Genomic DNA, 102,199 nt, shown 5'->3' with positions numbered 1-102,199 from the left:
GCCATTCTCTTTGGCAAAAGGTAGGTTTATTTATGAGAAGAGGTTACAGACAAAATGAAGGGGTAGGTTCATGCACAGACCAAGCATACTGTGAAATGAGCCGACTGAAAATGTGCCTTATGTCTAAAAATAGGGATAGGGACATAAGTCACATAGGGAATTCTCAGGTGAGGAAATTCCATCTACCAGGGCAGGTTGGCAGTTTTCCTGCATCTTATAAAGATGCTTCGAGCACTGGGGGATGAATGTCTTGTCAAAGATCATATTGCCAGTATATATGTCAGAAGCTAGATTTAAATCAGTACTTTTATCTCCCAGACCAGAACTCCATCCACTATTCTGCCTAGCTAAGATTTCTGTTTCCCATCTCCACATTGTGTGACTACTGACAGTATTGTGTCTGCAGTCTATCATTTCCATTTCATATCTCCTCCTCTTCCTCTCTTTCTACCCTTCTCCCCTGTTCTCCCCTCTATATGACTGTCTTTCTCCATCTTTCTCTTTTTCTTTATCTCCCAGTGTGCGTCTTTCACTCTCTGTCTCTGTGATCTCTCTCTTCCTCTCTCCTTAAATATCTGAGAATAATCAGCTCTGCTCCCAGAAGATTCTCTGAGGACCCTGGGGACCTGGATTGAAGGAACCCCCAGCTGGCGATCTATTTTAGATCTCAAGGGAAGGAAATGGGCTCTACTCAGTGGCTTCTGCCCTTAACCTGGAGATCTCCTGATGCTTCTGTTAATATTTTGGAGCTTGGAATTGAAGCTGAAAATCAACATTTTATTATACCTACTCACTTTAGCTTTTTCTACAGAATAGCTTACCTTATTAGCTAGCTGATAAAATGGCTAAAGCATTGGGCTGGGTCTAGAATCAGGAAGGCAATTTCAAACCTATCCTGAGATACCCACTTCCTGGGTACCATAATGTAACCCGTAAAATGTGTCCCTCATTAGTGGATTTGCCCTTCATTGTGCTGCTGTCCCGTTTTCCCTCCATCCCTCCCCACACACACTCAGAGACACTCATACATTCCAATTCCCTCAGTAGTTTAGGCACATGAAAATGGGAGTACAAAACTGACCAGGCTATCTTGGGGGGCAGGAAAGGGAGAGAGGGATGCCACTGGCTGGACTAGTGAAATTACTGAGAAGCTGAGAGTTACAAAGAAACATGCGATTGGATCCTGCCTCCCCCAGGAGGTGAGAGCTCTCCCATGTAGTTATTTGATTTCTCTCTTTGTCACAGAAATCTCTATAGCACCTTTCCGCCCAAGTACTCCAACAGTCAAACAATGAACCCTTCTCAGGACACAAAAGCCAAAGGAGAGCCAGAGGGAGGGGTGGGGAGTGGGGGAGAGAATGCAAAGAAGTAACAAGAGAAGGACAGAGAGGAAGGATGGAGGGTGACACGAGCATGAAGGATTCACTACATAACTATTTTTAGCATTTGTGTGGTGGTCCCAGCCCGATACCTTTCAGCTTTGGGACGTCCTGAAGCATGGGATAACCCAGAGCTAAAACTGGGGGGTTGGGGAGGGGGCTGGAGAGGCAAGGGGAGGGAGCTGCCTAGCGTGAGATATATGGGGTAGGGGGAGGAGGTGCACAATGAGGGCCCCTCTCAAAAACAATCGCAATTAATGTCCATAGTTGCAATGCCAAAACATCCACTCTTCAGGGGTCCTGGATGATAAATCAATTTGCATGTCTTAACAGTCACAGCTCAAAGCCCTTAATGGACAGTTATACACAGGGGGCACAATTTTCCAGTCTTGCCCAAGGCAAGCATATGTCTTTTCTCAACTTTGAGGGAATCTCTTCTAAATTGATTGGAGGGCTGTGCTTTCAAGGCTCAGAAATGCACAAAAAGTACAGGTTTTCCCCCTAGGTTACTCAAGGATATATGCCCCATGGCCTTCTGGGAAAGACTTCTGTCTACAGGAATGAGACTAGAGTGCTGAGAGCAAACATCCTAAACTCATGTCAAAACATCTTTGTTCTTTGTGTCTATCTCATAGCCTGTATTTAGATGTGCTCATCCACGATTGACAAATCCCATGATAAAATAAGGAAACAGCTGATCCCCAAGCACTCAAAGTCTACAAGAAACTGAATGGAGATTCAATGAGAGAAGCACATTAAGGCTTTTAGGGACTCCCAGGTACTGAAACTCCTCTCATTTAGACCCTCCTTAGTCTGCTTTGGCAGATAATTCATGTACTAACATTCTGAGCTCTTTGTCTCATACATAGTTTATAATATTTAAAAACCAAAATAAACAAAATATGGTATGTACTAGGAAAGATTTTTATATTTATATTACATTATGTATTTATAGTATATACATATTCGTATGTAAATTACTTTAAAATTGAATGATTGTAATTCTATTTTATTTATAAGTTCTTTAGAATATTTTAAATTATATTTTAAGGTAGAAAATTATTAATATTGAAATGGTTAGGAGCTTTCCTTGGAGTCTTCATTGCAAGACTATCAGTTGTATTACATTAGTAATTCTTTTTGAATCTAGGTTGGGCCAGGTAACTGTGAGGGTTCCTCCATTTTCCAAATTCTGAGATTCTGTGATTCTATTTCAAATCAAGTCAAGTTAATAACTTTTAAAACTCAACTATATACTAGCAAGTGCTGGGGATATAAAAGCAATCAGAATGAAAGATAGCACCTGCTCACAAAGTATTCATTATCTAAATGGGGGAAACAATACGCAATAAATACATACAAGTGGAACAGGTTGAAGATAATCCCAGAGGGAAGAAACTGAAGAAGCTCCAGAAAAGGCTTCTTGCAGTAAGTGGGATTTCAGATGAGACTTAAAGGAAGCCAGGGCAACCAAGAGACAGAGAGAAAGAGGAAAAGAATTCCAGGAATAGGGGCAGACTGGCCTCCTGTGCCTCTTTGTCCCCCTTTTTTTGTTTTTAAGCCATAACACCAAAGCTCAGCCTGGTGGATGTTACCAAACTGGAAAAGTTTTGTTTATGGCCCCAGAAGATGTCATTGGAGTGATTGAGGGATGAGAGACCCAATAACAGAGGAGTTTCCATTGGAATGTAACCTCTGAAAGGAAAGCTTATTTTAATTCTTTATCTTTCAATCCTTGGTGTCTAGATAAAAATCCAGATCTGTTACTACGACAGGATAGCAAATTGGATTTCAGATGCTAACCGCTTAGAGAGCTCCTAACATACATGTATTTGGGTAATCAGGCCCTGAGTAAATCCTTGATTCTAATCTTGGCTTTTCCCTTTTTTTGTTGGATTTCCCGTGCCTGAAGGAATCAGCAAATACTTATTGTCCATTGGGCCCAACACTGGGCCAAGTGATATGGAATTGGAATCTTCAATCAGTAACTTTAATCCATCCATCTTGTTTCCATTGTTACATAAAGGTAGACTAACTGCTGAGACTATCTTGATTAACAATCAAAACAGATTGGTGCCTGGTCACAAGTCACATTTACTCCACTAGGTCTCTCTCTGGGACCTCTCCAACTTCTCCCCAATTCCTCGCCTCCTTCTCAGACCCTTCCTTATTTCCTTGCCCCTTCTCCCAAGTGACTTTAAAAATTCCTACACCCTAACTATGCTCAAAAAGTTATCAAACTGTGCATACCCTTTGATCCAGCAGTGTTTCTACTGGGCTTATATCCCAAAGAGATACTAAAGAAAGGAAAGGGACCTGTATGTGCCAAAATGTTTGTGGCAGCCCTGTTTGTAGTGGCTAGAAGCTGGAAAATGAATGGATGCCCATCAATTGGAGAATGGCTGGGTAAATTGTGGTATATGAATGTTATGGAATATTATGGAATATTATTGTTCTATAAGAAATGACCAGCAGGATGAATAGAGAGAGGCTTGGAGAGACTTACATGAACTGATGCTGAGTGAAATGAGCAGAACCAGGAGATCATCATACACTTCAACAATGATACTGTTTGAGGATGTATTCTGATGGAAGTGGATCTCTTTGACAAAGAGAAGATCTAACTCAGTTTCAATTGATCGAGGATGGACAGAAGCAGCTACACCCAAAGAAAGAACACTGGGAAATGAACATAAACTGCTTGCATTTTTGTTTTTCTTCCCGGGTTATTTATACTTTCTGAATCCAATTCTTCCTGTGCAACAAGAAAACTGTTCGGTTCTGCACACATATATTGTATCTAGGATATACTGTAACCTATTTAACATGTAAAGGACTGCTTGCCATCTGGGGGAGGGGGTGGAGGGAGGGAGGGGAAAAATCAGAACAGAAGTGAGTGCAAGGGATAATGCTGTAAAAAATTACCCTGGCATGGGTTCTGTCAATAAAAAGTTATTTAAAAAAAAAAAAGTTCCCATACCCTGAAGCACATTGCTTAATCATATATGATTCTGCCTCACTTAGTCATATTTGGTTGAGTCCATGAGCTATTTCATCTAATAAATGACAATCTTTGTCCCAAGATAAATGTTTCATGAATTCTTCACGTCTTGAAGCACTGTCCCACTTAATAACTTGGTATTCTCATAAAATTATACTACATCACTAGGTTTTATTGAAACAGAAAAAAGAAAAAAGGTTTTCAAGAAATTCACACTTCAGTGGGAGGAGATGTCATGGATGTAAAAGGGACAAGATCTGGCAAATAAATGAGTGGATATGTATGAGAGTGAAGAATTGAGGATAATACCAGTGACTGGAAGGATGATGGTACCCTCCTCACTAATAACTATAATAACCTTCAGAATAGTTCAAGCTCAAGGACTGGGCTTGGGGAAAAGATTCAGTTTGTTGAGTTTAAATTTAATAGTTAAGTTTAGTTAATTTAATTAAATTAAGTTTAATAGGTAGTGATTTCAGGACCAGAATTCAGAAGAGAGACACAGAAGTGAGAATCATCAATATAGAGGTGACAATAGAACCAGCTGATGACATCACTGAGGGAGATATAATACAAGGGAAAGAGAAGTTGTCTAAGAGAGATAGAGCCTTGAGGGACTCCCACAGCTAGTAAGTGATCCACCAAGGACACAGAGAAGATGCAGCCAGACCAGTAAGAGAAGAATCACATGAGAGGGGGCGACAATAGAAACAAATAAACTGTTTATTTGTTCTGCCTACTCCCCTTTGACCAGTTCCATTGTCTCATCTACTCTGAACAGTAGATTTCCTCATTTCCTTTCCCTAGCATAAAAAAGGACTCATAGTTGGGGAACTTTCTCAGGTCATATAGAAATTATTTGATTAGTCATTGCACAGTTCTTAGTTGGGATGTTGTAAACTTCTATCTACCATCAACCTCCCCACTGACCTTTGGATGACTTTCAACTTTTTGTCTCCAGAGGCTGGTCCTTCATGATTCATAGCCACACAGGACATCCTAAAGATGCTAGCTGGCCTCATGATCTTAATCATTATTATTGCTTAATCTACTCTGCAGTATAATATCATTGCTCACTCCATGGCCTTTCATGCCCAGCTCCACTGGTTTGGCCTTTCTATTCAAACAGTTCCATCCACAAGTCACAGTCTCCTGCTGCATCAACACTGCAGTCTCTCCACTAACTGCTGGCTCCCTTCCATCTCTCTCCCTGCCTCTGTCTCTCTCCCTCCTTTCTTCCTCTCTCTCCCCTCTCTCTCTCTTTCTGTCTCTTTCCTCTGTCTCTCTGTCTTTCTCTGTCTCTCTGCCTCTGTATCTGTCTTGTCTGTCTCTTTCTCTGTCTCTGTCTGTCTCTTTCTCTCTTTCTCTGTCTCTCTGTCTCTCCTCTCTGATTCTCTGTCTGTCTGTCTGTCTGTCTGTCTCTGTCTCTTTCTCTCTGTCTCTTTCCTCTATCTGTCTGTCTCTGTTCTCCTCTCTGTCTCTCTGTCTCTCTCTGTCTGTCTTTGTCTCTATATCTGTCTTGTCTGCCTCTGTCTCTGTCTGTCTGTCTGTCTCTCTCTCTGTCTCTGTCTCTGTCTGTCTCTCCTCTCTGATTCTCTGTGTCTGTTTCATCCCCTCCCCTCTCTCTGCCTTTTCCCTCCTTTTCCCAGCTCTCCTACTCTTTAGATCAACTCATTCCCTTTTCCCCAAAGAGCCACCCCCTATCCACTGCTCTTACTAAACTCCCACAATGGTGTTTTGCCATCTCCTATTTCATTTCTCTCCACTTGCTGTTGATACTCTGAATGGAGAGGAATGTCCCCAAGGGGGTTAGACAGACTCTTATCCCTGCTAGGATTCAAAGTGAGGCAACCAGCTAATTTCACTCACCCAGCAGGAACACAAATAATTGCCCTGGTTTTAAAATGATAAAATAAAGTCTTCAGTGAAAGATGATGCTAACAGATAAGTTGCTCTTTAATCTGAGAGGAGTCAATAAAGCCCCAATGGGAGATTTGGGGGGAAGATAGAATCCTTGTACTCTCATTGCCTCTAACTAAAAATGGACCCACTGGAATTTTTACAAATAACTGTTGGAGTTGCATTTCCAATGAGTTGTAAACAATCACATTCACTAACAATATCTTCCAACTCTTCAAAGATATAGAAGATATTCTTTTATCTCTAATCACTACTGTTATCCTTTGATATTTCTCAAGTAATAATAATGTTATTATTATTCCAAGTATTATTATTTGTGATTATTTAATTATTATATTAATTAAATCAATGTTAATATTGTACTATAGCTAACACTATAACATCACTATATTTTTACAATGCTTGTAATAATAGTTATATTATTAGAAGTATTGTTTGTAATTATTATAAACAATACTACTGATAATATAACTACTACCATTACAACTACTACTACTGCTGCTGCTGCTGCTGCTGCTGCTGCTATTGCTACTACTACTACTACTAAATGAGTAATACTTGGAGAATTATTCCAAATATTGTCCCCTGCCCTTTGGAGAGGTCTTCATTTCTTTTACTAAGGCTATATAAAGAGCATCAATGAAATATTTTTGAAAACATAAAGAAGTGGAGCAGCTACATGGCACAATAAGCAGAGCACCTGGAGTCAGAAGGACCTGAGTTTAAATATGGCCTCAGACATTTACTAGCTATGTGACCCTGAGCAAGTTAAAATAAAGAAAATCTAGGAAGTTTAGAAGGAGACATAAACAGGACTGCTACCTTATTAAAATTAATATATACTTTAATAAAAAGAATCACATATACTATAATGGAAATTTATAGCTTCATATGCAACCTCCTTTTTGTTCTCTGAATTCTAAAATGTACATATTTCTTAAGTAAATTATAAAAAGAAAAAAATTTAAATAAAAGTTTTCTAAATTATTTCCATTTTAGAATTCTGTTTAATTCAGACCTGTGATTTCAAATTGTAGGAACTCCTAAAATGGAAACCCCTCCATCAAATAGACAATATACCTGCCCTGTCATAGAAAATTGCTGGGGCCATGGAGATGTAAAATGTCTCGTCCGTATCATAACCAACAAAACCATGTTAGCCATCTTTAGGACATTCAAGTCTCTAAACAATCGTCTTGAATGATTTAAGTATTCAATGTCCATTCAAGCTCTTCCATCTGGAGATCCTAATGCTGGCTCTGGATAATTTTAGGGCCCCACTTCCTTTCTCAGGATCTTAGTAACCTCATCTATAGACTAAAAGATTGGTCTAGATAGTTTGTTAGGCCTCTTCTAGCTCTAAAACCTATGCCTTAGAAACAAAACCTCATCCTATTGGATTTGATGTAAGAGATCTCAGAGCTATGGTTTGTGGCTGGATGCCCTGGAATTTATATCTGCAGGAACTGAGATTCTCCTTAAAGCTAAGACAACCATGTCAAGAAATGGGAAACTGGATGATACCAATTCATTGATGACAGCTTTATTGTGTTCTATGCTTGAGTTTAGTTCAAATCCAGCTTCAGAAACTTACTAGCTGAGTAAATCTGAGCAAGTCACTTAATCTGTGTGCCTCAGTTTTTTCCTTTGTAAAATAGATGCCTGGGCAAGTCTCACCTCTCAATGGTCTAGACAGCTCTAAAAAATTGTATTAGGTATTGGTAAAGTGTTTCCCCACCCAGTAGTTCTCTAAACCAATGAAATCACTGGTCCAGTCCTTATCAAGGTCATTCTCTTTTGTCCAAGCTCCTCCTTTTACAGATGAGAAAATTGAGGTGCATGATGTTCATAGAAGGAAACAACCATCCCCAAATGGGCCAACCACACAGTCATTAATTCTAATCATCTAGGCTGCATACCAAGGACTTATGTTCCCTCTGGGGAACTCTGGGGTAGACTCTTCAAAGAGTGCTGGTATTAAACTACCACCTGCCAGAACCTCCCAGCATATGTCTCATTGTCCCATAGGGAAAGCCTCTCCTTTGCCTTCCCCCATGGAATGTGTATGCACACATCCTGAGAAACAGCATGGTGTGACTGGGGAGAAAGAGAAGGAAGAGATGGTGGAGGAGGAGAAAGAGGAGGATGAGGGACAGAGAGAGAGAGAGAGAGAGAGAGAGAGAGAGAGAGAGAGAGAGAGAGAGAGAGACTGAGACTCAAGATAAGACATTTGAGTTTTAGTCTGAGCTCTACTTAAAACTAGCTATATGATTCTGAATTAATAATTAGTTATGTGATTCCAATGCAATGGATTTGGAATATAGTAAGAGCACTTCAAAATCTAAATAGAACCTACAAGATTTGGGTTCAAATCCTGCTTTTTAATTTATATGATATGAATTATTATTTATCATTTGTGATGTTGTTTCAGGAAACTTATTACATTAACTCTAACTTTGTGTAACTAGAGATTATTTGAATCCAGAATTTCGACCTGATCACAGAAACCTTTTGATAATCCCAGTAATGAATCCAAAGGATTTTTGTTCTTTAGTCATTTTATAGTCATGTCTGACTCTTCATGACTCCTTTTAAGGTTTTCCTGGCAAAGAAGTAGTATATAAAATAGTAGTTTGCTATTTCCTTCTTCAGATCATTTTAAAGATGAGAAAATTGAGACAAATAGGGTTAAGTGACTTGTCCAGGGTCACATAGGTAGTAAGTGCCTAAATCAGGATTTGAACTTGTCTTCCTAACCCACTGTTCTACTCACTTAGTTGCCCATCTCCAACAGACCCCAATTGAAGGGAATTGGGGCCATCCCAATATTCTTGCTTTGGGTCCCCACATCTGGCTCCTCTCTCTATGTTCCTTGTTTACAGATTGCCCTGAAGCAAGATTATTCCAAAAAACATGTAATTTGTCATTGGATACTCTTGTCAAAGTTCTAGAAGCAAATCTTTCAGAGCTTGGAGGAGAGAGAGCTTCCTCTTTTTTCTGGCTCTATCAAATGATCTAATGTCTTTCTAAAACTATTTCAGATTTTGGGATTTGTTCTCATGAACAAGAGTGGCCATAGGCAAGTCATTTGATTTTGATATGCCTCAGTTTTCTCATCTATAAAATGCTAATATCACCCATCATACCTACCTTATAGAATTGTTGGTAGGTTCAAATGAAATAATATATGCAAATACCCTACAGACTTTAAAACATTCTCTTATCAATTATTAAATCCAAGATCTTTAGGAACTTATAATTGACCTCTTTGGACCTTAAGCTTTTTGTCATTTGAAGAAGTTGCACTATTCATTAATTTAATGAACATTTTATCTTCAAGGCATGGTATTAGGCAATAATGGTTGGATGATGGAAAGTCCCTTCCAGCTCTAAAATTCACTGGTTCATTAACCACAGTTACAAAAACTATCCAGGTATGCATGAGTCACTCATAAAAGCTTCATTATAACTTTTTGGCTTGTTCCATCTTTCCTGGTGCTTATTATAGGCATCCAACTCCCCCTGAAAAAGATTGATTTCCTTAAAGGAAACAGAAGATGGCATATTTATAACTGTCTTTATTTCTAGATTTCATCTTTCTTGCCTTAATTTAGGGAATCAAGAAAGAATCATGGTTATAAAAACTTAATGCGGCTCACCTGGTATAGGGAAAGATGAACTAAGGCTTAGAATCTGCCAATGCACTCCCATACTCACTTTCCTTGCCTAGTTTATTTTCTGGACATAGTTGAAGTGATTGGTGATTGACTGGCCAGGTGCCTATTTTGTCTTTTTTATTAGATTTTTTTTTTTTTTTAGAATACGGTGGATATTCTTTACTCTGAACATCCAGTAGGATGGTTCTTCCCCTGAGGGCAAAGAGGCATGGGGACAATTCCCTAAATGTAACCCTAAATGTATGCATTTTTTTCCAGGGGGAAAAAACAATGACCTCACACTCCAAGAGTATCTATCTCTTCAAGAGTATCTAAAACTTCTGGAGTAGGTTTTCCCATTTATTCCCATAAATCCTTCCACACATGATCAGCCCTCCCTCACTTAAATCAATTCATTTGCATGTCATGGCATGGGATGTCATATTCCTCTTCAAAAACAAAAGATACATGGTACACATGGTATTTTCTAAATATTTTAACAATTGTTTGACAAGCAACTAGATGCTTAGGGTTGAAAGGAACTTGAATTATTATGTAAGTCAATCCTCTCACTTGACAGATGGAGAAACTGAGGCCCACCCAGGTTAAATGACTCCCCTAAGACTGCACAACTAGAATTAGAACCTGGGTTTGGGGTTTCTTAAATCTAAGGCTCTTTTACATTACACCAACCTGGTTCTTCTAGAACAGAGGTTCTTAACCTAAACTTGATTTAAAAATTCATTTAATGTAATATTATTTTTCCCTAATTATATGTTAAAGCATGTTTTAAAGTTTTGATTTCCAAATTCTATCCCTCTCTCACTCTTTCTCTTTCCTGCTCCCTGAGAAAGTAAACAATCACTGAACTTGATTTTAGAAATATTCTAATAATTGCATTTCAAGAATTGGTTATACAATGAGATGATTGAGGCCAGTTTCAATGATCTTGTGATAAAGAGAGCCATCTACACCCAGAAAGAGAACTGTGGGAACTGACTATGGATCACAACATAACATTTTCACTCTTTTTTGTTGTCTGCTTGCATTTTTCCTCATTTTTTTCTTTTATGATCTGTTTTTTCTTGTGTACAACATTAATTGTATAAATATGTATACATATATTGGATTAACATATATTTTAATAGCTTTTTAGTGGAATCTCTGAGGTTCTCTAAGTATACCACCATATCATCAGCAAAGAGTGATAATTTGGTTTCCTCATTACCTACTCTAATTCCTTTAATTTCTTTCTCAGCTCTTGTTGCCAAAGCTAGCATTTCTAATACAATATTAAATAGTAATGGTAATAAAGGGCAACCTTGTTGCTCTCCTGATCTTATTGGGAATGGTTCCAGTTTATCCCCATTACGTATGATGCTTACTGATGATTTTAAATAGATACTACTGATTATTTTAAGGAAAAGACCATTTACTTTTATATTCTCAAGTGTTTTTTAATAGAAATAGACGTTGGATTTTATCAAATGCTTTTTCTGCATCTATTGAGATGATCATTTTTTGTTAATTTGGTTATTAATATGGTCAGTTATACTAATAGTTTTCTTAATATTGAACCAGCACTGCATTCCTGATATAAATCCTATTTGATCATGGTGTATTATCCTGGGGATGATTTTCTGTAGTCTTTCTGCTAATATCTTTTAACATATATTTTTAAACACGGTTAACATATAATGGATTACTTGCCATCTAGGGCAGGGAGTGGGAGAAGGGAAGGGTAGAAATTTGATACACAAGGTATGCAAGAATCAATGTTGAAAAATTACCCATGCATGTGTTTTGAAAATAAAAAACTTTAATAAAAAAAAATTGGTTACATTTGCCATCATGTATATTTTATTTAATTTATGTATATTTGTGTGTATGTGTGTGTGTGTGTGTATCCACTATAGGCAGCAGAGAGATTCGAACTCACGTATCCCTTAACAGTCCAGACCTCTCTGGGACCGCAGAGCCCTCACCCAGGAGAGGGTGATTCATGAAGGCAGCTTTATTGTGAGCCTAAATTGTGACCTATGTTCTATCATGTTTATCTGCCTAGATAGGCCTGAGTCAGTGTTTCTATTTTCCCCTAGAACACAGACGCTTTCTTGTTAAACTTACTTGACTATTGTATTCCCGAAGTGCCGAAGAGCCAAAAGAGGAACTTTTTTCCAGGCACCCCAGGCTGTCCCAAAGTCACCCCCACCCCCTCCTTTTTGCCGGGTCCGCTTGATTAAGCACCGCAGGCGCAAGGATTTGCAAGATGCCTGGTTTTCCTCAGGAGGGAGGGGGAGGCGACGGAGAGACTACCGGGAAAGTAGACAAAAGATTCCTCACTAAAGGCTGTCATTGTAATAGAATGCGGTAAAATTACATACAGATGCTGAGCTCCTTCTCCAGGCAGAAAGTCGCTGTAAATCAAGAAAGTCTTAAATTTCTACTCTTGATGGCCAACTGTCCTTAAAGAGCCCCGAAACTCGAAACCCGGAGTAAAAAGGCAACTCTGAGTTATCCAGGGTTGAGGCTCCAGCTGGTGGATTATCCAAATGCTTGGCTCCTTTTTTCCTCTCCCCCCCCACCCCAACTCTGCCCTCATTCTGTTCACTTCTCGGGACATTAGCACCCCTGTGAGAGGATGATAATCAGAAAATCACGGAGCTAGAACTGCAAGCGATGTTGGAGATCGAATCCCATATTTTCATTATGAGGGACTTGAAGCTTAGAAATAGCAATTTACCAAGTTTTGTTTGTGACAGGAAAGAACCCACGTCTCTTTCCCGGGCCAGTTCTTTATGCTTTATTCAATAATCAAATTCTAATTCTTTTAAAACAGGGAACCTGAAGTACCTACCACCACTCTACCACTCCCGGCAAGTGGTTTATGTAGAGATTTCAGGGCATGCACTAACTCAAATAGGGGAAAAGGATATTTTTGTACTTTTGGGAGGGGGAATATATTTTCACTAATCTCTGGCTAAAATTTCGTATTTTCTTTAATTATGAATGTTGACAGCAAATGTGATGCTGAGAAAGAGTCCAAAAGCCTGCCAAAAGTGCCAAAGGGGTCCCTAGCACAAAAAGAACCCCTGAAGTTTTAAAAGGAGCTATCCCGCACCAACTATGTGCGCAGCATTTTGAGAAAATTTACAAACGCTACTTTTTTTCCTTATAGAGCTTACAATCGGCAGGGGGCTATGACTATTACAAATTACTAAAATATAAATTAGTGAGAACATAAGAGAATATAAGAGTAAAATTGTCTGCAATCTAAGATGGGAAAGACTATTATTACTGCCTTGGGAGATCAAGAGGAGTTGACATTAGAACTGGGCTTTAAAGGATGAGTAGGAAAGCAATAAGCAGGGAGATGGGAAGAGAGTGGGTGGTCATTCCCAAGCACCGGGAATAGCTTGAGCAAAAATTTAATACAAAAAAAAAAAAAAGTATGTGGAAAGTTATAGGAAACACTGTAGCCAATTTAGCCACAATTTAAAGTACATAAAAGGGGTAGTATGAGATAAGGCTGGCAAGATGATAAGTGACAGAGTTATTACTAGAAATTCTTGAATCCAAAGAAAATTCAGGTGGGTTGGGAATTGTAGAGTAATAGCCAGATCTTACTACACAATGAGTCACTGTCCTGGGACAGAACTGTCCATGTTCGTGTGGATCCTTCAACCCCTAAAAGTTGGACAGAGTGGGAAGGGAGGAAAGAGGAGACAAGAATCAAGCAGACTTTCAGAGATGAGTTCTACAGTGATGGGACTCTAGGAAAAATGGCTTGGGGGGGCAAGCCAGTGGCAATCAAACTTTGTAATATAGTTTGAGTTGAGAGAAAAGAAACATAGCCCAGTCAAAAGTTGGTACTCTGAAGCAAAGTTTGAATCTTAGTAGGATTAGGGTTTTGATTAGAATTGTGTGACATGACCAGATTTTAACATAAAGAAGAATGGTAGTGGTATGTAGGAAGGACTGGAAGGAGGGAGATCTTGGAGTAAGGAAGGCATGTTAAAGGGTTATTTCAGTTGCCAAGTTCAGTGGCAGTGAATATTGTGTCTAGAGTAACAGGGAAAGAGAGGGACTTGGTAAGATCCATAGACCTTAGCAAAGTGCCTGGCACATCTAACTTTTAAAAATGCTTGTAGACTAGTTGATTTGCTAATTAAATTCAAGAGATGGCAAAAAAGGGAAAAAGTCAAAATAACAAGTTTTCATAGCTAGAAAATTGGATGAACATTGGTACCACAATTATAGAGTCAGAAGGAAAAGGGGAAATGGCAATAATAAACTTGGTGTGGAGCATGTTAAGGTTAAATGTTGGTGGAATGTCTCTTATTTTCCAATGGGAAAAAAGAGAAAAACACAAAATCCAGAATGCTTATTTTCTTTCTTGTGAAATAAAAAGGGGGGAGAAGGAAATAATGTTTCAGTTAAAATGAAATTTAACAATTATCTGTAATTAAAATTGAACTCCAGGTTTCCCTGATTTTCCTTATCTGGGAAACATGAACTGTCTATAATTTCTTTCTCCTAGAAGTAGTTTTGTAAACAATGACACAGATAATCTTTTCTTCTTCCCTTCCTTTTTGCTTCTCTTCCTTTTCCTTTCATTCCATTTTTCTTTTTTCCTTCCTTCTCCTTTCCTTCCTCACACACTGATTAAATATAATTACTGGGTGCAAGACATTGGTAGGCATTGGGGAGATGCAAAGTTTAGATAATACATGAGCCCCATGGAGTCTACAGTTTAATAGAATGATACAAACACAGATAATTTAAAATTTTAATATTACATGGTGATTACACTAAAGAGTTCTAAAGCACTATATGAGGTCCAAGGAGGAAGGGCATCATGAATTAAGGGAATCAGGGGAAGCTTCATTATGGAGAAGGCAACATTTAAATTTGGATTTAAAGGATAATAAAAATAGAACAGAGACAGAGAGTGAAAGTGAACATTTTAGCATAGGGAGCAAAATGTTGGTAAAGTTTTTTTTGGTGTATCCTAAGAGGTACTGTGTGATGAAGATTCTGTTGATTGGTGCCCGCTCTCTCTCTCTCTGTCCTCTCTGTCTCTGTCTCTCTCCTCTGTCTCTCTCACTCACTCTCTCTTTCCATTCCTCTCCCTTTTTCTCCCTCCATCTGTCCCTCCCACCCTTTTTCTCCCTACATTCCTTCCTTCCTTTCCTTTTCTTTTTTTCTCTCCTTCCCTTCCTCCATCCTTTTCTTTTCCTTCTTTCCTCCCTCCCTCTCTTTCTCTTTTTCTCCTCCCTCCCCTCCCTTTCTCTCACTTTTTCTCTCCCTCCCTTCCTTCCTTCCCCCTCTCTTTCCCCCCTAAGATTAACAAATGTAAGATTTGCTTTCATGAAAATTTAAGAAATTTAGAAAAGAAAACTGCCATGAATCCTAGATTTTGTAAGAGGAGATTCAGAAGGTTCAAAGAAAAGAAAGGTAGAACCAGTCCAATATTCTAAAGGGAAAGTCAACCCAAGAGGGATAGGAAACTCTCAAGAAATTCTGAAGCACAAGCAGAAATGATTTTAATGAGAATTATAAAGAGGAGTTGCCAAACAAAAGTGGGCACAAATTCACAAAAACTCAGAGTTAAAAGAAATATAGTAAGAAATTGGAAATAAGGATAACTGAAGATGAATGAATGAAAAGCATGTATTAAGTATTTGCTAAGTGTCAAGAACTGTACTAAGTGAATAACTGGAAATTAGTATGGCAGAAATTAGGCATGGACCCACACTTAACACCATATACCAAGATAAGATCAAAATGGGTCCATGACTTAGGCATAAAGAACAAGATTATAAATAAATTAGAGGAACATAGGATAGTTTCTCTCTCAGACTTGTGGAGGAGAAAGAAATTTGTGACCAAAGATGAACTAGAGACCATTACTGATCACAAAACAGAAAATTTTGATTATATCAAATTAAAAAGCCTTTGTACAAACAGAACGAATGCAAACAAGATTAGTAGGGAAGCAACAAACTGGGAAAACATCTTCACAGTTAAAGGTTCTGATAAAGGCCTCATTTCCAAAATATATAGAGAACTGACTTAAATTTATAAGAAATCAAGCCATTCTTCAATTGATAAATGGTCAAAGGATATGAACAGACAATTTTCAGATGATGAAATTGAAACTATTTCCACTCATATGAGTGTTCCAAATCACTATTGATCAGAGAAATGCAAATTAAGACAACTCTGAGATACCACTACACACCTGTCAGATTGGCTAAGATGACAGGAAAAAATAATAAATGTTGGAGGGGATGCGGGAAAACTGGGACACTGATGAATTTTTGGTGGAGTTGTGAACGAATCCAACCATCCTGGAGAGCAATCTGGAATTATGCCCCAAAAGTTATCAAACTGTGCATATCCTTTGATCCAGCAGTGTTACTTCTGGGCTTATACCCCAAAGAGAAACTAAAGAAGGGAAAGGGACCTGTATGTGCCAAAATGTTTGGGGCAGCCCTGTTTGTAGTGGCTAGAAACTGGAAATTGAATAGATGCCCATCAATTGGAGAATGGCTGGGTAAATTGTGGTATATGAATGTTATGGAATATTATTGTTCTGTAAGAAATGACCAACAGGATGAATACAGAGAGGCTTGGAGAGACTTACATGAACTGATGCTGAGTGAAATGAGCAGAACCAGGAGATCATTATACACTTCAACAACAATATTGTATGAGGATGTATTCTGATGGAAGTGGATTTCTTTGACAAAGAGACCTAACTCAGTTTCAACTGATAAATGATGGACAGAAGCAGCTACATCCAAAGAAAGAACACTGGGAAATCAATATGAACTATTTGCATTTTTGTTTTTCTTCCCAGGTTATTTTTACCTTCTGAATCCAATTCTCCCTGTGCAACAAGAGAACTGTTCGGTTCTGCAAACATATATTGTATCTAGGATATACTGCAACATATCTAACATATATAGGACTGCTTGCATCTAGGGGAGAGGGTGGAGGGAGGAAGGGGAAAAATCGGAACAGAAGCGAGTGCAAGGGATAATGTTGTTAAAAAAAATTACCCTGGCATAGATTCTGTCAATATAAAGTTATTATAAAATATATATATATATATATATATATATATATATATATATATATATATATATATATATAAAGAGAACTGTACTAAGTGCTAGGAATACAAATAAAAATAACCAAGTTATAATGGAAGAAACACCACTTGAGGAGGAGGTAGAAGGGAACTAGAAAGTGGGGTGGTAATCTGGTTCTGGACTAGATAGTGCTAAAGTTTGCCTATCTGAGGCAAGATCCCAGAAGTAGAGTCTGAATTCCGGTGAAAGAGGGATGGGGAGGATGGCCAGAGTGTAGGTGGAATGGTTTAGAAACGTCCAGGATGAATGAATACAAGAGAGTCCACTAAGAACTATGTCAGGATTGTTGATGCCCAGACCTTCCTAGAACTGATGATGGATTCTAAGCCCCCCCAAAATTAGAGTAAGGGATTTATGCTATGTTAAGGGCAGGAGGAGATACTACACAAGATAGAGATTGAGTCAGCCCCCAGTTGTCCTCAATAAGTTCAACAGAAAATGCTAAGGTATCTAAAACAGGCCAGTCAATGTTTATTAAGTACCTACTACAGTGAGACAGCTAGATCACATAGTGAATAGTGTGCTGAACCTAGAGTCAGGAAGACCCAAGTTCAAATTTGACCACAGATATCTACTAGCTGTCTGTTCTTTTGTTTCAGCTTCCTCATCTATAAAAAGGTAGAAAAGGAAATGGCAAACCACTCTAGTATCTTTGCCAAGAAAACCTTAAATAGGATCATGAAGTGTCAGACAAGATTGAACAACAATAAACATGTGTTGGGAATTATGCTAAGTGATAGGGACACAAAAAAAGGCAAAAGGTAGTCCCTACTCCAGAAAAGCTCACAATGTAATGTGGGAGACAATCTGCAAAAAAACTGTAAAAACAAAAACAATCCCCCCCAAAAAACCCACAAACTTTATGTAGCTAATTTAGAAATAATCTTTGCCAAGAAAATCCCAAATGGGGTTCAGACAGATAATTCTTTATGATTATTCAGTTGAAGAGCAGATGCTGACCTGCATTTGGAAAGGGAGTTTCCTCACCTGGGGATTCCCTATACCAATAGAAGGAAGAATATTCGCCCATGTTTGTTTGTATATATTTCATATTCCTCTTATTAGGTTACAAGATCTTTGAGGACAGGGATTGTTGATTTCCATCACTGTTTGATCAGCACAGAACCCAGGACTTTTTATATTGATTTAAATTTAATTTCAGAGAACAAGCAGTATGCCATAAACATCTCCAATTGAAGAAAACAACCCAATTTTATCTAAATGTGTGTAAATTGTCATGTCACTCATATTAATAACAATTCTACTTCATTTTCAACACTTGCAAAACGGGGACATACATATTTGCCCCTCTACCTCTTAAGTAGGGGTGTGATGTTGAGGGCAATGTGCTTTCTAAACTTTAAAGTACTTCATAGATGTGAGATGTTCTTATCGGAGTCTGAGACAGCAGGGTTGTAGTCTTGGTTCACGTGAATATTCTTTATTGAAAATAGCTTAATATAGGCGATTCTTCAGAATAAAGGGGTTTTTCTACCTTGTTTTCCAGCCTCAAATGGTTTTTGATGCTTTCCTTTCCACTACTTTTGCCAAACAGCCAAATCAGATGTCAGGTATACATGGCCTCAAAGATTTCTGATTAGTATAGACACTGTTATATGAATCATTTGTCAGGTCAAGTCAGCAAGTATTTATTAAGTACCTTTCATGTGCCAAGAACTGAGGATATTCAGAAAGGCCAAAACAATAAAGGAAGGTTCACTTAATTCTGGCATACACAGACACAACAAATGTTTGCTGAGTAAGTGATTGATCAATTGATAGAGCATTTGAGTTAAACAAAATCTCAAATACTTTTTTTAAATGACCTGATTGTGCTAAGGTGTTTCTTTCAGGTTCTTTTTAGTCCAAGGGTTTTCATTCAGAAAGAACCTAATTATAAGGGAATAAGAATTGTTTAGAGGTAGATTAAAAGGGGATCATACTGGGAAAGTACTCCAAAAGTGGACCTTTGCCAATTATCTTTCAATATTCACAGATGAATTTGATCACTTGTGATTAAGAGTCTGGATTTTCTTGTAAGAAGTTCTTAGGCCAAATTTCTGATCACAGATTTCACATCTTTAGCCATATGCTATAAAGACCCTCCACACAAAGAATTTCTTGATAATATACTGGTAGGGAGTGATTAGAAGAAAATGGAAGACAAAGGGGAATTGGGAGGGGAAGACAGAGAGAAACTACTAAGGGAGAAATAAATGTTTGAGCTGAGAAAACCTGTATCTATAAGAGCAAAGGAATATGGAAGTTTGAGAACTGGGGCCTTATCTAAATTTGTTATCTTCCCCAGTGGCTAAAGTAATGCTTGCACATGGAAGTGATTGAATTCCATTATTTCCCTCAATCCTAACTACAGCACTGTGTGGTAGGGAAGGGAAATATCAATTGCAGAAAAGTTAAATAATTTACCCAAGGTCATACAAATGACAAATGTCAGAACCAATTACTGGAACCCATTGCTTCTGACTGGTATCTGTTTTTCACACTACAGTGCCTCTCAGTCCTTATTTAACTTCAGTCAATGACTAGTAATGGTTTACCCATTTTAGAAATAGGAAAACTGAGACCCAGCAGCATAACAAGTCATTCAAAGTAGTTCTTGGTCTAGAATCTAGTTCTCCTTAAGTCCAATGCATTTTCTACTTAACTACCAAGTACTCTTATTAATTTCCAACTGGCAACCCTTAGGAAGGAATCTAGTAAACTTGAAGGTACATTGTCACTACTCTGGGCTTTGAAGACTTCAAACAGAATGGGGGGAGGGGTCTCACCATATGTAAAACAATCATCCAATAGTCCCCTTTTAAATGTATCTCTGACTAGGATCAATATTTATATGCCACTGGGAAATTATTAGTTCCATTTATTCATTCATTCATCACCTTAGGTGACTTCATATATCACCTGTGGTCACCTCTTGTAAAGCAGCAAATCATTTTCTGCAATGTGTCTTTGTACCCTTAAACAGTAATTAAACTGTAAAGTCCTTTAGAGTGGGGGGTCCAGATCTTGTCAAAACTTTGTATCTGCCTGCAAGAATTTGTATAAATCTAGCCAAGGTATGTGATTTGTATCCTCTACTAAAGCAGATTGCAATCTTTTAACTCAGAGAAGCTTCAAGAAGTCACCTGAATTCCAATTAGATGACTTGCCCATGGTCACACAGCTAATAGTGTGTGCCATATACAAGCTATTGACGCCCCGATATTACCGACTCCAGCTCCACCACTTAAGCCTATTCTGCCACACTTTTTCTTACGCAGTAAGCTCTTAATATTAGTTGAATTCATTCATTCAATTCCTATATGTTGAGAACGTACTATATATAAGATACGGCACTGGGCACATTTTCGAATATTCTTTTGACACCAACTTTGGAGGATTGTGCAGGCAATAGGAGGCATCCTATTTGACCCTGGTGAGAGCAGAAAACAGATTGCATTCTTTAAAAAAAAAAAAAAAAGACAAAAATTAAGATAAAAGGGTCTATTTTATAGTGAGCGTTCAGAACTTCACTTGAGAGGCTCCGAAGTCTCCCTCAAGAGCAAAGGCCGATAAACCTCAGTCAGAACTAGGGACCTACCAAGCTGGCAGATGATCCTTTTGGCTGATTTCCCGGGACTGAATGCGGGCCTCTAAACTCAGATTTATAGAGCTTTAGTCTGCAATGGTCTCTAGGATATCATTCTCCACGACTTCTTGACTGGTTTTAGGAATTTGAACGTAAGATATAAAAATTATAATAATGAACTTGTTTACATTTATCTTTTACAAGAGTCACTGCCTGAACCTTCATCCCCGAGGTCAGTCTACTCCGATGCATACAATACTACCAATCCCTCCGCCACCCTTTCCGAACCCAGGGAATCCCTTCTCGCGTGGAGCTTTTCTTCTCTCCTCTTGTCACTGCAGCCCGGGAGAAAACTCAGCCGCAAGTACATCAGCCCCACGATGCCGCCTTCCATCCACGCTAGCTGGGAGCTGGATGTGCAGCGTACGGAAAGCGATCCAATTTCGCGTGGAGGCCCGGCTCTCCTTCTGTTTCTCCCTCCCTCCCGGGGATCTCCCTGAGCCAATAAGAGTACCCCGAAGCGTCCGGTTGTAGAGCTGTGGACCCGGGGATCCGCCCCTCTTTGTTGCGCGGGCCAATGGGCACATTCGGAACATCGGCGGCGGCCGGGTGACATGGTTATATGTCACAAAATAACATTCGATAATGGAACATGGAATGAAACGACGGCCGCAGCAGCAGCAGCTGCAGCAACAGCCCCAGCCGCCGGGAGAGTCTTTGCTGCAATGAACCCCCACTGCCCGGAGGTAAGAGCTTAAAGAGGCCGGAGCGTCTGCCTTCTCCCTACATCAGTCCCTCCGAGCCTCCTGCATTGGAATTGGGAGGTAAGGGGGTGGGGCGGGGAGGGATTCGGTGCTACAACCGTAGACTGTCCGTTCACTTCACCTGCAAGAACTGGGGAGGGTCCCTGGGAGAAAAAGGGGGTTGCCGAGCCTCTGCTCTATGGTCCGGGGCGCTCACGTGCTGTTGCCTTGGCTTCGCGGTTGGCAGCATCTGGGCACTCAGTGGGGTTTGAAACCGTGCACTTGGACTCCCGGGATGTCCCTCATTCACTTTCCGTGACTGCCTTTATTTTTCCTTTCCTTTCCCATCTACCTCCGTCTCTGTCCCGATCTGTCTATCTGTCCACCTGTGTGTAGCGGGGAAAGGGGGCGCGGTGCATTGTCTCGATTGTGGAGCGGACCCTCTCGGTGATGCAGGGGAGGTTGTGTTCAAGTCTCTCCCTTTTCCCCGCCCCCTCCGGCTGTCAGCTTTTTGAAAATGCAAGGATGCTTGGACCCAGCGCGAGGACGCCCAGCATAGTACAGCCCCCGCCCCCCTGACAAAACAAATCTACCCTTCGCCTCCTTCTCCACTTGACGGTATGTCTCTTCTGTCTCTGCTGATTTTAGGCACAGTCCCTAAGAGAAGAGGTCCAGCTGCCATCTCTCTGTTAATAGTAGTCTCTCCTTTGCCTGCTTCTGCGGCAGCCAAGAGTGCAATGGAGAAAGCTTCCTTATTTATGGGGCGCTGATCCCGGTGACCAGACATTCCCTGAGGGTGCTCACTCTCTCACTTCTCCCCACATTTCCCCCCAACCTTCCTTCCACCCCACCATGACTGGCTCCACATCCAGCGCTCACCACTGCCCCCACCCCAAGAGTGGCAAAGGAATGCGGTCCAGGAGCACTCACGTACGATCTGTGTGCCTCGCCAACAATGGGGGGTCGGAGGAGGAAGACAAAGAAGGAGGGGTGCTCTTCCATGTCAACAAGAGCGGCTTCCCGATTGACAGCCACACCTGGGAACGGATGTGGATGCACGTGGCAAAGGTACACCCCAAGGGAGGAGAAATGGTGGGGTCCATCAGGAATGCAGTCTTCCTGGCAAAAGTAAGTAACCCTGCTCATTCCCTCTCTCCCCTCCCTCCCCAACTGACTGGATCAGTCTGAAACCTTTCGAGATGGTTTTCCTTCTCTTTATGACACCTCCCCTCCACCTTACCCCTCTCCCCGCCCCCACTTTACACTCACTGGCATGGGTGTCATGGAAGCTGTAGAATTGGGAAAGGACATGGAAGAAAAGAGGCTTTCTGATCAGGGATTCCAGTTCCGGAAAGACTATGTCTGAGCGTTCTTGTGCCTTGAGCAGAGGCTATCTTCTTTAGCATGGACATTCACTCCTCACTTACATTTTCCCCTCCCCCTTCCACTACGAGAGCTAATAAACTATGGACACCACTCAATACCTCCTAAGCCAATAACACAGAGCGCCCCCCTCTCCTCAAGGGAGACAGCCCTACTGCTATTCGTCCTTCTTTCCTCCCTCTTGCAAATGATTTAGCAGGAGATGAATGAATTTGTAGTCACTCAGTCAGGTTTCCCCAGCATGAATCATTTCTATGCTTAGTGCCAATTTTGCATGACAGTGGCATTCACCCTGGAAAGTAGAAAAGAGCAACCCTCATCTTCCTAGCTCTTCTGGCTAATCTGGAATGAAGCTGTTGCTTCACTGGGATTTGGATTGTAGATAAATGGATTTTTCAGTAAATACCAGGATATATTTTTATTGGATGGGGGGGACAGAGTGAGGTGGAGAAAATGCCTGCTAAAAAATCTGAAGATCAATGGACTAACAAACATTTATTAAATACTACATGTCAGGCTCTATGCTAAGCATTCAGAGAAAAGTAAAAATAGTCCTTGCTCTGGAGGAGCTCATCTATTGGCTGAGGCAGGGTAAGAAGAAGGCAACATGTGAATAAAGAGATAAATACAAATTGTATACAGATTAGATGAAAGGGTGACTGAATGGGCATGTCAGAGACCAGAGACCTGGAGTGGCCTGATGATGCCCTAGTAATATTAAACCACTTGTAAGAGAATAGTGTTGGTGCAACCTTGGGTGAAAGGAAGCAAATGATTGACGTGGGATTGCTTTATGGGTACATCAAATTATCCCCTCCTCTTCCCTCCTCCTTGAGTGTATACTGTTTATTCCTACAGAGCCTGAGTAAGGTTTAAGGCGTGACTGGTAGTGTTTGCTGTCTTTAACCTCCTAGAATGAAAGGACACCACCACTAGAACAAGCCTAGAATTTGGTTCTAGGATTCATTAAGTTCCAAACCTTTGGAAAGAATCTTAGAATCCAGGTTATTTCATTCTAATAGCATTATTGACAGATTGAATACCTTCTAGTGATGGGGAGTACACTATTTCAAAGACAGCCCTGTTTTTGTTCCATTGTTCAGTAGTTAATGATGATGTTTATAACTCTGGTGGCCAATTTGATTCAATTTGAGTGCCTGATGTGTGCTGGACACTGAAGAACGGGGTTCTGCCCAGCTCTGGCACTAAATGGCTATGTAACTTTGCACAAATCACCTAATTTCTTATTGTCCTCAGTTTCCTTATCTGTAAAATGAGGATAGCCTCTAAGGTTTCTGTTAGCTCTAAATCTATGATCCTATGATATTCCAATATTTTGATAGATTTATGATCTTATCAATATGAATATTCCTTCCAACAATTGAGATTGCAATCCATCTATGCTTTGTGATCCCAAGAAATTCTTATACATGTCCTCTCATAAATTCTCCACTGAGAGATCCATTATATATGCTGGGAATCTTCTAGATTTTTTAAATTGGATGGAAGTCATCAAATTTAACATTGACCATCATTCTCTCTATGTAACCTGTTCAATTCTACCTTTCTTATAATACATTTATCTATTGGTATTTTTTTTTTTTTTTGCTGTCTCTTGTGTACAACTTCTTCAGTAAGACATTTCTACAAATATATGTCTGTCCTATTCCTCTCCATTGTCTTATGTAGAGCTGACAACTTTAATTCTTCAGACTATGGCATTCCATTAGGTGCTGAGGAGACAAAGATAAAAATGGACAAGTTTTTTGCCCTCGAGTAGTTTACATTCTATCGGAAGGATCATGACATGTATATGGACAAAGTACATGTAGACATGTATGTAAACAAAGACATATACAACACAAAAATTATGGTAAGAGCAAGGAGATCTGTTATAGACAAGGTAATCTCAAGAACATTAGAGAAAGGGAAAACTTTTAACTTGGGAGATCTGAAGTGGCTACCTGAAAAAGGTGGCACCTGAACTGAGTCAGGTGGGGATGAGGAAGAAGTGGGTTCCAGTTAGGGAGAATGTCTATGGGAAGTCAGAGAACAATTTGGTAATTCAGATCAGCAGGAACATGCATACAGGGGAAGCCGACTAATATAATATGAGTCTGGAAATCTAAATTGGAGTTTCCTTAAATGCTAGGTTAAGGATTTTATAGTCTTTTATAGAGGCAATGAATAGAACTTCTTGTGCCTTAAGCAAAGTTGAGCTGTTAGAAAATTCATATCTTATATTACTTGGCATGTATTTTATGTATATAAACACATAGTTTATATATTTCACAAAATATGGTTCTAGGGAACTTCCATTCATTGGTTCCACTAATCTCCAGTCCATCTGTCACTTAGCTGTCAAATTGATCTTCCAAAATGCAGGCCCTAGTGACTTATTATCATTTCCAGAATCAAATATAAAATCCTCTGCTTGGCTTATAAAGGTCTTCATAACATGGGCTTCTTTAATCTTAACAGTCTTTATACTTTACAATTCAATGATTTCTTTGCTGTTCCTTACCCAAGATACTCCATCTGCCAATTCTCTGAATCTTCACTTCTCATCCCATGACTGTTAATCTCTTTATTCTTATCTCTACTGACTGATTTCCTTCAAATCCCAGCTAAAATTCCACTTTCTCCAGTTCTCTTTAATCTTCATGTCTGAACGATATTGTATGAAGACATATTTTGATGGAAGTGGATTTCTTTGACAAAGAGACCTAACTAAGTTTCAATTGATAAATGACGGACAAAAGCAGCTACACCCAAAGAACGAACACTGGGAAACGAATATGAACTATCTGCATTTTTGTTTTTCTTCCCGGATTATTTATACCTTCTGAAACCAATTCTCCCTATGCAACAAGAGAACTGTTCGGTTCTGCAAACATATATTGTATCTAGGATATACTGCAACATATCCAACATATAAAGGACTACTTGCCATCTAGGGGAGGGGGTGGAGGGAGGGAGGGAAAAAAAATCGGAAAAGAAACGAGTGCAAGGGATAATGTTGTCAATATAAAGTAATCATTAAATAAAAATTAAAAAAAATCTTCATGTCTGCCCTTTGAGACTGCCTCTTTTTTTTTTTAATCTTATGTTTTGTTTGTACATAGCTTTTACCTTTCCTTGTGTCCCCACAATGGGGACTTAGCACAGTGCCTGGAACCTAGCAGGTGCTTAATAAATGCTTATTGACTGTCCAACATACTACTCTCCTGATTCTCCTAACATGTTTGACTGCTCTGACTCAGTTTCCTTAGCTAGGTCATCATTCATCTCTTCTTTCCCAAAAGGTATTTGTACCCAAGTTTGTATTCCAGGTCCTCTTTTATTCTCTCTAGCAATACACTCTTTTGAAGACCTCAGGTATTCCCATCAGTTTAATGATCCATATCAAGGATGAGGAACCTTTTTTTCTGCCAAGAGCCATTTGGATATTTATAACACCATTCATGGACTATACAAAGTTATCAACTTATAGAACTTGAGCAATGGGAGGTTGTTGTACCTATCTTCTAGCTAGCTCATCATCATCTGCAATTGCCTTACTAAATGATTTTTATGGACCTATACAATCCACAGACCAGAAATTTCCCATCCCTGATTCTATATGGAGAGGATTCCTACATCTATAGAATTCACTCAAATCTTTCTCCTGAGCTCCATTTATCTAAAAGCAACTGTCTACTGACATTTCTACCTGAATATACTGGAATAATCCCAAATTCACCGTGTCCCAAACATAGTGGCTCACTTTTTCTCCTCCAAGCTTCCTTTCTTCTGCTGAGAGCACCATCAAGAATTCAGGATTGTCCTCAATTCTTTCCTTTCTTTACATCGTCAGGGAATTGTCAATTTTTATCCATTCTACCTTTATATCATCTGTCACTTCTTCTCCATTAACAGTCATTATCTAGTTCTAGATCTCCTCATCTCTTTTCTGGGCAATTGCAACAGCCTCTCAGCTGGTTTACTTGCTTCCCATCTCTTTCCTCCCAAATCAGGCTGCCAAAACAACCTTCCTAAGTCATGGATCTTGTTACTTATCTTGATTCTTCAGTGGTTCTCTTTTGCCTCTAGGATGAAACACAAACATTTCAGCCTAGAATTTAAAGTCCTTCACAGAATAGTGTCAGCATACCTCTACAATCTTATGTATTGAGCATTATTCTCCTTCATGGGCCAAATTAATCTGTTTATGCAACATTTCATTTCTTGTCACACTGGATTCTTGTCACCTCTCCCACCCCATGTCTGGAATGCTTCCCTCTTCCCCCATCTCTTGGTATCTTTAGTTTTCTTCAAAATTCAGTTCAAATGACACCTCTTAAATGAGACCCACTCCTGACTTCTTTCCTGCTAATAACTTCCTTCCCTTACCCACTCCTGGTCTCAGACTTTTACTGATTGTTTGATCACTTAATCTCTGCCACAGTTTCCTTAATTGTAAAATCACCAACCTTTCAGGGTTTATTGTGATAATCAAATAAGATATTTGTAAAGTCTTGAAAACGTCTGGTACATAGTAGGTGCTTAAGAAATGTTTATTTTCTCCCTTCCTTCTTCCCCCACATCTAACAAATTACCTTGTTTGCTTTTCATATATTTTGCAAATAGTTGCATGTGCTCATGTAATCTCTCCTAATAGAATGCAAGCTTCTTTGTTTCACTTGTGACTTTGTATCCTTAGCATTAGCACAGTGAATGGCAAAGTTGGCCCTTGATTCAATTGAATGGTTGAGCAGATGATCTCTATTGGATCCTTCCAGTTATGAAATTTGACAGTTATGATTATATTTCTAGAGCAAATGTGAAACAAATAGGAAAAGGCCATTAAACTATATTGAAGGTTACATACTGACTTAGAAATCCACAAATTAACATTATCTATGTTCTACTGTATCTTCAATTTGTTAAATATTTTTCAGTAACCCATTAGGTTCTAGCCACAATCAGGACCGCATGCAGGTTGTGTCTGACACTTTTTTTTTTTTTTTTTTTTTTTTTTTTAGCATAGGGAAACATTTGAAGACAACTTTTATTCAGTGTAGAAAGTGGGAAAAGTAGCAAGCTAAGAGTCAGGATCACAGATTTGAGCTCCAAGGACTTCAGCCTAGCCCATTCACTTGACAAGTGAGGAACCTGAAGCCCAAAGTAGTAGTGACTTTGGCAGAGATCATCCATGGAATTGTTAACCAAGTTGGGATTTGAATATAGGTTCTCTGACATGAAACCCACCAGTCCTTCTCCACCCAAGATGCCTGGGTACTTAGCTTCACTTAGGCAGTGCCCTATAGCAGAGATGGCAAACACAGATCCCAAAGTACTCTGGAACGCTGCCTGAACTAAATTAAAATGCAGTTCCATCAGATTTTGGTGAATTGATATATTTTTTTAAAAAAGAAATATATAAACATGCAAGGATCTCATGGAGGGTTTAGGTGCCCCAAATCGATTGAGTTTGGCCCCAATGATATACAATAAAAATCTCACAAGGCATTAAAGCCAGACCTATCTTTAACCAGCCTTGCCAGTTACTAGCTCTAGGACTCACTCTATGTCACTTAGCCTATCTAATTCTTAGTTTCCTCTAATATAAAAATGAGGATAATAATATTTGCAGTATTCTGCCTTAGAGAGTTATTTTGAGGATGGAAGGAGATAATGTATGTAAAGAGCTATGGAAATGTCAGCTATTTTTAACTCCATAACCTTAAGCTGGTAGCTTAAGATCTTTAGGCCTCTTCTGTAAAATGTAAAGCTTTGACTAGATGGTTTCTAACGTTCTTTACAGCTCTTATATATTATAATTTATACCCCAATTTCCTTCTAACCATCCCCAGTTCCTCCAATGCCTCTTGCATGATGGAGTTTCCAGATGCCCTTACTACCCTATTTTCTTTCCTCTGGATGTAATCAATTTTTCATTACTTCTGGTTGTTGTTCAGTCATTTTAGTCGTGTCTAACTCTTCGTGACCCCAGTGAAGTTTTCTTGGCAAAGATACTGGAGTGGTTTGCCATTTCCTTCTCCAGTTCCATTTTTATATATGAGAAAACTGAGGCAAACAGGCAAAAGGGTTCCATAGCTAATAAGTGTTTGAAGTTAAATTTGAACTCTGATTTTCCTGATTCTAGTCCACCATATCACTTAGCTATGATTAATTTGTTGTGTGTCTTTACTCCATCATTAAAAGTTGCTTCCTCCCTGTGGCTAACTTTAGATAGATAATTTCCTGACTTTCTATGGTTCAAACAATTCATAAGTTTACATGCAACCTTCTGGCCTCTCTAACCTTAGCAAGGCTAGTCCTTAAAGGACAGTCATAGAGACCTTTGCAGTCCCATCCTTGCAACCTTTCCAGCTTGGTAAGAACTGCAAGAGTTTGTCCTTTTTCTGCATAATCTTTAAGCTCTCATGGTCACATGTATGCCATGATGAAGCACTGAAGGCCTGGTTTTTTTCTTCTGAAAATGAAGTCCCCAAACTGAACACAATACTCAAGATGGGGTCTGACTGGTGGGAGCATTACATATATCATGACCTGAATACTATATTTCCGGTTAATGCAACTTAAGATCAAATTAATTTCCTCTTCTCCACTTCCAGCCCTAGCAGTTTAATCAATAATATTGTTGGCTTGGAAAAAAAAAATCTTTGTCTATTAAAGACCATTTGGGGGCACTGGAAAATACATCTGCCTGCTTTTTGGCAGGAGCCTGACAAGTATAGAACAGGGAGGACAAGATTTGGCTGCAGTGTAGGGTTTGGTTGTTCCTTATTGGGTATATCCCCATGAATCAGCGAGACACTGACCTGTTTCTCTCAGGCTACACACTAGTCTCTACCAAGCTGGGAAAATAGTTCTGAGCCTAAAATTTCCCCTTGATTTCTTACTTAAAATCCTAAATGACCAGAGTCATGGGATATCAGATTGAATGAGATCTGAGATCTACCCTCCCTTCATTCCTTCTTGACTTCTCTGTGCTGAACCATCTGCTCCTTCTAGATGTCTCTTCTTCCCATGGCTTCTGTGATATTGATTGCTGTGACATAGTTCTCCTCACTTTCTCATTAAACCTTTTCTATCTACCTTGCTAGTTGTTTTCCTTTCTCCCCTTTACATGTGGAGATCTATCTTTAGTCCTCTTTTCTTCTCTCCATTTTCTCCCTCAGGGATTATTTGCATTCCCATGGCTTCAGTGATTACAGGGATAGGGACTAGACTTGTGATTTCACTGGTATAGCAAAATCCCTGGTGAGGAAGCTCTCTGTATCAATTCAATTGGGCTCTTCCTAGTTTTACAAAGTTGCCTTGAGCAGTGAGAAGTTTAATGACTTCCCCAGCCTTCTTGTACTGCCAGGTCCACAGCCCATTCTGAGAACCTAGCAAGATCAGCCAGTGTGCAAAGCTTTTCCTGATTCTCTGGTCAATGATTCTTTTCCTTTCACCCCTTTCCCACATTAGCTGGATGTTGGCACTGATTTCCCATCATCTACCAGAGTCCTAACTATTCCAACCCTCTGTCTCACTCTTCTCTCTCCAAAGATGGTAAGCCAGGCCCCTCAACCTCAACCCCCTTGCTGCTTGGATTTGGCTACTCATACTGATTAGACGAACTGGGAATCACCAATTCTTAACTACTTGCCTTCCTGTAAGATGGAATACAATTTTCCCTTACCATCTGCTTTGTCACTATGCCATTTAGTCTCCCAGATACTATCATCTGACTTAACAGTACTCCAAGAACTCTTGGACCTTGCCATCTGCCCTATAGTTAGGACCACAAGTTCTTCCATTTGCTCTTTAGTGGAGCCCTCTTTTCTGTGAAGTCTTCCCCAATTAGATGGTAATCTTGAACTATTTGACTTTTCTATTTATATTTCAAGTACTTAACACAATGCTTGATGAACCTTAAGTACTTAATATATATTTTTCATTAATTTATTCACATATTCATTTTATTGCTTTTCCTGGAACAGATATCCTTTCCATCCAGATTTTAATGTCTTTTCCTTCCTTCAAAAATCATCTTAGGTGCTATGCTCTTCATGACCTCTCCTCTCCCATAAATGAAAATGATTTTTCTTTCCTCAGCTTTCTGATAGCATATTGCTTACATTTTGCATAGTTACTAGTGTGCATGGAGTTCCCTCTATTAAACTGTAAGCTCCTTGAGGGTAAGGTCTATGTCTTAGATGTCTTCATATCCTCAGAATTTAGCACAAAGTTTGTTGAATGGATAAGTGAATGAATCACAGAATCAAAATTCTCTCTGATATCATAGGTGGAGAAACTAGAGTTAATCTAATAGAAGTTTATTCTATAAAATGGTCATCCCATTTCCTCTTACAGTCTTCTGGCAAGAAGAAATTCACTACTTCCACCTCTAATTATCTGGAAATTTTTCCTTATCTTGAGCTAAAATTCTCATCAGCCACCACTCCTAGTTTTATGTTCTGGGGCTGAGCAGAACAAGCCTAATTCCTCTACTTCATGCCATCCTTCAAATACTTGAAAAGTTCTCTCCTTCTCCACTCCCAGTTCCCCAGCCTCCAACATCTTAAGTATCTCTATCCTCGACTATCCCTCGTTCTTTTGAACAATTCTCTGATTCTTAACCCTGCCATCACCTTAGTTATCTCTGGACAAGCTAGATGCTCTTCAGTTTACCAATAGTCTTATTAAAATGTGATCCTTAGAACTGAATGAACACAGTCCTCCAAAAGAGATCTGTCCAAGGCAAGATTATCTGGACCATAACTGCCCTCCTTTAGAACATTATGGAATTAATGGGACTGATGAGCACATTGAAAAATTATTCATATTTTTTGAAGGGATGAGGTCTGTCTGGGTAGGAGTGGAGAGAGAGCTTTGCAGTCAATTTGTGGTAGTCAGCCCATTCTTCCTTGCTTTCTGCAATGTCTTTACCACTATCCCCCATTCTTTTAACCTCTCCCTGTTACTCAGTTGCTTCTTTGGTTTGGCCCTGTTTCTGCCAGCACTTGTGGTGACACTAGTTCCAGTTGCTAGCAGATTATCTTTGTCAGACGCTCAGATTCCTGACTGCCCTGGGGCCAGAAACTTTGTCTAAACTGAGCATGTGGTCACAGTGGACATTCTTCAGCTGCCCTCCCAGGCTTCCAGAGATGCCTCTTCTTCCTTGTCTCTTGTTTTCTTTCTCAAGATGAGACTTTGTTTTCTTTACTCTTTTTAAAGAATTCCAACTTCTAAGGGTCTTATCCACATTATTTAGCCATTATGTTCACACACCATTTAACTTTGAAATAATTTTTCCTTATATTCTCCTAATAGGCCAGTTTGTGTTTGCCTAGACTGAAGGATTGGAACCTCTCCCTATATGCTTGTTTGTGCCTTGTTCTACAGGCCTTCCTGACCATACTCCCAGCTCCCAATCTCATTCCCAGGTCTTGAGCACAGATTTGCAGAGTAGAGATGTTGTGGTATGATAGGACACTTCCAGGAAGGACTGCACGCCCTAGGGCAGAAGTACCACATATAGTCAGAGGATCAAATGTGGGCCACAAAAATCGCAAATACAGCCTGAACCAGATTAAAATGTATTTGAGAAATGTTTAACAAAATAAATAAAAATACAGTGAAACATAGATAATATTACATTTTAAAACTAAGTCAATATGTGGCTCAAAGGGCTCCTTATGTACAGATTAAGGAACCCCATTTCTATTTAAATTTGTCTCTATTTAGTACTATAATAGCATGGGGTCATGTAAGGGGAAAGGAACCAGGCAATCTGGATACCAATTTCAATTTGCATTTGACTGCTGCAGCCTGGAAAGATCATCTGCAATGAAGAACTACTCAGTCACAGAGGAAGAGAATGTGATAGGGAAACAGCTATTATTAGGACCAATTAAGTTAAGCCCTCAAACATCTCTTTCTCAATGACTTTTAGGACAAGAGTGCACCGGGCTCCTCTCTGGTTGGAAGGAAATGGCTTTTTGCCCTCTAAACATCATCTCATTGGAGTTCAACCCTGCCTCTTCTCTCAGTTTCTGACAGAGAGCTTCCCTCTCTCCCCTAAGTCTGAGCTTAGGGAATTACAATGATAATAATAATAATAATAATAACTACTTGGATTAATATAACTTTTATCTTCATAAAGTACTCATATTTTATCTCCATACTATTCCTGAGAAGTAGGTAGTGTAATATCTCTCAAATATGCTGCTAGAAGTACAGGGCAGAATCATCTACAATTTTCATAAAAATGATGAGTACAAACTCATTTAATCCATTCACTGTATCTATACCAGTCACAAATCATGCTTCACATCCCATTCATTGGCTGCATCCATCCATCCATGCATTCACTCTATCCATCTATTCATTGGCTGCATCCAACTATCTATCCATCAGCTCCATCTGTCCATGCATCCATCTTACTCTTCTTTCCACGTGAAGTTTTGACTACTCCTATAGCATTCTATCCCCACCCTTTTCCATTTCTTGTTGTAAGAACAGTAACCAAATTGATGCTACCATCACAATTACCATTTAGGGTTCCAATAACCTTCCCTATGACTCCCCACATCCAAATTTCCTTAGCTAGCCTGATTAAATGTGTCATCTATCTTTGTTAAAATATAAGTCCCCTGGGGGCAAGGATTGCCTTACTTTTGTGTTTGTACATCTAGAACATCCAGAACAGTGTCTCACACATGGTAGGTGCTTAATAAATACTTTTTCATTCATTTATATTCAGTCCACGCTGTGCCTGAATTACTATGTCATTACAGATACTCTTGGCTGGTCCCAGGTATGATTATGACACATAAGATATTTAGGCAGCTAGATGACAAAATGGGTAGAGTGGGCCTAGAATCAAGAGAGACCTGAATGCAAATCCAGCCTCAGATATTTATTAGCTGTGTGACCTTAGTCATTTAATCTCTCTTTGTCAGTTTCCTTAACTATAAAAAGAGACTAATGATAGCATCTACCTCCTAGGGCTGTTGTTAGGATCAAATTAGACAATAATTGTAAAGTGTTTAGCACATTGCTTGGTAATAGTAGATGCCACATAAATGGGAGCTACCATTACAATAAGAACACAAAACTACATTACACTGAAATTTTCCTCATCCTCATTCTCCAGCCACTTAGAAAAAGTAATATTTCTTGGATTACTGACCAGATATAGCTGCACTGTGTCTGAAGGCTCACTTGGGTCAGCTACTTGCTTCAGAGCTACTCCATTTCTTTCCCAAAAAACTTGTAGCCAATTTTAGAGCCACTGACCATAAGAGTCCCTCTTCCTTCTCTTTAAATATCTCCCTAAAATGCCACCTTCACACCCCAGAATGATGGCACATTTATTTGTGATATGTAGGGATGTTTCAAAGCTTAAATGAGATAATGACGATAAAGTATTTTGCAAACTTTGAAGCACTATAAAAATGCTTGTTGTTGTTGTTTTTGTTAACTTAGTCACTAGGCTCCCAAGCTGATAATGATTTCATTGCCGAAGCCTTCTACTGTCTAGAAATAAGGCTGTACACCAGCTGGGCTCCTCAGCAATAAGTCCAGGCTAATCATGGGGTCGGGACAGGACACTAGAGCAAGTTGCTATCTCTGATTTCTCTTCACTCCTCAATGAATAGAAGATTAACGAAAACATCAATGACCACCATTGTGTTTTCTTATGGGCTAAGGGTTTCATTTCCTATCTTTCTGATCATTGAAACAGAGACCTTTCTCTTCTTCTCGCCTCCACCAGCCTCTCTTCTATTCTGTTTTCACCCCCAGCCTCCAACTTCAGAGAGAGGAGGAGGAGGAGGAATAAGAAGAAAAGAGAGAGAGAGAAAAAGAGAGAGAGAGAGAGAGAGAGAGAGAGAGAGAGAGAGAGAGAGACAGAGAGAGAGAGAGACAGTGAGACAGACATTTAGAAAGAGACACAGAGAGAGAATTAAGGAAAATTCTAATGTCTTTTTCTGGTTATGAAGGGCACCAATCAGCAAGCCAGAAAAAAGAACCTTTCAGGAATGGGTTGGCTTGTGAAATCTTCTCCTTTGTAAGAGGGAGAGTCAAAAAGGGAATCAATTTGTAGTGGGAGTTAGCTCTCCATGAGGGAAAGGGCCACAATTAGTCATATTCTCCCAACAAGGGTGAGACAGCTGTTCCTAAAATAGTCCTGCCCCTTCACCCTGGGAGTCTTCCAACGCTAATTGAGAACTTAGTCCTGCATCTGAACTCCAGCCTGTTGTTCCAGATGTCAGTGTAAATTGTATCGAGATGAGATAATTCAGCTCTTCTGTCATGTCTCTCCATCACCCTCACCAAAGGCCCTGCCATGTGTGAAGTTTTTGAAATAGATACGTCAATAAGAAGCATTAATCTACCCAACGGAATAGAATATGTTGACTCAAAGCAAATTTTTTACTCTTCTTCCTTCCTATAGATACATTCTCCGTAGTTTATGAAATGCAATTCAAGAAGATTTTAAGTATCTATTATGTGCCAAGCATTACAAAAAATAAAATAATGCCTCTCTCCAAAGAGTTTACATTGCATGTGGAGGAAATATGCCCATATAAGTAAATGATCTATCTATCTATCTATCATCTATCTATCTATCTATATCTTGCAATTTCCAGGAAGAGAACATCAATCTAATGTGATGGGCTGTTGTCAACAATAGAAAGCAGGTTTCAGAGCATACATTGAAATAATAATAGTCACCACTGTAACTTTGTTACAAAGTGCTTTAAAGTTTGTTAAATGATATATAAGTATGTGTGCATACATATACATACTGCACATACATAGAAACATAGATCACTATACACAATAATAACAATAATGATAGCTAGCATTTATATAACTCTATATATATATCAGTCATGGTGTTAAGTGCTTCAAAATAACTATCTCCTTTGATTGTTGTAACAACCCTTTGAGGTAGCTGCTATTATTATCCCCATTACATAAATGGGGAAATTGAGAAGCTAATTGATTTGTCCAGGATCACACAGCTAGTATGTATCTGAGGCCAAATTTGAATTTAGATCTTCCTGATTCCAGGATTAACACTCTATCCACCAATCTTCACAAGTATTCTATGTGGTTAGCCTCATTTTATACATTTATAGATTAGGAAATTGAGGCTAAGAAGAGTTAAATAGTATCTGAATCACAGTACCTGTGAAAGAGAGAGAGAGAGAGAGACAGAGAGACAGAGACAGAGACAGAGAGTATCACAGTACCTAGAATCACAGTACCTGAAGTAGAAAGAAAGCGTGAAATAGGCACATTGGAAGAATGGAATTAACATGGATAACATGCAAAGTGCTTTTTATATCTTACCTGCTTTTGTCCTCCCAACAACCCTCTAAGGTAAAGGCTATTATTATCCCCATTTAACAGATGAAAGAACTGAGGCTGAGAGATTGAGCAAATTGCTCAGAGTCACACAGATAGTAGATTGTCACTTTTTCCATAGTGGCAAAGGTAATAATGATTTTATTGTTATTCCTGAGAAAGAGGTAAAAAGTGGCGGATTGGTTAAGGTTATAATAGTTGATGAAATCTTGAAATCTCACTGATTATTGAGGGTGAGCCATATGTGAGGTCTGCTGTTATAAGACGTGTTCCAATCTCTCTCTCTCTCTCTCTCTCTCTCTCTCTCTCTCTCTCTCTCTCTCTCTCTCTCTGTGTGTGTGTGTGTGTGTGTGTGTGTGTGTGTGTGTGTAAAAGTGTGGTGTACAAAAAGATGGTGTATGTATGGGTTTGTTGTTTATTTTTAAATTACTGAACTGATGGATGGTATGGAGCAGGATAGGGTATGGGATAGATATCTAATGTTTGGTCCTATCTAATTTCTTCACTATCATAAGCAAAAACTTGAGACCAGACTGATTATAGAAGCATGAGATCTGTTTGAAAAACTCTCATCCATGTCACTTTTCATTCAGTACCCTGCAAGAATTGACTAAGGGATGAGTTAAAGGAAAAGTAGTTTTAGAAGAAAAGATTCATGGGAAACATGATAAGCATCTTCATGTATGTGAAAAAGCTGTCCCATGGAAAAAGGAATAGACTTTTTTTGAACCCAGAAAGCAGAATGAGAAGTAATGGTTGAAAATTGTGAAGAGGTAATGTATATTAAACGTAATGAAAAAACTCTAACAAATGAAGCCATCTGAAAATTGAATGGACTGTTTTCCCTCACTGGAAAACTTACTTTGAACAAGAGCTGCATGAACACCTGTTGCTTGTATTAAAGAAGAATTTTTGTGCATTTGTGGAACCTCTGAGGTCCCTTCCAATTCTGGAGTTTTCTAATCCCATTAAACCTTTAGAATTTCCTTTAAAAGGACTTTTTCAGACTCCCTTCATTTTTCTAATTCCATTCCCTCTCAGTTATATTGCTAGGTTCTAGTTAGGCTTTTGGAAAGGGTGAGTCTGGGTTATTAGTCAGTTATCCACTGTAATCAGGATTTCATTGTGTATACTATTTGGTGCTGAATGAGATGAATTCATGCCTGCCACACTCTAGGAAGTTCACCGTCTTATAGAAAAAATAGATTTCCTTCCCTTAGGGAACTCCCAGTTGGTCTTAATTTATTTCTAATAGTTCCCTTGACATACTACTTCAAGGCAGGAATCAAGATAAATCAGATACTGGTTTCTTGGCTTTGAAATGAGGAAATTTCACAACCGTTCCAAATGAATACTATGAATTCATGGGCCCTCAATGTTGTAAAGCACTCTTTTTATTTCTTCCAAATTAATCCTTATTTCATCTTTCCCATTGCCCCACTCTACTCCCAATTTCTTCCATATTTTCATTTTACTATGGAGAGCATCACCATCTTCTCAGTCATCTCCATTCATATTCTTTTTTTTAATAATTATAATTTTTTATTGATAGAACCCATGCCTGGGTAATTTTTTACATTATCCCTTGCACTCACTTCTGTTTCGATTTTTCCCCTCCCTCCCTCCACCTCCTCCCCCAGATGGCAAGCAGTCCTATATATGTTAAATATGTCACAGTATATCTTAGATACAATATATGTGTGCAGAACTGAACTGTTCTCTTGTTGGACAAGAAGAATTGGAGTCAGAAGGTAGAAATAACCTGGGAAGAAAAACAAAAATGCAAACAGTTTACATTCATTTCCCAGTGTTCTTTCTTTGGGTGGAGCTGCTTCTGTCCATCATTGATCAGTTGGAACTGGGTTAGCTCTTCTCTTTGTCAAAGAAATCCACTTCATCAGAATACATCCTCATACGGTATTGTTGTAGAAGTATATAATGATCTCGTGGTCCTGTTCATTTCACTTAGCATCAGTTCATGTAAGTCTCTCCAAGCCTCTCTGTATTCATCCTGCTGGTCATTCTTATAGAACAATAATATTCCATCACATTCATATACCACAACTTATTCAGTCATTCTCCAATTGATGGGCATCCATTCATTTTCCAGTTTCTAGCCACTACAAACAGGGTTGCCACAAACATTTTGGCACATACAGGTCCCTTTCCCTTTTTTAGTATTTCTTTGGGATATAAGCCCAGTAGTAGCATTGCTGGATCAAAGGGTATGCACAGTTTGATAACTTTTTGGGCATAATTCCAGTTTGCTCTCCAGAATGGTTGGATTCATTCACATCTCCACCAACAATGCATCAGTGTCCCTGTTTTCCCGCATCCCCTCCAACATTCCACATTATCTTTCCCTGTCATTCTAGCCAATCTGACATGTGGGTAGTGGTATCTCAGAGTTGTCTTAATTTGCATTTCTCTGATCAATAGTGATTTGGAGAACTCTTTCATATGAGTGGAAATAATTTCAATTTCATCATCTGAAAATTGTCTGGTCATATCCTCTGACCATTTATCAATTGGAGAATGGCTTGATTTCTTATAGAGTCAATTCTTTATATATTTTGGAAATGAGGCTCTATCAGAACCTTTAATTGTGAAGATGTTTTCCCAGTTTGTTGCTTCCCTTCTAATCTTATTTGCATTAGTTTTGTTTGTGCAAAGGCTTTTTAATTTGATGTAATCAAAATTTTCTATTTTGTAATCAATAACTCCATTCATATTCTTAATGTCATCATTCATTCATGTTCAGTTCATATATTCAGTCTATTGTCAATTCTTGTTTCTGCCTTCCAGTATCTCCTATATACATCTTCTCTATGCTTATACAGGTGTCATTGTCATTATCTCATGCCTGGATTACTGTAATATCCTGCTGGTTAGCTTTTTTTGTAAGAAGTTTCTCTTCACTCCAATCCATTCCCATTGCAGTCCATTCCCAATCCAATCCATCCTCATTTTTCTAATACTACTCAAAATCATCCTCAATCCATTCCATTCCCACTCCAATTCATCCTCAATTTAATCCATCCCCAATCCATTCTATCCCCACTTTAGTCCATCTCCAGTCAAAACCATTCCCAATCCAATTCATTCCCACTCCAATCTGTTTTCAATCCAATCCATCCAACAGGTTCTCTATGGAGTGGATAGTACAAGAATTGTTATACTAGAGGTTAAGTGAATCGAAAACAGTCCATTCAATTTTCTGATGGCTCCATTTGTTAGAGAGTTTTTTTCATCACATTTAATATAAATTTACCTCTTTACAATTTTCAACCATTACTTCTCATAGTGCTTTCTGGGTTCAAAAAAAGTTTATTCCTTTTCCCTTGGGACAGCTTTTCACATACTTGAGGATGCTTATCATGTTTCCCTTGAATCTTTTCTTCTAACAGTACTAGTTCCTTTAACTCATTCTATCACTTAAATTTAATGGGTAAGTTAAGTGGCCACTAGAGGGCTTGGAACATAGTAGGTGCTTAATAAATACTTGTTGAATTGCCCAAGTCATATATCTAATTCAAGTTAGAAAGAATGTAAACTAATTTCTACTATACCACTTGCTCCTCCTAAGAGAATAAATAATGAATCAGTCCTGGAGGAGACTCACTGTGGCTTCAGCCCTAGAATTCATCTATTTTCACATTTTGCCTAAGGATTAGATGGTTTAAAAAGAATCACTTGTAAAAATCAGGAAGGGGACAAAGACATGCCAGATCAGCTTGGGAGGCATGAATGTTTTGTTCTTTTGTCCCCTTGAGTTTAGAGACTTTTGGGCAAAGAGGGAATGACCCCATGATTCTGTGGCCTGGGAACCGGACTTAGCCATATGGACTTTTAAGGTATCTGTTTAAGTAACAGTAAAGTATCTGTTACTAGTGATACCTCTGAGTCACTCCAAGAGGAGCTTTATTCTTAGAATCAGAACTAGGGAGGGGCCATTAGGGCTTTATCCCAGAGCACTAAAATTAAGAGTTCAGTCAATAGCGAAACCCCACTAATATAGAAATAATTGCATTTAGGTTCATGGAGTAGCAATTGGAAGGAATTTCAGAGGTTATCAAGTCTAGCCCCATCATTTTACCAATGAGTAAAGTGAAGCTCAGAAAGGTTAATTGTGGTAAAGGTTAATTTGTAAATGGCAGAATATTCCATTGTACCAGTTAGCAAGAAATATTAGCTAAAATAGGAAATTGGCAGATATCTTACTACAGATAGACCTAGCTCTCCTCTATGTACAAGAGGGGTCTCTATGCCCCTTACTTCCAACCCAAGATGATGCCCTTTCCCCTATTACATTTGTCTTGTAAAGCTGATCTGAGGCAGTTTTCTTAGTAGCTGCCTCAGACATTAAAACTGTTAGTTATGTTCTTACTTATCCCTCAGTTTCACTCAAAAATGGGAATTTTGTATCTCTACCTTCTTTGAGGAAAGGCACCCTGACAATAGCTAGAAAGCCAGGAAGGTCTGCGGTCAAGTTGTAGCTCTGATACATCTGATTATGTGATTCTGGTCAAGTTACTGAACCTCTCAATAGTCTAAACAACTCTTTATCGATATACATTGCAGAGAAGGTGCTGACATGCACATGTAGAGGAAGCTTTCTTATATCGATAAAATCAAAGGTTCTGTCTTTAGCCCTATTCCTGTTTTTATGGATTGAATCCTCTAAAGACTTTATTCTCATTGTGGCTTCTCTCTGAGGAAAGTATCTTATGCCTTTTGCTTTTACTGAGTTTTTTCCTCTCTTCTTTTCTTTCTTTCTTCCTTTCTCATTTTTCTCTTTTGTCTCCCTCCTTTCCTCTCTCCCTTCCTTCCCCCCTCCCTCTCTCTCTCTCATCCCCCTTCTCTCTTTCTCTCTCTCTTTCCCTCCCTGCCCACACAGAAATCAGCCAGTTCCATTGTGCTCAAGCAACATCACAGTCAGCATTCATTTGAGCTTTTATCAGGTGCTTCAGGTTTACCACAAAAGATATTCCTGCCTAGCCAGGAGGTTTGCAGTTGAGTGTTGCAGACTGCCCAAAAGAATATAGAACTGGAAGATTTTAAGCTTCTTTCTATCTGACATTCCTTGCCTCCAGGCATATTTGGGGTTAGTGACCTCATCTTGCTGCTTGTTATGTTCTATACATATATAGGCTTTGCTGAATATTGGACTGTTAATTACATCAAACTGAACTGGACTGAATAGGATTTGGGGGGGGGGGAGTATGGGGATGTCCTGTCTCCCTGGTTATATTTCAGATTCCCTGAAGACTTTATCTTCTCCTGAACTTATTCCCCATGCTTCCTGGGATAGGGACTATGTAAATGGTAGACACTCAATAAATACAGGCTGGCAAAGAAATGGAGATCTGAGGATAGGCAGATAGGGCAGAATGATAAGATGGAAGGGGAAGCCAAAGGGACTTTCCTACCCTTTTTAACTTCTGTTGGAATGAGAGAACAAAAAGATGATGGATGACTTAAGAGGAGGGAGACCTTCCCCAGCAGCCTCCAGTTGCTAACGGATGGCTCAGTCCTGTCCCTTCTCTAGGTGCTCTGGGAGATAGAAACAAAATTGTAAGGCATGGTCCATGCCCTCAAGAATTTCACAGTCTTATTAGGAGAGGGCATTAATGCATACCAAGTAGTCAGAAAACAAAGACAAAGCAATGGGGGGTAGAGTGGAAAGAATGCTAGCTCTGAAGTCAGACAACCTGGATCTAAATCTCACCTGACAATCACCTTAGGCAAGGTATTCAGCATCTCTGGGCCTCAGTTTCTCTGGCTGTAAAAAGTTAAGTGGGAATAGGTGTCCTTTAAGAACTTTTCTAGTTCTATGATCAGATAAACGTGGAATCTGGTGTTAGATGGAATATTGAGGACAACAAATATAATAAAAATGCTGAGGACTGATATGAGTTGTAAAATAGTAAGTGATTAATAAATGCTTATTGATTGATTAAAATAGATGGGCTTCATGGAGGAAGTAGGGCTTGAGCAGGCCTATGGAGAACTTTTCCCCTTTTGGGATGGGGATCAGAGATAAACCAAGTCCTGGGAAATCTTGCCTTGGGACTTTACTGTGTAGGTATGTACTTTAGTTTGCTATTGGGGAAGTCCAATACTCCTACATGCTCCTAACTCTGAGTCTGGGATCTTTCCTTGATCTGAAGATGAAATGTACTCCCTCCAGAGGCACTGGACCAAATCCATCTGTGGATTTTATTGACATCTATTCAACTGGCTCCCCCAAGCGCACATCATCACAAGCTTTCCATCTTGGCTCCCATGCTACACCCCTCTCTTATTCTTTATAACCTCTAGTCCTGAGTCTTATTTGGTGAAATAGAGAACACAGCAATGGTCTTCTCTCACCTTTCACAAGTTCCTGGTTTCTAATTCTTGCCTGAGAGTTGTCCTTTGGTATAATTTTTTTCCTATCTTTTGCTTTGTATTTTTTTCCTTTTCTGCAGCCTTCAGTGCCCCCAGTTCCAAACTACAGGGTATCCATGTCAATCCCAGAATGGCTTCATGCGATCCAGAATTACATGAAGACTCTACAGTATCCTTATGAACTTGGACCTGGAGCCTCCTGAGTAAGGAGATAAGAGAAGTGGGGGAAAGGTTGTCTGATCATTCAAGAAGAGTTTCATGGAACCTGGTGAAGCCAGCCAAGAAAGTCTCATGCATCCTCTCACGGGATCCACTGAAACTTAAGGAGAATATAATTGAAACCAAGTATTTATTCATGATTTTCTTCTTCATCTCCCCTTTTCTCAACTTCTGCTTTTGTTCTAAGTCTGCCAATAGCTTCTAGCATTTATTATTTAGCCCCTCCTTTGGCCTTCAGAGTTATAGAAGGGGTTAACTTGACTTCTGCTTTAGGATATGGATAACTCTGAATAAAGGGAGCTGGAGTTCTATAGTTTGAGGGTCTTCTGGATTGGGGAAAATTAGCCTAGAATGGCAGGTATTTAGTGTCAGATATAAATTTTGATCATCTCTGTCCTTCAGATGCCTACATTAGGAAGTTGACATGTAGTCTGTCTCTTGGGGAGATGTAGTCAGATAAGATCTAGGTCAATTCAGAACTAACCATATGCAAAGAATGGTGATTCAAGGGATCAGCCTAGGGATAGTCTCTAGTAGAGTGCTCTAATGATCTTTCCTTGGCCCTGGGCTTTTCATTTCATTGGTGATTTGGATATTGGCATAGGTCATGTGCTTGTGAAGTTTGGAGATGACAAAATGTTTGGACTGATGGCTAATGTGTCAGGTGATAGAAACAGGAACCAAAAAGATCTCAAGAGACTGGAAGAGTGGACCATATTTAATTAGGTGAAAGTTGTAACTTCAGTACTTGAAAAAGATAGGTGGTACAGTGGTTAGAGCACTGGTCCTGTGTTCAGGAACACCTAAATTCAAATCCAGCTTCAGCCAATTGCAACTTCATCTCTGCCTCAATTTCCTTACCTGTAAAATAGTATAATAATAGCACCTACCTAATAATAGTGCCTCTACCTCCCTGGATTGTTGTAATGTCAAATGAGACAATATTTGTAAAGAGCTTTGCAAATCCTAAAGTGCTTATATAAATGCGAGCTCCTACTATTATCCCTGTTGATATTCTAGATTTTTCTAACATCTGTGTAGGCAGTTTTGTTAGTTGCTATGGCCAAAATATAACTATCGCTTGCTGGCCAAACTTCTGATAAAATAAAAAATTTAACTGACCTATGATATCATCTATACAGACTCTAACCAAGTCTGTACTCAAAATTTTACCAGTTTGATATTCTTGTTCTGTTCTTCAGTCCAGTCCACTTTTTGTGACCCCATATAGTATTTTCTTGGCAAAGATACTGTCATGGGTCACCATTTTCTTCTCTAGTGGATTAAGGCAGAGATTAAATGATTTCCAGAGTTGCACAGTTGGTGAGTGTCTGAGACTGGATTTGAACTCAGGAAGTTGAATCATTGTGATTCCAGTCCAGTCCAATTCAGTACTATCCACTGCACCACCTCCCTGCCCCCAAACTTCCTGCACTTAGGTTCAATAAACCAAATACAGAATTGTAGAATTGGGGAGACCTATATCAACAGCATTTTATGTGGGGAAAAAATGTGTTTTTAAATAATTAATTTCAAGTCCAGGTGCTATAGAAACCAGAAAAATTACTGTCATTATGGTTCTGTAATGATAAAATCAGAGTGCTCACTGAACTCTATCTATACTTGTCAGATTGTATATGGGATATTATGTCAGCATTGTGCCACATTTTTGGAGTGTGTCCAGAGAAAGGACATGATCATAAAAGGACCTGAAATTTGCTTTAGGAAGATTAATTGAAGGAATTTGGCTTTGGGAAGAGCAGGCATATGAAAACACAAAATATTTGTCTTCAGTTATTTGAAGGGCTCTTCTATGGAAAAAGGACTACTTATTTTGATTGGATCTAGAGGAGAAATAGAACTAATGAATGGGAATCAGTGAGAGGCAGATGTTGCTTTGGTATCAGGAAGAGCTTCCTAACAATTAAAAATGTCCAGAAATGGAACAGGCTGTCCATGAATCAGTGCTTTTCATTGCTAGATCCACAATTACATGAAGACTCTACAATATCCTTATTAATATGGACTGGGAGCCTGCTGAGTAAGGGGATAAGCACTTCTCGGTGCTTTTTGCAAGTACTAAAACCAGTAAATTACAATTGGCTAATCTGCATCGACGGAGGAAGTTTCCATGCTAGGACCTCCCCAGAGGGGAAGGGAATAATAATACTTAAATTATCTAGATCACAGGGTTGATATAAGGATCTTATAAGATGCACACATACTTTGTAACCATAATAATGTTGGTGAAATGTAATTCTTGGAAAGCAAGGTGCCACATTTGATAGTATTAAGCAGAGCCTTTTTCAAACCTTAAACTGGGGAGGGAAGGCTACCCAGATTTTATTCAGGGGTGAGGGCTTTGAGCTCAAATGGATACTGGGTGACTTTTCCCTAAACAAAGACTTTTGATGAAAGAAGAAAAGGATCTAAGGTGGGAGTGTGCCTTGCTTTATTTATACTTCTTGGAAAGAGATTTGTGGACTGGGATTTTTGCATACTAAAATATCTTTTAATTGCCTTGCAAAGCCTGCTATCAAATCAATCTTCAGTAAAGTGAAGATTTCTTTTATAATCCAAATCTCTTCAATTTGTTTTTATAAATTGAATTTCCTTGAAGCTCAGTTCACCTGTAATTTTTATTTTGTGGTTCTGTCTGTGGATCTTTTTACTAAAGAAATTCTCCTGTTAAATTAACACCTGTTCTGAAACTTAAGTGTTCCAGAGAGTTGTCTGAGGCACTGAAGTTAAATGCCTTGCCTAGGGTGGTGCAGATAGTGTATTTAGAATTTATTTTCTTTATCTTAGATAATAAGATAATTTATTTAGCAGTGGAAGGGACCTTAGAGATCGTGAAGCTGAAACCTTATATTATATAGAGAATTAAATGTTCTCAGATAGTTTTTTTTAGAATTCTTAGCTTTAAAGAAATCTTATCTCATTTAACAGTGCTGAATGATGGATACAATTGAAGCAGGTTGGGGTTTCTTTAAGAAACTGTATTTCCTATTGATCTGTGATCCCTCACAGATTCTCAGCCCCTCCTGGCTAAGACATATCCTCCCTAGATGAGTTGTCTTTCCGGGATGCCAGAGCCTTTGATTCAATTACAAATCCTGGTCAAAAAGCATCCCTTTGAATTCCAGTAGGAGATCTGGGCTGTCCCAGTCGCCACAGGGTCTGAGCCAACTTGGGCTGTCCCAGCCCCTACTAGGTCTGACTTGCTTGGGTTGCCCCAACCCCCACTGGTTCTGATCTGCTCAGGGCTGTTCCAACCCCCACCAAACACTCAATATAATAAGCTTCCATCAATGAAGGTCTTTTGCAGATGGACCTTGGCAGCTCCCTTTGCTGCCAGGACATTTTGTCCACTGAGAATTGCATTCTCAGTGCAAAACTCCATTTTCCATAGATCTGCAACTGTAGGAGTCAGTCTCTGGTTAAATTGATTTCTATCTAACAATAAACTTTCATTTTGCAACTAATATTTGGGAATGAGTGAATTCTTTCACTCCTAAAACCTGCGGCCAATTTAAAGGGGTTTCTTAACAACTCTCTTATAGCCATTGACCTCTAGACCACCAGGAATCTAGACCACTCAAACAGCATCACAATGATAATTCGATAATAGGATAGAAATCTCTTTATTGTATGACATATGTAGCCAAAGCCCCATCTAAAAGCACTGCCTCAATTTTTCATAGCATGTGCTAATGGGGTCCAGTGCTTAACTCAGTACCTGGCACAGTAGGTATTTAACAAGTGATAGTTGACTGACTGCAGAACATGAATAAGCAGCAACTTAATGGATTCCTGATGGCTAACTCCCTCATTGTCTTCAGGAGACTTTCCTACTGTTAAGAACTTCCAGAGAGTTTCCTACTATTAAGAACTTCCAGGACTCTCAGCAGCTCCTGGTGCCATTAGTATAGAAAAACACTAGCTTTCATAAATATGTCTCAGCAAAAAAAGAATAATAAAAGAATTGAAAAGGACCTTAGAGGCCATCTCATAGAATTAGATCATTGATTTGTAATCAGAAACAAATCTTAGAGATGGTCTAATCCAACTTTAGCATTTTTCAGGTGAAGAAACTGAAGTCTAGAGTGCCTAAAGGATTTGTCCAATGTTATATAGTAGTAAAATATGGAGTTTGAACTCAGGTCCGCTGTCTCCAAGCCTAGGGCTTATTCTTATTAGCCAAACTGCCTCTCAATATTTAAACAATCAGGACTATCCTCCACAATGTGCCCTTTGTTTTTGCCCGCAGCATTTGGTCTTTAGTTAAAGACCTCCAGTGAGGAGAACTCTACTATCTTCTATTCCTATCCCTAATAATTGTAATTGTGAGGAAGTTTTCATATGTTTCAATTCTAAATTTTCCTCCCAACAATTTCTACTTTGGGGGTTTTTTAAAGAAAAAGGTTTTAGTAAGTTTTGTCTTTTAGGATCATTTTGTAATGAGGTGAATCCTTTCCCCCCACAATAGCTCTTCAAATACTTGAAAACAACAGTCGTATATACCTCTCTAAATCTTCTTTTCTCCAACTAAATTTCCCTAATTATCTTTAATAGTCCTTGTGATGGTGTGAGATTGAGGTCCTTCTCTATCGTGAGAATCTTCCTCTGGATTCTCTCAAGCTCAGAAAGACCATTCCTAAATATGGTGCCCGGGACTGAATACAGTCAGCTGTAGTCTAACCAACACAAGGTGCTTGTAATTAATGTTTTCTCGGTAGGCTCACATCTTGTTCTTGACTTTTTTGGCAGAAAGGAAAAACACAAATGATTTCTTATGTTTATTGAGAGAGAAAGAACAGGGTCCAGTCTCAATAAGCTCACAGCCAGGAACATTTGTTTTCTTCAGAATAATTCTGCCAGTCTTTCACTGCCTAGGGTAACCAAGGTAACTAGCCAATTAATCAACAAGCATTTACTAAGGGTTAGGTGCTGTACTAAGTGCTGGGGATACAAAGAAAGACCAAAAGAATGGTACCCCCAAAGGGTTCAGGCATTTTCTTAGATTTGGAATTAGTGCCAAGTGTGAAGCTAGTGGAAACACTAACTCAGAGCAGTTCAGATGTGGCTTACGGGGAGTTGTCCTAACTAAATCCTGACATGATTTTACAATCATGTAGGATCTCCAAGTCAGGACTGGGGCTACTGGAAGCCACTGGACAACTCTAAAGAGCATCAACCCCCTTTCCCAGTTTATCTTATTCTCTTGTAGTGGGAGAATGCATAGTCTTCCTTGTTGAGATGAAAGATGTGTTTTCTTCTTTGGGTTGGAATTTTGGGGGTTTGCTGTTATTTTCCCATTATTGATTCCACACAGATACAATCACACAGGGACACAGTTCTTTGAAATTCGAAAAATGAGACCACTAAGTGGGTAAGTGCTATCTCCAACCTCTGGTCATCCCTCCTTTTTCTTTCTCTAAAGCAGTCAACCAGTCTTCATTGTACTCAACCATGCTGATATCTGCCAGACTGTAAGGTAGGCACCTTAGAGTGTGGGTAACTGTCTGGGACTGAATTTCCTCTGCTTTAAAATGAGGGGTTTGGGTGAGATGGTCTCTAAGGTCCCTTCCAACTCAGACCTCAAAGCCACTGTGTTCATGATCACAGCCCAAGAATGAGGCAGTGGTGGGGCTACTTTGGGAGGGCTTGGAGCTTTTAAAGAATATTCATGGATTTATTTGGAGCTTTCCATTGCTCCTTTGCAAGTCCTTGAGAAAACTTACTGACTATAGCGTGTTCAGGAGGGATAAAATCTAGGAGTGCTAAATGCAAGAGCTAAGGATACATACAGATTCAAAAATATCTAGGCACACTCCTATGAAGTTAAGTATGCAGTTTGGAAACAACTGTCTTTGTCCCTTTGTATACAGCCCTCTTCCTAGTGCAGGACTCCCCACCCAGGACATAGTGTCTGGCTAAAGCAATGAATATTGTGATCCTTTGTGGTTCTTTTCACTACAGGTTGATGGAAACAGCAAAAGAAATGACTCGAGAATCTTTACCTATCAAATGTCTTGAAGCTGTAATCCTGGGCATGTATCCTTTCATTTGTATACCTATAGAAAAAAAGACCAAGAAAAAGCAAACTCCAAAGATGCTGGCATCAAACACGGGAACAAAAAATAAAATAAAATAACTTAAATGTATCATGTGCCAATGGGCGTGCTGAATGGTATAGAACAATCCTTGCAACAGTTATTATAATGTAGTGTATTATACTTGCATGGTGTTTCATAGTTAACAAATGCTTTCATAGGCAAAGATGTATCAGTTCATTCGGTTCTCAGAAATGCCCTCCCTGTCCCCATCCCTTGGAGGTGAGTGTTAAATTTTTCTAATGTTTTTCTTGACTTTAGTCTCCTGAGCTATTTCCATTAGTATCCTTCATCATCTAGGCCAGTGCTTGGGCCAGTAATCAATGTAAAGTTATCCCTTCCACATCACAGGGGATAGGGGCACAGTTGTCCCCACCCCCATAATCTGGAAAATTCATGTAAAATTTTTTGGCCCTCCCTTCATACCCAAGAAGTCTGAATTATTATGGTATTAGAAGATAAAATATAATATACAATACTATACAGATATTTTATCTGTTTTTGAGTTTCTGAACATTTTCTGAGTCATCTGCTGGTCTTCATATGTCATCTGCAACGTCCACAAAACTCCCCCAAAATTCCCATTTCAATTCTTATGCTGACCTATGTTATAGCAAACCTACAATAAGGAAAGTTACAATGTGGAAAGGATAACTAATTTTCTAGTCATATGGGGTAGCATATATTTGTAGGACATCATTAATGAAAGTCTCATGAGGGAGTGTGGGGCAGAGGGAGGAAGAAGTCATGCTTTCCTTGCCATTGGACTGGAAGCCCTCATAGTGCAAGCTGCTGTGTCTTTCTCCTCATACTACAAGGCAGAGCCATAACTAGGGAGCAATGAGCAGAACTTTGCCTCAAGGTGCTGAAGTTAGAGGGTGACAGTATTTGTAATGCCTCAACAATTTAGAAACAGACTTTAGCACCTAGTTAGCAAAAGTAATTAGTTAAAATAGGAAGCTTCCAAGTGGTTTCTGGGATTCAGTCCCAGGTTTCTGTCTCTAAGGATGGTGTGCCAGCCCTAACCTGTTGTACCAACTGTCTCAGAAATGGTTTATGATCTTCTCCCCAGATTTTAAGATTTCTTTTTACAGCTTTTAGGAGAGTGGCTGTCTCCTCCATAGCACTCAGATCTCCCAGAGGCACAGACTGAATCCCTCCCTATATGTCAGGACAGTAACTTTTTTTTTTTTTCCAGGAGACAAGTTTCAAGAAGCTTATAGAGAGTAGGACTCTGTTCTTGGGCTAATGAGAAATCATAGGACCATAGATTTAGAGCTAGAAGTCTCAAAGGCCATTTTGAATCCAATCCCTTCATTTTACACAGAGGCACAGAGAGGTTAAATAATCTTGCACAAGGTAACATGGCAAGTAAATGTCAGACAGAAGATTTGAACTCAAGGCTTCCTAATTATAAATTCAACATTATAACCACTACAAAAGAGCTGCCAAACATACTGCCCCATATTATTTGCAACACTTCCGAATGTGGCCTGACCCATATAAAAATTTAATTGGGAAATATTTAACAAAATAAACAGTAAAGGATAGATAACATTACATTTTTTTTTACTGTCATTTAAAAAAATTTATTAAAGCTTTTTATTTACAAAACATATGCATTGGTAATTTTTCAACATTGACCCTTGCAAAACTTTCTGTTCCAAATTTTCCCTTCCTTCCCCTGACCCCCTCCCCTAGATGGCAGGTAGTCTAATACATGTTAAATTTGTTAAAATATATGTTAAGTCCAATATAGATATACATATTTATACAAGATAACACTACATTTTAAAATTAAGTCGACATGAAGTCTTATACAGTTTCCATATGAGTTTAATTGCACACCAGTGCTTTCTTGCCTCTCTCTCATGGCTCCCAATTCTTATGAATCTCCCATGACCTATGTGCTTGGTTCATGGTGATTAGGACACAAGCTATTCAGTTAAGACTCCCCATGGTCTTTCCATTTACCACTTTTTGCAGTCTTCTTGGTTTTCTTGTAATAGAGAATAAACTCTAGTCTTGGCTCAGAAGAGAAGTAATGTAAAATCAAAACTTCCGTCTTTTATGGCAGACATCTGGGGAAGGAATAAAGAGGTATCTCATTGTAGAAGAGGGAGGACAAAAGGCATTGGACTTACAGAATACAAGGAGACTTGAGCCATAGCCTCATCTCTGCAACTTATTAGCAATGTGATCATGGGTGAGTTAGTCAGTCTCTCTAAGCCTCAGTTTCTTCATCTGCAAAATAGGAAAAATTATATTTACCTTCCTTATTTCACAAGGATGTTGCAAACAAAACCTTCTGTAAATTTTAAAGCACTATCTCAATACGATATATTACTAATATGATGGAGCAAGATATAAAGAATCATTTAGAGGAAAAGGAAAAAAAAAAAGATGACCATTATATGGATATGAAGCATTTGGAAATGACCCAGCCTTGGATAAATCAGATGCAGTTTTTATGTAAATCTGCTTCAACTGAGAGAATACTTATTAATCATCTGCTGTGTGCAAAGCATCATGTTAGTAAGGACAATAACATAAAATATAATAGTCCTTGCTTTCAAGGATTTTATAATAAAACTGGGGGAGGGAGGGGTAGATTGGCTCTGTGTGTAAATGTTTGAATTTTCTATCAGATGATAGATTTTGAGTTGGAAAGGAACTTGGAAGCCATCTTGTCTGACCTTCTCATTTTATAAATATGAGAATAGAGGCCAATTTTAATAACTTGTCCAAGATCATGCAGGCACTAATTGTGCTGGGATTCAAATCCAGATCTTCTGACCCTAAATTCCCTGTTGGTTCCATTATTCAATGATATCTCTTGACATTCAGGAGAAAGAACACTGGATATGAATCTGGGTGTGAAAAGACCTGGCTTCAAGTCTTGGCTTGGCTTCTTGCTACCCATATGACTTTGGGCAGTCATGTCACTTTTTGAGGCCTCAGTTGTAAAAAGAGATGGTAAGGCTATATTATCTCTAAAGCTCCTTCCAGCTTTTGGTCCTTTAAATGGATATATATCTCCATATTTTTGTCTGTCCCATTTTTGTCCCCTTAGATAGGGTTACTCTGAAAATCTTATTGCCAAATAAGAATTCTTAAATATGATTAGAGAAATTAATATTAATATCTGACAGTAAGATAGGGACGGAATTCATGCCTATTTATTCTCTCTCCATGCAGCCAACTTTGCCAGTATTCTAAGTCAAGCTTTGTGATCTAATTTAGCTTGTCTTCTCTTCCCCTCCCTTCCACCTCTTTTTTGAACACAGAATTATTTGCCCTTTTATCCAGCCCAAAAGCACCTCTAATATTTTTCGCTATCCTTTTTCACCAATCTTCAAATATAGCTCAACAATCATATCCAGCAATTCTTTTTCTGGTCTGTGATAAAATTCTTCTAGGTTCATAAACCAATTAAGTATTTATTAAATGCTTGGCTTGTGGTGTTAAGTATTGTGTTAGATCCTGGGGCTGCAAAGACAATATGAATCTCTCAAAGAACTCATCTCCTTTTATGGGAGAAAAGAGTACCTATTTAAGTAGATGCCAAATAGAAAGTAAATACTAGGTAAATAGTTTGGGGGAGGCATTAGCAATCAAGGGAATCAGGGTAACATTTGAACTCGGCTTTGAAGGAAAGTAGGAATTTTAAGAGGAAGATGTGAAGACAGAAAATAGTGTAGGGATGGGATGGGAGACAACTAGTACATAGTCTGGGAAATAATTACCAGAATGTCATATATAAGGGACAGTCTAACTTGACTATATAATAGTTTTAAGTAATGTATAATAAGCCTGAAAGGAAAGGTGGAACGGGCTATAATGGTTTCAACTCTGTTTTTAACATTTTTGTTCTTTCCTTGCCAATATGAAGATCATTCTAATAGGAAAAAAAAAAAAAAAAAAGCAAAACAAGAGACAGACTCTCTTGCTCCTATCTCTTCCCTCTTAAAAGAAATAAAAAGACAGCTCTTACATGGCTGAAGAAGACAGCAGCCAGGCAGTAGAGATAAACTTGGACCTGAGAAGGCAGCAGCAGATGGCTTGGGACCTTACCCTTTTGTGCAGTGGGGACAACTACAGCTGCTTAGCACAGCCTCATGCAAGATTAATGGGTGTAAACAATTGGGGAGTGAGGGAGAACATGAGATCTACTTCATTTACTGAACTTTGTAGCCAACCCTGGATTTCCAGGCTGATGAATCCAGATAAAAGTACGCCTTGTTTCACACAATAGATGTGTTTCTGATACATTATGCTGAAATTATGTATTTGGTCACTAAAGTCTCTGGAGTTTCTTGGAAATATGATCAACACGTTGGGACTTTCAGGAGAGGAACATATATACCCACATACATGCACAGGGTCGAAAAACAATAAGTTGCTCCTAGGTTTCATAAACTTATAACTCAGAAAACATTTAGGCTTCTGTCAGCAGCCAGGCTCAAGGGAAATTAACTCTTGGACAAAGACATCAAAGGTTCTGGTTACAAGACCCTTCTCTTTTCTCCTTGCCCTTTGATAAGCCTTCATAATCTTGTTTCCAGTTGGAGACATCAGGAGTGAAGAAAAGGCTTAAGAATCTGCCTTTGTTTCCTCAGCAGCCTAGAGTTCTTTAAATAGTTCTATTATTAACTTTTACCAGTCACCTTCTAAGCTGTGTTGTATGATCAGGGAGTCATTTAATCTCAGTGTCCTCATTTTTAAGAAGGAGACACCCACCATTATTTCCTAACAGGGGTATGAGGTGGAAAGCACTTTATAAAGCTGAAAGCTCTACCTAGTTGAGTTGTATTATTGAACTTTTCTATATCTGAAAGCTAGGCAATTTGTTTCCTTGGGTTTTTTTTTTTTTTGGATTGAAATCATAGGTCAGGTTATTGTAGCATAACCGTTTTTTTACTTAATCTCTTTTTGGTCCTGTGGCTGCACCCTGTGTAAATTTACACATGCCACATAAAGCTTTGATTCCCTATTATATTCCAAATTATGTCAGCTGCTGTCAAAAGCATCATCTTCAGCAGCTGTGTTCTTCCTGATAGATGTGAGATCTAAGTAGGGCAGTCCATGCCTGGAAGGGAAAGGGATTTCTAGGCACTCGGGTGTCCTTTTTGGAAAAGTTGAAGTGGACTCCTAAACTTCTAGGCAACATAGTTCTACTTTGATCTGAATGACACTTTGGAGCAGGTGCACCTTTCCAACTAACAAAAGAACAAACCCTTTTAAAGACACCAGGGAATTCTAAAATGATGATTGGACAATGGTCAAGAGGTCCATTCCTCTGCTTCCTTGTTTAATCCATCTGAGAGTCTTTGCCCAGCTAGCTGAGTGGACAAGACTGGACAAAAGATGCTTTCATTTCCTCTGCTGGTATAATCCTTTCTGGGTAAGAGTAGGCTAATGACATGGCTATGCACTAGAACCAACTCCCTTTGAAAAAAGAACATCATGATGAAGGTCAGACCTGGTAAACTGGTCGCAACTTATGCAGGTTCCAAGGACTGGAAAACAGGTAAGAGATGACCCTAGGTAGTAGAAGGGACACTGAACCATGAGTAGGGAAATCTGAGTTCTAGTCTTGTCTATGCTACTAACTGATGACATATGAGTGAGCAAATCTCTTACCATTCTGGGTGTCTGTTTCCTCAATCATACAATGAAGAAAATGGATTGGGTAAACTCTTAAGGTTCCATTATGGGACCCATAATGTAAACAATCACTTAGTTGTTTGATTGAACTGTTTCAACAGAATTTTGGTTTTAATTATTTTTTTTTTTTGTGAGAACCTATGATGAGATCAATGTTAAGAACTCTAAATATGGAAAATCCCTTCATGCATACAGATGGACTGAGAGATTTCTTACAGATTCTTTGCCTTCCTGAGAGTTGATAGTTCTATGATTTTTCAATATTATTCTCTTCCTTAATCCAGACCATTTAAGATATCTAACAAATGGGCAGCCATCCATTGAGCGATTCCCCATAAGCTTTAAAACCCAATTCTCAGGAAATTACTTCCATCATGTTGTACTGGGGATCTACTGTAATGGCCGCTATGGTTCACTGGGCATGAGCCGGAGGTCCGATTTAATGGACAAACCTCTGACCTTTCGGACTCTGAGTGACCTCATTTTTGACTTTGAAGACTCCTACAAGAAATACCTACACACAGTCAAAAAAGTCAAGATTGGGCTGTATGTTCCTCATGAGCCCCACAGCTTCCAGCCCATTGAGTGGAAGCAACTGGTTCTCAATGTCACAAAGATGATGAGGTCGGACCTAAGGAAAGAGCTGGAGAAATATGCCAGGGACTTGAGAATGAAGGTAGGTATAAGGGCAAGGGGGCATGGTGGAAGAAAGTCAGCATGACTAGTGGAAGCAATGTATCCTAAGGAATAGAACTCAATTCTCCCATTCTTTACCAAAACCAATGTAATGGGATGCTTGGAGCTTGCCGAGAAGGCCCAATATGAGATACCCTCTCAATGGAAATAACATTTTTCCCTCCCTTCTCTTAGATCCTGAAACCCACAAGTGCCCACTCGCCTCCCCTGGAGAGAAGTCGAGGAAAGTCATTGTCTCCCCGGCGGAGGCAGTCAAGCCCTCCAAGACGGCTTGGGAGGAGAGACAAATCGTGAGTAGTTCCCCTAGTTACACTTATGGTACACTTTAATGCCTCAAAATCTAGTGCTTTCTTAGTCCACAGGGACAATGCTAGCTACTGGCATTTGAATCAGATGGTGATATCCATAAGCAGAGATGAATGAAATAATGTATTTCCTTTAACTGACACAATGTAGAATGAATATCTTTATCATTCTATATGGCCATACAAACATGAATCATGTTATAGTATGGACAATAGTCAGCTCTCAATCATCTGCACGAACGGAGAAAAGAGAAGTACAAGTAATATTTAAAAAAAAAAAAAAGGATAATCTGAAAACCACTTTTGATTTGGGGAACTTAAGCCAAGACCCATACCCAGACATTCATGTATTCATCTCTATCCCTATCATGATTTACCCCTTCTCATTTAGTCCCTCTTTCAAGGAGGGGATAGAAGTCAGTGATCCTCCTATCTATTTTTGGCTCAAGGGGACTTAAATGGGTAGAGTTGAGGGGCTAAAGGGGTTTCCCATTATAGCTCATAAAGCAGAAAGATGATAATCAACTACACTAGAAAAATGTCACTGACAATAATGCAACAAACATAATATTTTATATTTCTCTCATCTGCCATCTCATTAGATCCTTATAACAACCTTGGGAGGAAAGTAGGCAGGGTGGGTATTATCCCTACTTCATAGGAAACTGACTCAGAGAAAGTTAGTGTCTTGCTCATGATATCAAGACTAACCAGTGGAAGATCTGGGCTTGAAACCTAGAACTGGATTTATAGCTCAGTGTTTGGAAAATGTCTAAGGAGGTGGTAATGATTTCAGTCTCAGCAGAATAATAAGAGAGCTCTACTATTGACTCCAAGGAAGATATCTTCCCTGATAAAAGTACTGGTATCTAGTGCTTGAAGTCAAAGAAATAAAGAAAGAGGATGGTTTGTATATCATTTTAGTGGGAGAAATGAGAAAACAGAAAAGTTTATTAAAGTTAGTCTTTTTAAACAAGAATTTTAGAAGACATAGAATGATTTCAGGTCTTTTAGACAAGGAATATGATGGCTGCCTAAGCTAATCCATCCTCTCCTTCCAATCTTAACCTCACCATTTCCTTTTGAGTCATCTAGAAAACTAAATCTAAGTGCACTTGGGAGCTAAATAAGATGACAATTAAATCTAGTGGTCTGTGAACTAACTTAAACAATTTGTCCTTTGCTTCCTGGAAAGATTTCAATCAGTTAGGATAAAGGGGTAGGTATAGTGGCTCAAGAGTTGACCTTGGAGTCAGGAATACCTGGCTCTTTATCATATACAAAGTCTATGTGACCCTAGATAAATCAACTAACTTCAAAGGAACTCGGGTAATGAAACCAAGGTTTGGTCAGGGAAAAAAATAAACCAAAACTAAACCCAAGTGTAGAAACAAAGGGAGCTCTCAAAGCTCCCTTTGGGAAAGGAGAAGATATTTCAGCCTGTGTTAACAACCCCGTTATAGATTTATACACAGTCCATGGCCTCAGTCAGAAGGAAGCCTGGAGCAATTTCATTGGGATCCCCAATATATAGCAAAAATTTGTAGTCCTCAAACTCATCCTCTTCATCCTTTCTTAATGACTTCTAGAAAAGGGCATTTTGAGCTGGCACAGAAGGCTTATTCATAGATTGAGGAATATGGGGATTGATTCCAATGACAAGTTCACTTAGCTGAAATTTACAGGGACCTTAACATAATAACAATGCATTTGAATTTAAAGGCAGAATTGATTAGACTCTAGGGTCTGACTAGGACCATAGAGATTAAAGTCCAGTTGGTTCTCTCTGTAGTAATTTATATACATGATCTCATTCAATCCTTACAATCACTCTGGGAGATAGGGAAGGTCTATTAACCCACCTCCTTCCCCTTAAGACTCAGAAATCTAAAATAGTTAATATAGCTAAGAATCATGATTTGAAAGTCGATTTTCTGGCAGCAAGTCCAGTACTACTTGTATTATGTCACAACTGCCTTTTAGATAAGAATTTTCTCATTTCATTTTTTTACCTGATTACCTAAGTTTGATATGAAAAAAGGCACTGGGCATACCAAGCTAGATACAACTCATTTCAGGGGTTTAATATCTAATCTAATCTCATCAGGTTTTAATAATCATTGTAAAATATAAAGGGGAGGATAGTTATGGTCATATGGTCTGATAAGAGACATACCACAATTGGGCCATTAGATCTGGTACAAGTTACATCTGCTTATGGGTAACAAGAAAATGTCTTTTTGACAGATGGTAACAAAAGGTCTGATTGTGGGATGGAAGTCATTAGTTGTGATTTGGGCCAATAGGGGGATTGGATGAAGTAACAGAAAATAACTGCTTTCTTTGGCATGTTTCTATCAATGATACTGATGGAGAAAGTCTCAAGTTCTCATTGCTCTTCTAGAGTACAGAAGTGAAATTTCATGAGCCCAGTATCTTCCACCTAGTGTTGGGACCTTTAGCCCAGACTCCATTCCCTAACTTCTGACTTTAATCCTGCAGCAAAAGTGGACCATGCCTAGCCCTACTGAAGACAGAAGCTAGCATGCCAGCATCATTGTGAGTGCAATTTTAACTTTTAGTGAGAACAATCACAGCAGTTCCTCCTCCCTCTCCCCAAGATTCCAAGTTCAAATTGGTTTCCTAAAAAATGTTGGGTCTAAAGAAGAGAAAAAAGAGAAGACAGACAGATTAGGTATAAGGATGGGAAACTAAGACCAGCAGAAAAGATTTGATAATTGCTTCCCATTCATTCTCAGATTTTCAAGACAGTCCTGAAAAGTAGATGCAGGAGGTTTTATTATTCCCATTTTATATTTGAGGAAAATGAGGCTGAGAGGAGTTAAATACTTTGCCTATGGTCATAAACCAGTCAATCCCAGAGGCAAGATTCCAACTGGGCTTTTGCTGATTCTAAATCCAATGTTCTTCCCATTAGGGTGTGCTACCTCTCACAGAAACTCTTCTCAGTGATTGAAGATAATGGGTTATTTTCCCATCCAAAAAGTTTGTTGAACTTGGCCACAGTTTGATATCAAAATGATGCTTTGCCCTGCTTCTTACTGGGAGAGGAAGCTTTTAGTGAGTTCGGGGTAGTCAATGCTATAGGAAACCCCTGAGCTCACCTTTTACCTATCACTGAAGGAAATCTGGAAATCAATGCCCTGCCTAATTCAATTTTCCATTTAAGTCAACTGACATGGTTTAGCATCTATAAGGCAGCAAAGCTCTGGAGGTACAAAGATACAAAAACAGTTTATGAAGTATAAAGGGGTACAGTGAAAAAGAATTTCAGATTTAGAGTCAAAAGAATCTGGGATCAAATCCCAGATGTTCCTGAGGGAACCTCAGCAAATCACTCAACCCCAGTGAATCTGAGTTTCCTTGGGAATAAAATGAACAAGGGAGGAACATGTCAACCTTGAGGGCCTCAGCTTTGTGTTTATTATATATATATATATATATTACTTAATGGACTTATCTCTGCCCTCAAGGATATATATTCCTGGGTGGATACAACACAGAGTCAGAGAGGTAAATACAAGATATTTTGAGGAGGAAAACAGCACTAAGTTTAGGGAAAGAGCATAAGGTCAACAGGAAATAGAACTAAAATAATTCCCCAATTCTTGCCAAACCATTTGCAATATATACAACCTTAGGCAAGTGGTTTCATCTCTCTGGGTTTCTATTCTCTCACCTGCAAAATGACTGGTGTTTAAGGTCGATTAAAGTTCTACAATTGACCTTATGTTACACCTTGACATTGCTTTGGGTTTTAGGGTGGTAAAGAGGTGAGGGATAGCCAAGGGAGAGAGATAAAAGAAAAGCAAAGGTGGCAACAATTGTTTGGAAAGGTGGGAGTTTGAATCAATCATCCGAAAGAAACCAAGTGTCCCTTCCCCATGACTTCATCAATAGCTCCTTCATCTTTAGCACTGCCATAGAGTGAGCTACAATTAAAACAGAGGACTTTCTTTCCCAGCTCCTTCATCAAGCAGGATTTTCTCCAGGGATGGTTGCTTCTGATGAAACAAAATAATATAGCACCTTACATGCATTCTCTCATTTGATCTTCACAACCATCTTGTAAGGTGGGCAGGGTAGGTATTATTTGCCCTATTTTACTGATAAAGAAACTGAGGCTCAGAAGGTTTATGTGACTTGTCCAACATATAAGGTCTAGTCAGTTGCAAAGCCAGGACTACAAATCAAGCCTTCTGACTCCTAGCTCAGATAGCTCAGATTTCTTTCTGACCCAGATTTCCAGAGGGTTCTGAGCCCCTTTGGGATGTTCAAATCTGGAGGGGTTCAGGCACTCTTTTTTCCATGTGTAATTATTTCAGCAATTCATAGAGCATCTGATAATTTTTAAATGTCAGAACTTATGCTGAGAATCACTGGGCACAACCCATCTGCTACATGCCATGTCCCCTGTAAGGGTATGCAGATAATACAAGTGGCTCCATGTCCTTATCCAGCTGGGGCTATTTCCAGCTCCAGATTCCTTGCCCTTTCCACAGTTGTCTCAGTGTTCCTTCTGGAAAATGGTATCAGTGTCCCATTCTTGACACAGGAAGTCAGATGACTGGGAGATTTGTTAGCAACTGCTGGGCTAGTATTAGCTAGTTGGAAGAGAGAAGCTAAGGTCATTCTCATCACATTTCTGTCCCCTCCACTTTTTTCAATGTTCCCTCCTTGACCTCACCCCCATGAAGTGTTTATAACCTTTTTCTATACCAAATAGAAGGTTTAACCCTTTGGCTCATAGACTCACAGATTTAAAGCTGGAAGAACCTTGAGGACTCATCTAGTCCAATTCCATGCTTTCAGAGTTCCTAAAGGAGGCAAAAAACAATTGCAGAAATACATGTTTTTTTTCAAAAGTGCCAAATATTTCCTCTTTAGCATTATTCTTCTTAGCCACTGATGCCTGTCATGGATCTGAGTGTTAATTAGATCTCCCCTCCTACTTAAAGGATAAAGGGGATGCTTTAGTTGTCCCTGGCCAGAAAAAGAGACCCGCTCTTTATAAGAACAAATGGGCATTTAAGATGCAAAGGGCAATTTATGGTAGCTGTCACCAAAACAATGGAAATTTTGTCTTCATTTCCTCTTTTCTTTCCTCTTCCCTTTCTCTTACAGTTTGAGTCACTCCCTTTTCCCCACTCTGGCCAAAATGTGATTAAAGACCCTCAGAGGTTACCCTGAAAGTAAAGCCTCCAATCATAACAGAGCACAAGATTATAATTCAAGTAAGATAGTTATAGATTCCACTATTAGCTCTAACTTTTGACCCAGTTATTATAATATATTCAGGCATTGAGTCTAGTGGGGCTTAGAAGGCTGTTGAAATTTTTGTTTTGGTTTTATCAATGAGGTCAAATTAGGATGACCTTAACATTCATAGTCTGGCCCTTAGTGAAAGGTAGTGACCCTACCATGATGGGGCCCAAGTTGCCATTCTCCTGTGTGGGCCCAGAGGTAGAAATGTCCCCAGACCAGGGTTTCTTTGGTTAAATCTTAATCCCCTAATCTCTGGCTACTTTGTTATGCAGCCAAACTGAAGGACCATACCTACAGAAGACAGAAGTTAGCATACCATCATCTTTGTAAGTGCAATGTTAACTGTCAGTGCAAGGGGAACCTTTTGTTCCTCTTCCTTGCTGTTTATCATTCTAAAAATCAAACTGTGTACCTGAAGAATTAGGAGATTAGGAAGAAGGGAAAATAGGAGAGAATTTTCTCAGCAGTACTCAGAAAAAGCATTATCCTGGCTCAGACCCTCTCCCAAACTGGTCAAATGGTTCAGAGGTCCAATGAAGAAGGGCAATGAGTATTTGAAAGGCCCACCACCACTCAGTACCATGTTATAGAGATGGTTCATGGTGATTAGTTGAAGAGAGGTGAGTTGAATACCGAGTCTGACCATTAAAGTTGGCATGCAGTCTGATAACTCTAATTAGAGCCTCCCATCTGAATCAGTGACAAGTTGAAGAGACCACGATTGGGGAATGTGACAGGTCAAACCTGTGCTGGCTTAGGTCTGTCTGTTAACAGAGCCACTTACTGTTGTGCCTATTGTGCATATAATCATAGGGAGTAAGGAATATGAAGGAAAAAGATTGGCTTTCAATGAAAGTGACTGGTATGAATGAAATCTCACTTCCCAGGTTCTTGAGGCTGCTCTTTGCACTATCCTTCCCCTAAAAGTATGTAATAAAAAAAAAGTATGTAATAGTTTAAATTTACAGTTTAGCCACTGCCAATTTGACCCACCAAGAAAAAAAGAGGTTAGGGTTGGGACCAACCCAACCCTGGTTTTTCATTACTGATAATATCTTTGGTTTAATCAGTTCCCTTTGAGGAACAGTTGCAAAGGCTAAAAGGTTACCTGTTAGAAAGTTATCTGTATATAGACTTTTTTCCCCCAATTCGTTGAAAACAGGACCATAAAATTTCCCCAGACTTTTCAGTAAAACTTGAGTCATTCTAATGATTTCTAATCAGAGGGTTAGAAAACTATCTCATCCATAGTTATGAAAAAGGAGGAAGTAGCAATAGAGGTGGAAGGTAGAGACAAGAAATCTAGAATTTTTATAGTCATCTCTTTACCCTAAAATTACTTTGTCTTCTCCACTTTACCAACTTCTCTCATCCCATCCAACCTAGAAACAAAAAATGTAAATGTCATCAGAAGTGTCCATGACATACCTTCCTAGTTCTGAAGGTTCTTTGATGCTCAGAACCCTTATTCTCCCAAGTCTCCTAAGTCTGAAGCTTACCCAGAGTGCAAATCTTAGTAAAATTATTATTACAAAGTGTTTTACTTAATTATTTCATTTGCCAGTGTGCTTTTTCTTTCTAGAAATATCTTGATAGAATGGCATATATAAGAATACCTGTTCAGTTGCCACTTATAACTCAGGACAAACTTTGTATCTGAAGTTTCAGAATCACAAACTTCTAGGACTGAAATAGTCCAATCCATTATTATGGTAGCAGCAGGAATGAGCTAAATGGGGAATTGGCCAAGGAGTGGCCACAACACAGTGGTTTTATTCTACTTCAGTCCAGGGTGACTGCCTTTGTGATGTCCTCTTCACCATAGCAGAATCATAACAGAAGGCAGGGCTGATAACTGTTCAACTTATGTTTAGAAATAGTTACATCCTGTCTGCTGTCTTTTCAGCCAGCCACTTTCCTCCTCTCTCCTGCTCCAAATAGCCATATTTCTAAAGCTCCCTAAAAAATTATCCATCTAGTACTACAAATACCTTAAAACTGATCAGTTTAATTTACTCTTGTCTCCAAATAAAATGAGCATAAGTAAATTAGCTTATAAGAAGAGTCAGTTCTCTCCTATTTCCCCATAAACACAAGACACAAATTTCTGATTCCACTTCTTCCTTTTAGAGGGTGAGGGTGGAGAATGGGCTTGGGAAAAGGGAATTTAGACTGATCCCTAAATATACTCTGGATCTAATGAAAGGTTCCTGGCTAAGGACAACCCCAGCTAAAATCATCATCTCAACACTTGTGATTCTTAAAAATAAATCTATTTGTAACGCTCCTAATTATATTTAAGGGAGCAATTAAAGGAGGCCTTCTCATACAATAACTTAAACTCTCAGATTTGGCCTAGCAAATTAGATGGCAAGAGTTGAAGAGCAATTTGTCTCAATTTGGGCAGTCTCACCAACTCACCAAAGTAGCAATCTTTCATAACCCAATTTCCCTGTTATCAAGAAAACTAGAGGTGCTGTAACCAGGAGAAAAAAAATTCATTCCCACCAAAGAATTTTGTGATTAATCATCACTAATATTTACTTTCACTAACAGAGATAGCATTACAAGTAGTCAAATATAAGCCATATTGCCAATATCAATTAGGCAATAGTGGGCAGTCACTATAATACAGATTCTGGGAAAGCGCCAAAAGAAAGGGACCACAACTCTTGCCTTGGGGGAGGGAGGCAGAATTTGCATCAAATCACCAGGAAAATTGGGAGACTGCTACCCTTGTGTCATACTTTGAGGGTGCCCAAAAAAAAGGCTTTCCTGTGAAGAAAAATAACTAAGCCTACCTTATTTCTTATGCTTGAAATTTTACCAATAAATTCCATTTCTTTGATTCAAAGTTACCTATGAGACAGCTACATAAAACCGTATTAAGTTAATTTGTACTGAATTATAAAATGATTACCAGACTATATCTTGACAACTGGTTTTCATTTTATTGGGGAGTGAGGAGCTCAAGAGTACTGGATGGCAGAAAGAGCTACTATTAAGAAAGGGTTGAGCTAGGTTAGACAGTGGTAGCTGAAATTCCAAATACGAATTCTACTTCACAATTGTGCTTAAGGCCAGTCCTTGGTAGAGGAAACATGGGAGTACATGAGCACTACCAAACATGACCTTCTTTTCTCTCTCTCTCTCTCATACACACACACACACACACACACACACACTCCAGAACACAAAGCAGCATGTAGCATGTACTAATGTAATGCTAAAGAAGAACATAAAGGTGCTATCATTGGCAAGTAAAGTTAACTGGGAAAAAGCCTTCATGAAGAATGTGTCTACAGGCTACCTTAGATTGCTAGGACTAGTAAAGCCAGACTTATAGGGAGGGGGTTTTCGTTTCTCTCCTTCTTCCTATAACCTCAGATTGCACTTGTTTGGCCCTGTCATCTTAAAGCTCTGCACTGTTGGCCACAAAAAGAACAGATGTTCTTTACAGATTTATTACATTTACTCAAGAAACAATTAGTAGTTCATATCCTATTGCTGGCAAATCACTAAGTTGCAAATTCCAAGCATAGGGCAGGGTTTGGCAGAAGGAAAGTTTTATCCAGAACTTTTTATCCATTTCAGGTGTCTTCACATTACTTTTAACAAACTGTAGGTAGTTTAACAGAGACAGGGTGAGGGAGAGTGAGCACTTAACAGACCAGTAATATGCCATGTGGCAGCTGGCAACACATTGGATAGGGCGCTGGGCCCTGGAGTTGGTATGATCTGAGTTCAAATCTGGCCTCAGATGCTGTCTATCTGTGTAACCTTGGGCAAATCACTTAACTTCTGTTTGCCTCAGTTTCCTCAACTAGAAAATGGGGATAATAACAGCACCCACCCCTCAGGATTGTTGTGTGGATCAAATGAGATATTTGTAAAAAGTGCTTAGCATACAGGTCCTGGCACAAAGTAGGTGCCTTTCTTTTCCCTTCCCTACTGAATGTGAAAGTTTAGCAGGAGAAGTGAACAAAATTGAGAGGTTTCTAGAGAACCCTGTGCTCAATCACAAAGAAAATCAGGCATGTGCTTAGAATTGAGACGAGGAATCATGGTTCCTGTATAGTTTAAGGTCACAAGTTTCCTTATTAAGGAAATGAATTAAGAGTAGTAATCTCAAAGGAATACCCAGACCCCCCAAATCTGACTAATTTCAATGAAAGTCAGTTGTCCTTCCTGGAATAAAATAAAGGACTTGCCAAAAATGTGCTTATTTTTGTACTAACACTAATTCAACACTGTCAATATGGTCAATGGTCATCTAATGGAGGAAGTTGGAGGATTAGAAAATACAAAAGCCATTTATATTTGATTAAGCAATGGATACATTAGAGACTTAATGGTTAAAACTAGCAGATCTCTGCTAAAAAAAAATTTACAAGTTGTTAATGTCCTATTGTTGGCAAGTCTTTTTTTTTTTTTTTTTTTTTTTTTTGTGAGGACAAGACATCTGCAACTCTTGCAAGTGTGTTACAATTTATCAAGCATTTTCACATTCACTGTCTCCATTGATCTTCTCAACAACCTGTGAGGAAGGTGAATGACAAACATATGAAGCTACTACTTGTAACATGTCAACATACAGAAATTATTACAAGATGGAAAAGTAGACAGTTGGGATGGGGCTAAATTAGGAAGATTTTTCCAGAGGGAATGCATTTTTTAGTTGCTTTGAAGGATAAGAGCAGAAATTCCCGAGTTACTCTGCCTCTTTCCCCCCCGCCCCTCCACTTTTCATTGGACAGGTAAGATTCTGTTTCTAGAAGTCCAGGCAGGAAGTGCTGAAGCCTAGCTGCTTCCCTATTTCTATTTCCATCAATAAGAAATGACATCATCCATGTTCATACCAGAGGAAACCATTCACTATAAGGAAGAATACCTTAAAAGGTATAAGTCAAGAAACTCTCTAACATCACACTTTCATTTGGGGCTTCCTTTAGCACTTGTGGAAAAAAAAAAAAAAACAGAACTAGGTTCATGTACAACAGAAATTTCTTTTCACTCTCGGGAAAATTTCAGAATATACTGAAAAAGAATTAACAGATTTCATGGAAAACTTTGTATCAGACCTTTATGTCTTTTACCAAAGAATCAGAAAGTGGGGGAAAGAGGTCTCCATATCTTTTAGTTGGACAACAGTAGGAAAACTGAGGTTTATTCTAAATACTAGAAAGGGATTGGTAAACTTTTTTAAAGAAAGGTGGCAGAACATCTAATATTCTTCAGATTTCATGAGTGTTCTCAATACTCAGTATTTAAACATTTATCATTTAGAAAGTTCCACAATGAAAAAAAATTTCTTCCAGACTGCAACATTTAAATCCATTTGTTCATCATTCTTTCTTATGAACTTATATTGTAGTGAGGTTGATGGACACATGATTTTCAAACAACAGCAAAATTCATAGCAACAATCTTTTTTTCCTTATGCTCTCAAAGACATTCACTTTTGTTCTTAAATCTAGGCAATTAACCATGTCTTAATAAGAGTATCTAATACATATACAACCTCTTTCTCTCTTTGTTGTTCCCCTAAACATCATCAGGAATACGAGATAGTTATGTTCATTTTATCAAACAAATTTGGTCATTCTATAATTTCCATGAAAACCTATTTCATTTTTAAGGTCTTTACAAGGATATGTAGCTAGGACTAAGTTTTAGCTACTGTGACTAGTCTTAGGAAAAGTAGGATTGTTAAAAGTGAAAACGTATAATGACAGTGAAAGTTTGTTGGAATGAACCCCAAATCACTGGTAGGCATTAATGGGGAGAGGGTGTAGATAAGCCTGACGGCATCAAGAACACAGTCCTTTTAGAAGATGCTGAACTACTTTTCTCCCCCTTCTTTTGTTTTTAGGCCAGCACTCCCAAATAAGAAGGTGACTGACCTCAGTACTCTGAATGAAGTAGGTTATCAAATCCGAATTTAATTAAGCCATAATGGCCAGTGGTGCTTCTGTCTGCACTTTACCCAGCACATGGCATCTTCGGGAGGATTTGCAACTCTTTTTCAAGATCCTGTGAATTGTATTTTTAAAGTCGCCCAGAAAATGTATAAAGGGGTGATATTTACTTAAAAAAAAAAAAAAACTTATCAAGTGGCAACATGAAAAAGCAAAAAAAAAATTATAATAATTGTGATTATGATAAGCCCTACCTGGAGCTGGACTAACTCCTTTACTCCTAAATGAGTGGACAACTACTTCAGTGGCGGATCCATATAGTTTTTCTCTTTTTTTAAACTAGCGCTGAATGCTGTGCTACACTGGTAACCTTAGAGACTTGTTTATGAAGTCTCTTCTCCCTTTTTTTGGTGTTTGGACAGTATTGGCACACACACAGAAGGGTTAACTCATGATCAGTATTAGCAATATTCAGCAATAACTGAAGCAGAGGTGGGTGTGGTTTTTAAAAGCATTTATATTACCTCAATACCTGGTAGATATGCAAACTTGATGGTATTTAAATTTTTCTGGTAATTGATTTGTATTATTCCCCTAATATTTATTTAATAGAGATTTCCTTGGAGTCTGAGGCACTCATCCTGCATGCCTATATTGAAATTTAAGGTATTATTATATGCACGTATTTTCTTTAAAAGCAATGGAACTCTACTGGCATTGGAAACAAATCTCCAGGACCATCCTGTCTCTCTTCCTTAAAGGCATTCCCTGACAAATAGATTTAAACAACAATAACAACAAAACACTGTTCTATTTTCTGTTCCTAACATTACAGATTCCCAGAAAAAGCTCATGTCTGGGAGCTCCTTGAGGTAGAGTTGGTGCTGTTAGAACTGTCTCTGATAGTAGCATATATTCTTAGCAGGCCAAGGCCAAAAATGAATTGATTGGTTTGAACATCTGACCTTTCTTTTCAAGTTTTATCTAATTTGGATACTGAGCAAGGCCTTGTCTCTAAAGGATTTACTGCTTTTAAATGCACAGATTTTTTTTTTCCTGTCTTATATTAAGACTACACATGGCAATATGATCCTTTGTCACCTTGCTCATAAATGCCATTCCATCTACTTACTCAAAAATAGAATGACTTTAGGAATATGATTAAAACAATCCTTTGAGGATGAAAATGAAGACATTTACTAAGTATTTATTTTCCAGCATATTGAAATCCCTAATAGTACTATCTTTATCCATCTAACTTCAACATTATCCATTAACTTCTAGCCTTAAGATTGGGATTAACTGTAATTTTTGGCTAGAGAGTGTAGTTTTTGCAGTACGTTGACTTACAGAGTACTTCTAAATAACTTGTTATAACTACATACAATATTAGTAGATAACAGCTAAAGATGAATTTTGCTGTTGTAGAGAAATTATTTTTAGTAAAAGGGTTTTTCCTCCCTCTACTTTTTCATTTGGCAAGAAGAGCAAAAAAGTAGGTAAAATGAGAACCATCTATCCTTTATCAACATAAAGTTTGATTTTGAGAAATATATTCTTTATATTCAAAATGTACATATAAGATTACTTCCAACAAATTGGAATTAATTGCAATTATTGATTGGGAGAGTAAATCACATGGCATAAGATAATCACAAAACTTATTCTTAAAAAGTCATAGCAAAATAAAACCACACATCCTTCTGAAATACCTATCAGGTCAAAGATTTTTAAATGTCACTATTCAATGCCTTTTAAAAGACAAGTTTATGAATTTAATGGCTCTCAAAATTCAGATTTTAGTAATCAGTAACTAGCTCATAAACAATACTGTATAACTGGTACCTCATGATTGCAATTTGTACATTCATCAACATCACTTGAAGATTTGTAGAATGATGAGTGTATGATTTCTAAAAAGTTGCAAGCCATTCTTCTGGAATTTATAATGAGATTTACTGTAACACTGTTATGCTGTCAACTCATATTAAGAGGGATATATGAAGCAATATCAAATTGTGACACAGCCTGTCTTTAATGACAGAAGGGGAAAAAGAAACAAGAATGTATTCTGATTCTAATATACTGATGACATGAAATCCTTCAAACTGCCAACTTGTTGAATTAGTCAATTGGTAAATTATCTCTCTCACATTCATTCCTTACTTTGGGGATTCACTACCCCAAAGTAAGGGCCAACTAGTAATGTAAATGTGTAAGTAGTACATACATTTAGAATATTCTTTAATCAGCAGTATATCTTAAATCAATATATCACTGTGATTTTCTATTGTATTCTGCTTTTTTCTAACTGAGGAAATTCAAAAATAAGTTAGATTGAATTCACAGGTTTTTCCTTTTTATGAACTACATAATGAGGCTTGAACAAAGCAAAAGTTTCAACAGCTTGAACCACCAAACCTGTATGTATTGATGTTCCCAGGTCAAAGATGAAAATCAATTTACTTTTAGAAAACATTAAATGGGTAAAAAAAAATCATGTCTTACCTCAAATTAATCAATTTTTATTTAATTGCCTACAGCCTAAGGTATAGCAAAATATCTTTTTCAAGGTTTTATAATCTTGTAAATAAAACCAATTATTAATCTAGAGAGAAATTTGTCAAACTGTATCATGGAAATACATGTATGTGTATCAGAAACCCTGATTTTAACTATGGTTTGTACTGTTTTGAGTGCACTTGATTTCGATAAGTGATATTTAGTATTTTCTATTATTCTAAAATTATGTGTATTTCACTTTTTCTAAGTCAATTATTTCTTAAAAATATAATTAATACTGGTAAATAAAGCTTTTAAATTTTAATTCAGTCTTCTTACACCTGACATTTTATAAGCTGTATATCCATGTGAAAACTTGTATTATTTTTTTTAAGTACAATCAGAATCTTGTTTATTCTCTTGGACTCTGTTCTGGCAAATGCATTTTTTAATACTTAAGAAAAATTGTGATTGTTTGAGTGAATATTTTTCTAGATAAATGAAAACTTGTATAATGGTATTTTAGGGAATACCAGACAGGTGCATGTTTCAGGTTTTGCTTTTATTATCAATTGTATGTTTCTATACAGCATGGAACTTTAATAAAAATGTCTTGGAAGTTCAGGGGTTTATTTCTTATAAAAATGTGAATTGGCTTGATTTATTTTTATCTTACATGATTCACTATCCCTTAAGCTTCATGAGAATCTCAGATATTCTGTTAATTCTCAAAACTCTTTATCATTTATTTACCTTTATCTGTCCCACCTCTTCTTTACATGCAAATTATCTTTCCAACTAAATATTCCAATAGTTCAGCTATCACTGAGCATCATATTAGATCTTAAAAGCTGAGAGGACAAGAAAGTAATAGGGTGATGGAAAAGCTGGCTAGTCTACTACATTCACAAAGTCCATACTTTCTCCACTAGTATCATCATCAACGAAGTATAAAGAGTGTAACTACAGTATCCACAGATCCCTTGAAAATCACTGACCTTTCAATTTGGGAAACAATACAGTTCAACAGGTTATCTAAGTTGTTTTAGTGGGACAGTCAACCACTAAGAATGAAGACTATTTCATATCTGTAGTTTTTTAAAAAAGAGATGATGTTCAACCATGAAGACTATATTTCACGAAGAAAAAAAGCAACAATATTTTTTTCTATTTAACTGACATTTCCTACTTCCCAGATAGATTTTTCCTCTTTTTAAATTAAAATACCATGTTAATTAACATTGATTTGGTAGATAAATAATGATTAGGAGTCTGGATTGACAGTTCAAACAATGAGCACAAATTTTTATAACTTACACTATTTTCTTATTTAATAAAACACAGCTTGTACATTGGAATACTAAGCCCTTTAAAAGTAATAATAAAAACATAAAACTTAAAAAAAAGAATGAAGGCTACTGTTAATTTTTAATTAACAAGTATAATAGCCTAATGCTAAAAGATAAAAGCCTACATATTTTCTATAAGCCATGACTTTCCTCTTCATTTAAACTGTACATTGTGTTTCACAGTATCATCTTCTTAAGGAAGCATATAAAATCAGAAATCATCTACTAGGACTTTGTTTCAGTATTATCAGGTTTTGCTTTTAGATAATGAAGACAAGGCCCAATTTCTAGGAGATGAAATGTCCATTTACCAAAAAAATCAGGATAATTAAGAAAAGTAGATAATTATTTCTTCTTAATGAGAATGTTACTGAAAACCTTTGATTTGATTCAAAAAATAGGAAATAGTTCATTCTACAAAGTGAGGATTCTAAAGTTAGGTGCGACTTTGTATCTCAACTCTGACAAAATAAAAGTATTCCATGAAAATGTCTAAAGCCACACTACTCTGAAAAACATTGAAAACTGTATATTACAACTTTAGTTAAACTTAATTTGACAGCAAAACAGTAAGAGATCTATTAAGAGGTTCTTTGTTAGTTCATTCACAAAATCCACAATCAGTGATGAATCAGATTCATTTCCATCGTTTCTTTAGCAAAACCAAAACAATATGACATTTTGATTTAATACTTACTGTATTTAGCTTGCATAATATGTAGTATCTCAACAATGCTTCGAAGTTGACAGCACAAAAGAAATGTAGAAAACCCTAGAAATGCAGTTAATATATTACTTTAAAATTACCAGAAAATTATAAACATGACCAAGTAATAGTTTGGTAAAATTTTTTTACTGAGCAAATTCTTACGTGCTACCTTTCTTTGGGTATATGTTCTAGCTTATTTTTTAAAAACTCAATAAACTAAGTGGTTTTTAAGAGTACAAACTTTTCCTCTACTGCTTTCATCTTTTGGCAAAAATACCGTATATAAAGGAAATTAATTATTAATTCATTTTTATAACAAGTACAAAATGACTAATATAAAAGTATAGCATCTTGTGATTGATATTGTTTTGTTTTACTGAAATAATTTTTTCTCCTCTTCCTTTTTCAATCTTTGTTACAAAGTATTCTTCTTTAGGTAAGGGAACATGAAAGGATATGCCTGGAAATAAAGATGATGATAAAAAAGATAACCATAAAAATAAGGCAAAGTACAGGTCCTTTGATTTAGATTTTCAAAAAGGGTGATTTTCTCTTTGATAGTCATATTTTCTATTTGAATTCAAAAGTCCTAGAAAACTATTTTCAGTATTTGTTTGATCCAACAATGTAAACAATAAACATGACTTTTAAAAAAAGCAGATGTATGGTTCATCTAAACAAAAACATTCAAGAAATTAGGAATATATAAGTAAACAATAAAATAATTTTAAAAAGCAATGAAAAATCATTAGGTCACAAAATTGTCACTATCCACAGGTCCACAAGTTTCCTCACATATCTGAGGAAGCAGCAAGAAAAAGCAATCTATTTGGTAGCTGTAATAATATCTGGTGAAGGCAGAAGCTGCAGTTCTACTGGTGAATGTTTATTAAATGTTGAGTTAGTTGAATAAAAGCAAGTTTTCCTCTTAAAGTAAGATGAAGGAATGGGCTGAAAATGACTAAGACAAAAGAAAACCTGGAACAGTTCAATTGCAGGTAAGTGGCCTAGAACTTGGATCTGTTTAATCTGAAATGTTCATTCTTTTAGGCTCATTTCTGGAACACCAAAAAGAACCAGATTTTGTATCTTTAAGGAAAAAAATCACTTCAAGTCCTTTCTAAAAAGTTGCTTAACATGCTTTGTTAGATATTTGTAAGTATAACTTCCCCGTAATTTCCAGATCTGAATTAATTACTGCTCTACAATTAGGGGAATCTCTTGATAACATTGAGAATACCTAGAAAGGTACTGGTTGTAATCTGAAAGAACACTGCTCACCAAAATCAAAGGAAAGTTATTTTGAGCTCAAAGCAAAATTTGCTTCAAGTATTCACAAATTTTTTTGACTAAAACAACTAAAGAAAATGAATTGTTTTTTAATTAGTCAATTTTACTGAAATTTACAATAAAAAGCATTTACATCTCTGAGAAAAACACCATTTTCTTATATTAGTCTGGCAAATAGTTTATAAAAAAAATATTAATGTAAAACTTTAGATCTATATTTTATAAATCACAAATTACTATAATTACTTAAGACCATGTTTGTAGAAATTATGCACACAAAATCAGCATGCAAACTGTTATTCCTTGAATGGAATAATAAGGAAGAAAACTGCATGAAAGAATAATGTCAGAGATCAAGCCTGAACTTGGCCAATAAAGGCAGATGATCTGAAGAATTATTTTCATTAGGAAGTCCATTAACAGTCCATAAGTCTTCTTCTGTAAGAAGTGACAATCTACCCAGAAGTTTCAAGCCACCAACCAAAGCAACTTCTGTTCCTACATAAGAAAAAAAAAATTGATTAGATTATATAAAATTATAAGCTAAACAACCTAGACAAGCCTTTCTTAAACATTAGTAACAGTCAGGTAAAATTTGAAATACTACCAAAACATCAGCATAATGAAATCCTCAAGGATCAATAAAACATTATTGCTGGGCAATTTTTATATGATCACAAAGTTTTTCATATAACAGGCCCTGCAAGTACTCTTTAATAGAGAGTGTTTATTCATAGAAAAATTTTTAAAAGAGGCATCTAAAATGGACAGCAATACAAATGCCATTCATTAACCTGCTATTCACAAAACCAAATTTAGTAACACAAGTCAGTGTGGAAGGCTTTTTCTTTCCTCCCGAATAGTAGGGGTTTATGTCACAATCCTTTTGCGCCATCTAGTGGCATTCTGCCCAAGTGACAAAACCCATAAAACCAAAGGAAGACAGACCTACCCAAGAAGGGACAAGTGCCAGTGCTAACCACACAATTCAACACTTGCACAGAATGACAAAGGAGAGAGAAAAAGGAAGACAAAAAACAAGAGAAATACAGAGAAATGGGCCACAGACCTTGGAAAGAACAGCTACCTATCTCTGATATAGATAGGCCTTAGAGATTTAAAATGACATGTTTTACAAAGCACTAGTTATTCTGCAGATTCACAGGGGTAGAAGGGGATTTAGAAGTTCCTTAGTCCAACTTCTTCCTACTCTTTCTCCTTCACACTCCTGAAAGTAGTTTGATATTTCTCTAGATGAAAACACTAATTTGGACAGCTCTCAACATTAGAAAATTATTCCTCATAATGAATTGAAATATGCTTCCTTCCTCACCTAATTGAGACTGCTTTCTAGAGACACAAAGAATTTAATTGCTTTTCCATATATCAGTCAAATATTTGAAAATATCTTCTCTAAGCCAAACAAATCAGGTCATATTCTTCATATGACAGGATTTAAGAACACTTTCTATTACTTAAAATCTTATTTTTCCCTAAGTATATATCAATATTCAACTTAAAATGTGGTACCTAGAACTAAACATATTACAGATGATGTTTTTGTTTGTGCTATTCAGAGTACAAAGATCTCTTCCCATATAAAATGTGATTCAAAGCTCTGATGGATCTGTCCTATCTGCTATACAGATGTCTTTCTGCTGGTACAGATTTCTAAGTTTTCTCCTTATACACAATTTATTTCCATCTATTCCCACAAATTCTTTAGAAAACACCCATAAGGTAGGCCCTCTTCTATTTCCTATCATACCTTCCCAGTACCAGTGTAACACTCAAATTGACTGTAAATTAACCACATTTAGCAGCCATACTATCTTGACAATCATCATTGTTAGTTCAATCCCCTTGTCTATCACCAGCAAAGGCCAATTCCTTCTTTCCTTCAAAACCCTTTCCTCTGTGACCTCTCCCAGGAATATTCAACCCTATCTTCCTGTAATCCCAGTCTTTTCCTCAGCTTTTCTGGACCCCTTGAATCCTCATCTTTGTTAACAAACTTCCCTTCTCCTTGAGTCTCTTCTTCTAACCCTCCATATAGCTGGTGTTTACCTAACACTGCAATATTCTAGAAAACATCTCATCCTTTCCAATTCTTTCTTGTGCTGGTGTCTCCTTCAGCCCTTATGTACCCAACTCACTGGATCAGAAGGAGAAGTTTGAATACTCTCTGCTTCTCACTATGACTTTCCTCTGACATCCTCTCTAGACAACCTCTTCTTAAAGGTTTACTGTATCTAAGTCACTTGTCCAGGCCTTTGTTAGTAGCTCACAGGAGACTCTAGGTCACTTATTCTCCCTCATGTATCAAAGATCCCAGCAGTTGACTTGTATTCTTTCTACCCCAATTTCTGCCTTCAAGCTTAGGGATTTTCAATATCCATATTGATGTCTTTTCATACACAGTGTCTTAGCAGTTCTCCCCACCATCCTCAACTCCCATACCTTACAGGCCAATTCTGCTATAATATAAACAACTAAATCTTTCCAATATTTGACTATTTCATTGCCCTATTCAAAAACCTTAGTTGGCTCCCTACTCTCTTTAGGATAAAATACAATCTTTTAAGCTTGGCATTTAAGTCAAAAATCTGGCCTTAAGTGATCTCTCCAGTTTTTTCCACATCATTCCCTATTCTTTATATACTATACATTCTAGGCAAACAAGATCGCTTGCTGTTTCCAAAACTTAGAATGTCATCTTCCATCTCCATATATTCACTCACACAAATTATCTCCTATTTCTGTTTCATTTTCATGGAGGAGAGGTATCTAAGAAATTTTCTTAGACCTGCACAGCCTTTAGTGCTCATTCCCTGCATAAATATTTTCAGAATTAAGTGCTTTCTTCATTTCCTCCTTATTTTGCATATTTGTGTTCCTCTTACCCCTTCAATAAAATGCATTTTATTTGAGCATTATGATTGTCATGTTTTTGTCCTTATATCTCAAGTAGAGTTTTACACTTACGTAAAAATACTTGTTGAAACAAATCACTACAGTGCCTAACTCACCTTTTCTAGTATTAAAAACATTTTAAATATTGTTCCATTGGGTTCAATTATACTCCATTTTTTTGCCTCTTTCCCAATCCTTGTTTTTTCAAATATGTCTCTATCCTCTAAAAAAAACTCCATAGCATTTCAAAGCTTCAAAATTTACAAACAAGATCTCATTTTATTCTCACAAAAATCCTAGAAAGTAGATGCTATTATTATCCCCATTTTACAGATAAGGAAATTGAGGCTGAGAGGTTGTATGACATGTCCAGAATTAAGCAACTCAAAAGTATCTTGGGTGGGATTTAAACTCAGGTTTTCCTGACTCCAGGTCCAGAGCACTATAAGTCAACTAACTGCCCTCATCACTTCACATATCAATATTAGTATCTTGACAATTTATAAATATCAAATATTAGTGCTTAAAGGGATACCAGATGTCTGGCCTAGCCTATTATTTTATAGACTGATTGAAGACTAGAGAGGATAAATAGCTCATCAAAGATTAAACAGCAAGCTTGTAAGAGTTAGGACTGAAGCCATAATAAATATGGACAAGATTATGAAATCTGCTCAATGAAGGTAGGATGCCTTGATATACTGAAAATCAGATTAAAATTTAACAAGTCACAGAAAAACATTATTAGTATGTCTGTATAAAAAGATTTTCTCTTCTTACCAAAAAATAAAATAAATCCTTTTCTGAGTAGAAACAACAAAAATAATATGGAAAATCAACAATGTCAAGGACAGACCCATATTTGGTTAAGTGAGAAACCAAATGATCATTTCTTTTGCAATGCTCTACAATATACCCAACCAGGATGTAATTAAATAAAAAATTTAATAGACAAGTAATATAAATGAGTAATTGTTATCAAATTTTGAAATTATTTAATTTCTAAACCCAGAACCTTTTTTCCTGACCAAGTTACTAAAAAAACAAAAACAAAACCCAAAAAACTAAGCATTGTGCTTTTTCAGTGAAAACATTAGTAATTATACATTTTTTTTTTACCTTGTGTGTTAATAGTTTCCTTTTCTGTAGAATAGAAAATGTAATCCACTGTTACAGCATTTTTTGAATGACAAGTTGTTACTTCTGGAATTCCAGTGTTGGGAAAGTAATGTGAATATACAGATGACAAGCTAAAATGGTGATGCAAGTTTGAAGATAATCTAAATTTAAAAAAAAAAAATTGTGTCCAACCTGTTTTATGTTAATCATATTCCTATTTAAATTGATATTTACTTAACTGCTAGAATTGAGAATATATATCTCTAAACCTTAAGCACCTAACAACCCTTCAATTCAGTAAATAAATTATCTTCAGATACACCCAATTCCCACTGATAACAACAAAAGAATATATGCTTACAAATAATTATTAACTGAAATCTAATTTCTTTTTCTCTGTGAGGCAAATGGGGATAAATGACTTGCCCAAGGTCACACAGCTTGTAAGTGTCCATCTAACTGCCTCTATAGCTTATTTCTAATCAAAATATATTCAGTAGTCAGTTCCAGTTTTAGGATGTTAAATCAACTTTAGTTATTATTTAAACATGGCAAGTAAATGGTAGTGAATTTCAACAAACATCTCTCCTTGTTCAATTTTATCCATAAACAAGAGAAGTTTTAAGTGGTAAGATTAAAAATAAAAGAAAGCGTATTTTAACACTAGTAATCCCATGCCTTCAGAGAAAGAGAAATCAAATAAATTGGTTGTTGTTTTTCAGAACTCACTTTTTAGCTGCCACTAGGACTTCTGTTTTTTCCAACTGTTTTTGTGTCACATCATCCTCTTCTATAAGAACAAGAGAAACATTAAAACATGACTGTGTTAATTTAAGTGTTTTTCATACTTTTCTCTAGCATATTTAAGTGATATTTAAGATAGATGTTATCTGTTTTATTCAAGGAGATATATATTAGTGATGCTAAAAAAAAAAGGTTAATAAATAGCAATAAAATACAAACATAACCAAAATCACATGTAATTTTATTATAGCAGTTCAAGTCTTTATTGTTAAACACAATTTAGAAATCTCTAAAAAGAGAAAAATATGTTTCTGTATTTTCCCTCAAACACAAAGAAGGCCTAATGGATTGTCAAACTTACCTGCCTTTTCTACTCTTGTTACCTGTGGTATCTCATAAACACAATTCTGTGAAATACCCAAACTTGGAGGCCATATTGGAATAGATAAAATTCTTTGTCCACGAGGAGACTGTTCCTGACCAGAAACCTAAAACAAAATTCCAATAAACTATTAATACGTCAATAAAGATCTGAGGCTCCAACAGTGTAGGTACGCCTTCCACCAATGGAGATGGCAACCTCCATTCCCTATACCTTAGTAAATAGTAAATATTTCATGTACTTGTATGAACAAAAAATTTCATCAATTGTTGGCCAATATCCTGGTGATAAGCCTCTTTAAATTTAGCTAGGCTATTCTATGACAGATATACAATCTATCACCAAATCCACAATGAAAACTTAAATGGCTCAGACCTGACAAAATTTTAGCTCAGCAGGCAGAGCTTTTGAGAACCATGGATAATCAAATCAAGTTGAAGCATAAAGTCTTTAAAAATTTGGTGAAGATTCACAAATGATTTTTTTAATTGCAAAGAAAATGCTATATAAACAAAGAATGTTAACATGAAATTCAATCTCAAAATGGGAAAAATAACCCTTATTAGACAACCTGTGAAATTTAACATCTCAAAACTTTATCTGCTTAAAATTAGAAACAATTTAAATTGTTTACATTTAGAAAATCATTATTTTCTTTTATCTTATATTAAAATATGAGAATGATTTTTTTGAAAAAAGATATAAACACTGTGGTTTTGTTTATACAATGCCTTTTCTTTTTCTACATTCTAGTTCCCATTCCTAATTCTGGAGGATTTACTCAGTTAATTTGCCATCGCTCAAAATGTATACCACTTACAAGAGTTTTTTGAGGAGTTAAAAATGTTCCTTTTTGCTTACTTCTCAATCTTTGTAGTATGGTTTCCAATTTCATCACTCAGATGAGATGGCTCTCTTCCAAGTTACCAAGGTCCTTTTACTTGTTTTATTTGGTAAGACTTTTTTCAATTGTAATGCTCTGACCTCTCTTCAATATTTGTCACTACTTTCTGCTCTTTTTTTCAAGTCTATTCTGATAGAAAACTATCTATAGCCCACTCTCAAAGGAAGTGGAAAATGATCTATGGGAGGGCAGATTAAGAAAGGCAATGGTTACAAGTAATTTTGAGGATAAAGGAAAAAAAAAGAGAGAAAAAAAAACAGGAGAAAATAGGATGAAGGGAAATACATAGTGATCATAACTATAAGTGGAACTCCCCATGAAGCAGAAGCAGATGGCAGAATGGATTAAAAATCAGAATGCAACAAATATTGTCTGTAAGTGACACACCTGAAACAGAAAGATATCCATACAGTCAAAATAAAGGTTTGGAGTAGAAACTAATATGTTTCACCTGAAGTTTACAACGACAACAACAAAAAGAAGGGGTAGCAATCATGATCTCAAACAAAGCAAAGGTAAAAATAAGAGAATTGGAAAAAAATACATTGTGTTAAGAGGTATCATAGACAAGCATATAAAAATGTTTATAGCTGGTTTCTCTGATAAAGCTCCATTTCTTAAATATATTTCAAATTTGTAAAATTAAGAGCTACTCAACAAGGGCTATAAATAGGTAGTTTTCAGAGGAAGTGAACATTATCTATAGTCAAATGAAAGAATGTTCTAAATCAATACTCTTTAAAGAAATGCAAATTAAAATGGCTCTGAGGTATCACATCATATGTATCAGAAATGACAAATATTGGGGGATGAGGAGAGAAAAGGTACACTAATAAGCTATTGAAGGAATGAATGGTCCAACCATTCTAGAGAACAATTTGGAACCCAAAGGGCTATAAAACTATGTATAGCCTTTCAACCAGCAATGCAACTGGTGGATCAACATCCCAAAGAGATGGAACATAATGAAAAATATTCAAAATTACGTATAACAGCTTTTTTTGTGGTGGTAAAGAATTGGGGAATGGCTGAATAAATTGTGGCATATGATTATGACGGGATATTATAGTGCTATGGAAAATGATGAGAGGTTGATTTCAGAAAAACAAAGCAAGAAAGATATGAACTGATGCAAAGTAAGAAGAATCAGGTGATCATGATATGTAGTAACAGCAATATTGAAATGATGATCAACTATGAAAGATTGATCAATACAATGATCCAAGACAATTTCAAAAGACTCATGATGAAAAAATGTTACCCACTTTCAGAGAGAAAAGCAATAAATTCTGAATACAAATTAAAGTACCATTTTCTCATTTTCTTTTTCTTTTTTTGTCTGGAAATATAGCTAATATAGGAATATGTTTTGCATAATTTCACATGTATAGTTACTATCATATTATTTGTGTGGAAGGGGATAGAGGAAAGAGAGACACTCTAGGACTCAAAATTTAAAAAGAAAAGAATGCTCAAAATAAAAATTTTTTACTAAAAAATATAGTTAGCAAAAAAATAGAGTACTTACTTTTCCTATGGCAAGTCCTTCATAATTCAATTTTCCCTCCTTTATAAAACTGTAGAGTGGGGAGCCAGGAACTGAATTAAAGTCACCACAAATAATTATGGGGCAGACAGTGCCATCATTCTGATGGGCAACACTGGAAATCTCTGCCAGTAGCATAGCCAGTTGAGTCAATTTAATATCCCCTCGCCTTGGATTATATAATAGATGTGTATTAGCCACACAAATAGGAGAGACAGTACAATGAAATTTGGGCTGCAGGAGTAATACCAGTCCAACATTGTCTCTGTCCAATAAGGGTATATCACGACGGTAAAATTCCACAGGGTTTGCAGATAATAGTGTAAATTTGGAACATTTGAAGCAAATAGCACAGCCATCAGGTTTCCTTCCTGTCCTCATTTTATATTCACAATGATATCCTATGAAGAATAAAGTTAAATTAGTAATCATATAAGTAATATTGTGTTACTCCACTATTTTTTAAGATTAATGTAGACCTTTCAAATTGAAAAGTGGAAATCAATATAACATTGCCTTCTTGATATACTTAATACTTCAAATATCTCTTAAATAAATGGTACCATAGTTTTGCAAAATTAGTTTTTTACCCAATTCTGATTGCCATGATTTAATATTTCTAAATTGTTCAAAATATAAATTTAGCTTAACATTATACCATACCTAATGATTCCAAATTTGGCTTAATTTCTTTTCTATAATGATCTTCTTGTACTTCTTGTAAACACAGAATCTGGAAGAAAAATAAAACAAAGTAACATGTAAATTCAGCACAATAGGAAAGATTCAGAAAGAAAATTTTCTATTCCTTTAAATAATTAAAAATAAATTTCCAATTTTTTTTTAGATTTACAATCAATTTTATTTCCATTTCCTAATAATTCCTTCCCTTCCTCTCTAGCTCTTATCCACTGAACTGTCAAGAAAAATTAAAAAAATAAAAATTACAAATTTCTATAGACATGCAGAACAAATTTCCACATTAGCCATGTTCCCAGAAAAAAAAAAAAGCTTTAATTTGCACTGTGGGCACATCAGTTTTCATTCTGCAGGAAGATAGCATGTTTTATCATCAGTCCTTTGGAACTGTATTTGATTATGTTGATCAGTGTTATGACGAAGTTGATAAACTTTACAATATTGCTGTTACTGATAAATTGTTCTCCTGTTTTGACTTCATATAACTCTTCCCAGGTCTCTATGAAATTATCTTACTTAATTTCTTATATCACAATTGTATTCCATCACAATCCTATACAGAACTTGTTCTGCCATTCCCCGCAATTAATGGGCATCTCCTCAATTTCTAATTCTTTACTGCCATAAAAAGAGCTGTTATACTCTTGTACACACAGATTTTTTCCTCTTTCTTTGATCTCTTTGGAGTATGGACCTAGTAGCAGCATTGATATGTACACTTTAATAGTTTTTTGGGCACAGTTCCAAATTGTTTCCCAGAATGGTTGGATTAGTTCACAGCTCCATGAACAGTGCATTATTATACCTATTTTCTCACATGCCTTCTAGCATTTATCTTCCTTTTTGTCATTTTAGCTAATCTGAATGGGTGCAAGGTGTTACCTCAGTTGTTTTAATTCATATTTTTCAAGTTAAAGCATTTTTTCATATTGTCATTGATAGCTTTTATTTCTTCCTCCCAAAATTGTCAATTCATACCCTTTAAGCATTAAACATTTGGGGACTAGCTCTTATTCTTGGAAATTTGACTCAACTGAGTCAAATATATTTTACAAATGAGACCTTAATCAGAGAACTGAATTGTTTTGATGACTCCAGCTTTGTAAGTATAGTTTGAGACCTAGGGCTGCTAATTCCTCTTTCTTTTCTTTTCTTTCTTTCTTTTTTTTTTTTTTTAACTTTTTTCCCTGATATTCCTGATCCCTTTCTTCTTCAGATGAATTTTATGATAATTTTTTCTAGCTCTATAAATGATCAGATAATCTGATTGGTGCGGCACTGAAAAGGTATTAATTTAGATAGTATTGTTATTTTTATTATATACTCATGAACAATTAATATTTATCCAATTACTTAAAAATGTCTTTATTTGTGGGAAATGTTTTGTAATTGGGTTTACATAGCTTTCTCCCTGGGCAAGAAGACTCTTTTGTAATTGTACATATTTTAAATGTAACTTTTCATTTTATTTTTGTTGGGTTTTATTTGTAATATACAAAAATGCCAATTTATGTGTGTGAATATTTCTAGTACAATATTGCATAGTAATACAGATAATGGACATCCTTGTTTTGTGTCTTAATTTCCAGAAAGAACTTATCTCTATTATAGATAATGGTTGCTTTATTTTAAGATACTACTACTTAAAATCTTAAGGAAAGCTCCATTTATTCTTGTCATTTCTAGTATTTGAATTGTTTTTGTTCTTTTTTTTTTTTTTTAACAGGAATGGGTATTACAATCTGTCAAAAAGGTTTTTTTGCAGCTATTGATTTATGAATAATCATCATTATGATTATAGTTTTCTTAATATTGAACCAGTCCTATATTTCTGGTATAAATCCAGCTTGGTATGATTTTTATAATATATTGTGATAATTTCCTTGCTAGTCTTTTTTTTTTTTAATCTTGCTTCACTATTCATTAAGGAAACTGGTCAACAGTTTTATTTCTCTGCTTTGCCTCTCTCTGGTATAAGTATTAAGCCCAAATTTGTGTCATAAAAATAATTTGGAAGAATTCTTTACTATTTTTTTTAAATACTTTTTTTGTAGTATTAGAATTGTTCTTTACATGTTTGACAGAAATCACTTGCTAATTCACTTGGTTCTATGGTTTTTAAAGAGTTCATTTATGGCTAATTCAATTTATTTTTATACCACAGAGCCATTTAAACATCCTATTCCTATTCTAGAATCTGGGAGATTTATATTTATGTAAATATTAATTCATTTCTTTAAATTATCAGTTTACAATTATGTTCCAATGGCTTTTACCTTTTCCATCATATTAGAAGCTAATAAGACTTCAGGTTTAGATGTTAATAGGGTCTTTTTTGGGGGAGGTCAGTGTCTGAAAAGTCATAAAATTTAAGATCATATGAAACAAAAAACAGACTTATATGATCCACTCACTATTAAAAATTAACACTTAAGAAAGAAAATGCTTTGGTTTTTAAAAGATGAGAATTAATTTTTTTAATAAAATATTTTAATTATTAATGAGCATGCCCTAAATCTCAAAAAATAAAATTCTTATCATTGCTAGTTCATATTATGGCAAAATCTTTAAGAGCAAATTAACTGTACATAATTAACTCTACATAAAAACTGTAATTATAGCTCTCCACTGATTGTTTTTGGCTTTCAAAATATTTTGTTTTTTAATCCTCTGTTTGGTTTTCAAAATCCTTCATAACTTGGCTCTTCCTACCTTTCCAATCTTCTTACACTTTACTCCCCTTCCCAAAATTTGTGATCCAGTGACACCAGCCTTCTTTCTATTCCTTGAACAGAGCACCACATCTCCTACGTCCAGGCATTTTCATTGGTTGTTTTCTATGCCTGGAATGTTTTCCCGCCTCTACCTCCTAACTTCCCTGGCTTCTTCCAAGTATCAACCAAAGTCTCATCTTCAACAAAAAGCCTTTTCTCTGAGATTAATTCTAATGTATTTTGCATATATCTTGTTGCACACCCCTCTCCCCCCATACTGGACTGTGTCCTTGACAACATAAACTGTTTTTTGCTTTTCTTTATATTTCTGATGATTAGGCATAGTACCTGGTACGTAAAAAACACTTATTAAATGCTGATTAATGTATGATTGAATATATGTGCTCGGTACCTCTTCACATTTTTTTAAATTGCTCCCTCTTAAAAATGTCCTTTCATTTTTTGAGTATACATATTTGAAAAGCTCCTCTGGAAAAAGTATGTGGCAAAATATGCCAATATATGATTAATACCTTTCTGCAAGTCTTGTACTTTTAAAAAGAATCAGTTTTATAAACATTATTAAACTTCTTTTCCCACTCTAAGAACCAAATGATTATTTATGGGCAAAACAATTTAATTATTTATAAAGTTTAGAATTCGAATTTTTCTTCTATGAGGCATGCTCAATGATTTTGAACACTTACATCTGCATCCATGTGTTTAATTTCTCTTAGGATATTAGGAAATCTAAAGCCCCAGATCAAGACTGGCTTTCGGCAGTGTCTATAGAGATATGAGTTATCTTCCAATAAATCCTGTGAAAGGATATTATAGGACATGACTGAAAACTCAAATTTTTCCTTCTCATCTTTACATTTTTGGTCAACATGTTTATCTCCTAGGATCTTCATGTTTTCTTTATTATGTTGACAGAGGTATTCCCAATGCCGCTTTATCACGCCTGTCAAAATACAGCAGACAGAATATAAAGAATTAATCTTAAAAGCATAAACACCCTCTCCCCAAATTTCCTCAAGACAAGATCCCAAGTGATTTCATGCCAGAATGACCCCCGGGCCTGAGAGTCTGGGAGAAATATGAGGGAAGAGAGGGCATAGAAGAAACCATTGAGGCAATAGCTGTTTACTAAGCTAAAGCAGTGAATAATAAAGCAGAAGAAAGGCAATCAGGGCACACCAATGCAAAAGTCAAGTGATGTGGCATGGCTACAGGTTGCTGGCTTAACACCCACGGGGGCAGATCGAACTGGCATGAAGCAAACAGAAATGTGGCAACTTATGGTCACTAAAGTCATCAGGCAAGCTACAAGATGAAGAGACAAAGCCTCAAACAGTACTAGATATAGGCACATCCTACCTAATTTCACTATCTGTTTCTAATGTTAGAAAAAACAGTATTTCTAAGGCAAACTTAGATCCTTAAAAAGGAACACATTATAATAATTTGGGAACTATAGTCCTAGGAATCCAGACTCTAAATATTCAACAGATTTTCCCCCTACTACCAGAGACCATAAGGGACAGAAGCCCTGAGGTTATAGCCTGGAGGATGTTTGGTTACAGTGTCTGAATCTGTCCCTGCTGAGCCAATGCCCACAGCATGCACAGACACTTCAAGGCCACATGTCCATGGAGTGGAGAAGAAGGAAAATGATTCCTCTGGGTTTTGCAGGTACCCTTTGGTTCTGTTTATTTGACAGTCTTTTATCATACACTTATGTGTAAGGCATTGACCTTGGGGCTACTGGAAATACATAGATAATTTAGAAAAGATCCTTGGACCCAAAACTATTTTTTGATTGAGATGAATATTAATTCTTGGGCATATACTACTTGTTTTCTACTGCTCAAAGAGAGAAGAGAATTGATCTATAGGGATTGGATGTCTTCATAAGTAAAGTGGGACTTAGTAAAACAAAATTAATTAGAGATACTTTATACAGTGTATGCTTTATTATAAATGAAAATAGTCACTGACTTACAAGCAATCTGACAGAAATCTGCCACTGTTTTGACCTGTTCTCCACATCAGTGGCGACCCTGCTGCCATAGTTGTTTTGAAAGAATATGAAACTTTTAGGGAATCTGAGTTCAAAAGCAAAGAAAAGGTAAAAGCTCTAGAATATCTTAGAAGAGCTAGCATTTAAGGAATACTTACAAAATGTAGTCATTTGAAGGGACCTAGTTTAACTCCCTTCCCAAAACATTAATAAATTTCTGCAATATCCCAAAGAAGTGATCTTTCAGCCTACCTAACAACCTCCAGTAACAAGGCATTAACAAATTTACAAGATAGCCATTACATTTTCTTCAGAAAATTCTAATTGATATTGATCCTATATCTTCTTACCAACTTATTCCTAGAAGGAATGGGCAATATAATTCTCCTCTTTCAACTTTTTAAATATTTCCTCTACACCAGTTTTTTTTTTTTAATTTCACTGTTATACTGCCTAAAATCTCAATGATTCCTTTGTAGGTCTTTAGTAAGCATCCTCTCTTTAAGCTGAGAATATTTCTAGAAAGGCTAGGGAGTAGTGAATCATACACACCAGGAAAATAATTTATAGCTTTTTTCTCTTAATGTGACTGAAAAATTTCATGTTTTAAGTAGCCTATATTTTGAACACGTAGCGCTCCATTATAGGAATATTCAAATATAACTACTTCTTTTGGATTTAAATAATTATATGCAGTCAAAGAATAGGATATCAGAAACAAATTGTGCCTATTCAAAATTTGTCTATGATCATGCACCCAAGAAAAAAATAGTCAATTCCCTTCTTTTTTCCTACTCTTTGGATCCATAATTTTAACTATTTATAATAGAATTTACCTATATTAACAGTTAAATAGTATATTTATTTATATGTATACACATTTTCTCCCCTAACAAAATGCAAGCTTCTTGGGAAAAGAGATTGTTTTATTTTTGTTTTTCTATGCCTCCCTGGTGGTTCTAGGTACATAATAAATGTTTGTTGTTTGCTTAAAATAGTTTAAATGTTGTTTCTATGGAAAAGTATTTTCAAAGTTCAAAACAACTCGTTTAAAAATGACTTTCTAGAATTCTACTCATTCATAAATTGGGCACTGCCTATGGTGCATTTAGCCATAGGACAACAAAAAAAAGTATTCATGCGTAATATGTATGCATAATATGTAAAGAGCAAGACACTATGCCACGCAGATACAATGAACAGCAAGTGATGAAATGCCTTATTCAAATATGAATGGGCATACACTGGAAATTTAATAGGATTTCACAGTTCTCACCATTCATAAAATTTGCAAACCCACCTTCACAACCTCTTTTAGAATTACCTGGTAAACTATGATAATGATTTTCAAGTTTTCAGAGTCTGTGGAACCTTTCTGCATAATGTAATTTGTTCCAAACTCTGAGATAGTATTAAAGAAAGGTCCTTGTCATATATAGTTCACACAAGTTGATTGTGACCATTTTTTTAAATCAAATGGTCTAAATTGACTCATGGAATGCTGAGTTTTCATATCTCAGTTATAATATGAGAACCTCTGTAATATAGCAGGTATGGTTCTTAGCCTTGATATACTGCTCTCTAATAAAGAAATTTAACAAAAATTTATATAATCTATAAATGTCAGGAGAAATAGCATGATCAAAGGAAAATAAGTGGGAGGTGAATCCCATGTTTAGGATGCCAAATTAGCCTTGATAATTACACAAAATTCTTCATTTTACTGTAAACTGAGAATCATAATAGCATTCTTATTTTCTTGCCTGAAAGCCCTTATACTGTCTTGAAATATCTGACAAGACAAAAAAAGCTACTTTGTGACCTTGGCAAGTTACTTAATCCTGGGGTCTCAAGTACCTCATCTATAAAATGAGGCATTGGACAAAATCTTCTCTAAATCTACAGCCTCTGAGAATTTTTCCCTTAAACAGGACACTTGGGGAAGTGTGGTCAGATATAATGAGTCAAATTGTAATAAAATACTTCCAAAAATTAAGTGACTTTTCCTATAGGTTTAACCATCTTAGCTAATAGCACACCAGGTTTATAAGGAAAAAAAATAAAAAGAATAGATAGCATATTTATTGCAAAGGATTTAAAAAGAGTTTGGAAAACTATACTGAGAACTATGTGATTTCTCAGTAATTAAAAAAAATTAAGGCAATGCCTTAAAAAGTGGAAGGAAGAGAACAGACACAAATGGATACCCAAAGTACAAAAAAAATTTATCAATCTAATATGGCTTAATAAAGTCTTTAGGTTTATAGGTATCATTCATGATCATACAAGGCACAAAATCTAAAGTGTCCAAATATACCATAGCTGAAATTACACTGCTCGTTCATAACTTGGGCACTGCCTATGGTAAGAAGTATTAAACAATTGAAATTTGTCTTCTTTTCAGTGTTGGTAATTTCAAATATAGCATATTTTTTCCCATTAGAATGTATTTTAAAATATATCAATGTTTTAAGTATTTTGAGAGCATCATTTATGAACCTATACTAATTACATATATATTTTCTTGTAACAGTATTTGGCTCTTAAAGGACCTATGTCTAGACAGTGCACTGAGCCTTCACTTGACATTTACTCTGCCTTACTTTTAATAGGCTAATTTCTTACCATAAATTGTTATCACCTTCAAGATACTATGCTATTTTCAAATATTTATGTGTATGGATTCAAGAAATATATGCACAAATGAAATTAAATGATAATCTTTAAATTCAATTTAGGAAATATTTCCTACTCTTTAATTTTTCAGGAAATATTATAGAATATGTATATGCACATACATGTACATACAAACAAAACATACAAGCAAATGGACAGTCTACAAATATAAAGGTTAAATAATTTATTTCTAAAAAATTAAGAGTTAGAGTTAGCTTGCTATGCTAATTTCTCTCTTCATTTCCAAACATATTTCATTTATGGAATCACAGGCTTCCATTTTTACTTCAGATAGTTTTTATTAAATAAACATAAAAATCCAAACAATTTTGGAAAGAAAAGCATTCTATGCAATAATAATCAATGGAAAACATGTACCAATTGCCCCAACACAAGAATTAATTTTGTTTTTCCCAGGGTAGAAAATAAAAATTTCAAATTTCATCCTAATGATTAAAGGTTATTTCTGCTCTATGATACAGTGTGCCAATTTTACCTTGAGTTTTTTGACGTTTGGATGATGGCTTATCTTCCTCAGAGTCCATGATATAACTAGAAAGGTGAAACAAAGATGTATGTGTAAAGTTGTCTGGTCTCCAATTCCACTGCTGAAACTGATTTCTATTAGGTAGAAACAAACAAGGTGGCCTCCAATTTAGTGGGCAATGTTGACTGCTGAAGTATGGATAAGGAGACCAAGAATCATTTCCAGGCCACCTCATACAACTAGAGATGTGTCTGTTCCAGCAAAATCTTTGAGAAATATCCCATGGTGTGATCCTGTCTCTGCCCAGGCTCTGCAGGTGATAGGGTAACATGGGATATCTAAAAGAAACAAACATTGTAGTTAAGGTACCATTTTGGTAAATCACAATTAAGAGAATCAAAATATTAAATTATTAAGTGATCCCATTCCATCTATTTCACTTATTTTCAATCTCTCCCTGATTCATTTCTTATAGCTTATATGTCCATGTCTCCCCCATCCTAAAAAAAAAAAAAACTTCACTTGATCCTTCCATACCCTCTATCTCCATCTATAATACATGCCTCCACTTTTTTTCACATCTCTTAATCCCTTACAATCTGGCTTGTGACTTTGTCACTCCGCTGAAACTTCACTATCTAAGGCTGTAAAAGATCACTTGGATGCCAAATCGTTCCCAATCCTCATTATCCTTGACTCTCAAGAGGTTTCTGTGCAGCCTCTTGACACTGTTGGTTACTCTCTCCTTCTTGTCGCTTTCTTCTTAAGCTTTAGGGACAATACTTTCCTTATTCTCCTACTTGGTCACTCTTTATTCTCCTTTGTTGAATCCTCCTCCAAGAGCTTGCCCTCCAACCATCAGTATCCTTCAGGGTTTTCTTCTGTTGTCTCTATATACTATTTGTCTAAATCGTCTCATCAGTTCCTATGCATTTAATTATATCTCTATGCTAATGATTCTCAAATTTACCTTTCCTGCCTCAATCTCTCTGCTGACTTCCAGTTTCATACCTCCACCTGTCTTTTGGACACCTTAAACTAGATATCCAGGAGATATTTTAAACTCAGAATGTACAAAACAACTTATTGTTTTTCCCCTAAATACTCTCCGCTTCTCCCCACATACTTTCTCTATTACTTTGAAGGGCAATGCTATGCTTCCAGTCCCTCAGGCTCAAATCCCAGAAATCATCTTAAACTCCTCACTATCTCTAACTTCCATATTCAAGCTAATGCCAAGGATTGTCCATTTCACCTTTACATCTCTTGAATATGCCCCTTTCTCTTCTCAATATTATCACGTCTCTGGTGTAGGACCTCATCACCTCATGCCTTCATTATTGCAATAACCTGCTCATGGGTATACCTGTTTCCAAGTCCCTCTCCACTAAAGTAATATTCTTTTTTTTGTTTTTTGTTTTTGCTGAGGCAATTGGGATTAAGCGACTTGTCCAAGGTCACACAGCCAGGAGTGTTAAGTGTCTGAGACCAGATTTGAACTCAGGTCCTCCCTATCTACTGTGCCATTTAGCTGCCCCTAAAGTAATATTCTTAAAGGACAAATCCAATCATGTCATCTTGCTCCTCAAAAAACTCCAGTGACTTCCTATTTCCTCCAGGATCAAAAATAAAATGCTCTGATATTCACCTTGATAACATAGCCCTCTTCCATTTTTTCAATCTCCTTATATATACTTTTCCCCTTATACATACTCTTTGATTCAGTGACACTGCCCTCCTGACTATTCCACGAACAAGACATTCCATCTTTCAATGCATGTATTTCTCTGGATGTCCTCCATGTCTGACACATTCTCCTTCCTTAGAGATTCAACTACTGACATCTCTGGCTTTTTTAAACTCCCAACTAAAATCCCACCTTCAGGAAGCTTTCTCCAATCTCTCTTAATTTTCCCTATTGTTTCCTATTTATTCTGAATAGTTTGCCTTGTATATACTGTTTTTATATTTTCTACCCCATTAAATTGTAAGCTCCTGGATAGTAGGATATTAGTTGCTAAGAAAGATGCAGAAGGATTGCCTTGAAGCAGTGAAGGGCTGTGTAACATAAATTTGTGGTGGACTCAGTTATAGCAGTTCTTTGATTTTTCTATTCTTTATTCAATAGCACGTGTGTATGTAAGAATACAGGCAAGTAGAAGGTGGCAATGATTGGCTAAGGATTGGCAGTGTGCAACTGGTAATATGATAAGAGGATCAGGGACTCAAGAGTTCAGTACTGATATACTGATTATAAGGGGCCAAGACAGAGAAAAGAGGAAAGAGTAGCAAGTGAAAAAGAGATGGCCTAGGGGAGAACTGAGAGGTTAAGGAATAGAGATCACAGTATGAATAAAAAGTAGGGTTTGGGAAGGAAAGGGAGGGGAAGAAGTGGAAAGCCAATTGATTATAATCAGACAGATTTTAAAATTTTTAAACATGAAGATGGTGCGTTTATGGGTGATGGTAAGATCAAAGATATGACTCTCTTTGTGAATGGCTGAGATGGAGTAGAAGGGTAGGTCATGGGATATGTGAGAAGGCTGAGAAACCAAATGATTAAAATGATTTGAGGGAAAGTTAATATATATGTTAAAGTCTAAATATGAAGGCAAGAGTTGGGAAGGAGAGAAAAATTGTGTGCTATGTACCAAACTTGTTGAAGAAGGAATAGGAATGACCAGGAAGTCTGTATACAACAGCTATACCAAGATTATACCTGGGAGTTTGATATAAACTGCCTGAACCTAAAAGGAGGAGAAGTTATCAAATGACAGACATAGGGGACAGAACCTAGAAGCAGCAAGTAAGTAGAAATTAGAAGTATTCCAACTCCCCCAACCAGTGAACTGAGGAGAATGAATGAGGTTAGAGCCAGTACTGGAAAAGGTGGCCTTGGAGACAGTAGAATTAGTGCAGTCAGGTTTCAGGAATTGTAGAAAATAGAAGGAATTGAAGATAAAAGGATTTCCGATGAAGGAAAATTTGTTGCCTATAAATTAGGCATTCTAGAGGATATAATGAAAGAAGTGGGTGGCAAGTGTTTGGGACTTTGGAGTGGGAAGGCTTAGAAGGATAAGAATAAGGAATTAGGTGGTTAAAAACAAGGAATGGGGTTAAGATGATATTCCACAGGAGTTAGGAAATCACTGATATGTGTAGGATATGATCAGGTGTGATCCTCTGAACCGAAGGTGCTACTCCACTTCCCCCAAGGAGGCTGAAGATCAAGCAGGAGACAAGCACCGAGCAAAGAGGTGGAAGACACACAGTCAGATGGAAGGTCTGTTTCACTACTCTTCCCTCCAAAGGTTGGAGATTAAACAAGGGGAGATGGAAGTCGAACCTGCTCAGCAGGAGATGGAAGGCCTGAGATCAAAGGGAAGTTGGGTCCTCTTCTCACAGGAGGTTCTTCACATCCAAATATGGAGATCTAGCTGGTAGCAGGAGGTGGAAGTTGCCTTGAATGGTGCAAATGGAAATTACAGTGATGGCTCCTAGTAATCATTCCTCAGCAGACAGTGCAGTAAGGTGCAAGGTTTTGCTCTTCTTTCTCACCTGAGGCTGAAGACTTGGAATCTTCCACGACAATGCAGAGACTCACAAATATCTACATCTAAACCACCCTCCCACTAAAATCCAGTTTGACATTTCCAATTGTCTGATTAGTTATTTCAACATTTCAAACTCAACATGTTCAAAATAGAATTCATCTTTCCACTAAAATCTACCCCTCCTCCAACTTCCTATTTCTGTTAATATCATTAAGTCACTACAATCCAATTACTACAACATTCAAAATTTCAGAATCTTGAACTTTTCCCTCTGTGTAATGTAGCCTTGTTAACTAGTTGTGAAGTCCTGTCTCTTTTACTTCTATGCAATCTTTCACATAATTCCCTTTCTCTCTAATTACCCTATATCATACTTATTATCACTTGTGACATCAATTTCTAATTGGCTTCCCTGATATTACTCTCTCACTTCCATAAGCCATATAGATGCAAAAATAATATCCAATGTTTGGCACATAGATGATAAACATTTATTGGTTGATTCAAGTACAAGTCTGACCATGTAATTCTCCTGCTTAAAACTCGTTAACTATTAAACCAAAGCAAAAATCCCTTGACTTAGCACCACAGGCTAATTAAAGTTCAATTCCAAGTTACCTTTCCAGTCTTATCACACTTTTCTGGAATATAAATTGGAAGCTCTCCAGTCCAACCTATACTTCTATAGGAATCTTATAACATTTCCAAACAAGTAGATCCTTACTACTATTCCTTCAATTCTTCCTGCCCTTTCCCACCTTTATGCATTTGGACAGGCCAGCACAATTAGAATAAACTGCCATAAAAATCTTCCCCTATTGTAATTCTGTTCTTCTTGCAAAGCCCAAGTTGCTTTTTTTAATCAACTGAAATTGATCATTCCTTAAATACTATATTTTATCTAGATTTCACTCTTACTACATTCTACTTTTTATCATACTTTATGAACTTGTTTTACTCTCTCTTTAGATTAAAAGCTATGGTAAAGGAATGCTGGCTTTTGGGTTTTCCCCTCCACCTGTGAATCCTCTGCACTCAAAACAATGATATACATAACATGTGAACATTTATTTAATTTGAATTTTTAGCTGAGAGGTACAATATATATAATCAACCTTTTTCTACAAGTAAGGAAAGAGAAGTCCAAAGAAGTTGCACAATTTATTCCGATTCATTTATCTATACACTAAGGCAAGTAGGTGGCACAGTGGATAGGGTGCTGGTCCTAGAGTGAGGAAAACCTAAATTTAAATCTGACCTCAGAAACTTATTAACTGTCTAAGTAACCCTGGGCAAGTCATGTCACTTATAATCACTTCTACTTCTTCAACAAGCACCTACTTCCGAAAGTTGTTCTGAGAATCAAATGAGATAATATTTGAAAAGTACTTCAGTATAGCTCCACATATAGTAGGTAGTACATAAAGGCTATTATTATCATTTATCATCATGTTTGGCTGGTTAGTTTATATTTATTTGCTTTCTCTAAACTAAATATAAAGTTCTTGACCAGAGGCTACTTGTACTCCCCACAGTGTAGAGCAAAGTTAGATTAATTAATAGAGCATCAGAGATTCATGCATTACTGAAAGAACTGGTCACAGAATATATAAATTTTATAACTGTAAGGGATCTCAGAGCTGTGGAGTCAAACCCAAATAGAAACAGATCTCTGCAGATCTTAGAAAACCATAACTGAACATTATCTACGCTACATTGCATTTTTTTTTTTATTAAATCTTTCCCAATTACATTTTAATCCGGAGAGCCCCATTTGGGAGTTGTCTGGCCATGTGTTGGATATCTCTACCTCATAAGTAATTTAATTCAATTTTCTTTTTATAGATGAGGAACTTATGTCCCAAGAATTTTTAATAAATTGGCAAAAAATCATATTGATGGTAAATAGAAGTTGCAATTAAAACTCAGCTCCTTAGATCTATAAATCCAAAATTCTTTCCACAATTATCAAGCTGGTACTAGGGTTCCCAGAGATCCCTAACAGCAATAATCTTAAGAAATTTCTGTGTAAAAAAAAAAAAGTCGATCATAATAAACACATTTTTAACAACTGAACTGAAGAACTTATCCTACTTTGGAATCTATTTAGAAAGCAGTTTTTCTAAACATGTCAGCCAAAATCTCATGGCTGACACCTTCTGGTGGTTGTGACCCTGGACAAGTAATTTGGTATCTCAATTTTCCCCCCAGTAGAAATTTGGAAGCAAGTAGGTAGCGCAGTGGATAAAGTGCTAAACTATAGTCAAATTTGAATTCAAAAACATCATCTCAGACCCTCCCTGTGTCACCTGGTCCAGTGGCTTAACTACGATCTAGTTATTATTAGAAACTGCAAAATAGATGCTACTTTGTGTATCACTTATAGCACTTTAAGGTATGCAGAGCATTTTGCAATTCTCATTTTATCCTCACAACAACCTGGGAGCTAGGTGCTATCATGATACCCATTTTGCAGATGAGGAAAGCCAAGCTTAACAGCGATTGCCCCGGGATTACACAAGTGAATACCTTATCTGAACTCAAGGAACGTTTCCCATTCATTAGTCTCCTATCCAAATGAAACTACAGACTCCGTGTCCACAAAAAGAAAAAACAAAACACTCCTCCGCCCCTCCCCCCCAAAAAAACCCACAACTTCACAATCTTGCAGACGAGATTTAGAATTTTATCCCTATCTCCAGAAATTTTCTGTCAGAAAAAAAAAAATTTAATGGATTTAATGTCAATAGCCAGGTCACATCAAAACGTGGTCACTTAGATTGTTAAACCCTCTTCCCACACCGTCACACCCCGACCCTCCACTCAGTTCCGCTCCAGCGTGGATCTGTGTCCGCAAGGCACCGGGTCAACTCGGGCTGAGGGAGGGAGAGAGGCTACCCAGGGAAAACAACGACGGCCCCGGCTCTCCCGAAGCTAAGTGCTAGGGGTGTCGGGGAGGGCTGGGGGGGAGGGGTTCCCCACACTACAGAAACAAGTTAAAAAACGCTCTCCCCCCTCACGCGTTGACCCGGGAAGTGGCACAGCAGGGTCTGGGGGCGAGCCTGGGAGGAAGATCCGAGCGGAAGGACTGCGGCCTGAGAGTGACAAGGCGGCCTTCAGTATGAGGGTGTCAGTCACGGAAGCTTCCCCTCCTTCCCCAACTCAACCTCCGCGAATCTTTAGTTACCTCGTTGAGATCCCCCGCCCGCCACGGCCTCCATCTTCCTCCTCTTCCTCCTCCTTCTCCTCCTCCTCCTCCCCCTCCCTCTGCCCCGCCTCGGGTTACACACCTCGGGCCGCTCCCGCCCCCCAGTAGCCTGCCCCCGCCTCCTCCCAGGCACACTGACCGGCCTTTTCCCCCTGCACAGCGGCTGTAGCCCCTCCTCACACAGCGCCACGCTTCCATTCTCCTTCCAGAGGCCCGCTGCCTCTGGCCACTCTCCCGGACTCGGCCTAGGTAGCCGACTCAGCCCCATCACCCTCCGGCCCGACTCGGGCCCAAGGTTCAAAGCACGCCGGGAAACGTAGTTGCGACTAGAATGAGAGCTACCAACTTGTGACGCCCTCATCCCAACCAATCCGGTCGTCCCGTTTAGAACACATGCAGAAGGATTGCCCGACGTGAGAAGCCTGCACGGCCATGTCTGAAGCTGGTGAAGTGCCCAAATCTATGCTTTAAAGAGATAGATACAATAATTTGAAGTGGTAATTGAAACCTAGGCAACGAGAGTAATGTACAGAGTGGGCTGGGCACGAACTACTAAAATAAAAAAGATAGACTTGCTTTCCTACTTTTCCTCATTGCCCTAGCAAGTATCCTCGAACGCAGGCCTGCTATTGGCCGGAACTGACCAAAGGTGAAGAGGGCTATCTCCAGGCCTAGGATCCAGTCCTAGGATCAGCATAACAACGTATACCACAAAACGGCTACCTGATAACGAAAATTTTGACCATAATAATTCATGGATACTTATCTACTAATGAGGAGAGGGGTTGCAATCTGATACACGGAAGAAGCACACACACATATTAATGAAAACAAGTTTTTAAAAATTTGATGCATGCCAAGGGTTCCCATAAAGACCTCATTTCTAAAATATATAGAGAATTGACTCAAATTTATAAGAATACAAGCCATTCTCCAATTGATCAATGGATATAAATGTGAATATTTTCAGATGAAGAAATTAAAACCATTTGTAGTCATAAGAAAAAATGCTGTAAGTTATTATTGATGAAAGAAATGAAAATTAAGACAACTGAGGTACCACTACATACCTCTCAGATAGACTAAGTTGATAGGAAAAGATAATGATAAATGATGGAGAGGATGTGAGAAAACTGGAACATAAAGCATTGCTGGGGGAGTTGTAAACTGATCCAACCATTCTGGAGAACAATTTGGAACTGTGCCCAAAGGGCTTTAAATCTGTGTATACTTTTTGATCCAGTAGTACTGAGCTTGTATCCCCAAAAGATCATTAAAGGAGGGGGAAAGACCCACATGTGAAAAATGTTTGCAGCAGCCCTTTTTGTCGTGACAAGGAACTGGAAACTGCGTAGATGCCCATCAGTTAGAGAATGGCTGAATAAGTTGTTATATGTATGTTTTGGAATATTATTATAGCTGAGGAGGCAATGTGTAAACCACTGCTTACAAAAATGTGTAGAGAACAAATTGAAGATAATCTTCTGAAGAAAGGCACCAGGATTAAGGGGGATCAGGAAATACTTTTAGCAGAAAGTAGGATTTCAGCTGACTTGTTTGTCCTTTGTTCTGGAAAAGGACCATAACATCTGGAAAGGAGATATCATGACCTGGAAAGGAATAGGATTTTAGTGAAATTGAACTATGGGAAGTCAACAGACTCCTTTTCTTCTGGAGCCATCTGGGTTCAGTGGCAAGATATAGATCAGGACGACTGGAGATGATCTGGGATGCTGCAGGAGACCTTGAAGGAAGCCATGAAAGCCAGGAAGTAGAGATGGGAAGAATCAAAATTTCAGGCATGGAGAGCAGCCAGTGAAAATGACCAGAAACAAGGAAGCCAATGTCACTGAGTTGAGGAGTTTGCGGGAGAACTAGAAAAATAAGAGGGAGCCAGGTTGTGAAGGATTTGACATGCCAAAAAGAGATTTTATATTTGATCCTGGAAGTGTTAGGAAGTCATTGAAGTGTATTGAATGAGTGAATAACATGTCAGACCTGTGCTTCAGGAAGATTAATTTTACAATTGAATGGTGGATGAATTGGAATAGGGAGAGATCTGAGGCAGGAAGACCCATCAGCAGGTTATTTCAATATTCTAGGTATGAATTGATGAGGATGATGGCAGTGTCAGAGGAGAGGATGGGGCATAAATGAGAGATGTTTCAAAGGTAGAACTAATATTTGACAATTGGTTAGATACTGGGGTGAGCGCTGAGATGATTAAGATATGGGATGAGAAAGAATGAAAAGTCAAGGATGATATCTTAGTTTTGAGCTTGGGCAACTGGGAGGGTGGTGTTTCCCTTCAGGGTATAGGAAGTTTGGAAAGGGGATGGATTTGGAGGTCAAGCTAGTGAGCTCAGTTTTGGACATGGTGAATTTAAGGTGTTTACAATACATGCAATTTAAGCTGTCGGATAGGCAAGAGATTAGGATCGGAAAAATAGATTTGAGAATTACAAATATAGAAATGATAATTGAATCCATGGGAGCCAAAGGGATCACCAAGTGAAATAGTCTAGGTGGATATCCAAGTCTAGCATTTTGCCTACTGCCAACACCTATGAACTGAGATTGGGGGGGAGGAGGAGGGGGGGCAGGGAAAATAGCTGTTGCACTGAAAAGAACAGAAGATGAGAATTATAGAAAATGAGAAAGCTTGGTGGTAAAAAAGGGAAGAAGAGTCGGGGAGAGATTAGATACTTCATATAGTTGCTTGCTGCTTTTGCAGATTATTTAGGCCCTATTGAAGAAGTTATTTTTGGGGAAGACAAGGTTGGTATAATAGAAAAATGCATTTGAAATAAAAAGATGTTTCTCATTGTGTGTCTTTTGGTTCATATTGCCCTATTTTCTAATTGTTCCAGTTTAGAGATTGATTATATCTGATTGGTTGTATATTCATTATTCATTGTTTCAAAATTCTGTTTTATCTTTTTTTTTTTTTTTTTTTTTGCTAAGGCAATTGGAGTTAAGTGACTTGCCCAGGGTCACACAACTACGAAGTATTAAGTGTTTGAGGATAGATTTGAACTCAGGTCCTCCTAACTTCAGGACCAGTGCTCCATCTGCTGTGCCATCTAGCTGCCCCCAAAAGTCTGTCTTATCTAATTAACCAAACTGTAAATTTTTTTTCTGGCAAAGGTCCTATTTTTACATTAATTTCTTTTTTATTCTATAGTGTTAATTATGTTAGCATAGTTCTGGATATACTGAAAAACACTTTTTGATGACTTAATTTGATTAAAGAATGTTAGTATTATTGATAGAGATTATTATTCCTGTGGAATCAAATGGTAATCAAAGTTCCTTTCTATCATGCACACAAAAAATTTTCAATTTGTAATACAAGTCACTCTTGTATGATCCTGCTTTCAAGTCTACCTTTTTGACAGATTTCTGGTTCATTACAAGCTTGAACTTTCACTTCAATTCAATATCTAATTCCACAAATATTTATTACATGGCTACTATGTGACAGAACTGTGCTAAGAAGTGAAATACAAAGTCAAAAATAAAAGAATCATAGCTCCAAGGAGCTGACATTTTATTGGGGAGTATAACTTTTTTGCATCTAAGGAAATACAAAGTTATTTTTGAGGGAATGTAAAAAAAGTGTATCTGTAGGAAAGACAAGCCTTGGTGGTGTTGGGAAGGGGCGGGGGGGAGGGTGGCACATGAATTCAGTCTTGAAGGAAGCTAAGAATCTTAAGAGGCAAGATTAAGGATCTTAATGAGAATGGGAAGCTTTGCAGGTATGGAATGTCTGTGCACAGGTAGTGAAAAAAGAAACAATATTATGTATAGGCAGTAGCAAATAATTCATTTTGGTCTGAACACAGAGAATGTAAGGGGGGAATAATATAAAATCAGTTTAGATAGAGAAGTTGCAGTCAGATTGTGAAGGGATTTAAGTATCAAAAAGAGAAGTTTGCATTTTATTTTTGAGGCAATAAAGAACCAACAAAACTTTTTGAGCAGAAAGATGACATGGTCAGACATGTATGCTTTATTTAGGATGTCAATTTATTAGGTGTGTACAGAATGAATTGAAGAAAGGAAAGGATGGAGGCAGGGGAATCAATTAAAAAATAGTCCAAAAGAGGAGTGATAAGGCCTCAAATAAAACTATTCGTAATATGTAGAGAAGGGGATGAAAGTAGGAGATAGAATCAAGAGAACTTGGAAACTGATAAAGAAATAGGGGAGGGTGAATTGTGTGTGGAGAAGAGGGATGTGTTTGTGTGTATGTGTATGTATGTGAGAGAATGAGTTCTGTTTTGGATATATTGAAATTGAAGTAATTATGGGATATCCAGTTGGAAATGTTTAATAGGTATTTGATCATGAGGGACTCAAGTTCCAGAAAGAGACTATAGATCTGAGTGCCATCTTCATAGAAAATAATTGCACCCATGAGAACTGATAAAATCACAGAAAGAGAGAGAAGAAAAAAAGGCTCAAGATAGAGTTTTGGACAATAACCCAGTGGATTGCAAGAATGTAATAGAGAATTGGAGATAATATCTGATAGTGGGCAGAGGCTTCCAGGCTTCCTTTCTAATCAAGTTGAAAGGATTAGGAAGACTTAAGATCAATGAAATATTTCCCTCCAAGGTCATTATGGGAACAAAAAAAATGAAATTTTGAAAAAAGTAAGAAGTATATGTAAGTATCCTTAAAAAGCACTCCCAAGAAAAGGTTGGAATGCTGCTGCTTCTAGGATTGTGCAAGAAGTTTCCCCTCCTGATACATTCTATATGTTTCAGCCATGACCAAGACATACAAGACATGAAAGAATGTTGAGATTACAAAATATCAGAGACTATTGGTCAAAGCTGAAGAAAGCTTAACAGAGCACTAGTAGGGAGCTTCTTATTTATGTATTACTCTGTTGTGAACAGAGCTGGTGATCCCTATTTTAGATGTTTCTCTTCTCATCTTCTCATTTTTTTTCAAAGAGAAAGTAACATCCTTTAGCCCCAGTCTCTTCATCCTTGCTTCTGTTAAGAGTCTATTCTCTTTTTTTTTTTTCACAAGAATTTTTTAGAAGAAATATTACTAATGGGAAGAGAAAGTAGGAATTGAATTAATTGATGAGACCGATGTGTTGTCATCACAGTGATTCTACCAAATGCTAGCATTCTGCTTTGTTTCTATGCAAGCTAGCATAACTGAAGGTACCTGACTCTCACAAGAGGGGTGAGATCCCCTAGAAGGAGGCAGACCAGGGGAAGGAAAAGGGAGAAGAATTGGATCCCAATGGAGGGCGAAGAGTCAGGGATGTAGCATGTTGTTCAAAGTTAAGATTGTCCTAGCTCCTATGATTTAGAGTTAGGGCTTTAAAATAACTATAGAATATTGGAGATAGAATGGACCTTAGAAAGTATCTAGTCCATTCCTGTCATTTTACAGATGAGGAAACTGAGGCCTGGCAAGAATGATAAGGGGCAGAAGAGGAATGAGAATAAGGATTCTGGCTCCCAATTTATTATTTGCCACATACCCACACTGCTACTCTCTTGCATCACATTTTGAAAATGCACTTTTATATATCTTTCATTTTTTTTCAATTAAATAAGCATTTTTTTTTTCTTTTTATTCCACCTCTATAAAGGTGATACAGCATATACAGTGCTAGCCCCAGAAGCAGGAAGACATGCTCTCAAATCCAACTTCAGAGACTCCTAAACTGTGTGATCCTTGGCAAGGCAATTAACTTTTTTCTGCCTTAATAGGAATAGCTAACATTTATATAGCACTAGCAGTGTGCCAGGCACGATACTAAATGCTTTACAATAATTGTCTCCTTTGATCAGTTTCCTCCAAGGTAAATTAAGAGAAATAATGGGTTGTGAGGATCAAATGAGATAATATTTGTAAAGTGCTTAGCACAGTGACTGATACATAGTAGGTGCTTAATAAGTGCTTTTCCCATCTCCCCTCCCTCCCTTCAAATGAACAAAAAGAAAAAGAAAACAAATATGCATTTTGTAATTCTGCATTCTCAGTCTATCACCTCCTTATCAGAAGGTGGTTAACATGTTCCATCATTCATCCTTTGGAGTTGGTCAGTGTATTGATCAGAGTTCTTAAGTTGTGCAAAATTGCTTTTCTTTACAATATTGTTATTATTATATAAATGCTCCTCCAGGTTTTGTTTACTTCACTCTCCATCAGTTCATCCAAATGTTCCCAGGTTTCTCTTTTAGGTGTATTATGCAGAAGGTTCATAAAGCTAGATAGGTTTTCCTATGAACATTTGGGCCTTGCCCATTTCTTTTGCCCAGATTGCTTTCTACTGTATTTCAGCTTCAGGCTATAGTACTTAGGAACCAAATCAAAATCTTGTTATCATTGACCTAGTGTCAATAATACACAGTGTCAACAATTATTAGTCAATAAACACATATCCTGGCCTGCTGATTTGCAATATAAATAGAAAGACAGATGGTCAAGATGCCAAAGAAGCAAAAACATAGACAACTTTGGTCAACACTTGTCTCATATTGAGGGGCAAAAATCACACTTGTCTCTGGTGTTTTGAGCTTTTAAAAAATTATTCTGAATACTTT

At 37.4% G+C, this 102,199-nt stretch overlaps 2 protein-coding genes across 12 annotated transcripts; one reads left to right on the top strand and one right to left on the bottom strand.

The window, feature by feature from the left end:
* The first annotated feature begins 21,296 nt into the window (after window positions 1-21,296).
* VASH2 (vasohibin 2) lies at window positions 21,297-69,928 on the top strand. Of its 5 annotated transcripts, XR_007953702.1 has the most exons (12): window positions 21,297-21,451; window positions 22,097-22,576; window positions 42,676-42,764; window positions 48,150-48,206; window positions 48,797-48,871; window positions 54,892-55,273; window positions 55,468-55,583; window positions 58,101-58,157; window positions 59,584-59,701; window positions 60,744-60,853; window positions 61,157-61,210; window positions 66,757-69,928. XR_007953702.1 is itself a non-coding variant. In XM_051998410.1 (9 exons), the coding sequence occupies exons 2-9, from the start codon at window positions 22,301-22,303 to the stop codon at window positions 66,827-66,829; spliced, it is 1,125 nt and encodes a 374-aa protein (XP_051854370.1). In that variant the 5' UTR covers window positions 21,300-21,451; window positions 22,097-22,300; the 3' UTR covers window positions 66,830-69,928. The 5 variants fall into 5 exon arrangements, 1 of the variants encoding a protein (XP_051854370.1); XR_007953703.1 differs by lacking the exon at window positions 60,744-60,853; XR_007953701.1 differs by having other exon boundaries at window positions 60,744-61,210.
* ANGEL2 (angel homolog 2) lies at window positions 50,493-95,946 on the bottom strand. Of its 7 annotated transcripts, XM_051998408.1 has the most exons (12): window positions 95,761-95,943; window positions 92,206-92,320; window positions 88,869-89,197; window positions 84,381-84,637; window positions 80,924-80,993; window positions 80,243-80,661; window positions 77,790-77,916; window positions 77,414-77,474; window positions 76,685-76,845; window positions 73,018-73,150; window positions 71,351-71,425; window positions 50,493-51,011 (listed from the first exon to the last, which is right to left on the bottom strand). In XM_051998408.1, exons 3-11 carry the CDS (start codon window positions 89,188-89,190, stop codon window positions 71,380-71,382), a joined length of 1,596 nt encoding a protein of 531 aa, XP_051854368.1. In that variant the 5' UTR covers window positions 89,191-89,197; window positions 92,206-92,320; window positions 95,761-95,943; the 3' UTR covers window positions 50,493-51,011; window positions 71,351-71,379. The 7 variants fall into 7 exon arrangements, with proteins under 7 accessions (XP_051854368.1, XP_051854364.1, XP_051854362.1 ...); XM_051998404.1 differs by lacking the exon at window positions 92,206-92,320 and having other exon boundaries at window positions 50,493-51,174; window positions 95,761-95,946; XM_051998402.1 differs by lacking the exon at window positions 92,206-92,320 and having other exon boundaries at window positions 95,761-95,946.
* Between the last annotated feature and the right edge of the window lie 6,253 nt (window positions 95,947-102,199).

The sequence above is a fragment of the Antechinus flavipes genome, chromosome 4 (genome assembly GCF_016432865.1).
Source record: "Antechinus flavipes isolate AdamAnt ecotype Samford, QLD, Australia chromosome 4, AdamAnt_v2, whole genome shotgun sequence".
NCBI classification, from domain to species: domain Eukaryota; kingdom Metazoa; phylum Chordata; class Mammalia; order Dasyuromorphia; family Dasyuridae; genus Antechinus; species Antechinus flavipes.
Note: the sequence above shows the minus strand (reverse complement) of the source record. Positions and strands in the feature narration are given on the sequence as shown.

Excerpts from the sequence above, each read along its gene's own strand:
- ANGEL2 (XM_051998404.1), bottom strand. The coding sequence starts at position 95,819 with ATGGAAGCGTGGCGCTGTGTGAGGAGGGGCTACAGCCGCTGTGCAGGG. Across the intron at positions 80,662-80,923 it reads GCCAAATTTGGAATCATTAG|GATATCATTGTGAATATAAA; the intron begins GTATGGTATAAT and ends TATTCTTCATAG. Across the intron at positions 77,917-80,242 it reads AAGGACTTGCCATAGGAAAA|GTTTCTGGTCAGGAACAGTC; the intron begins GTAAGTACTCTA and ends ATTTTGTTTTAG.
- VASH2 (XM_051998410.1), top strand. The coding sequence starts at position 22,301 with ATGACTGGCTCCACATCCAGCGCTCACCACTGCCCCCACCCCAAGAGT. Across the intron at positions 48,207-48,796 it reads AAAATGAGACCACTAAGTGG|GTTGATGGAAACAGCAAAAG; the intron begins GTAAGTGCTATC and ends TTTTCACTACAG. Across the intron at positions 58,158-66,756 it reads GCTAGCATGCCAGCATCATT|GCCAGCACTCCCAAATAAGA; the intron begins GTGAGTGCAATT and ends TTTTGTTTTTAG.